Source organism: Bacillus rossius, chromosome 1 (assembly GCF_032445375.1).
Source record: "Bacillus rossius redtenbacheri isolate Brsri chromosome 1, Brsri_v3, whole genome shotgun sequence".
NCBI lineage: Eukaryota > Metazoa > Arthropoda > Insecta > Phasmatodea > Bacillidae > Bacillus > Bacillus rossius.
Window position 1 is genome coordinate 13,346,938 of NC_086330.1, and position 102,360 is coordinate 13,449,297.

Genomic DNA, 102,360 nt, shown 5'->3' on the forward strand with positions numbered 1-102,360 from the left:
CACTGTACCTGGCAGATTATGTCACCGGCCGCGAACTGGACACACTGGTGAATGGCGACCAAGGGAGTCCGGAACCGGCAGGCCCGCCCTGACGCTCGCAACTACGAGGAGAGAAGGCATCATGTGCCTGCTGGAGGGCGTGCGGATGGCCTAGACCCGGGCTTTTACCTGGGGGGGGGGGGGGTTCTGACGTCGTACCTCCTCTTTATTTAAACAAAAACCCGGGACACAGCCCTGTACGCGGTACAATATTCCAGCCATGGCCCTGGTAGTGCCACCACTCGTCACCAGATGGCAGTTGTAAATATAAAGAGACAATGTATTATAGTTATGTTATATATGTTATTATTGTAAATATTTATGAATATTATTAAGTGTGTATTGTAAATATGTTTTGTAGACTTGTAAATAATATTGTAAATGCAAAAGATCCAAAGGGATAGGAACATGTAAAATTTTAACACAAATGATTGTAGAAGAAACGTTTATAAATTGTGCAGGCTAACTAGCCTAGACAGCACATCAAACAAATACTAGCAGGAGTACCACAAGGTAGCATTCTAGGCCCTGTCCTATTTAACATATATACGTAAGCGATATGCCACGCCCAACACACCGACTTGTCAAACTAGGCTGCTATGCAGACGACATGGTGCTGTATAGCAGGTCTCACAACCTCGAGCTAGCCACAGACAGACTACAAGTCGCACTCACAGAGTTCCAACACTGGTGCACGACCTGGCGAATCAAAGTAAATACAACAAAGTCCGAAGCAATTGTGTTTACCCGCAAACGCATTATTTTGTTTGACGAAAACATCCCTCACAAAGACGTAGTTAAATATCTAGGCGTACATATGGACAGGAAACTGCTTTGGCGCAATCACATAGACGCCAAACGAACGCAAGCGCAGGCTAGAATCAGTGCCCTATACCCAGTCATGAGTAGGCGACGCGGCAGGACAGTCAAAAATGGCTTGCTGCTTTACAAAGCTCTTATCCGCCCCATCATAACATATGCAGCCCCTGTCTGGGCAACCGCAGCTCGCACACACTTGTTGAAACTACAGCGAATTCAAAACAAATGTATTCGAATTACTACAGACGCCCCAGTGTACTGTCCTGTAGAAGCTTTGCATCACGAAACGGAATCGAAAACTTTGCAAGACTTTTACATTCGTACAACACAAACATTTTCCGATAAATGCGTAAACAGCTTAAATCCGCCTATTTCATCACTTGGAAATTATGATCCAGACATAACACAAAAATACAAACGCCTGAAATCAATCCTCGCGCATCGCCCCCCGTAGCGATGCGCGATTGGCTGAGCAGCCGGCCAATCACAGCTGCCTGCGACGGCCGAGGCCAGACCCCAGCTACGTGGTTGCGGACTGGTGGGAAAATTTCGCACATACACTCGTGCTGCTGGCAGTTCGTCATAGATAGATTTAGTAACTAGCTGTAATCACACTAAAAATTTCGCATTAAACATGCGTAACTCCTCCCCTACCCCTGAAAAACACACACAATTTAGATTATAGGTGCCAAAATAAAATATATATATATATAAATAAATAAAAAAAAATAAAAATAGTTTTAGGCATTTAGCTTTAAGTACATAACATTCTGCATTAAACACGCGAATTCACACACCACAACACCACCAGCGATAAGGACACACAGTGCCAATTCAAAATAGTGCGAAGCACACAGGTGAATGGTTGACCCCCTGGGCTTCTCTACCAGTTGTGTTAGTGCTGACCCTCATGTCTGATGGCATCGCTCGCCTGGCAGGCCTCACCTCCAGTGCCGGTTGTGTTCTGAAAGGCATGAGATTTTGAATTGCAGCTTTAATAAATTAACTAAAATTTCCTTATTCGTAATATTAAGTGGGCTGGCTGGCAGCCTGGTGGGAAACGACTAAAGTCGCCCCCGAAACAACCAGTGCCACCCAAAACAATACGGACAGCAATGTCCAAGCCCCCAACCCCCCCCCCCCCCCCCCCCCCGCATGGTAGACTCTTTTCTACTCTGTCCAACTCTTCTTCCAGATCCATCCTTCTGTTTTCCCGTAAGCCTCCTGCTTGATATTAATGCATGAAATTTTGCATCCCACATGTCTGAGCCCAGGGTTTTCCCTGTGTCTATGCAGGTTTTACCTGGGCCCAACTTATCTAGTTTTAGTCTAGTATAGTCAGTGAGGGGAGTTAGTCATGGCGCCAATCGCTGCCATGACTGGCCAATCCCCTCCTAGCACATGATGCATGCTACCCCTCCTGCATGGCTAATACCCTGCATGATTAGAGCATATGGGCTTCGGCCTGAGACACACTTAGTCTCCCTCCCTAACCAGGAAACCCCCCCCCCCAACACACTTAGATTTAATTTAGGATAGGAAAAAAAATCGCCTAGACAGCTCTCCTCTCTCCCAGCCATCCTGGGAGAATAGGAACTGATTGTGAGCTCTCCTCTCCCAGCCAATCTGGGAGAATAAATTCCAACACAGAAAACAGCGGAATTATTGGAATACCTCTCTTTCCTTCTCCTCAGCTAGCGACTCTTAGTGAGACTGCGGGCTACCTACTCTCTCTTATCCTACCTTACCCATCCACTAGCGACTCTTTGAGACACCATGGGCAATCCTCTGCTAGCGACTATTCGTGAGACCGCGGGCATCCCTCTCTCCCACTACCAACCTTTCCGCTAGCGACTCTTCGTGAGACCGCGGGCATTACTCTCTCCTGCTTCCAGACTTTCCGCTAGCGACTCCTTGTGAGACCGCGGGCACCTTCCTTGTCAGCACGTCCTCGGTCAGCTGCACTGGGCCGAACGGTCCACTCCCGCCTCAGACTGTGAGGCTGCTCTACCCAAGAGCTAGCGCCGGGCAAACATCACAACTGAACGACCGAACGACCGAACGACGTCCACCCCGTCTCCACATCTTCATCAGAGAGGAGGCCGTGACAAGGGTATGTTACCCTGAAAGTGAAACACAACAATTTGAAATGGAGTGAGCCGTGCTCACCAAGACAGCATCTGTAAGAGTGTCGTGCGAACCATTAATAAAAGCATGCTCTTGGAAACCTCTGTGTCTAATCTTCAGTAGAGTAGCATCCTAGGGTCTGTAAGACCCTGAGGTGGGTGGGTCTTTACTTTTGCATGTGGTACAATGTTAAGGTTGTTAAAAAAAATGGAATAACAAAATTAAGTTACAATGAATATCACATGCATAATAATTTTACGTTAAAGAGTATCTGTGTGTCTATAAATTTAAAAATTTCTGAATATTAATTTTATTAAATAAAGAAAATTATTTTATGTTTGAGATGGCTTAGACCGAAAATTGACATGACATGATATGACATGATTAAAAACATATATGAGGTTAACTTTCGAAGTATATATTATAATGGGGAATATTAGAAGTCATTTTCCAATAAAACCCTTCAACTATATTGTCACAAATATTTATAGGACCTCAAGCTAATATTACGCTATTTCACGTTAGTTAAAAAGCCGTCTCTATCATAATTTTAGTCTAAGTACCTTACGCACGAAAGATCGATTTGTACGATGGCGCAGAGCCGAGCTCGGTAAAGTTCTATATTGTATATACCAACACCAACACCGGAAACAAGATGGCGCAGGGTGATGGGCAGAGAAAAATACTACCGCAACCAAAAACATCATAGCAAAATGATCAAAAAAAAAAAAAAAAACAATGGCAAATCATTTAATAAGCACGTAGTATAATTACTAAAACCCGCAACCATTTTTTTATTAAAATAATTAAGAGATAATGGTCAAACTAAATAAAAAATCTTGAAAATGAAATCATATAAATATATTAATTCATGGGAATAAAATTACCTAAGGATTGTCCGAACATAACACATGATTCCAATGTTAGCTAAAGGTATCCTTTACAATTTGTACCATCCACAATTTTAAGCTGGGCCGTGAGATCTTCTGTATATACTTTTACCAACAAAAAATTGCGCCGAATGACTGAAGTAGCCTGCGCGAAATGTGCTCGAATTAAATATTTTTTTCCTTCATTCTCTATCTAAAAAAAAAATGTTTCAAATAAGCATACGAAAGTGAAGGTTCTACTCAGCAATAAACAAGAAAATATTAAAGTTTGAAAAATAAGTACTTAAAAAAAACCATAGCTAAACATCGACCATTCCCTTCCAAATTTTTATGATAAATTTTAATTCATAGGTATCAAACTAAGGATTGTCCGAACATGACACATTATTCCAATTTATGCTAAAGGTATCCTTTACAATTTGTACTATCCACAATTTTAAGCTGGGCCGTGAGATCTTCTGTATATACTTTTACCAACAAAAAAGTGCGCCGAATGACTGAAGTAGCCAGCGCGAAATGTGCTCGAATTAAATACTTTTTTCCTTCATTCTCAATCTAAAAAAAAAAATATTTCAAATAAGCATACGAAAGTGAAGGTTCTACTCAGCAATAAACAAGAAAATATTAAAGTTTGAAAAATAAGTACTTAAAAAAACCATAGCTAAACATCGACCATTCCCTTCCAAATTTTTATGATAAATTTTAATTCATAGGGATCAAAATAAGGATTGTCCGAACATAACACATGATTCCAATGTTAGCTAAAGTTATCCTTTACAATTTGTACCATCCACAATTTTAAGCTGGGCCGTGAGATCTTCTGTATATACTTTTACCAACAAAAAAGTGCGCCGAATGACTGAAGTAGCCTGCGCGAAATGGGCTTGAATAAAATAATTTTTTTCTTCATTCTCAACTGAGAAAGAAATGTTTTACAATACGTATACAAATTTGAAAGTTCTGCTCAACAATAAACAAGATAATATTTTAGTTTTAAAAATAAGCACTTAAAAAAAAAACACTTATTGAACATGGACCACTGCAGCGAGATTTTTATTATACATTTAAATTCCAGGGTACAAACTAAGGATTGTCCGAACATAACACATGATTCCAATGTTAGCCAAAGGCTTTCTTTACAATTTGTACCAGCCACAATTTGTAGCTAGGCCGTGAGATCTTCTGTATACACTTTTACCAACAAAAAAGTGTGCCGAATGACTGAAGTAGCCTGCGCGAAATGGGCTTGAATAAAATAATTTTTTTCTTCATTCTCAATCGAGAAAGAAATGTTTTACAATAAGTATACAAAATTGAAAGTTCTACTCAGCAATAAACCAGAAAATATTTATGTTTGAAAAATAAGTTCTTAAAAAAACACTAGCTAAACATGGACCACGACAGCCAAATATTTATGATAAATTTTAATTCATATGGATCAAACTAAGGATTGTCCGAACATAACACATGATTCCAATGTTAGCTTAAGGTATCCTTTACAATTTGTACCATCCACAATTTTAAGCTGGGCCGTGAGATCTTCTGTATATACTTTTACCAACAAAAAAGTGCGCCGAATGACTGAAGTAGCCTGCGCGAAATAGGCTTGAATAAAATAATTTTTTTCTTCATTCTCAATCGAGAAAGAAATGTTTTACAATAAGTATACAAAATTGAAAGTTATACTCAGCAATAAACCAGAAAATATTTATGTTTGTAAAATAAGTTCTTAAAAAAACACTAGTTAAACATGGACCACGACAGCCAAATATTTATGATTAATTTTAATTCATAGGGATCAAACTAAGGATTGTCCTTACATAACACATGATTCCAATGTTAGCTAAAGGTATCCTTTACAATATGTACCATCCACAATTTTAAGCTGGGCCGTGAGATCTTCTGTATATACTTTTACCAACAAAAAAGTGCGCCGAATGACTGAAGTAGCCTGCGCGAAATGTGCTCGAATTAAATACTTTTTTCCTTCATTCTCAATCTAAAAAAAAAAAAATGAAAAAAAATTTTCAAATAAGCTTACGAAAGTGAAGGTTCTACTCAGCAATAAACAATAAAATATTTAAGTTTGAAAAATAAGTACTTAAAAAAAACTCTAGCTAAACATCGACCATTCCCTTCCAAATTTGTATGATACATTTTAATTCATAGGGATCAAACTAAGGATTGTCCGAACATGACACATTATTCCAATGTAAGCTAAAGGTATCCTTTACAATTTGTACCATCCACAATTTTAAACTGGGCCGTGAGATCTTCTGTATATACTTTTACCAACAAAAAAAGTGTGCCGAATGACTGAAGTAGCCTGCGCGAAATGTGTTTGAATAAAATAATTTTTTTCTTCATTCTCAACCGAGAAAGAAATGTTTTACAATACGTATACAAATTTGAAAGTTCTGCTCAACAATAAACAAGATAATATTTTAGTTTTAAAAATAAGCACTTAAAAAAAAAACACTTATTGAACATGGACCACTGCAGCGAGATTTTTATTATACATTTAAATTCCAGGGTACAAACTAAGGATTGTCCGAACATAACACATGATTCCAATGTTAGCCAAAGGCTTTCTTTACAATTTGTACCAGCCACAATTTGTAGCTAGGCCGTGAGATCTTCTGTATACACTTTTACCAACAAAAAAGTGTGCCGAATGACTGAAGTAGCCTGCGCGAAATGGGCTTGAATAAAATAATTTTTTTCTTCATTCTCAATCGAGAAAGAAATGTTTTACAATAAGTATACAAAATTGAAAGTTCTACTCAGCAATAAACCAGAAAATATTTATGTTTGAAAAATAAGTTCTTAAAAAAACACTAGCTAAACATGGACCACGACAGCCAAATATTTATGATAAATTTTAATTCATATGGATCAAACTAAGGATTGTCCGAACATAACACATGATTCCAATGTTAGCTTAAGGTATCCTTTACAATTTGTACCATCCACAATTTTAAGCTGGGCCGTGAGATCTTCTGTATATACTTTTACCAACAAAAAAGTGCGCCGAATGACTGAAGTAGCCTGCGCGAAATAGGCTTGAATAAAATAATTTTTTTCTTCATTCTCAATCGAGAAAGAAATGTTTTACAATAAGTATACAAAATTGAAAGTTATACTCAGCAATAAACCAGAAAATATTTATGTTTGTAAAATAAGTTCTTAAAAAAACACTAGTTAAACATGGACCACAACAGCCAAATATTTATGATTAATTTTAATTCATAGGGATCAAACTAAGGATTGTCCTTACATAACACATGATTCCAATGTTAGCTAAAGGTATCCTTTACAATATGTACCATCCACAATTTTAAGCTGGGCCGTGAGATCTTCTGTATATACTTTTACCAACAAAAAAGTGCGCCGAATGACTGAAGTAGCCTGCGCGAAATGTGCTCGAATTAAATACTTTTTTCCTTCATTCTCAATCTAAAAAAAAAAAAAAATGAAAAAAAATTTTCAAATAAGCTTACGAAAGTGAAGGTTCTACTCAGCAATAAACAATAAAATATTTAAGTTTGAAAAATAAGTACTTAAAAAAAACTCTAGCTAAACATCGACCATTCCCTTCCAAATTTGTATGATACATTTTAATTCATAGGGATCAAACTAAGGATTGTCCGAACATGACACATTATTCCAATGTAAGCTAAAGGTATCCTTTACAATTTGTACCATCCACAATTTTAAACTGGGCCGTGAGATCTTCTGTATATACTTTTACCAACAAAAAAAGTGTGCCGAATGACTGAAGTAGCCTGCGCGAAATGTGTTTGAATAAAATAATTTTTTTCTTCATTCTCAACCGAGAAAGAAATGTTTTACAATACGTATACAAATTTGAAAGTTCTGCTCAACAATAAACAAGATAATATTTTAGTTTTAAAAATAAGCACTTAAAAAAAAAACACTTATTGAACATGGACGACTGCAGCGAGATTTTTATTATACATTTTAATTCATAGGGATCAAACTAAGGATTGTCCGAACATAACACATGATTCCAATGTTAGCCAAAGGCTTTCTTTACAATTTGTACCAGCCACAATTTGTAGCTAGGCCGTGAGATCTTCTGTATATACTTTTACCAACAAAAAAGTGTTCCGAATGACTGAAGTATTCTGCGCGAAATGGGCTTGAATAAAATAATTTTTTTCTTCATTCTCAATCGAGAAAGAAATGTTTTATAATAAGTATACAAAATTGAAAGTTCTACTCAGCAATTAACCATGAAAATATTTATGTTTGAAAAATAAGTTCTTAAAAAAACACTAGCTAAACATGGACCACGACAGCCAAATATTTATGATAAATTTTAATTCATAGGGATCAAACTAAGGATTGTCCGAACATAACACATGATTCCAATGTTAGCTTAAGGTATCCTTTAAAATTTGTACCATCCACAATTTTAAGCTGGGCCGTGAGATCTTCTGTATATACTTTTACCAACAAAAAAGTGCGCCGAATGATTGAAGTAGCCTGCGCGAAATGGGCTTGAATAAAATAATTTTTTTCTTCATTCTCAATCGAGAAAGAAATGTTTTACAATAAGTATACAAAATTGAAAGTTCTACTCAGAAATAAACCAAAAAATATTTATGTTTGAAAAATAAGTTCTTAAAAAAACACTAGTTAAACATGGACCACGACAGCCAAATATTTATGTTTAATTTTAATTCATAGGGATCAAACTAAGGATTGTCCGAACATAACACATGATTCCAATGTTAGCTAAAGGTATCCTTTACAATATGTACCATTCACAATTTTAAGCTGGGCCGTGAGATCTTCTGAATAAATACCGACAGCTGTTTTTTAGTATATTTCGTCACATTATAAGCAACGACAGTTGTAAGACACAAAGTGTAATATTGAAAATCAATATAGTGTTGGACTTATATGTAACTATTTTTAGGAAACAACCGAAGTCATTAATGCAAGTTAACGATTCTAAATAAATAATTGCTTTCATAATAAGTCTCTTTTCAAGCGAGCGGTTTTGAGAGAAAACTATTGTGCACAACCACTGAAAATAAACTGTAAAATAAACAGTGAATTTAACCAATTATTTTGCTATTAAATATTTTTTTTATAACTTACGTCTTCTTTCAGACTTGTAAGATGTGAACTACGGTCACATCATTACCATGGACAGTTACTTGCCGTCGGAGTGATTCACTCAGTTTCTAGTGCGAGGCTAAGTTACATTGCACGAGCGTCGGTGGGTCTGGCTACGCTATGGAAACAAAGGTTTCAACCTGTGAAAAATTTGTCCAAAGCTGAATTTTTGCACAGTGGTAGAGTTGACTATGCTTAATAACATACCGAAAGTTTGGTATCATGTGACACCTAACGGCCGTGCTATAGCGACCGAGAAGACTGAGCGAGTGTTGGAGATTGGAACCAGGTCTGCCAACTACCCACCTGCCTAGTGAGTCCCTACTCGCCTGAGGACCAAGGCGAGTACCACAACTTAAAGCGCTGTTTGCTGATCAGCAGTGGGTACCCTACACCCGGAGTCCAGGGAGAGGTTTGGAATTGGTACCGGGTCACCAGCGAGTAGCAGAGCCGCGAGCGAGTCGCAGTCCAGGCCGCTGGTCGTGGCTGATCCTGGGGTTGCGCCCAGGACCCGGAGGAGGAGAGAGGACCAGGCACAAGCTCAGGCATTCCTGGACGAGATGAACAATCGCCTGGAGATGCGGCCATATCGCTGAGCCGCGGACCGAGAGGCAGTAGTACCCATTGCCCGCCCGAGTACCTATATTGGCGTCGACTGACTGGTCTCTTCGTGAACTAGCGAACTTAAAAAGGACTGAGGCTGCCTGTATTATTAGGACTGTTAGTGTTCAGAGGGCAGCCTGTCGTAATAATATATTAGTTATAAATGTAATTTTCATGTGGTTTATGTATTTTAATACTAGCTACACATTAGGTTTAATAAATAGCTCACCGAGGATGATTGTTCTTTAAGACCTGTTGTGTTTATCTTATGGCCAAGGTATGAGAGAGATTTGTCGTGGACTGGGAGCAGTGTATGGTTTTTTCCTACTCGTGCCTGAACTGAGTTTATTTTGTTACCAGAGTAGTGGCCAACGAGTCGCCAGCAAACATGAGAGAAAGGGAATGCAGGCCATGTTGGAAATTATGTTTAAATTGTTTGTATTGTTATGGTTGAAATAATAACTAGCTCGAGTCCATTCTGTTGTGAGTGGCCGAAGCGCTGGCACTTGCTGCACTGCGTGTGGCACCGGACGCCTGTAGTCGTCCACTCTTATGAACCGCCTGCGAGCTCTCGTAGGGCGCGGATGCGCTCAGGATCGCAGGCCTGAGGCGCCCTCGCTCTTCTGCCTGGTCCCGCGGTTTTCCAGAAACCGCAAGTTATGGACAGACATTCGTAGGGCTGTGAATTCCTCCTGGAGGAAGTCGGTCGGGGTTTTAGCCCAGGAAACAAAGGTTTCAACCTGTGAAAAATTTGTCCAAAGCTGAATTTTTGCACAGTGGTAGAGTCGACTATGCTTAATAACATACCGAAAGTTTACCGCTGTAGACCTTGTGCGTATCACTGAAAATTACCATTTAAGTCCTAGATGACAGCGACTTGCAGCAGTTCATTAAAATGCTTCCCATTTACGCACTTTTTACCGTAGACTCTCGATAGCTATATGAAAATAATCTTAAAGCACTAATTCTCACATTTATAATGAATAAAGTTCTAAGTGTTAATATTAAAGGTAAGAAAAAAAATTTTAATTAATGAAATATGTTTTTTTACATCAGTCAAGGCAATAAAAAGACAATTCACTTAAAAATAAAGGGTCTTACGCAAATATTTCTTGAAAAAAAGTTATTGTATAGTTCTTAAGATTTACAGGGACATATCTCTCAAAAGTCTAGCTTAATTTATAGGATCACTAGAGACTCCTGAGCTTATCAATGTCGTCTACGCACTGCGACAGAGCCACAGCCGCAAGCGCTGTGGCCACTCTCACTCCCACGAAATCGAAGATTTTTAATTTTTGTAAAATTTGCTCCTAACTTAAATTTAAAACAGTGGTAACATTAAAGTTTTCTAGTAACATTTGAAATGTTTACCTCCGCAAACCTTGCGCGGAACACCGAAAAACGAGAAGTTAAGTCTTAAATAATACTTTATTAACCACTCAACAATATGGTACTATAACGTAACCAAAACTTACTCAAAACATTATTCTCAATGATTAAATTGAAAAATCTTTCACTACGTTTGACTAAATATGCTATTTATTCAATAATATTAGAGGAGAGGTGTTATATATAAAAAAAGGAATAAATGGAAATACGTATTACAAAAACACGAAGAGCACGATGTGAAAACATTAAATAAAAGTAGTTGCAAAGTTCTTAAACTTTAAATTAGTTTATTTGTTGAGAGCCTGGTACAATGTGTATGACAGCTAAAGCGATCCGAGCCGCGTAGTGTATACTACTGCGAGGTTGTCGAAGTAGGCTCGGGTCGGGACGAATTTCGCTGTAAAGAAACAAAGGTTTTTAATACATGGAAAATTATCCCAAAGAAGAAATTTTGTACAGTTGTAGAATGAACGTTTCTTAGTAATATGTCAAAAGTTTACCGATGCAAACCTTGTGCGTCACGCCAAAAAAAGCAGTTAAGCCCAAAATGACAATTTTTTGCAACGATCCACAATAATGGATATTGCAAATGCAGTTTATGGAGTAGACTGACAGTATGGAACCCAAAATAATCTAGAAACATTGCCCTATCTGAGGATAGTGATAAAAAGTACAAAGTTTAAACATCTTTCTATAAAATAGACAATTTAAATCAAAAAAGTTAACGAATTCACTTTCATTCAATTTTAAGGAAATATAAATACATTTTACATAAACTTAAAGAGCCCAACATGGAAATCGCTTAAAGTAAAAGTTGTTGCATATTTATTCATCTTTAAATTGGTATATTTTTTAAGTGTCTCAAACAATTCGTCTAACCGCTGAAGCGATCCGAGCCGTGTAGTGTGTACTACTGTGAGGTTGCCAAAGTCGGCTTGGGGTCGGGACGAATTTCGCTTTTAAGAAACATGGAAAATTATCCCAAAGCAGAAACTTTGTACTGTTGTAGAATAAACGTTTCTTAGGAACATGTCAAAAGTTTACCGATGTAACCCTTGTGATCACACCAATAACGAGCAGTTAAGTCCTAAATGATAATTTCCCAAACGATCCACAAAATTGTGTTTAGTAAATAATTTAATAACTCCATAAATACTTTTTTTAAGTAGGCTCTCAGTATACAGCAAACTTGGTTTGCCCTCAAACGCCATACTGCTACGGTAATAGGAATATGAAATCACTACAGACAAGATTTTGTTTCGTTTACTATGGTGTAACCGAGAAATGACCGAACGTCCCGGAAAGTTGTGATATTTGACGATATTGCGCGAGTAGCACACCCGTACGTGACTACAGAGAATGGATAGTTTCCCTAACCGTTAGGATTTCTAGTACGAACACCCTCTCACAGGTAGGGTCATAAAATACGGTCAAAATCTTGCAAAAACATCCACCACTGCTCTTTGCCACTAGCAATCCAACGACGTCAGCTAGGCGCAGCACTCAAATACATTAACTTATTAAAAAAAATTAATATGTAATGCTACCTATACGTTTTACAATACAACTCGTGTTTTATCTATTTTCTGGAAAAAAAAACCCTATTATTATAGGAATTATGTTGTAAAAGTGAAAAAAAAACTCAGAGTACATTTACGATGTATCGTTTTATTCCATTTTTATGTAGTAAACTGATTTTAAAGAAGTAAATATATAATTTTTCATTTTGTCGAATACAGGCTACATTAAAAGTTTTGCATTGTTCTGATCTAAAATAAAACGATGTATCAGAAATAAAAAAAAATTGTTTCAAAAAAAATATTTTTAATAATAAAATTTTTGAAACAGAATAAATCCATGCAGATGTAAAACCAGAGGTCCTCTAGAGTTTTTCATTTACAAGTTCCAAGCAGAAATCGTTTATTGTTAATTTTATTGTATCAAAAAACATTCATATAAGAAAAAAATGCATATCTCATTACATGTAACACAAATACACTTTCTCATATGACTTAGCTATATTTTAAGTAATCCCTAAATAATACCAAGTTGAATGAGTGTCGCAGTACGCAGTGTGTCGCAATGCCGCGCCGGAACGGCGGTGACCGTGAGAGATCAGTCCAGCCGCAGTACACTGCAACGCTCGGGCCGCTTTAATGAGCCAACTAATTACGTTAGACTTTATAAATATATTGTCTTAAAGCTAAAGGTATAACCAAAAACATTTATTTGGACATTTTTCGCAATGGACTCTTCAAATTGGTATAAATAGTATTTTTATCTGGGTGGTAAAGATAAAAAAAAATATGTCATGAATTAATCGCTTAATATCATATCTTTAATATTAACAATTTATGCTTTTAGAACATTAATGGCTGTATTAGAGTCTCAAGATTATTTTGGTAATTTTATGGACAGTCTAAATTAAAAACTGTACAAATGGGTAGCATTTTAATGGACTGATGTAAGTCGCTGTCATCTAGGACTTAAATGCAAATTTTCGGTGATACGCACAAGGTCTACAGCGGTAAACTTTCGGTATGTTATTAAGCATAGTCAAATCTACAACTGTGCAAAAATTCAGCTTTGGACAAATTTTTAACAGGTTTGTGCCTTTTTAAGTCTTGGTTTCCTGGACTATTTGTGCAGCACGAATCTTTCTGGGGGCCCGAGTGTTGGGCGCCTTGACCGCGCGGTGATACTCGGCGATGGAGCCGTGACGGCCGCGGTTTTGGCGCGTGTGCTCCTTTGAGCGCATGAAATACCCGCGGGTACTGGTGCCCCTCGTCACTAGGGAGGGAGGGGGGCTGTCGGTCGTAGAGATCTCCCGACCGTGGTAACCGGCTGTTCGCTCGTGGTCCAGGAAACCAAGACTTAAAAAGGCACAAACCTGTGAAAAATTTGTCCAAAGCTGAATTTTTGCACAGTTGTAGATTTGACTATGCTTAATAACATACCGAAAGTTTACCGCTGTAGACCTTGTGCGTATCACCGAAAATTTGCATTTAAGTCCTAGATGACAGCGACTTACATCAGTCCATTAAAATGCTACCCATTTGTACAGTTTTTAATTTAGACTGTCCATAAAACTACCAAAATAATCTTGAGACTCTAATACAGCCATTAATGTTGTAAAAAGCATAAATTGTTAATATTAAAGATGTGATATTAAGCGATTAATTCATGGCATATTATTTTTTATATTTGCCACTCAGATAAAAATACTATTTACACCAATTTGAAGAATCCATTGCGAAAAATGTCCAAATAAATGTTTTTGGTTATACCTTTAGCTTTAAGACAGTATATTTATAAAGAGTCTAACGTAATTAGTTGGCTCATTAAAGCGTCCCGAGCGTTGCAGTGTACTGCGGCCGTACTGATCTCTCACGGCCACCGCCGCGCCGTTCCAGCGCGGCATTGCGACACACTGCGTACTGCGACACTCATTCAACTGGGTCTTATTTAGGGATTACTTAAAACATTGCTAATTCATATGAGAGGGTGTATGTTACATGCAATGAGATATGCATTTTTTTCTTATATGAATGTTTTTTGATACAATAAAATTAACAATAAACGATTTCTGCTTGGAACTTGTAAATGAAAAACTCTAGAGGACCTCTGGTTTTATATCTGCATGGATTTATTATGTTTCAAAAATTTTATTATTAAAAATTATTTTTTTAGCAACAAATTTTTTTTTTTATTTCTGATACATCGTTTTATTTTAGATCAGAACAATGCAAAATTTTAATGTAGCCTGTATTCGACAAAATGAAAAATTATATATTTACTTCTTTAAAATCAGTTTACTACATAAAAATTGAATAAAACGATACATCGTAAATGTACTCTGAGTTTCTTTTTTCACTTTTACAACATAATTCCTATAATAATAGGATTTTTTTTTTCAGAAAATAAATAAAACACGAGTTGTGTTGTAAAACGTATAGGTAGCATTACATATTCAGCTTTTTTTTAATAAGTTAATGTATTTGAGTAGGCCTACTGCGCCTAGCTGACGTCGTTGGATTGCTAGTGGCAAAGAGCGGTGGTGGATGTTTTTGCAAGAGTTTGACCGTATTTTATGACCCTACCTGTGAGAGGGTGTTCGTACCAGAAATCCTAACGGTTAAGGAAACTATCCATTCTCTGTAGTCACGTACGGGTGTGCTACTCGCGCAATATCGTCAAATATCACAACTTTCCGGGACGTTCGGTCATTTCTCGGTTAGCTCTGGCTTCACCATAGTAAACGGAACAAAATCTTGCCTGTAGTTATTTCATATTCCTATTACCGTAGTAATATGGCGGTTGAGGACAAACCAAGTTTGCTGTATACTGCGAGCCTACTTAAAAAAAAGTATTTATAGAGTTATTAAATTATTTACGAAACACAATTTTGTGGATCGTTTGGGAAATTATCATTTAGGACTTAACTGCTCGTTATTGGTGTGATCACAAGGGATCATCGGTAAACTTTTGACATGTTACTAAGAAACTTTTATTCTACAACTGTACAAAGTTTCTGCTTTGGGATAATTTTCCATGTTTCTTAACAGCGAAATTCGTCCCGACCCCAAGCCGACTTCGGCAACCTCACAGTAGTACACACTACACGGCTCGGATAGCTTCAGGGGTCAAACAAATTGTATGAGACCCTTAACAAATATACCCATTTAAAGAAGAATAAATATGCAACAACGTTTACTCCAAACGATTTCCATTTTGGGCTCTCTATATTTTTGTAAGATGTATTAACTTTTCCGTAAAATTGAATGAAAATGAATTTCTCAACTTTAATGATTTAAATTGTCTATTTTATATAAAGATGTTAAAACTGTGTACTTTTTATTACTATCCTCAGATAGGGCAATGTTTCTAGATTATTTTGGGTTCCATACTGTCAGTCTAGTCCATAAACTGCATTTGCAATATCCATTATTGTGGATCGATGCAAAAAATTGACACTTTGGGCTTAACTGCTCGTTTTTGGTGTGACGCACAAGGTTTGCATCGGTAAACTTTTGATATGTTACTAAGAAACTTTCATTCTACAACTGTACAAAGTTTCTTCTTTGGGATAATTTTCCATGTATTAAAAACCTTTGTTTCTTTACAGCGAAATTCGTCCCGACCCGAGCCTACTTCGACAACATCGCAGTAGTATACACTACGCGGCTCGGATCGCTTCAGCGGTCAGACTAATTGTATGAGACACTTAAAAAATATACCAATTTAAAGATGAATAAATATGCAACAACGTTTACTCTAAGCGATTTCCATTTTGGGCTCTTTAAGATTATGTAAAATGTATTTATATTTCCTAAAAATTGAATGAAAGTGAATTCATTGACTTTAATGATTTAAATTGTCTATTTTATAGAAAGATATTTTAAACTTTGTACTTTATATCACTATCCTCAGATAGGGCAATGTTTCTAGATTATTTTGGGTTCCATACTGTTAGTCTACTCCATAAACTGCATTTGCAATATCCATTATTGTGGATCGATGCAAAAAATTGACATTTTGGGCTTAACTGCTCGTTTTTGGTGTGACGCACAAGGTTTGCATCGGTAAACTTTTGATATGTTACTAAGAAACGTTCATTCTACAACTGTACAAAGTTTCTTCTCTGGGATAATTTTCCATGTATTAAAAACCTTTGTTTCTTTACAGCGAAATTCGTTCCGACCCGAGCCTACTTCGACAACATCGCAGTAGTATACACTACGCGGCTCGGATTGCTTCAGCGGTCAGACTAATTGTATGAGACACTTAAAAAATATACCAATTTAAAGATGAATAAATATGCAACAACGTTTACTCTAAGCGATTTCCATTTTGGGCTCTTTAAGATTATGTAAAATGTATTTATATTTCCTAAAAATTGAATGAAAGTGAATTCATTGACTTTAATGATTTAAATTGTCTATTTTATAGAAAGATGTTTAAACTTTGTACTTTTTATCACTATCCTCAGATAGGGCAATGTTTCTAGATTATTTTGGGTTCAATACTGTTAGTCTACTCAATAAACTGAATTTGCAATATCCATTATTGTGGATCGTTGCAAAAAATTGACATTTTGGGCTTAACTGCTCGTTTTTGGTGTGACGCACAAGGTTTGCATCGGTAAACTTTTGATATGTTACTAAGAAACGTTCATTCTACAACTGTACAAAGTTTCTTCTTTGGGATAATTTTCCATATAATAAAAACCTTTGTTTCTTTACAGCGAAATTCGTCCCGACCCGAGCCTACTTCGACAACATCGCAGTAGTATACACTACGCGGCTCGGATCGCTTCAGCGGTCAGACTAATTGTATGAGACACTTAAAAAATATACCAATTTAAAGATGAATAAATATGCAACAACGTTTACTCTAAGCGATTTCCATTTTGGGCACTTTAAGATTATGTAAAATGTATTTATATTTCCTAAAAATTGAATGAAAGTGAATTCATTGACTTTAATGATTTAAATTGTCTATTTTATAGAAATATGTTTAAACTTTGTACTTGTTATCACTATCCTCAGATAGGGCAATGTTTCTAGATTATTTTGGGTTCCATACTGTTAGTCTACTCCATAAACTGAATTTGCAATATCCATTATTGTGGATCGTTGCAAAAAATTGACATTTTGGGCTTAACTGCTCGTTTTTGGTGTGACGCACAAGGTTTGCATCGGTAAACTTTTGATATGTTACAAAGAAACGTTCATTCTACAACTGTACAAAGTTTCTTCTTTGGGATAATTTTCCATGTAATAAAAACCTTTGTTTCTTTACAGCGAAATTCGTCCCGACCCTAGCCTACTTCGACAACATCGCAGTAGTATACACTACGCGGCTCGGATCGCTTCAGCTGTCAGACTAATTGTATGAGACACTTAAAAAATATACTAATTTAAATAAGAATAAATATTCAACAACATTCATTGAAAGCGATTTCCATTTTGGGCTCTTTAAGTTTATGTAAAATGTATTTATATTTCCTAAAAATTGAATGAAAGTGAATTCATTGACTTTAATGATTTTAATTGTCTATTTTATAGAAAGATGTTTAAACTTTGTACTTGTTATCACTATCCTCAGATAGGGCAATGTTTCTAGATTATTTTGGGTTCCATATTGTTAGTCTTGTCCATAAACTGCTTTTGCAATATCCATTATTGTGGATCGTTGCAAAAAATTGACATTTTGGACTTCACTGCTCGTTTTTGGTGTGACGCACAAGGTTTGCATCGGTAAACTTTTGATATGTTACAAAGAAACGTTCATTCTACAACTGTACAAAGTTTCTTCTTTGGGATAATTTTCCATGTATTAAAAACCTTTGTTTCTTTACAGCGAAATTCGTCCCGACCCGAGCCTACTTCGACAACATCGCAGTAGTATACACTACGCGGCTCGGATCGCTTCAGCGGTCAGACTAATTGTATGAGACACTTAAAAAATAAACCAATTTAAATAAGAATAAATATTCAACAACGTTCATTGAAAGCGATTTCCATTTTGGGCTCTTTAAGTTTATGTAAAATGTATTTATATTTCCTAAAAATTGAATGAAAGTGAATTCATTGATTTTAATGATTTAAATTGTCTATTTTATAGAAAGATGTTTAAACTTTGTACTTGTTATCACTATCCTCAGATAGGGCAATGTTTCTAGATTATTTTGGGTTCCATATTGTTAGTCTTGTCCATAAACTGCATTTGCAATATCCATTATTGTGGATCGTTGCAAAAAATTGACATTTTGGGCTTAACTGCTCGTTTTTGGTGTGACGCACAAGGTTTGCATCGGTAAACTTTTGATATGTTACTAAGAAACGTTCATTCTACAACTGTACAAAGTTTCTTCTTTGGGATAATTTTCCATGTAATAAAAACCTTTGTTTCTTTACAGCGAAATTCGTCCCGACCCGAGCCTACTTCGACAACCTCGCAGTAGTATACACTACGCGGCTCGGATCGCTTTAGCGGTCAGACACTTTGTACCAAGCTCTCAACAAATAAACTAATTTAAAGTTTAAGAACTTTGCAACTACTTTTATTTAATGTTTTCACATCGGGCTCTACGTGTTTTTGTAATGCGTATTTTCATTTGTGCCCTTTTTTCAGAACACCACTCTTCTAATATTTTTGAATAAATATCATATTTAGTAAACCGTAGTGAAAGATTTTTAAATTTAATCATTGAGAATAATGTTTTGAGTAAGTTTTGGTTTGCTATTCTGAAAGTATACTATAGTAATTACGTTATAGTGCCATATTTTGAGTGGTCAATAAATTATTATTTAGGACTTAACTTCTCGTTTTCGGTGTTCCGCGCAAGGTTTGCGGAGGTAAACATTTCAAATGTTGCTAGAAAACTTGAATGTTACCACTGTTTTAAATTTAAGTTAGGAGCAAATTTTACAAAGATTAAAAATCTTCGATTTCGTGGGAGTGAGAGTGGCCACAGCGCTTGCAGCTGTGGCTCTGTCGCAGTGCGTAGACGACATTGATAAGCTCAGGAGTCTCTAGTGATCCTATAAATTAAGCTAGACTTTTGAGAGATATGTCCCTGTAAAGCTTAAGAACCATACAACAACTTTTGTTAAAGAAATATTTGCGTAAGACCCTTTATGTTTAAGTGAATTGTCTTTTTATTGCCTTGACTGATGTAAAAAAACTTATTTCATTAATTTAACATTTTTTTTCCTACCTTTAATATTAACTTTTAGAACTTTATTCATTATAAATGTGAGTAGTAGTCCTTTAAGATTATTTTCATATAGCTATCGAGAGTCTACGGTAAAAAGTGCGAAAATGGGAAGCATTTTAATGAACTGCTGCAAGTCGCTGTCATCTAGGACTTAACTGCAAATTTTTAGTTATACGCACAAGGTCTACAGCGGTAAACTTTCGGTATGTTATTAAGCATAGTCGACTCTACCACTGTGCAAAAATTCAGCTTTGGACAAATTTTTCACAGGTTGAAACCTTTGTTTCCTGGGCTACAGCCCTGAAGGGGCCTCGCAGTCCGTCATTGCAGTCGCTCACTCATTGTTCGTGCGACGGTCGCCTATTCACTCAGGGCCACCCACTGACCTTCCCCCCGTGGCTAGTTAACTGGGTTCAGACAAGGCTTCAGGAAAGCTATATCCCAGGAAACAAACGTTTGTGAAAACTTTGTGAAAACTTTGCCCAAAGATGAATTTTTGCACAGTGGTAGAGTCAACTATGCTAAATATATACCGAATGTTTACCGCTGTAGTCATTTAGCGTATCACCGAAAACGTGCAGTTACGTCCTAGATGACAACGACTCACAACAGTCCATTAAAATGTTTCTTATTTACGCAGTTTTTAACATAGCCTCTCCATAAATGCATCAAAATAATCTAGAAACACTATTTCACACATTTATGTTAAAACATGTGCCAAATATTAGTATAAAAGGTATGATAGAAATCGATGAAGTAATAAAAAAAAAGTGTTTTTTTCTTTATCTCAGTCAATGACATAAAAATATGAATCACATTAAAATAAAGGGTCCGATGTAATAATTACGTTAAAAAAAATTTGTGCATATTTCGTAAGCTAAAATGTGATATATATTTGAAGAGGCCTGAGTAATTGATTAAATCGCTAGAGCGATCCGAGTGTAGCATTGTTGTGTACGTATTGCGACAGTGCTACAGCTGCAAAGGCTGGGGTGACTTTCGCTCCCATGAAATCGAGGTTTTGTAACCTATGAAATATTCACCCCAAACTGAGATTTGGCACAGTTGTAATATCATCTTTTTCTAGTTACATGTTAAATTAACCTCCGCAAACCTTGTGCTTTACACCAAAAACGTAAAGTAAAACTTTGAATAATAGCTTCTTGAGTGCTCCACAATATTGCATTCCGTAAACGTTATTACTGTAGTGAACCAAACAAAATTTATCTAAATATATTATTCAACGTGATATAATTGAAAAATGTTTCATATTATGAAATATAATTATCAAATGAATGAAAATACAGATAACATAAACCTGAATGGACCGACTTAAAAGACGTTAGAAAAGATTGTTGCATGATTCTTAAGCATTAAAATGGTATATTGCTCTGACTCAATTGATCTGACCAGTGAAAGGTTCCGAGCGACGTAGTGTGTATTGTACTGCGGGAACCTAAAGTTGCTCGGGTTGGGGCAAATTTCGGTCTTAGGAAACTAAGGTTTTTAATGTAAGAAAAAATATATAAACGCTGCCTTTTTCAACAGTGGTAGAATCAACATTTTTTAGTAACATATCAAAAGTTTTCTGCTGCAAACCTTGTGCATCACACAGAAAACGTGCGGTTATGTCGTGCTTAGATGTTGCGAAGGCCCTGCGTCGCATTTAAAGTGATGCGGTCTGTAATGACAAAAAAAAAAAAAATGCTGGATATAATGTCACCATTTGTTGTATCTGTTATGGAGCACATTTTTAATGCAACACTTACTACAGGTCAATATCCGACTATATGGAAGTACTCGTTTATTAAACCAATTCCAAAAATTAAATCTCCAGAATAATCCAAAGACTTCCACCCTATAAGCATCCTACCTGCTGTTTCCAAAGCTCTTGAACACCTGGTGCATCAGCAAACATGTACATACCTATGAAAAGGAAATCTTTTAGATACTTTCCAGTCAGGTTTCAGACCTGGTCACAGTACCACTACTGTTTTAATTAATGCTATGGATAATATACGTCGTGTTATTGATAAGCGGGTACTAACGATTTTAACGCTGCTTGACCTCAGTAAAGCTTTTGATTCGGCAGACCATGCCCTATTACTAAGTAAAATTTCAGTTCTCTACAACTTCTCTCATAGAGTTTGGCTTGGTTCGAATCCCATCTTAACGTTCTTTGCCGATGTGTCGTCCTTGATAGTGAATTGTCCTGCTGGCTCCTTGTAAAAGCGGGAGTTCTTCAGGGTTCGATTCTTGGTCCACTTTTATTTGCAATTTTTATTAATGACTTACCTAAATGCCTCATTACTTGCCAATATCACATGTACACAGATGATGTTTAGATGTTCAGATTTATCTTCATACTAAAGCAACTGATATTAATCAGTCGATTAGTTTTGTATATTATGATATTGCTTCTATTTTGAAATGGGTAAGTGCCAATAAACTCATGTTGAATATTGACAAAACACAGGCCATAATAATCGACTCTGCTCTCATGATATCCAAAGTAACTTCTTTTAAACGTAATAACTTGACGCTTGGAGGAATACATATTCAGTTCTCTTAGGTTGTGAGAAACCTGGGAGTTATGATAAATTCAACTTTAACCTGGAAGGATCAGGTAATGCAAATTAGCAAGAAAATAGAGATCTTCGTGCATTGCTTATGATGCTTATACATTTTTCTCCCCCCACCCCTCCCAGCATTAAAACCATTCTTATTCAATTCTTAATTATGCCGCACTTTGATTACTGCGATGTTTTGTTTCCTGATTTGACTGATAAATTAGCAAAACGACTTCAGAATCTCCAGAACTCCTGTGTAAGATTAATTTTTGACGTGAAAACGTCTAATAAATCGATGAACGCCGATTGCACGCACGAAAAAGTGTCCCGTAACGCACATTGTCCCACTACGATGTGTCCCGTTACGCTCATTGTACGCTTGTGCCGCATCTCTCTTCCACTCGATTGGAACAACCATCGATTTGACTTTTCAATCATGTTTTCGTCGTTTGAATTATTAATATTATGTAATTTAACGATCGTCCACCGATTTTCAGCACAATCGGTACGGTTATTTAAAAGTAATATTGAATTTTCAAATACGTTTTTGTACGAATAATGGTGTTTTACAGTTACACATAATAATTCAAATTACTCCCGGGATCTTTTGCACAAGGTTTAAAAAATATTGTAACACATTATAAATAAGTTTGGTGTATTTGGGATGCGTATTTTTTATAAAATCGTATTATAAAAAAGAAATTAAATTATTCCCCTACGGTGCTGTCATCTACGGTGACGGACGCGAACCGAACGAATCGCGCTATCTATCCTCTTTTGTACGAACAATGGTGTTTTACAGTTACACATAATAATTCAAACTAAACCCGGGATATTTTGCACAATGATTTAAAAAAATATTGTGATACATCATAAATACGTTTGGTGTATTTGGGATGCGTATTTGTTATAAACTCGTATTATAAAAACGAAATAATATTTTTCACCTACGGTGCTGTCATCTACGGTGACGGACGCGAACCGAACTAATCGTGCTATCTACCCGCTTCCGTGGTAACCAGGCACTCGTTAATACATATTTTCCTTTGTTTATCGCGAGAAGCGTTATTATTAATGAATTATAAATAACATTTCGTGCCCGGGGCCACAATTGCATATCATTTTGAGCACTGGAAGACATAAAAACGTAAAATATTCTCGACGAATTTTAATCTCGGCCCCAGCGCTCCACGAGCGTCTGGGTTGGAGATTTAAGCCGAAATTCTTTCTTAAACTTACTAATACTTATTTTATTAACTGCTTGGGCATTTTTATTAAATTCTACGTTTAATTTCACGACAAACAAACTTCGTCGTTAAATGTGTAATTGCGAAAAAGCGTAAAACATTCTAGACGATCTTGAAGTTAAATAGCAAACATGTATAAAAGTTATAGTTAAAATAATCTCTTCGGTAAAGTAATAAGCATATTTGAATTAATGAGTGCAAATAAAAGTAAATTTATCAATTAAATTGTAGTTTTCATTTCAATCCTTCTTTGTGTCCATACCAAATAGTGATAATTCAATAAAAATGATTCAATTTTATTAATAAAAGTATGCAATCATTTCATCAATGTTTTGTTATGACGTTGTCACGTTAAACTATCGTCCGTAAACCGACTTTACTAACAACCAATTTTTTTAACCTAAAATCACGAGACCATATAACTCAGTACTATAAGCAGTTGAAATAGTTTAGACTCACACAGGGGCGTGATATGCACATGCTGATTCTTGCTTACAATACACTGCGGCTGGGATACCCTCAATATCTGTCGGCCAATTTAAATTATCTCCACAGCTACCATAACCGTGAGACACGATCCCGTACATTCAACCAAATGTTTATCAGGATCTTAAATTTTTGTCTTTCAATTCTCTAAAGTTTGTTTTCATTATAAACATCAAAATCTTGACCTTGTTGTTGGGCTATGTGTCTGATATCTTGACACAAATCGTCTTTAAAAGTGTCCCATAAGTTGAGAGGTTCCGGGGGGAAACAAAATAATATCACCACAAACAATTCTCTCAGCTTTAACGGACATTGAGAAATCGAAGCTTCTCTCAAAGTTATTTCCCATTGGTTATCATTTTCCAGCAAACATCAATCTTGGCAAGCGGCTTTGTAAGTTTCTTTAACAATTCCATCAACTGTTTTTAAGTCCTGAAACGATGTTGGGCCACGTACATGATGAAGTAGTATCCTGAGATAAAAACATTCTGACTGGGAAGGATGAATTCTGTACACTCTTCCCAATGCCGCATCTTTTTTTATGCCGGGTTGTCCAACTACGTCTTGGCCACGTTTCCTTCTAGAAAATTTATTGTTATCCCATGTATAGTAATGAGGGACTTCATGATAGAGTAGTGTTTTAGCAAATCCGTCACTACTGCACAGTGAGTGTCGTTTTTGGTGGATTTTACACTATATTTTGCATGTTTTCAATGCGGCAGTCCTCTTTTTTGCCACTCTACAGTAAGCATATAACATTTGACCGGCCCAAAAATCGCGTCTTTTGTGATCATTTTTATGAGGTTTTTTTTTTTTTTTTTTTTTTCATTTTTAAGTGAAACACTCGAGCGATGATGTCATACCGTTCGAAAGATCGCTGACCGGGAAAAAGTTCATAGCATCTTGCGTCTTTTCGTGGAGATACCTCGGAGACCCAGTAAATGATGACGGTAAGATGACATGCTGACCTATATTGGCAGCATTTACGCTTGCGTCTTGGTTCAAAGCATTCCCTCAAATGAATATAGTCATCTGCTCTAAGCTTTTGTTGGTTTCGGCAAATAAAATTTAACCTTTCTGAAATCATCTTCGCCATCATATCCACACAATACTGATTAAACAAATATTTGTAATAATGCAGTGTGCTAAAACAGTTGGTCCTAATCATTAAACGATAGGCATAATATTGAATACATGACACCGTCTTATTTCGTAAGGCATTCTGCTGAGGAATAGTCACATAATATATGTCGTCTCCTGATTCAAATATTAGTGGATATTGTAACGGATCGTAGGTGCGGTGCAATTCCGACACTCGTTTTATTTGTCCGTCTCTACCATGCAGTACAATATCCCTGGGTCCTTTGTCTTCGTCGACCAATAGAACGGCCACATCATTTATGGAAGGAGCGTTATATCTGCCCTGGTATTCTGCCAGAGGTGTGCGATCAGAGTGAATGATTAATTTTAAACTTTCAGGGTTGTTAAATTCGATACCATGTTTATAACTTCGTATGTACATGTTGTGGCTATTTAATACGGTCTGCAATTCGTTAATCAAATCTATTTTTAGCATAGGGGCCATGTTTTATCGCAATGATAGTTGGTCAGCTTCTGAAATAAAATATATTTGCAGAAATTGAGGGCTTTGTCCTGCTGGTGGTAAGAGGCTACCTATAAGATGATAGACTTTCCCTTCTACCTTAAAGGTGGGCATAAAATTTCCCCCTCTAATTTCTTTCGCCCCAAACGAAGTCATCTGAAAAAGGCTATTGTATCTACGTGCATTATTTAAAAAATGCGCGGAATATGTGTGATTATTAGTCAAAAGCTTTTTATTGGTTCTGGTGGCTCTTTAATATTAGAAAGAATAACTTTCCCAGACGCGCAGCACATACCGCTCGCTTCATCATTCCATTTTTTAGCAAAACATTTAGGACAAACCTTATTCATTGCTCCGATTTGGATGCTGTTCTGAGAGCATAATCAATATGTGGATCGTAACTGAATGCTGATATATTAGTATGAGCTAAAATTATATTACGCATTCTAGTTGTTAACGATTGTTGTCTTTCTCACTGTGCAATAAGTCGCTGCGAGCGTTCGGCACTCGATTGTCGTTCGTATAGTTGGAACGATCTGGCATTTTGTGCTGTAAGACGAAGCGAACGTTGGGTGCTAGATTCCCTCGCGCGTGCTTGTGACATTCTGTCACTATTTTGAACAAGGCGTTGCGAACGTTTGGCGCTAGATTCTGTGGCCCGCGATTGCGAAGCATACGCTCTCTGATTTGCGAGACGATCTGAATTTTCAGAAGATGATTCTCCAATACGTCGTATTTTTGCTAATCTCGTTTGGGAGCAACTTTTAGATAGTTGAGACTTTTTTTTCCTAGGCATTACGTTGAATTTTTTTAATCAGATAAAATAAGAATATAACTTTTGATAAATACTTACTATTGAAAAAGTGAGAGAATACTATAAAAAAAACAATAAAGCGTGAATAAACTTTTTATAATTAGTTCTGAGAAAAACTTTTTAACTTGGGAAAAAATTTGCAATTAAAATAGTCAAAAAATGTTCAATGTCAGTTACGTCCGCTGCGTAGCGAGCCGACCGCGCGACTGAGCCGCGCGGCTAACTATTTCATAGATGTGCCCGCCCTTCTCCCGCACCCCTGCGATGCCTGGCTAGCCGCGCCTTTTCTGTATCAGTGACTTTTTAAATTCGTAATATATTTTGAATGGAATACACGATTTGAATAATTCAAAAAGTAATCTACAGGTATTGAAACAATTTTGAAGACAAAATAATTTATTTGGATAAGGATTAATAAATAGGTATGAATAACATGCACAACGCGACAGCATTTATTTTTTTCTATTTCTATGATTTATTAATTTCGCAATATCTATTGATTGGAATAGCCGATTTTAACAATTCAAAAAGTAATTTACAGGAATTGAAACAGTCTTGAAAACAATATGATTTATTTGGATAAGGAATTTAACAGAAGTATGAATAACATGGTCTAATTTTGGTCGGTATTTCTATCAACTTTTAAAATGTAAAAAGTGGTTATTGTGACATAACTATAATAGTTGGACATATAGTATCGCAAAGTTTTTTGTAGTTATTGATATGTTCTTTAATATTGTATAGGACATACTTTTGTTCTATCATCAATAGTTTCCGCAGCGCATGCGACATAAGATGTTTTATGGCATTTTTTACACATTGGATTACGTTACTAAAGTTTTAGTAAAGATTCCTTCCTTATCTTTTCTAGCAATAAATATAGCCTATGTTACTCAGGGTGATTGTAGCTTTCTAATAGTGAAAAATTTTTAGAAATCGGCACAGTAGTTTTTTGAGTTTATTCATTACAAACCTACACACAAAAAAAATACAAATCTTTCCTGTTTATAATATTAGTGTAGATATGTAATGATGATGTAGAGAAATGTAAATGTTTAATGTGGTTAAGTGTAAGAAAAGGCGTATGCCCTTAACTTTGCCACCAACAAAGTCGATAAATAAAATAAATAAATAGCAGCTCCTTGCAGTGCTCCACAAACATGAATCCTACAAACTTGTTTTTGTTGTATCATTTAAGGTAACAAATAAAAAAATTTCACAACACCTATTATATATGTGGTAGTATAGAAGTAAAAAAATATATATATACTATGCAAAATAAGCAAGATGAAACAACACAAATTTCGAAATAATGTTTTTACCGAATTTCTGGAATAAAATAAAAATTATATAAACTACAGAAACTTAAAAGACCATACGTAAAAGTCTTTTAAATTTAGTTTCTGCATATTGATTAATCTTTTTAATTGTATATATTTAGGAGTCTACAGTAATCGATTTGATAGCTAGAGCATTCGGAGTGTCGCAATGTGTACTGCTCTGGGATCCATGGCAAGTCGTTTGGGTAGGAGCATTTTAATCACAGGTAACAAAGATATAAATAATCAGGTCAAATTCGCTAGTAAAAAGCTTTAATTAACTAATGTAAGTACATATGCAAAAGTTTATTTTATTTTAAAATATTACCTCATAATAAAAATATTTACTTATAAGAAATACAAACCTTAATTGGCGCTCTGAAAACTATTAGTGTTTGTTTCTAATAGAACAAGTAGCCTGGATAAATTATAAATAGAATACTTTTTAAAGTGATAGAATAAGTCAAGAAATATAATATACTTATTTGTTGATTAGTATTGGTATTAATAATAATTTAGGTAGCTATTTTTTCTAAATCAGTTTTTTTTGTCTTCACAGTGGTTATTTTTTTCTTAAAAATTTACATGCTAAAAACATGATCTCATATGATATCCTGCCTCATCTGCACTGTGACGTCATATGTCCGGTCCCTAGAGTTATGACTTTAAAGCTCATTAGTAATTCCACTTTCCCATTCCAAATTACAAGTAAAATCTCAAATCGTTATTGATGAGAAGGAAAGCCTACCCAATTTGTTTTAGGTAGTTATAAACATAATTTTTATAGTTGGTATTTTTGGGTTTTCCTGTTGACAAGTTCCAAAAAATAATTTTATTGCAATTTTATGGAGCCATTTCACAGGGGAAAAGCAATAAAATTATTTTCTTATTTGCGTTAATTTAACTCAAATGTGTTAAATCAAATAAACGTAACATATCTGCAGCAATCCCTAAACAAAATCTTCGGAACTTTGAAACTTGGCCATCAAGGTCGCGTGCAACGCACGTCGCGCCGGCTTGCTGCGACCGGAGCACCGCCGCAGGACGGTACACACGCCGACACTTAGGCTATTCTAGCGATTAAACTAATTGTGCTAGACTCTTTATAGTTAAATTGCCTTAAAAGCTTAATGAATAAGCAAGAACTTTTATACAGATGATTTTGACGTTGTTCCCTTGTTCTGTATGTAAATCATAATTTTATTTAAATGACTGGTTTAAACAATCATTAACGTTCTCTATTTTGTTTTATCTTTAGTATTCAACATAGAAGTATTTGTTCACGTGGGTGTTTCGAATAGCGTTTCTAGATTATTGTGATGCCTATATGGAGAGTACGTTAAAAACTGTGTAAATGGAAAGCATGTTGACGGACTGCTGTAAGTCTCTCCCCCCTCTGAAGGTGCACGTGACAGAAATGGTAGAGTTCGCCGGATAGGTTCTATTTCTGGAGAGAGAGAGAGGTAGATTTTTATGTTTATTATTAAGTTAGTTTCAGCTTCTGATAGCAGGTTACTAAGAGTTTACTTGAGGAGAGGATTACGGAATTTTAGTCTATAGTGGAGGAAGTCTTTGAGATTTTTTTTTTGACGTAACAGATGTTTATTTGAGGATACTTGTAAGGATAAAGTTTATAGTGATAAGTTGTTTTAAGTCGTTGAATTTATTGTAGATTTATATCGGGGATTATTACGTGAGGAGAATACGTTATAAGTTAAATGCTTATTAGAGATAATGCAAGTGGTTTAATTTAATTGAAGTTCATTTTAAGATTGTAGGTTAAGAGAATTATAATTTAAAATAAAGTTTTTTGTCGTAAATAGGAATTATTTTCAAGAGAAGTTTGTTTTGTTTTCGTGCGCGTAGGAGACGAGACGTACGAATTAAATCAGTCGAGGGAAGGATAAAGTTAGAAAGGAATTAAAGAGAAAACGAGAGTTTATGTAAAAGAGAGTTATAGAATTTATAGTGATGTTTTGTTTTAATTAGAAAAATGTTGAGAGTTGTTTCAGAACGACACGTCAGTGGACGTGGCAGAGTGAACACGTGACGGGGAGGTGCTGAGACCTAGCGGAGAACGGAGGAACCGCAAGCGAGGGTTGGCGCACCTGATGGAATTCGGTGACGTCACGAGCACGTACAGAGACGTGGACGGCCGTGACCTTGTTTTGATCAGCTGTACGGTAACTTAGCGATAAGAAAATAGACTATTGGTTAAATAAATTTAAATTTAAGTGTGTTTTAGGAGAAGAGGAACTTTCAGTATGTAAGTAATTTAATTTAAGAAGTGTATGATGTATAGGCTAGAAGTGTTTCGTTGTAAGTTGTTTATGTTTTTGTTAGTTAAATTCTACCTCGGTTTTAAAAATATTTTTTTGGGATTTGTAAACAGTAATAAGGAGGTACACTATAAAATCAATAAGCATTGATAAAAGTGGAAGGATAGTTTTTGTGTGTAGAGGGAATTTACTCCAAGGGAACAGAGAAAATTAATGTTTTCTTTAAGGCGAGGGACCCTAAGGTGAGGCGTTGTGTCCCTGGGAAGAAAGGGAATTGTAGCGCAGACCATAGGAGATGGGCTGACTACGGAATTAAGGGTCAGGAGAATCCTGAGAGTTGTGAGTAGTTTGGGGCAGGAGTTCCCCATGGTAGTACCGAAGTGGCTATCCTGTATGGGATAGGGTACCATTTCAATGAAGTTTGTTGGTGGGGTTAGAGCCCCCTGTGTAGTGGGCCTATAGCAGATAGGCACTACAGTGAAATTTTTGGTTATTTTGTGAGGTAAATTCCCTGGAGGTTAAGTAAGATTGGATTCAGTTAGGAAGGAGGGAAATGAGAAACATTGCTGTAGAGAGTTAGTGTACTTGCCTAATGTGAAATTGAATTTTAATAAATTAATTAATGAGAAAGTTTTTTCTGGTCAAATAATAATGGAAGGGAATTAATTAATTTTTTTGAGTAAGGTGTTGTAAGTAATGAAATAAAATAAGGTGAAGTAATTTGAATAATTGGGGAGGAGTTTCTTTAAGAGTTTAGATAATTGTTTTTGAATTTATTGAGATATTCAGCCAGTGAAGTTTGAGTGTGAGAGATACAGTGAGATTTTAAGGAAATCGGTTGTTTATTAATTAGGACAAATGAGATTTTTTGATTAAGAGTCAGTAAGCATAGTTAAAATTTACGACATGATATTTGTTGACAGTTTACAGTTATTAAGGAGAAAACAGAGTAATCTATTTATTTTTATTTTAATGGTTTGAAGATAAGATTATGAATTTTTTTTTGGAAGTTTCTTTGGCATGTTGGAATAATTTTTTTTGATTTTTAGAATTTACAGAGAAAATTTAATTGATTTACATTAGTTTGGAAGTATGGAGGTTTAGTGTTCGATTAGCCCTAACTTGATGGTCGGATCCCAAAAGAATGCCGTAAAACCGATAGCCAATTGAGAGGAATGCGGTAGGCGCTTGTGTAGAGAGGGGTTGTGGGAAAACTCCTTGGGACTGATGGCAGATCAGGGGCCCTAAATAGTGTGTGATGCTGTAAAACCAGTGCAGGGAAAGCCTGGTATGCTTAAATTTTTGGGCACAGGTTATGTAAACCTGGGGTTCCATGGGATTTAGTCATGTTAGCTGCTGTGAGACATTAAGATTTCCAGGCTCCATAGTAAATTCAATGTAAATTTTTGTTTTCTTAAAATAATAAATTTGTTTTTAATTTTTTTGAGATATTTGATTTGTAACAGTGAATACAGACCCCGAGGAATAAGAGTTGTCATGCTGTGAGAGGAGAAGGTGGTAGGCCTAAAAGGGTACAGGCACCACAGAGGTTATGTGCATTGCATAATTTAAATATAAGGAAACTTGAGAATTTGAAATTTTGTTGTTGGGTTGTACACCCATAAGAAGAGTATAGGCAGAATTTTTATTGTTATGAGATGTCTAATTTAATTGAAAAGAAGAAAGTTTAAAGATGCAAGGTAACATTATTATTGTAATAATTGAAAGAGATTAAGAGGTAGAGAGAAATAGGCAGTTTTTGTTTGTAAGTACTAAAGTTTACATATAGAAATTTAGTAACTAAGAATGAATAATAAGTTAAGTCTAGTGTAAAAGTTTTTTTTAAGTTTGTTAAGTTAAGAGTCACAAGTAAATTTTTTTTAGAGAGAATGTCTTTGATAGGAAGTATTAGAAACTTATGGGAATTTTAGGGTAACATAAATAATGTAGGTAATGAATAATAAATAGATGGTAGGTCTTAAGTTAGGATTAACATTTGAAGCAGAATTTAATTAAGAAGAAGGAAAATAAATAGGCCTAATGAAAAGAACAAAAAAGGATTTTATGGTAAAGCATTTTTTTTAAGTAATAAACAATGAATAATAATGTTGTTTCAGGGTAATGTGTACTAATAATACAATTTTTTTTAGGACCAAAGAACAGGAATTATGTAATTTAAATTAACATGTATTTTTGAAACTGTTACAGATTCCTTAAGATGAGCTGAGCAGCAGTCCAGTTTACAAGATGACAAGAGTTCGAGAGACAAGATACAAGATCACTGAAACAAGAGCCAAGACTGAAGATTCAAGAGAAGAGAAAGCTGGCAGCCATGGACTTACAAGTGGAGATTAATAAGGTCATGTAAAGTTTTATTTTTTTTTATGGAAGACAGTAACTGGAGTTTTTTTTTGTTATAAACATTATTTACAGAACTTTTTAGGTTATAGTAATGTAATGGAACTAGTGAGTTGTGGTAGCTGTCAAAAAGAACTAATACCTTAAGTTTAATTTTTAAAGTTAATTTTCTTAATTTACAGAGGGATTAGTAGTTTTTTTTTAAAACCTTATTTAGGTTGGAATTTAAATACAATAGCTTATTATAAATGTGTACGAACAGTTCAAGTTCACAGTACTGATAGGTAGGTCAGATGATCTTATTGATTTTGATGATTTGTTGTTTTGAGTTGATTTTTAGGTGTTGTGAATTAGACAATGAAATAGTTTTGAAAACTTAAATTATTTCAAGCTAAGAAATAGTAAAGTTAATTGTAACTCAAAGGACACCAGAATTTAATTTTTTTTTGAATTAGTAATGTTTGAAAATTTTATACTTTACAAGAAAGGTTATAAACAAACAGATCGGATGGAACAAGGATGCAGTAAATCACAATTTCATTTAGAATTATTGATTAGCTTTTGAGGTTATGAAGTAAAAGTAATTATAATTTAAAAGTTTGAATAAAAAAATGTTTTTTTTTATTTGTTTGAAATAGAAAGTTTAAAAGTTAATTAGTCATGATCTAGGTGGGTGATGGGGTGGGAATTGGCCACTCTTTTTCCCTATAACCTCCCTAACATGGCCTTCTATTACATCTAACAGAAAAAAAAAAGAAGAAAAAGAAGACTTATTATTAGTTAGAATGTTTTTTTATGAAGATACCTGATGAACTTTTTTTTTATTGTTGGGAAGAATAGTAGCAAGATTAATCAGATGTTTTACTCAGAAGAAGAAGAAGAAGAAGATAAAGCAGTTTTATGACTCGACAAGCCAGAGATTGGTGTTTCCCCTCTGCGCTCCTATTGACTACGTTGTTTACTCTCATGGGATAGCTGGTTCGGCACCATGGAGAGAGATTGGTGGGCATTGTGGTTGCCCCCAGAAGAAAAGAAGAGTAGAAGAGGTTATGGGTGGGTCATGTGAACTGACCTTCAACCCAGTTACTTCGTGGGGACTATTTGCTGTATAGAGAAGATCAAGACTCAAGAGTTAGGGAAAATCATTGGAGGTCATGTTTCCCTTCCTTAAGTTTTTCCTATCAAATTATTTGCCTGATTAGATTATGCTAAGGGTGGGATACTTTATGTTAGCAGTTGAATTAATTAATTTTATTTTTTTGTGTGTTTGCATCCTTGCCCATCGATTGCAGTTTAGTAGTTAGTTTTGTATTTGTCAGGCGTGATGGTAATGCCTGTTGATGATGTTTCAGAATTGTAATCTGTTCGTGATGAGGATGGCACAACTCCGAAGCAGATGTGGGGAGAAGTTGTGAGCTGCCCTGGAAGCCAGTCCAGTAGCTGTTGGAGTTGAGTGGTGTTTGCTGATGGCCAGCCCAGGGAGCTACTCTTCTCGACAACACTGACTTCGAGGAGTTGCACCAACCTTCACGAGATAAGAGTTTAATTAATTGAAACACTGTAAGGACACTTAATTTTTTTTGAAGAACGAAAGAAGTATGGTAATAAACGGAAACCGAAAAAAAAAATAATAATAATTATCAAGAATTTGCACATTGTTTAACGAATACTGAGAAACTAAGAACAGTAATTTAATTTGTAAAGAGAGCTTCACTAACAGAACAATTTTTTTTAGAATTGAGAACTCGAGCCTCTGAAGGTTCCTGTGAGAACAAACCAGATAAAAGTTTTACATTTAATTTTATGAATACTTGTTGTTTTAAAATAAATCTTATGCAGAATCTAGATGTATGTTCAGACAGCAAGGAACTAAGAAAATTATTATTTTTGTGAAATGAGGAATTTATAGTTATGGTTTAATGGAAAAAGACAATTTGTAATTTTGAGGTAGCTCGATGGGGCTCGAGCTCTGTGAGGGGAGGGTTATGTCGCGGGTTGAAATTTTGCAGGGTTGTTGAAATCAAATTTAGGGACTTTACTGACGGGACTCTGGGCTGGCTGCTCTGTTCACTCGTCAGCGCAAGTGGCGTGACCATGTAATTGGGGCACGGGGCCGGCGCGGCGCGCTGCGGGCTTGCAGAATTTTGTTTGTTTGTTTGGCCGCGCGCTGGCGCAGCCACGGGCCGCAGTTACTGGGGCGCGCTGTCGTAACAAGCCGCGCGGTGTGGCCTGCACATTGGGGTAGAGGGGGGGTAGTCTTCCCAGATGTTCTAGTTAGTTGTTTAGTAAATTTGACTTCAATAACGAGCTTTTGTTATGGTAGGCGCGGCAGGGCGCGCGAATTTAAGCGCAAGTGAGTGGTGACTTCAGGCTCACTCAGGCGGAGGCTATGCGTCTCACCTGTGGTCACGAGTTGTTAGTTCGTTCGTGATGTAGGAATTCAGGCTCACTCAGGCGGAGGCTATGCGTCTCACCTGTGGTCACGAGTTGTTAGTTCGTTCGTGATGTAGGAATTCAAGCTTTCGGGCGGAAGCTATGGTCGACGCCAGAGGCCACGAGTCGTTTAATTTAAGTTAGGTCATAATGTAGTCGTCAAGCTTTCGGGCGGAGGCTATGGCCCTCGTCAGGGGTCACGCGTCATAGTTTTTAAAATGTAATGTTCGTTCGGGATTTCAAGGGCAGGAGAGGCCCCTACGTTATTTTTTTAAAGTAATCGATCAAGAAAGGCTTTTCGGAAAATGTGAGTATGGACTTATCTTTGTTTTAATTTTAAGTATTAATTATGATTTGAGGTATTCGGAAGGACTAGGGAAGTGTTTAGTGAAGTTCTCTCATTCTCTCTCTTGTAAGGTCGTTCAATCGTTAAGGAAGTAAAGAGATTATTGTTTTAAATTGTAATCCCGCTATTTAAATGTTCTTTAAAATGATGTTGAGTATTTGACTTTAAGAATAAAATAATTTTAATTAAGTATTATGTTATTTTGCAAAATCTCCTTAGTTCAGCTCTCACCAGACATCCTGTACGGGATGACGAACCTATGATCCTAGGTACAGTAAAGTATTTTATGAAGTTAAGACTAGTTGATGCCAAGCGAGTTGTTTCTATGTAAAGAGCTACGATTCTCTCCCCCCTCCGAAAGTGGATCGTGACAGAAATGGCGGTGGCACCGGCTAGGTGCACGTGACAATATTTAGGAGTCTACAGTAATCGATTTGATAGCTAGAGCATTCGGAGTGTCGCAATGTGTACTGCTCTGGGATCCATGGCAAGTCGTTTGGGTAGGAGCATTTTAATCACAGGTAACAAAGATATAAATAATCAGGTCAAATTCGCTAGTAAAAAGCTTTAATTAACTAATGTAAGTACATATGCAAAAGTTTATTTTATTTTAAAATATTACCTCATAATAAAAATATTTACTTATAAGAAATACAAACCTTAATTGGCGCTCTGAAAACTATTAGTGTTTGTTTCTAATAGAACAAGTAGCCTGGATAAATTATAAATAGAATACTTTTTAAAGTGATAGAATAAGTCAAGAAATATAATATACTTATTTGTTGATTAGTATTGGTATTAATAATAATTTAGGTAGCTATTTTTTCTAAATCAGTTTTTTTTGTCTTCACAGTGGTTATTTTTTTCTTAAAAATTTACATGCTAAAAACATGATCTCATATGATATCCTGCCTCATCTGCACTGTGACGTCATATGTCCGGTCCCTAGAGTTATGACTTTAAAGCTCATTAGTAATTCCACTTTCCCATTCCAAATTACAAGTAAAATCTCAAATCGTTATTGATGAGAAGGAAAGCCTACCCAATTTGTTTTAGGTAGTTATAAACATAATTTTTATAGTTGGTATTTTTGGGTTTTCCTGTTGACAAGTTCCAAAAAATAATTTTATTGCAATTTTATGGAGCCATTTCACAGGGGAAAAGCAATAAAATTATTTTCTTATTTGCGTTAATTTAACTCAAATGTGTTAAATCAAATAAACGTAACATATCTGCAGCAATCCCTAAACAAAATCTTCGGAACTTTGAAACTTGGCCATCAAGGTCGCGTGCAACGCACGTCGCGCCGGCTTGCTGCGACCGGAGCACCGCCGCAGGACGGTACACACGCCGACACTTAGGCTATTCTAGCGATTAAACTAATTGTGCTAGACTCTTTATAGTTAAATTGCCTTAAAAGCTTAATGAATAAGCAAGAACTTTTATACAGATGATTTTGACGTTGTTCCCTTGTTCTGTATGTAAATCATAATTTTATTTAAATGACTGGTTTAAACAATCATTAACGTTCTCTATTTTGTTTTATCTTTAGTATTCAACATAGAAGTATTTGTTCACGTGGGTGTTTCGAATAGCGTTTCTAGATTATTGTGATGCCTATATGGAGAGTACGTTAAAAACTGTGTAAATGGAAAGCATGTTGACGGACTGCTGTAAGTCACTGTCATCTAGGAATTAACTGCACGTTTTTGGTGATACACACTAGGTATCCAGCGGTCAACTTTCGGTATGTTATTAAGCACAAGCTGAAGAACCCGGCGTTACCCGGGCTAAAGCACCCTTGGGAGTTGAATTTATGAAAACTTCATTCTCACATGATTGTGTAATATAAGGATCATCATTTCCGAGTTTCAAGTCTGTGGGATATATACTTGATAAACATAAAATTTAAATCTATTAACACCACCGTAATATGTTATAGAAATTTGTGAAACTTTCAACACTCACACATTTTCTCGTGGTAGGCGTGATGCAACGGTTTCGTCAGATAATAGTTATTTTAAGGAATCCACAGGCTCTTCCAACGTGGGAATGGCTACCTTGCCCCCGAGCGACACACTGCGATGCTACCAAATACCTACGGGTAAATTTTTTTATCCCACGAACCTTTTTATAGCTCAAACATTTTTTATTTCTCTCTGGACCCAATTATGAAGTCCACACAGACGAAGTCGCGGACAGAAGCTGGTATCTTAATAATTTTAAAATTATTATTATTTTTTAGTTTGTTTTGTTGTTAAAGCGTGTTTTTTTTTTGTTTTTGAAATTATAATTTAGTTCTGTAACTAAATATATAAAATAAAAAACTTGCAACGTGCGCTTCGGCATTCAGAGGCCCACCGGCTCCTCCCCTTCCCTCGTTCCCCTTAAAGCCCCCTCCCGCACTCCCTTGTGACGTCCGCGTGACGTAGGCGCCTCCTTCCAAGCCTACTGAATGCGACACTAGCGCCATCTGGATTTTTATATATAGGGGTGTAATTATTTTGCTCGTTCTGTTCTGTTCCGGGAGCGATCGCCGTGAGGGGTGCTTCGGCGTCGCGCCATGTTACGCATGGCTACGAGGTGTTCTCTGGTCGGTGTCTTACATTTTTTTTTTTGATAATTATGTAATTTGCCTTCTGCGTCATGTTTGGTTTGCCTCCTTTTTGGCCTCATAAAGTAATGTTTGCTGGACACCGAATTTGTTTCGTAATTCCTGGTTTGCATTGCCAGTGTGTTTCACCTTGTGCATTTCTTTGAATTTGTTTCTTTCTTTCGACCCATTTTCCGTCGGGGCGTTTGTCGTTTTTCTCCGCCGCACCTCTCACGTCCGGACAGACAGCATTCTACCTGCTATTACCATGATTTAAATAACGTTAGCACATAACATTTGTATACTGGCTATTTGTATTGCTCATCAGTACCTGTTTACGTAATTCTTTCTTTCGTAATTCTTGTTATATGTTGCCCCTCTATTTCATATGGGGCTTGATTTAAAGAATAATAAAATTGTGTATTTTTGTATATCTGATATTTACGCTTATTTCTTTAGGGGTTACACAACACGTCTGGCACTCTGCCTGTCCCTTTACAAGGGCCATAGTTTTTTTTTTATGTTTCTTATTGTTAACGTCATTGAGGTAAAGTGAGGTGGATTTCCCCTTCCCCTTCACGATACTTCAAACTGGAAAGGATACCTAACAAAAATATTTAAACAAAACAAACTTTTCCTTAAAGGTTAAAAAAAGAATGAAAAGAATTATGAAGAAATATGAAAAGTGAAAAAGTAGAATAAGAAGTAAAATAACTAATATTAAAAATAATAAAAGACAAACTATCGCTTATCATCAGGATAAAACAAAAAAAAAACTAATTTTACCGGTTAAACATACACTATCCGTAGAATAAGGTACCTATATATTGTCCTTTATCGATATGAAAAAAAAAATTATAGATGTTGATAGGATGCTGTTTTTTAGAGTATTTTTTCAATTTTTTAAATCTAATTAAAATATTACAATCTAACGCTTCTAATTTTTAGTTATACTAAAAAATTTGAACATAAATTATATTTTAAATAACTGAAACACGCTTTAACAGCAAACCAAACTGAAAACTCGTAACTGATATTGTAAATAAGTGAGGTACTTTTTACTTTAATTTACACTAACTCTATTTTTACAAGTAGTTACCAATGAAATATGCACAACAATTGATATCAAGCACAATTTATATCGCTAAGCGGACGAGTCTCGTCAATAAGTAGCCTATAGGAAGTTGCCAGATCTATGGGGGCCATAGAGAAATGACACAAACCCACCGATAAATCAACCAGACGGCTAGTTTTGTTTTCTGTTATAGTGTTTATATATATTTTATATACGCATTTATAATATTAGCTAGAGCAAATTATAAAACGGTAAATTAAAAAAATAACAGGGCCATATACTGTTGTGTTGGTGTACTAAGATGTGATGGTCTTGCAACTGAATGTAAACAATCGAAAACGTCTCTGAGCATTATTAAAAATCAACTTATATTTTAAAAAAATTAAGAGAACCGATTTTGATGTAATGAAGTTTATGTGATGCCCCAGATTACCCTCAAGTTAACTTTGAAAACCACATTGATGATAAAATACAAAATGGGTAATGACAATTGTAAAGTACAAAATGGGTAGTTACAATTGAACCACACCTGTCGACGACAAACGGTCAATAAATAGCTTTAAGTATTCTAACTCTCTACCTAGTTCCTTATAAAGCGATAATTCAAAACAGTCATCTACTGGTGTATTGGTGTACTACGATGCAGAGGTATAATTTTTCTTACTCTCTACTCAGTTCCTTGCAATAGCAAAACGTAATGGCTTCACGGCTATTGCTCGGCGGACATAGAGGAATGACACTAACAGTTTGTATATCTATGACACACATGACATAAAATTAAGATATATTTTTTTCACCCACTTCAAAATTATTTTTTGAGACAAAAGATAGCCTGTGTCCTTCCCAGGATATAATCTATCTCCTTACCAAATTTCATTACGATTCGTTAAGCCGTTTAGCCTGGAAAAGGTAACAAAAAAACAAACAGGCAGAGTTACTTTTGCATTTATATTATTAGTAAGGATAGTTGACTCTACCACTCTGCGAAAATTCAGCTTTGGAAAAATTTTCGACAGGTTCGTGTCTCGTCTGGTCTTCGTTTCCTGGACTACTAGCTCACCGGGTGTTGCCGAGCTCGTCTGACGTCACTAATGTACCGTTATTTGCGCGTGGCACACCTCATGGAAGGAACGAACATAAATAGACAGTCTAAAAGACTACCGCTGTGTCCAAGTGGAAAGGCCATTCAAAAACAAGTCTTCCACCCTGCGCGCCGGGTAAGCTGTCCCCTATAGTACCACAACAGTCCTTCCTGGGTAGGTTTTTTTTTTTTTTTTTTTCCCATCCTCAGACTGCCCTTCAAGAGAGCTAGAGAGCCAACACCTGCACGGGAAACAAAGGTTTCAACTTGTGAAAAATTTGTCAATGCTGAATTTTTGCACAGTTATAGAGTCAACTGTGCTAAATAACCAATTTACTTCTGCAGATCTTGTACGTATCACTGAAAATATGCAGTTAGGCCCTACATGACAGCGACTTACAGCAGTCCATCAAAATGCTTTCCATAAATGCATTTTTTTAACGTACGTAGATTCTCCATAAATGCATCGCAGTAATCTAGAAACGGTATTACACACATTATTATTATTCAAAAATGCCCATAAAAATTGGAGACGAAGGTCTGATAATGTAGCCGGTAGGTGGATAGTGTAACTCTTCAACTTTTTTTTTATTTCTTGGAACATGATATTAATATTTGGCATTCCGCGTGTTTAAATGCATTAAAAAATCAATGCATTTGTTATTCCAATTTTTTTGAGTAACACCAAGCTACATACGAGTTAATTACATATTAGGTTAGAAGAAAATTAGTAAAATCATTCTTAAATGCGCAGAGAATAAATAGATTTTTTAAAAGGTTTGTAAATAATATTTTAACCTCCGACACAAATATAGGAGTGTTAGAAGTTTGAAGCATGTCTGCCGAGTTGGCATAAGGCATAATGTGAGGACTTGCGCGTGATTTCTCACCAGGCTTCCGAGGACCAGATGTGGATCCGAGGACCTGACCCAGGTCCTCGGATTGAAAAAACCTTATTTTCTCGTATATCCTGTCCTTTAATGCCTTCTTGCAAATTTTCAACGAAATCTGGCCGAGTCCTTGGTTACACCGTAGAGCGACAAATTCATAGTTCAGCGTTTTACCGATAGGAAGTACTGTAGTCGAAATTATTAATACACCGAGTGTCCGTTTATACGCTAGTAGACACAATTCGAGGACCTGGTTACACACTTCTCTGAACACACAGTTTGCCTACAGCCGCTGTAACCGAGGACGTAAATATTTCTGCATACCTTCAGCTTCTAAAACACTCTAGTATTAATCCTGCAAACCTACGACCTTGAATTTTTTAACTGTAAGCGAGGACTTGTTTGTTTAATGTGTTACCATGATATTAATACATCCATATGAACTGCGGAAATGGAATGTCCGATTATTTTTGTCTTCTTATGGGAATATAATTACGAGTATTAAAGCCCACAGAACATATTTTCTGTGCGTTGAATAAGCCCTTCTTTGTGATTTTTTTTTCTTCAAATTGTTTCTAATTACTTATATTTTGGTGTGAAAATTTCCAATTTTTCGACTGTTCCTGAGATTAAATTCGTAAAATCGATGTTACGTAAAATGCGGGGTTCGCTAATCTGGGTTCTAGTGCAATTAGAACTGCGCAAACCTGCGAAACCTTTGCCGCACGCCACACGCTGTTACAAGTGTATTTTTTGACCAATAATATGCTTGTATTTGTGTTCCAGATAGTGTGAGAGAAAGCTTATGTGAACTGGACAATTTGCATGATGCATCAGTCAGAAAATGTGTTGAAACAAACAACTCTGACCCAGTATTTTTCAAAAAAAGTAAACGTTACTTTTTTTTGTATAGTGTTTTTTTATTATTGCGCTTATTTAATTAAATTCAGTTTACATAGATTAGGTTACTATTCTTTTTATATATACATTTATATATTTCCGGCTGTGTGTATGTGAATAAACTCCTCCTAAATGGCTGGACAGATTTCGATGAAATTTTTTGCGTGTGTTTAAGTGGGTCTCTGGATGGTTTGGATTCACAATTGGACCCGGTAGGTAACGCTGTGATCGAGTTCCAGAAAGAAAACTCTTTATTTTCGGAATTTTTATACTTATTTCTTTATTTTTTGCATATGAGAACCAAAATTTCACATCTCCACCACCACCCAATATTTCTTAACTACAAAATATGATAATATAAAGAATAATTGATCGTAAAAACTTCTGTAAAGTATTATACATAGTTTTCTTTCTGTCACTTGCGTCGTAGCTTGGCGTTGTTTAGACATTTCAATTTCTGTTCTCTTTGTTTCCATGTTCCATGTATCACAATTGCGTGCATATTGAGTGTATTATTCATGGACGAAACACATTAAAATTACATTTTAAATCATACATGAAGTGTACTTTAAAGCGGAACCTTACACATTTGCACAATGTATGTTTTTAAGTGAATATCTTACATGATATTCCAAGAATTTAAATTTTATACAATTGTGCATTTAATGACAATCAATCAAACATGCAACCTTTTATTTTCAGTGCTTATTTGTGTCGATGATTCTATAAAATTTACGGAGTGTTAAACAGCGCATCGAAAATAAACATTTGAGTTAGCTCAACAAATTATAACATCCAAAAAATTCAAATATAAGAACCTTATATTTATATGTTGTGTGTTTATTAAGCAACTGATCTGAGCCACTTCACCGCCTTGCGTTCGAATATGTGCCGGAAATAGGCTATTCGTCACATGCCCTAATTGTCATCGACAATATAGAAAAATAATGCCAACACTGTAATGCATTTAAATACAAAGGTGAATCGGCCAGTCGTTGCTGCGCACCACCATTCATCACCAGAACCATCGATAACTTTATTGGCTGGAGCCACATCTCAATGAAAATTGTTTTCGCGTAAAAATCGTTAATTCAATTCTTGCTTCCAAATGACATCATTTAGAGCAACATAAATCGTCCAGAATGAGGATGGTCGTAATTATGAATCGACATTTAATATTGAGGACTAAGTGTATCAAAAAATTGGTTATTTGTTCTCAATGCCTGATGGCCATCCAAATGTTTCGCAAATCTACTTCAGGGCGATGAGGAGGAACAAATAAACACACGCTGCCAATACAACCACATCGAGCAGATGGACGAGCGAGAAATAGTGGCGAATTTGGAAATGTTGCGTGTTCAAGGGTTGGCAACCATCAGGTTTGTTCGTTCCTCAGAGATATACTAAAAATATTGTTCATCAAATCGCATTAAGATACAAAAAACCTTATTCCTGTTAATATTATGACTAAACACAAATTTAAATTTTTTTGGTCATTAACAAAAAAAAAATAAATGCCATAAAAATTATTTGAGTTTTTCTATCTTGCTATTATTTAAGACAGATTTAAGTTTGTATTCAACTAGGGGCGTAGCCAGGGGGGGGGGGGGGTTAAGGGGTTGTAACCCCCCCCCCCCCCCCTTAGCCACAATTATTTTTTTTTTATCTGAAAGCAGGTTAGCTAAAAGCCTGGGTGTCTTACCGCTATCACCGGCCACTGCACAGGAGGGGAAGAGTAAGCGAGCCCTACCGATTCTCCTTCCCTTCCCCTGCCCCTGTCTAGAGGAGAAGCTATAAGGTTGTGACGCCGTGACGGGTCCCAAGCTTTCAAATATCTTACACCTACTGTATTTAACCAGCGCGGTAATTACAAGCAGGTGTTGACTGGGCTTCCAAAAGTGTAAGGATCGCTGTGTGTGTATAGAATTGAGACAACGACATGGTGTCATGTAACTCTTCAAGCTAAAGCTAATTGTTTCCAGGAATAGATCAGTTCTGCCGAAACCCAATCCTTTTGACGTGACAACGTCTAATAAATCGATGAACGCCGGCTGCACGCACGAAAGTGTCCCGTTACACTGTGTACCGTTACGCTCATTGTACGCTTGCGCCGCATCTATTTCTCTTCCACTCGATTGGAACAACCATCGATTTGACTTTTTCGAGGCACATTTAACTTGAAACACACTCATTCGTTTCCTACTTTTCCTATCATCGTCCTATCATTAACAGAATAACACAGATTGGAAGAAGTTAAATAGAAAATATGTATAAAAATAGTTAAAATAATCTCTTCGTTAAAGTAATAAACATATTTGAATTAATGAGTGCAAATAAAAGTACATTTATCAATTAAATTGTAGATTTCACTTCACTCCTTCTTTGTATCCATACAAAATAGTGATAATTCAATAAAAATTATTCAATTTTATTCATAAAAGTATGCAATCATTTCATCAATGTTTTGTTATGACGTTGTCACGTTAATTTATCGTCCGTAAACCGACATTACAGACAACCAATTTTTTTATTCACTTTTTTTTTGTATTGTCGAGCTTCGAGCATGATTTATGATTTTGAGTAGACGTAAACAAGACACTTAAATTGATAAAAAATATCTTTAATTAATTTCTTACTTCATCACTAAAAATTTTTTTTATTAAAAAATTAATAATATTTTTACCATTTCAATATTTTAAGTTAAGTACCGAAAACTGCTAAAATAGCACTATTTTACACCTTAAAATCCAAATTTTTTTCCGGGGGTGGGTGGACCCCCGGACTCCCTCGTTTTAATAGGGGGGGGGGGGACCATGCTTCTCACCCCCCCCCCCCCCCCCAAACACAAATCCTGGCTACGCCACTGTACTCAACACATTTATGTTTATAGTATACACATCATTGATAGGTCAAGTTGCGATATCTGTACGCGTGGTGGTGTCAGGTATTACATTTGTGTTTAATTTTTTTCCACTAAAATACTACAAAACGATTTGTTTGTGTGTGTGTGTGTGTGTGTGTGTGCGCGCGCGCGTGTGTATATTTTATACATACATGCATACATACATACATACATACATACATACATACATACATACATACACACAGTACTATTGCTTTGAGGCGCAGGTTGGTTACGGGAACAGAAGGATGGTTCTGGAAGAAGAGTTGGACAGAGTAGAAAAGCTCTACTAAGCAAAGGTGAGGAGCTTGGACTCTTCGGTCCGCATTTATTTTGGATGGCACTGATTTTTAGGGGGCGGTTTGCGCCGTTTCCCGCCATGCTGCCAGCCAGCACACATACTTAAACTAGAAATATCAGTAAGAATTGTAAATGTGTAGGAGATTATTCTTGGGCGCTTCGCCAATTAGGGCCTCGGGACCCCAAAAAGGGAAAAAAATCAGACCATAATTAGAGCCCCGCTGGGCCAAAGCACGACAGTATTTTTAGATGGCTGCGTCGGTGTTGGGCATTGTATGAGTCACTTTAAACTACGATTATAATTAATTAAACTTAATAGTATGAACTGCAAGGACTGTGTTTTTGCACTCCGCGTGCACGCGCGCGACTAGGCGGCCGGTGGGCAAGGAACGATTTCGGTCGCTTGTGTTTTTGTCACTCTACCATTCGGGTAATAAAACATGCGGGGAAGGTCGCAGCAGTGTTGTTGGAAGGTTTGTCAGCAGGGGGCGGGGAAGGGACAAGCAAACCCGCTACTTCCTGGCAGCGACGGGCGGGTTAGATTTATTGCTCTAGGAGCAAAGAGGCTCTTGCCGTAAAATCACTGTAAATTAAGAACGGCCAGTTAAAAATATTGAGCACCATAAACTTACTTCCCAAATCTTTCTCCCATTTACGAAAGAACAGTTTTTCTGCTGCTTTTGTCCTTGTAGCAGCCTGACGTGACGCCATGTCAAAAGCAGGCCAGTTTGTAAAGAAATGTTTAAACGATAAGGTTTATTTTACCAATAGGCCATATCTGAAAAATTGCCGATGATTACGATAACCGATAACGGGCCATCATTAGTTAGTATTTGGTGGAAATTCTATCAGAGAGGTCCTTACCAAAGTAAAGTCTTTGATGGCGATGTATTTTATTTTGTTTGTCGACTTTGTTGGTGGCGAATTTTCGGCGATGCGTCTTTTCTTACACATTAAACAACACTTAACCACATAGATGGCTACCAATAATAGCTCGTATCCATTAGGGTTCGAATCTTGTCAAACTGTTATTTTCTTTATTAATTAATGATTTATATTAATTCCAATACTACAATCAAGCTGATGTACATGTATATTTTAATACTTAATCAATTCATATTGATTACTCAATTAGTAATGTTAAAGTCTTGCTTCCATTTCTAAACGAACACATGAAAAAAAAAAACTTATGCTGTAAACAGAGAAACCCCAGGCTATATGAATTGGTTCCGCTTATATGATAAACAAAGGCTATCGCTTGAATGAGTTAAAATTAATTTCTCTGCAGCGTTGAGAAAAACATTAAGTTCTGATAAAAACAGTCCTCACCTGGAAGGAGCAGATATTGCAAATTAGCATAATTACAGTTCTCCCTTTATGGAAATGCAGCCCGGATCACCTTATTGTGTGTCGACAATATAAATTACCTACACAGTTATCATAGTAATTTCACACGGGCCACGAGTAACTCTATGCTAGCAATCCCCGTGCATTCTTCCAAATGTTTATCAACATATTGCAGCGACGAGAATCAGGCTCTGGTCCAGACTTCAATGCATTCGGAAAACTTAGCTATTCGCCTTAAATATATATTGTATGTATTTGTCCCCGGAAATCATATCACAAGTGCCGTCCGAACATGAAATGAAATATGCAAAAAATGTATTATTATTTTGTGGGCTGCTTACAACGTGAATCTGTGTATGAATGTGCGTGTGATAACTAACTCTTATTAGCTTATTTAGGCAACGAGTGATTTCATACCCTTTGTTACATTTCAGTAGGTGTATGCACAATTATGATTTATTTTTTGATACATGTAAATTTGCTTCTTTATTTAGATTTGTAGATTCATTGTCATCCATTCCATTTAAGACCGTATCCAAATTCAAGTGGGCAGTAGTGTAATTGTGTCCTCGCGTACAAAATTTGCCCATATGGAGTACTTGAATAATACGGAAGGGATTAATTTTAAGCCTCTACACTACTAGCCAGCTACAAAAGAAATAAATTTCTATATTTTCAAAACTTAATTTTTTATGTCAGCACATTATGTGTGAAGATAGTAAAGTTGTACACTCAATTGCAAACACATGAATGTATAAGAAACTTCTAAGTTTCTACAATCATTTCATAAATTACATTTTAGGCCATGCATAAAATAGTTTTCACTCAATAATATATATGACAAATTAATCATTAAGAACTTTATGCTTGTTGAAAAGAAAGATGCTAGTGATTAAACGTATATTATATTGCCTTAAATCTACAGTCAGATATCGTCGTCTGGGAGCGAATTACTGCGACACATGGAATATCAATATAAATTGAGACCGTGTCAGTCATTCGGCGTACATTATTGTTGGTAAAAGTATATACAGAAGATCTCACGGCCTAGCTTAAAATTAAGGATGGTACAAATTGTAAAGATAGCCTTGGGATAGCGATAGAATAAAGAGGTATGTGTGGAAAATACTTAGTTTGTTCCATATAAATTAAAATTTAAAATAAAAATTTCGCTGCAGAGGTCCATGTTAAGATAATGTTTATTTTTTGTAATTATATTTGAAAACCAAATATTTTCTGGTTTAATACTCAATAGAACCTTCACATTTGTATGCTTATTGAAAAACAATTTTTTTTTCTCGATTGAGAATGAAGAAAAAATTATTCAATTGAAGCACTTTTCGCGTCAGCTAATGCAGTCATTCGGCGCACTTTTTTGTTGGTAAAAGTATATACAGAAGATCTCACGGCCCAGCTCAAAATTGTGGATGGTAAAAATTGTAAAGAAAGCCTTACGCTAACGCTGGAATAATAAGTAATGTGTGGACAATCCTTAGTTTGATCCCTATGAAATAAAATATATAATAAAAATCTGACTGCTCTGGTTATGTTTACTTAGTTTTTTTTAAGTAATTATTTTTCAAACTTAAATATTCTCTGGTTTATTGCTGAGTAAAACATTCACTTTTGTATGCTTAATGTAAATAAATTTTTTTCTTGACTGACAAAGAAGAAAAAAAATTTCTAAATTCAAGCATATTTTGCGCAGGCTACTTCAGTCATTCGGCGCACATTTTTGTTGGTAAAAGTATATACAGAAGATCTCACGGCCCAGCTTAAAATTGTGGATGGTACATATGGTAAAGAAAGCCTTGCGCTAACGCTGGAATAATAAGTAATGTGTGGACAATCCTTAGTTTGAACCCTATAAAATAAAATTTATAATACAAATCTGACTGCAGTGGTTAATGTTTAGTTAGTATTTTTTTAAGTACTTATTTTTCAAACTTAAATATTTTCTTTTTTATTGCTGAGTAGAACCTTCACTTTTGTATGCTTAATGTAAATAAATTTTTTCTTGACTGACAATGAAGAAAAAAAAAATTAAATTCAAGCATATTTTGCGAAGGCTACTTCAGTCATTCGGCGCACATTTTTGTTGGTAAAAGTATATACAGAAGATCTCACGGCCAAGCTAAAAATTGTGGATGGTACATATTGTAAAGAAAGCCTTGGGTTAACGCTGTAATAATAAGTTATGTGTGGACTATCCTTAGTTTTATCCCTATGAATTAAAATTTATAATAAAAATCTGGCTGCAGTGGGCCATGATTTGTTAGTTTTTATTTATGTACTTATTTTTCAAACCGAAATATTTTCTGGTTTAATGCTGAGTAGAACATTCACTTTTGTATTCTTAATGTAAATAAATTTTTTTCTTGACTGACAATGAAGAAAAAAAATTATCAAATTCAAGCATATTTTGCACAGGATACTTCAGTCATTCGGCACACTTTTTGGTTGGTAAAAGTATATACAGAAGATCTACGGCCCAGCTTAAAATTATGGATGGTACAAATTGTAAAGAAAGCCTTGGGATAACATTGGAATCATATGTTATGTTCGGACAATCCTTAGTTTGATCCCTATGAATTAAAATTTATCATAAAAATTTGGAATGCAGAGGTCCATGTTTAGCTAGTGTTTTTTGAAGAACTTATTTTTCAAACTTAAATATTTTCTGGTTAATTGCTGAGTAGAACTTTCAATTTTGTATACTTATTGTAAAACATTTCTTTCTCGATTGAGAATGAAGAAAAAAATTATTTTTTTTAGCCCATTTCGCGCAGGCCACAACAGTAATTCGGTGCACTTTTTTGTTGGTAAAATTATATAGGCCTACAGAAGATCTCACGGCCCAGCTTAAAATTGTGGATGGTACAAATTGTAAATGATACCTTTAGCTAACATTAGAATCATGTGTTATGTTCGGACTATTCTTAGTTTGATCCCTATGAATTAAAATTTATAATAAAAATCTGGCTTCAGTGGTTAATGTTTAGTTAGTGTTTTTTTAAAGTACTTATTTTTCAAACTTAAATATTTTCTAGTTTATTGCTGAGTAGAACATTAATTTTTGTATGCTTAATGTAAATAAATTTTTTTTTTCTATTGAGCATGACGGAAAAAATTATAATATTCAAGCACATTTCGCGCAGGCTATTTTAGTCATTCGGCGCCCTTTTTTTGTTGGTAAAAGTATATACAGATTATCTCACGGCCCAGCTTAAAATTGTGTATGGTACATATTGTAAAGAAAGCCTTGGGCTAACGCTGGAATAATAAGTAATGTGTGGACAATCCTTAGTTTGATCCCTATGAATTAAAATTTATAATAAAAATCTGGCTGCAGTGTTAATGTTTAGGTAGTGTTTTTTTTTTAAGTACTTATTTTTCAAACTTATATATTTTCTGGTTTATTGCTGAGTAGAACATTCACATTTGTATGCTTATCGTAAAAAAAAAATTTTCTTGACTGACAGTGAAGGAAAAAAATTATTAAATTCAAGCATATTTTGCGCAGGCTACTTCAGTCATTCGGTGCACTTTTTTGTTGGTAAAAGTATATAGAGAAGATCTCACGGCCCAGCTTAAAATTGTGGATGGTACAAATTGTAAAGAAAGCCTTGGGCTAACCCTGGAACAATAAGTTATGTGTGGACAATCCTTAGTTTGATCCCTATGAATTAAAATTTATAATGAAAATCGTGCTGCAGTTGTCCATGTTTAGTTAGTATTTTTGTTTTAAGTAGGTAGGTACTTTTTTTTAAAACTTAAATTTTTCTTGTTTATTGCTGAGAAGAACTTCACTTTTGTATGCTTATTGTAAAACATTTTTTTGATTGAGAATGAAGAAAAAATTATTCATATCAAGCACATTTTGCGTCAGCTACTTCAGTCATTCGGCGCACTTTTTTGGTGGTAAAAGTATATACATAAGATCTTACGGCCTAGCTAAAAATTATGGATTTTTACCTATTGTAAATAAAACAATTAGTTAACGCTCGAATTATTTTTAATTTCGGAAAATCCTCTTTTTTATCCCTATGAATTAATAAATACTTATTGTTTTTGTGAGGTTAATATTTAGTGTATTTAAAGTACGTTTATTTAAAACAAAATTATTTTCCGGTTAAACAATTTTTTGAACTTTTTTTTTTTACATATTTAAGTTATTTTTATTCATTTCTGATTTTTTTAATTAAAAAAAGTGTCTATTATCTTGGGTTTATGTTTTTAATTAGAGGTTTTTAGTGTAAAACCATCATGGAATCCTACAGTATGTATTTTGTTGGTGTTGGTCATATACATATGGAACTTGACCAAGGTGCAGAGCCGCATATGATCAACGTCAAAATAATGAGCGAGGAGGTTAAGTTGAATGTGAACTTTAATTTTTACAGCTGTCAGTTGGATATAACTTTGTATTTATCATAATTTATTTGTTATTATTCTCATTAAGCGTGTAGTGAATAATGGAGAAAGAAAGGTATGAACTTATTCTATTCTACAGTATATATTTTATTATATAATGAAATATCGGCTTAAGAACGGTTAAAAATGCTTGCTAGGTACCTCTAGCTTCTATTTTGTATGTGGTTGGCCTGCATTGATAGTATGAATTTATTAAAGAGCGTGTCGTCAACAGCAAATAACAAATTCATACTGCCATTTCAAAATGAAACAACTTTTTTTTTCTCGTGGGTACATTTACTATTTTGCCATAAAATTAATACACTAATAAATATAATTACGAACAAGCCAGCTATTCTTTTTTTCCCCTTGTATGGTAATTTATGTATGGGAATTCTTAAAGGTCTACACATTGTCTGTTACACGTCTGAAAAATCCAGTTTCGTCCAACTTAGGAATTGTTCTATTTGGAAGCATAACATGTTATGATATTACTGTAATTAAGTTAGACGGGTGCTAATAGATTGCGGTGAACGGAAGGGGTAGGGGGCTAGAAGCATAGACCATCTGCATTGGTCAGTGGTCTGGGTTGGAGAACGTTACAAGGTACGAGGTGAGTAGAAAGGCTGGTAAGGCTGATAAGGCTGGTAAGGCTGGTAAGGCTGGTAAGGCTGGTAAGGCTGGTAAGGCTGGTAGAGGGGGCTGTGGAAAAGGTAGCACAGAGGGAGTACAGAGGTAGTAGAGACTGTAAGCGGAGAGTGGAGGAGTACTTGGTTTTTGTGAGGACAGTATGGGAGTGGAAAGTGCTTTAGGGGAAGGTATTTGAATCAAGATGGGTGAGGAAACAAAGCAGTCGGCTCAAAGGTGTAGGAGAGTGAAGAAGGGGAAGTTTTCCTTGACACCTGTTGGAGCCCATTTGTATTTTTTAGATAAATCAAAAATATAATCCCAAAATTGTAAAATTTCAGTTTTGTAACTGAGGATAAGGGAATCTTATGTTACTATATAATTTATTTGTAATTTTCTTTTATTTTAAGTTTCTCCGCAAACTGTTTCAACTGAATTGTAAGAAACTCGGTAGTGGTGAACAGATATTGTGAAATAAATAGTACCAATATTTAAAAAAAAAGTAAAAAGTTTTTAAGGGTTTTGATTAAGTTTATTTAATGTGTGATAATTTTTTTCATGTATTTTCTTTTATTTAATTTATTTGACAGTATAATGTACCTTTTTTTAAGGGGCTAATTTTGAAAATTTGTTTATTTACTTAATTTAATTGATTTAAAAAATTAAATACTATGTAAGATTTTCAATAATTTTATTATTTTTAATTTACCTGATTTTGGAAGAATATCTGCCGTATTTAGATGTCTTAGCCTTATTATTTTTTTTAGACTAAATGGCGTATGAACTTTGCTGTTGAGATTGTCAGTTCTGTTATTCGTTTCTCTTCAGGTTCTCGCTTTTACTCCTGGAACCAGGCGAAATATATTTTGAAGATTTCAGTGCCTACCTGTGCACTGCAGACTCAGCAGAATGTGATCTCGAGAAAAACAAAATAATGGGAAGGCTTAAAATGTGTTCAAAATCAGTTGTATTTGATCCAAAAGATATTATGAAGCCAATTGTTAAAATATCTCTTAAGGATTGTTCTGAGATATCAGATGCTTCTACGTAAGTATCATCCATTTATTTATGATTGGTGTGATCTTTCATATTGATTTATCTTTATTACTGATGTGCAGAGCTGGGCAAAATACTTTGAAAATGTATTTGAAATACAAATTACAAAATACCTGTGTACATTTATTAAAAATACAGTTACAAAATACTCAAAATAAAATGTAGTTTAGATACAAAATACAAAATAGTATTTTAAAATACAGATGAAATTACAAAATACATGCAACATTTTTGTGAACAATGAAGTACGAATTCCCTTTAAGACAAACCAGTCTCTCAAACATTGTGTCACTCAAGCTGTGGTGTTTATGGTTGTGTATCATACCAACTGCAAATGAAAACAACCTTTCAACAGGACCACTAGAGGTTAAACTTGTATCATATCGTAAGAAAAGCTTTCGCACCACTGGATTACCATCTAGCATACTCGTGTGGGTAGCCTTAACTTGTAAGTATTGTAATAACTCAAGTTCAATTTTGTTTGTGCAACACTTGATTCATTATTTGTATTGACATCGAATGCAAACCAATCATCTTCTGCTGGTGTGTAACATTTTCTGATTCACAATCGCTTGCCATGTTTATTTCCATTTTTAATCATATTCCATAGATATGTATGAACATACGTGATAAGACAGCAATTTGTAAAATCTGTGATACCGTTTCTGTTCAACTAATATGTACCTTTACAATGATATCACTCACTAGTGCCAGATTGCAAATAAATAGCCAATCCTAATTTCCAAAATTAAAATATCCAGCAAATAAATGAGATATTTTATAAATGCAAGTACGCAATGTATTTAGTATTTTATAAAATACAAAATACAGTAAATACACTTCAAAAGTATTTTCGATACAAAATATAAAATACTGAGACATAACTTTCTACTGATACAAAATATCCAAAAGTATCGAAAATACGTATTTCAAATACTTGTATTTTCGATACTGCCCAGCTCTGCTGATGTGTTTTCACATTATACTCTGTTGCAATGGTTCTCAAATTGTGTGCTCTAGAATATTCGTGGTTGCACCCTAGAATATTCCAGAGAAATATGTGTCCAGACATTAAAAATAAATTTAGTTACACTTAATTATGGTTATACTGATCTTTTTGTAAACACATCAATATTTTTTTTTTTACGACTACAGGTTTTGCTCGTACAGTGATTTAGTTTAGTTTGATACCATAATCACTTTTTACGGTTTTTGTAAATAAAATGAGTTGACCATCAGTATATATCTATGAGGGTTTAAATACTCAGAAATTTGTAATGATGATTTTGTAGGATTTTAAATGTTTCCCGTCTTCACAAAGTTTGAGAACCACTGCTGTAATGTAATTTAGATTTTGTTTTGTTTTACAGGTTTACATTGTGATTTTGGTTGCTCTAGATCTTAAGCTCCTCAATAAATCTGATGTAGGTAATGTGTCCATGGGATCAGCAGGTTTATGAAGCCCTGTGGCATGTGTAAATCTAAGTACTGTGAAAGGTTTCACTAATGTTATGTATGACATTATATATTCAGCACAGTAAATAGGCAGCAGGTGTTCTGGCAATGGCTAAAGTTCTCTGAATCTCTACAGGAGCAATGTGACTAGCAAAATGTTATTGAAAATTCAGGACGTTACGATGGGCACCCGGCTCGACAACAGTCCAATTCAAAATTCAGTCTCTATTTTTGGTCTCCAACACAACACGTAGATGCCGTCTACACATTAAAGAATGGTGGAGTTTGCTCCGGGCTAAAACTCTGTCGGTAGGCTATTTCTACCCCCAGGACCTCTGGGGGGACCGTGGACAGTTACTCTTAGCTTGCACAGTCTCTGCTATAAAAGGTCTCGTAGCGGGAATCACAGTGTAAGATGAGATGAGTTTGCAGAAGGCGAAGTTCCGGCGCGCGCATCATTATTTCCCGGACCGCGGACGCGTTGACGAATTTGATAAATACAATTCCAGTTCAGCTGGCAGTATTAATAATACGGAAAGTTCAACGTATTTGTTACGATTCCGCAGCCCAGAATCGCGGGTGGCGAAAACCTACCACGTGAAGCGACACAAGCTCCAACTCTGCACAGCGGACCGACTCCCCGAGAAAACGCCGGGCGGCTCTTTATATCTCCGCCGAGCGTCACCATAGGCCTCTCCTATTGGCCCGTTTTTAAGTTCAGGCTGTTACCGATTGCCGCTAATACTCAACTCAATTTCTTAACGGGAGTTCCGTAGTTCATAACGTCCAAAATGCGTAGAAACGTAAATTGAATATAAGTTCCACTGTAATTTAAATACTTTAAATAAATATGAACATTGATAATCTGACGGCGGGCGGCGGGAAAGAGGGCGGTCTGGCGCTGGCGCGCATGTACCGTCACACTATCACTTCAAAAGTAGGCTCTCAGCACCGTTCATATATTTACCAACACCGCGGACCATTGTTGACTAGGCCCCCTCAAACACTGTTTATATGTCCTTAAATACGCCCTACTGACCATATATATGTGTGGGTGTGTGTGTGTGTGTGTGTGTGTGTGGGTGTGTGTGGGGGTGTGTGGGTGTGTGTGGGGGTGTGTGTGGGTGTGGGTGTGTGTGTGGGTGTGTGTGGGTGTGTGTGTGTGTGTGGGGGTGTGTGTGTGTGTGTGTGGGTGTGTGTGTGGGTGTGTGTGGGGGTGTGGGGGTGTGTGTGTGGGTGTGTGTGGGGGTGTGGGTGTGTGTGGGGGTGTGTGTGGGGGTGTGTGTGGGGGTGTGTGTGGGGGTGTGGGTGTGTGTGTGTGGGTGGGTGTGTGTGGGTGTGTGTGTGGGTGTGTGTGTGTGTGTGTGGGTGTGTGTGTGTGTGTGTGTGTGTGCGGGCCGTGTATCGGTACAAGAGACATCTGCTTCCGATTTGCATGTCCTCGCAAACATTGAAGTTTGCTACTGTGATCTGGAAAAACTTGGGACAATTCTCTTTATATTCATTTCCAAGTAACTGCAAATGTTAAATCCTGCTTTACTTTTAAGATTGCTTGTAATGAATGCAGTATAAAGACTAAATGTGGTTCAATCCCTTGAATTCATTGGTGTTTAATTATTTATATTTTACACTACATACTTATACTACCTATAAGCCCTAGTTATAAAATTTGGTAAATGATGTGTTTTTTATAGTGAAATTATTTAAAAGTTGAATTTGTTATATGGAATTTTTTTTTTCTCAGGCTTTCGAAACTTACCAATGCACTGAGCATAGAATGTAATCAGCATGTTGAAATGCTTGAAGGAAATGTCTTAGCACCATACAGATTCAAAGGAGTAAGTATATTTTACTTGTTAAAATATTACTATTACTTTAGCTTAATAATTTTGTGTTATTTTCTCTGTCCAGCTAGAGTTGTATGTAATAAAAATTATTTTTAATATTTATCATCTGCATATATATCATAAGATAAAGAGAAAAACATTTTGCCTTACCCCCAGTCTTCCATCGCCTGCTGGACAAGCTAATGCGATCTCCTGCGATGATAATTAGGTTTTTGTTACATCAGTCTCTACATCTTAGTTTTCAAATTTACAAGCTTTTGAAGATAAAAATTGTAATAAAATGTTATATGTACATCAGAACTGCTGAATATGTGTATGTGTGTATCTTTAATACTGTTTATGTACTATATAATTTTTTTCTATCATAAAAATGCAAATATTTTGTTATGTACACAGACTGTAGTGAAGGTGCGGGGGTGTAAAATTATAAAATAATAATACTAGTAATTATTAGTAGGCTGTAGGCCTTTTTTTTTTTGTCCATTTCATACTATACCATTCACTTTTCTTCGCACTTTTCGTTGCTTGGTTCATCAAATAGCTCGGATGGTCTTATTGCTACCATTGGAATAAAGCACATTTTATATACCATCACCCACGGTTTGGGTGTCAAAACCTGTGGTGAACCCAGTTAATGTGGGAATTATTCTGCTAGCTCTACATCTAACCGAATGCTCCTTGCATGGGTGGACAACTCCAGCGTGCTACTAGGTTTGAATGCTAAGAATCTTAACTAGTTACAGATGCACAGAGTGCTGATTCCTGACTTCCTTGAGTGGCGACCTGGGAATTACTGCAGTTTTTTTGCAAAACACGTAATTATATTGACACACATCACTTTGCTGACAAATTGTGTTTGGTTCTTAAGTTTAAATTACTTATCACGCTAGTTAAGTTATTTCTAGTGGCAGTCATAGTAAGAGGTTGATTGGAGACGGCCAATCAAATTCAACAGTGGATCAGGCTTAGCTGACTTTAAATTCTTGAATGGTGTTTCTGATACCGGCAGATGCATGCACTGCTTATTTACGCAAAATGTTTCCCTGGAATCGGCCAATTCCATTAATGTGTAAACTCCACGGCGTGGCAAAGCGAAGCTAAAGCAGCCGAGAATGCATGGGGAGCAATTAATAAAAAGGTTTGGGGTGTTTGGAAATATAATTACCAGAATGAAGACTTAGTTAGCACAAAGTTGATCTCCATGGGACAGAGTTTCCGTCCCAAATCGCAGCCTGAAGAAGATTGCCGAATGAGATGGCACACCTGCCTTTTGCAAAACAGTGTTATTTTACATTTTGATTTAAGGCCCCTTTACAATCGTCAGAGGTACCACGTCAGTAGGTGACATTTACCTTTTTTGTTTTAACCAAACCATAATCTCTTTGACTTATTTGTGGTCAAAAAATCTCATGTGTTATGCAAAGCTTTTATACTGCTCTTTACAAAATATTGCTGTATTAATTTTGGTTGAATGAAGCTTTCACTTGTAAAGTGTATGAATTGCAATATTGATTATATGGTCAGTATGCATTAAAGAGACTATCACAATGAGTGGATTGTCGTGAATTTGTTGTTATAACCACAACATTTTGTGAACACTTGTCATATCTTTGGAGATCCTGATCATTAAAATACTGAAAATTCTACTTTGCAGGTGAAACAGCGGTTTTTGTTCTTGTTGAACTATGCTCAGGTTAAAGACTGCTTGCCACAGATATGCCAGCTACATCGAGCTTCGTCGTTGCCAGCAGCTGAGCAGAATAGCATGGTACGTAGAGACATCTGCTTTTTGCTTATGCAGACAGTGTGTCTTAAGTGTAGTGATTGTGAGACATCAAGCTCATGTGGCAAGGATTTTGAGTCCAGTCCCAACACCTAGGCATCACAAGTTGGTATAATCTAGGAGGTCCCATTGTTTAATCCAGTCTGCATGGATACATGCCTAGGGAGTAGATTATGTGGTGGGTTGCGATAAAACCTAAATAACGCAGCAAAGCATGTCACTTCGACGTATAACACTGAAAGCACACATTGTGCACCCACGTCTAGTTTAACTGCCTCGCGGCCGGCGACAAACCAGCTGACTCGAAGGCCTGCACTACACTCCCTGCTGCCCGGGACACCATCGCACAGCCCGCAGATATGTATGTCTCTCTCACACAGAAGCACTGACCAACTCAGTGATACCAACTGTCACAAAAACTGCCCAGTACTTAAACAATCGTTCACCACTCCCCATGTAGCAGCCCAACTTTATAAGTTTATCAAAAGCAAAATGGAAACTAATAAAACTTAACTTTTTTAAAAACTAAACTAAAAACTAAAATAAGGCTTGGATAAAAATTTTAAAACCTTTAAAAACCATTAAAAATATTAAAAAAGGAATAAACAGCAACCAAGCAAATTCCAAAATATAAGTAATAAACAACAAATTGTGTAAAAGAAAATGGCATTTAACAACTAACAAAACATATGGCCAGGGGCCTGGCCACAAGGGTAATCATCAGTGTGTAGTGATGTACTGATGTTTAAAGATAAATACCGACAAATTTTTTTAAAGTCTCAAATTCTGTTTAAAAGTTCTAAGGTGTGTTTTGACATGGCTACGGCCTAACTGTCTTTATGCTAAGCAGGGGTTCGCGTCGATACATGTACTGAGATTAATTTGTGGGCGCCACCGTGCAAGGGGCACGGACCCGGGAGAGACTTTTTCAGGGCCGTGACGTCGCCCATGTGAGGCGTGATTTTAACCCCCCTAAAGCCAATCCTAGTACTCGCCACTGGTCCGCTCTCAGCGTCGGGTACGCTCTCCACCTACGCAGTGGGCTCTTACGGCGTCCCACACGCCGTCACACTCAGGATGTTGAAATAAACAAATACAAATAAAATCGTTTGCCCTGGTTTATTAGTTGCTACTTCGCCTACACCTTTGATTATATCACACAACGCCTGCGGCTGATTTCGGTTCACGTGGTGCGACCTGACCACGTGGTCACACTCTACAATTAGGTAATTAGCATAAAAAGGACCATAGTGGTCACTCATACAATTATTTAAACAGTCCCCCCGACCGAGAGGAGCACCGGGGAATTACGCACGAAAGATTTAAGATGATTAAGATTTAACAGAACTACTTAGCAGTGCAGGCAAGCGGTGAGGTCCCCGGGGTGCTCATGCGTCTGCTCTCGGTCGGTGCTGGCGAAGGACTGGGCTGAGCTCAGGGCTCCGCTAGCCTAACATGGCGTCTTCGCGCCGAACCAATTACCGTTATACCTATTTACGATTACGTGCCACAAGAAGCTACAGGTAAAACATGAAACACTCTTAATAATTATATTACACCTAATGCATGATAAAAACTATTAACTAAAATTACAACAATTTATTATTAATGATAACCAGTCCGGCTTCGGCGATCTTCAGTTCGTCTCGTGCATGTTCGGTACGTCTTTTCGTTGTTTATGCCTTAACTAAATATTAATTACTTAAAGTACATAAAACACTCCCGGCCGATCTGCCAACACACGCCACTTGGGGAAAAATAAGCAAAAAGAGAATTACAATGTTTATCTCTAGATAAAGGGGTGTGGTGCGCTGCTGCTACAGCGCCCTCTTGACGTCCGTGGCACTCTATCCAAACACAACCTCAAGACGGAGCGGCTGCCAGTACGGGAAGTGGGATGGGGGTGAGGGGAAAAGTGGCGGAGGCTGACCGTGCTTCTGGGGCGCAGGCCCGGTTGACGTCAGTTTAGTTTTAAAAATTATAACTTTATTTTTATATATGTGGGTCTTAAGCTGAGCTACATTATATCATTATATGACATTCTATCATTTCTTTGCAAGAAGAAAACATTTAAAGTAAATGGCTGATTAGTTACAAAAGATACAAAACTGCTGTACTGTCTGTGCTAAACATCTTGGCTGGTTAACATTCTAGGTGTAGGGCATGTATCACCTCATTAAACTTCCGAGGCCACTTTCAGTCAAACCTGAGTGTATACAGCAGAGTCATTACAAATGTCTGCTCTGGTCACCCAAATCTTCCCTATAACCAATGAGTTGTCAGCTATGCATTGAGGATAGTCATCTATACTTTTGGCTTGGTCGATAGATAGTCAAAGATGATCAATTACTTGATAGGTTTACTGTAACACCACACTTGTAGACACCAAAATTACTGAAAGTCTACAAGCGCCTTGCGATGGCATTCAACTCTTTGATAAATATTAGTTTATAAAAACTTATGCAATATGTTATATTCGGGAAGATTGACAATAGAAATTGATTTCCTGGGCGCTTTTCTAACATTTGGAACTATTATTATTGGTACACAAAATTATCTGATGTCGAACTATAACTAGCATTGAAATAATATCAAACTTGACAAATGAAACATGTAGTATAGCTGTAGTTACGTCCACAGATATGCAATGCAGCTTGACACCATGCTTAAAACAATTTGCAAAATACATTGATTTATCTACACAAAACACTAGGCAAAGAGACACATGATATCTTTTGTATGTAGCATTTAAAATTTTTTAGTGTACCTACTTACAAAGTTACTGAAGTTAGATAAATTAAATATACGTATATCATTGTATCTCTTCAATCCTTCCAAAACCAACCTATAAACATAAGTTGTAAATGATATCCCAGGCTAGTTAAAATCAGTGAGCATATAGAAAGATAACTCCTATCTGTCAGGAACCTCTGAACTACAGCAAGCAAGATAGAGTGCATAAAATTGTAAAAAAAAAAGTGTGAATTAAATTTGATAGGAAAGCTTTCATTGACTTGTGGCTGAAACTGTAGAGAAGAAAAAGTAATTTTGTGTGTTGCACCTAATAAAACATATAACATTTTATCCTTCAAATTTGGGACATGGTACGTACCGTGAGTTTACACTGTAAATACCTTTACATTACACCTCTTTATCGAAATCCTTGGAAAAATGCAACCCAAGTCTGTAATTATATTAAAGGATGTTGAAGTCCAACTATTGCTTGCGAAGTCAAATATGATGTCAGCTGCATCTTCAGTCATGCCGGAAAACAGTTCTCTCTTTTAACCGTCATAGTCTATAGTTGAAATACAACCATCACTGATGCCTCTTGAATAGTAGTGCGTATTGGATAAAGTTTATATTGTGAATATTGTCACAAAATCATGGTCACTGACAAAATATCTTCAAATTCTCATTAACTCCGACGTCTGGTTTCATTGCTGGGAATGTCTATTTTAGTAGCTGAACAATCCAGGATGCAACACGATGATCCAACTAAAACTTCACCAACTGTTTGTTTGCAGAATAAAAATTATTAAGTATTCTTCGTTTAGAAACTAGTTAAAATTTGCATTTGGCTGTCAAATTCTATTAAATATTTCCATATAAATGGTACCTACTAGCCAAAACTCAATATTACATTTACATGAGCCTGATATTACACAGCTCTCCTCCACATCTCAAAACATTCTGTGAAAAGTTTCTAAAGAAAAAAAGTTACTGCTGCCCGTACATTGCAGTTGTTTGCCAAAAATAATTTATTAATATTTCGTAAAAGTATAAAAAAAATTTCTAAAGCTTTTGATTTCTGAAGTAAAAATGAATTTTGATAGTATTCAGCTAAGCAGTTCATAGTGTAATATACTTCTTTGATAAGAAGACAGACTTGAATTAAATTGTTTCTTACTACTCTATGGAATTTCCTTATATAGGATAGTAACATTTTGAATAGTAATAAATTATGTACATACATTGTCTGCAGATATTTGGAAAAAAAATTGAATATATGAAGTGGTTAGTAATAGAAGTTATGACCATATCCAATAGACATGAATAAATATTTACAGAAAAAGATATAAGATTTAAAGTTGATCTAATGAAAAAATAAATATGTACTTATAGTTTATTAGCTATCTGTTAAAAGGTATATCTTTTATTTGATATTAAAGAGTGTTGTTAAATATTAATGATTTTAAGGAAAACTTAAGAATAAATATACAAAAAGGTTTATAAAATATTCAGAGCAGTTTTGGTATGTTTACATAGTTGATACATTGTGCGATTTGTGATTTGTGGCATCAGCAGGCGCGTAGGAACCAGGGGGGCGACCCAGGCGACTGCCCGGCCATAACATTTCATGGCCGGGCAAAGTGATGGTTTTGCCCGGCCATTGAATCAGATGAACAAGAAGCATTGTCTTCATTGCAATGCTAAGTGGTTTTGTGGGATTTTCTTGTCTGTGCGTTACTTTATTCTTAAAATAAATTAAGACTTTTCGATAAGTGTACAGGCACAATAAATACGGCAACTGTTCTTGTTTTGTTCTAAATATTCACGTTTCACAGTGCTCATAGCGGAAATATTATTGTGGGATATAAGACCAGTAAATGTTTCCGCTCGTTGCAGTAGCTTACGCTCCGTTTTTGTCCACCCTTGTCTACCTGACCTTCAGACCCTTGCATTCATCCCGCCTCGTTTCTACCTAACGGTAACGACCTGACGTGCAGAGCGCTTTCCACATCAGTCATCATTCACAGCTGTATGTCTTACTTTTAAGTTCAAGAAACTTTGTGAGCCGTACTACAGAACTGTTTAAAATAAACTTATTTATCTGTAGTATCGTGAGTGAGTAGTGCGGAATGGCAGTGATAAAAAAAAATTAGGGTTTAAGGAGAAAATTTATAACAGTATTTTAATTTTTGCGGCGTACAATGACTCAGAAAAGTGTCCCCTTTTTCTTCAACAACCGTTCTGCACAGTTCTGCAGTTCATCACAACCACCGCCTAAAAAGCAGTGCACATTAGGCTGTAATGCCTGTGAAGACAAAGATCCTAAAGAAGAGTGGGATTCCTTTAACTGAGGTATTACTTTTGAGCAGTTTAGACTGAGACGAATTTTTACATGATCCCGAAAACCATATGTAATATACCTATTTAACATTAAAGTTTAGTATGTTGGTACATTATTTTTTTCCGCTCGTCGCTCGTGATTATTCCATCGAGTAATAAAAAAAATTCTTTGAATTGACAAATCATTGAACAAGAATTTATCAAGCAGATTTGCAGTTATTTTTAAGCATCTTCACTCGCCTATTCTGTGGGGTTCGCATTTTAAACTTATTATTAAGGGGAGTATGACAGTAAAAAAATTAAAAAAAATTGACTTTTTTAATTTTAATACAAAAATAAAATTTCGACTTTCCTGAATAAAATGATATGAGTGCTATTGCGAAAATCTTTTTTCCATCTTTAATTTTTAATTTTTTTAAAGTTGAACTGCATTTTTCGAAAAATTAATATTTGTGACTTTTTAATTTTAAATGCTAAAAAAATTATTTTGACCTTACTGAATACAATGAAATACTTTCTAGTGCTCCTTTCAATAAAAAATATAACGAATAGTAAATTTCAAAACTTTGGAGCCTTAATTCAGATTTGGTTGATGTATAGACCTTTCCTGTATTGGCCTTGATTTATGAAGTCTGACAGTAAAAATAAAAAATAAAAAAACGACTTTCCTATCAATTTGAATGTGTTATTTTGTCATATAACTTATAATAAGATATTTATATTTTCAGATTTATTAATGATAAAGTAGTTTTTCTGTCACATTTTGAATAAATATTCAGTGGACACTAGGGACACCATATGCTTGTGTCAATACATTCTGAATATTGACATCATCTAAGACTATTTAATTAAAGGTGTGTAACATTTAGAGTTCTCCTGTCCTGATGTGTTTATGAATTTACTTAAGAGTGGGCAATGAGTGGGATAATGACGTCTTTGTTAAATTGTTTATTCAAGGCTCAGCCTCACTTAAATATTTGATTATAGCTTGTTTTGATTATTGCAGTTGTTTGTTAGTACATATTAAGAAACTATAACTATAGCTATAGATAGTTGGCAAAATATATTATCTCACACCACAAATATTAATCTTCAACCAACGTCATGTAATTATGATGCAATTAGTGAAACGTATTTTTAATTATAAATAAATCTTTGCCTTTTCTACAGCTCTAGGTAACTTGATGATATCTGGGGACTAAATTTGAAGGTGATTGTATTTTATGTACTCTGTGCAGTGGGAAAATTCAACAAATTGCCTTTAAAATCAATTCTACGAGGCGAAAACTGAAAAATGAACACTGTTTTGTGATACCGAGCCTTCTAAATAAATTTATTATAAAAAAAAGTTAAAATTTCTGCTAGTAGTACATTCTATTTTTATGTACGAAAGATGCTTAAATAGCACCATTTTGCTCCTTAGAATACAATTTTTTTTTCTCCCGGGGAGAGTCCCCGGACACCCCCTTTGTTAAATCCACCACTTATAATGATACTCTCCTTTGCCCCCCCATTAAATATTTGCTTCCTACGCGCCTGGGCATCAGATACATTTTTTTCTTCTTTTTTCTTTCCAGATAGCTGCCATTGTTCATTCTAGGCAGTCACGTGTCAGCTTTGACACACTCTGGTTGGAAGACCTGTACGAAACTGTGATAATGGAAACCCAAGCCAATAAGATCACAGCTCTGGTCGTGAACCCAGGACGTATTCTGTTGACTTCCTCTCGCCTGTATTTCCAACCTTACAACAATATAGAGCCTGTGAGTAATATGCATGTCACTATGAAGTTTATTCCAGAGGGATCTCGTATAACTGCAAGCCAATTAAACTTTAAAATTTAATTTAAAAATGGTTACTGTTGCACTTTATTGTTATTTATGATTTTAAAGTCATCCTTGTCAATTACGTGTATTATATCTAGGATTGTTGTAATAATATTTTAATATTTTAAAAATGCTATATACTACTACAATGCAAGTCAAATTCAACTAAAAGAAACCATATTAAAGGTTTTATCTTTAAATTATTTATGGTAGTGATTTGTACTATACTTACGAGGTCTTTTTAAAATGTAAATGTAAAAATTTTTTGTTAAAGTAGCTTTAGTAGTTGTATAGTCTTTAAATGTTAGGTAACCCACATTTTACACAGAAAGCAGACAAAATGTTTCAAAAATACAATCTATATTTTGATTTTGCAAACTACTTGTGATATTATTTATTTGAGAGAGAAATGGGTTACTGCATATATCACCAATAAATTTATTAAGCATGATTGCAGTATAGTTTGTGAAAATACATAAATACTTAAATAAGCACTCGGGCGTAATGGTATGGTAGAGCAAGTTACCGCTACAGGGGTGAGAGACACATGCCTAAGCAACTAACTGGCTTAGGCCCTTGATCAATCGGAAAGGCTTCACGTGCATAGAGACCACAGCAAGACACAAAAGGCATTACTGCTTGGGACTAGCTAGACCAAGGTCATGGCAAAGTGTTGTCTGTTTTTGTTGCTTAGAATTTTGGTGATCAGTTATGCTTATAACTTTGCAGTATCCTGTACTCAAAATATATCTACAAGAAATTAAGAGGATTATAAAAAGAAGATTTCTCCTGAGACAAGTGGTAAGGAAATCATAATTTTGTTTTAAATTTTCTTAATATTGGTAATAGTACATATTACATTGATCACCACAAAAAAATTTTTTTTGTAATGCCATTATATATATATATATATATATATTTTTTTTTTTTTTTATTTTTTTTGCTGCCTGTTTCATTTGTCTCTATTCCAGTCATGGATCTTAAGTGTGAAAATTTTTCAAACTGTGATTTTGAGTTTGTTTGTAGTATTTCTGTTTTCGTTATTTCTCCTCGTATTGTTCTGCTGTTGTACCTGATTCGTGGACATTATTCAAACTTGCAAGGAACATTGGCACTATAATTGTGCAGTGTGCAGTTTTTTTTTTTTTTTTTTTTCAAGTACTTAACAGTTTGATGAAGGAGTTTAAATTTGTTGAGTCAGAATGTGTTTAAAATTAAGATTTTTGTGGATTATAGAAAAATTTTCTTTGTCAGCGCTTGAAAGATATTAATGCTTGCTTTCCAGCAATAAGTATAATGCAAGTGCAATTTAACTACGTTAGTGTATAATTATTGTGCAACTAATATTGTTAGCTGATAATATACTTAAATCCTTCTGTAGAAGCTAGATTGTCTTTTTGTATTTACCTAAGTCAAGAAATTTAGCAAAAATTTTTAAGTTAAAATTGAAATCAACAGCCTGCCGTATGCTCTGAAAAAAAAAAAACCTCAAGAGTCCGAATCAGAGCTTTATTTCAATTGGATGTTAAGACATTTCCAGTTTTTTTTTTTTAATTTATTTATTTAATAAACTACGAAATATTATCTAGTGCTGGCTTCTTGGTGGCTGTGGTGAAGTGGCTGATGGCCAGTGGTTTTCTTGGAGGTCCTGATCACTTGAAAATTATTGTGTAAATCCGTGCAACATAAAACCCAACCCCACCTGTAACTGTGTTCCAAGTGTACTGCATTAGCATGATGACTTCTGTAGAGGGAAGCCTTATATTAATGTGCGTTAAATTACAGGGGTTGGAAGTGTATTGCTCTGGTAGCAGCAACGTGAACCACCTGTTCTTAGCTTTCAAATCACCAGAGGATCGGAATGCATTGTTCGAAGGCCTGGTATCCCAGCCAAAAGTGTGCCTCGACAAAATGGACCAAGAGATGATGACACTTCAGTGGCAGAATGGCGTGATTTCGAATTATGATTACCTTTTGTACCTAAATAGGTGAGTTGAGTGGGATTGTGGTTTCTCGTTGACGTGTGGTGTGTTTGGAGAACTCTAAAAGAATTTTTTAGTGCTTGCTTAAATTAGGAGCAGATTATTCATTTTTTTATTGATCTCTATATCTTGAAGAGTTCATTAGAGAGGAAACCACACAACAAAAAGCAGGAACACTATGGAAGAAATTATTCATAATTAATGTTAAAGAACCATCTCATTTTCCTGAATAGTACAGGGAAACCATGCTAAACCAAGACCATTAGCATAGTTTGACCAGAATCCAGCCAGGCCCTCCTGAGAATGAATACATTAACCACTCCATGACCTCACTCATGTTATGAAAGTTTTTTTTTTAAGTCTTGACATCAGTATTTGTATTCTCCAGTTCCATGATTTAAGAATATTTAACCTCCAATTCTCAGATGTTAATTTATTGTCATATCTACTTGAATATAAGACAATCTAACACCAAGGATCTAAAGATTAAGTGAAATAATATGCACAGTTAAACTATGATTATAAAAAATATAGTGGACTATGCTTGTTTTAAACCTACTTTTTTTCTTACAAAAATGTTTTGTTCAAAAGCCTTGCAGATAGGACATTCAATGACTTGACTCAGTACCCAGTATTTCCGTGGGTCGTCTCGGACTTCTCGGCATACAAGTTGGATCTTGACAACCCTAAAATGTTTCGGGACCTCAAGAAACCAATTGGTGCTTTGAATGAAGTTCGTTTAAAGCGTCTTAAAGTAAGTAGTATTATTTGTACTTCATTTTGAACTATGTATTTTAGAGACCAAACTCGAAACTCTGCTAGTTACAGTGTATTTTTTTTATAAGAGTTTAGTTGGAATAAGCTTTAATATAAGGCTTGAATGTACCATATAAAAATTAATTTTAATATTATGCAGAATTGTGTTGCTACACTCTAAAACCTTTCATAATCTAACTAAGAAATCTTTGTAAGAATCACAAAGGACAACATTACTATGCATTTGATTGAAAATATACTACTGAGAACTTCTTTAGGAGCTAGTAAAATGCATAATTTTTTAAAAATTTGTTGAACAAAGTATAAAGTACAGTTTATCTTCTTTTTGCCTGTGCCCACGACTATTCTCTGTGATGTGGGACTCTGTAGCTTATTGAGCACCATCAATCGCAGCAATCTCATCCTTATTACATCACTGAAACTCTTTGCTGTCTTGTCCAATATACCTGTTCCTCCAGCATGCTACACAGCCGTCTGGTGTGGGAGGAGTTCAGGAAAATGAAGATGGCATAAACCAGCAAAAATGTTAAACTCTCCAAACTGTATCACATTCCTGCCTGCTGCATCCTGCAGTGTGTCCTTCATTCTGGATTCCCACCCGGGGGTTATAGGACCAGGTGGCCTTCTTTCATGCTGACTCCTAAAGGACAGCTGGCAGATGGAAGGCTGTGACGATAGGCCTGGTGGGAGCGCAGACAGAGCAGAATGTCTCTGCATGGGCCACCGGCCGCGGATCAGTCTGGGGTCGCTTGGGCAGAGTCAGTGAGGCTCCGGGTTCTTCATAGGCAGGGTTACCGGTGCAGCTATCCAGACGAGAGAGGGCGTCTTCTCCCTGGTGGCAGGACGACTTGGCGGTGCAAACTGTGTTTGGGGTGCCTCTGGTCGTGCCCCTCTGTACTTGTGCCACGGCTCGGTTGTGTGTCGTTACGTGGATAGGGTTTCCCTCCTTAGCCAGCCACGCCAACAGGGCTTCCTGCTGCTTCACTCCCGCCTGTTTCGATGGGGCATAAGGCTGGGCGGGGTAGGAGCAAGGAGAAGGGGTTGTCGACAGGTGTCTGGCAGCTGCTGACATTTGACCGACTAGACCTACCATGGTACATTTTACTGTGTGAGTGTCGTTCCTTCTCCTCAGGTGTGACTTGTTTTCCCGACGGACCAATTCTACTCATTGAAGCCAGTCCTATCCAAGTGTTCGGTTCGTGGTAACTATGGGCAGCCGATCCGCTGTGCGCTGTTTTTCTGACGGACCAATGTCCAGCCACTGAGAATCCACCCCACTGCTGTGTTCGCTAGGAGCGAGGCAGGGTGGAAGGTCGAACCCAGGTTATCCAGCCGTGTCGCTGTCCCTTCCCTCGGGGTTGGCGGGAGAAAGACAGCTGACAGAGAGAGAGAGAGAGAGAGTCCTTAGTGAACAGAGTTAGGTGTGTAGTTGTTGACAGGGGGTTTATTGCACCTCTGGCTGGCTTTAGAAGTACATCCTAAATTGTTGAAAATGCCCTAGCGTCATCTGCTTCTGGACTACTGGAGGCAGCATGAGGCAGCTGCTGGTGGAGGGAGCGCAGGAGGCTTAGTAGAGCTTGTGGCATGACAACTGCTGTTGGCTGCTTGGTTGCAGCCTTTTATACCGTCCTAGCTGGAGGGGTGGGGATGTGTAGGGCTAGCGTAAAGGAGAGATGAAAGGCTTCAGCGGAGGTTGGTGCACTCTGGCTCGACTCAACCCACACCTCTTTCCAAAGTCCTGGAGGGGTGGCGAGTTGCTGGCCTCCAGGCGCCATAAAGGTGCCATGTGTGCATAGGCCGTGGTGAAGCGGAATGCGAAATTGTGTCTTGCAGGAAGAAATCTTCCTTTCAATAATATTCGTCCAACATATTCATGGAAGTTTCAAAAATCTGCAAGTACGAGTCTGGTCACGATTGTACAAAAATTACATAATTTGAGTCCAATTCTTGACCATTGTGCATGCCCACTTCTCTGGTAAAATGTATATGACAAAAATCTTTACCATGACTGTGTTTCAATATATGTATATATAGTGGATAAAATAACTTTTTACAGCCCATATATCAATAGACCGTAGATATTTTTTAATGAAACATTGTGGCTACTGTTGACTTGCTTGTCTGTGAAGACCTAAGTCGGTGCTCATTAGTTGTTTGTGTACTTATTTCAGTTGATACATAGCGATATTTAACTCTTTAAATTCTCCGAGACCCCATTTCACTGGAAGGTATTCCATATCTACTACCCAACACCCTCTGGTCATTCACCCCTCCACCCCAATAGCCACTCTGGGTCCGTCCCTAGAATGCATTGGATCAAATCACAAAGTTACCAATGGAATTTTTTTTTTTTAAGTACCATTTGTTATGCTGCATTTATTGTGTGTTGTTTGTGTGGATTTTCTATTGCATAACAAAAATAAATGTTCCAAATCTAGGAGCGCTATGAAGAAATGTCCCCTCCGAAGTTTCTGTATGGCTCTCACTACTCTGCTCCGGGATTTGTGTTGTTCTATCTGGTCAGGAAGTTCCCACATTACATGTTGTGCCTTCAGAACGGGAGATTTGATCATCCTGACCGCATGTTCAACAGGTGAGACTTATCAACAGAATGATTAATCCTCACAAAGTACTGACTAACTTATATATGTTCAAACAAAATATGTGTGTAATATAACTTTTCTAAAGTTTAATCTTTAAGATCTGTGGAATTTAATGGCTAGAGAGGTAATGTGTGTAAACTTAATTTGAACTTAGTATTTTTTTTTTTCCTTTTTTTATGACAATTTATTTTACAACATGAAAAGAATGAGCATATCCATCATGCATTGATACCCACAAGCCAAACAAATTCTGACAGCTGTGAAATTTTGTAGACCTCATCAATAGTTTTCCCTTGCTTCTAGCATTCCGGATGTGTGGAAGAATGTAATGACCAATATGTCCGACTTCAAGGAGCTGATTCCAGCGTTCTACGATACTGAACAAGCAGGTGACTTCTTGGTGAACGGGCATGGAGTAAACTTTGGCTATCGCCACGACGGGACCAAGATTGGCGACGTCCAACTTCCACGGTGGGCGGATGGTAGGTTGTACTAAGCTGTATAGTGTGATGTATTCTAAAATTTGTACCGCTAAGTTGTTTTAAAATGAAGTGCATGTTTAGGTGAAAATATTTTTCAACCATTTTATGCTAAATCAGTGCTGAAAATTAATTCATTAAGTCATTCACTGAAAATTGTCTCATTGATTCAACACACATCAAAGGAATGGAAATACTGTGCCAATTTTTTTACTAAAAAAGAATCCAACAAGGAAACAGAATTACCAAATAAATCAAAGGCAGGATTATGTTACTTCAAAGTTCCTTAAGCATGGTGATAGCAGCAGTTTAGGTAGACTCGTAATTTTTTCTTGCCTCATTGAGTTGGATACCGAGTCAATTATGTAATGGTAGCAAAGAGTGTACGTCCAAAATTTTTCCTGTATGAAGCGATGATGCATATTTAGTTTTTTTAACAGGTCCTGAAGACTTTGTGAAGAAACACCGTGAAGCTCTGGAATCCGAATGTGTTTCAAAGAATTTGAATCATTGGATAGATTTGATATTTGGTTACAAGCAGACTGGAGATGAAGCTCGAAAAGCAGATAATTGTAAGTACATATTTTCTTTTAGAATCAAATGCTTGCTTGTGTATTTTTACTGTTAGAATTGTGTTCCTCGGTACACAAAACTTTCTAAATGGTTACTTGCGAAATGCTGTGTGTGCAGTGTTCTACTACCTGTGCTACGAGGGGGCAGTGGACCTGGACAGCATCAAGGATCTCAACCAGAGACACGCCCTGGAGGTCCAGATTATGGAGTTTGGCCAGATCCCCAAGCAGGTCTTCACGCTGCCCCACCCTCAGAGGCTGACAGGCGTTCCCCCCTGTCCCTCCGCGAGTGCTGGCCGGGCAGCCGAGAGCGGTGAGTCACCCGCTACCCGCTAGCTGCTCGCTTTCCTTGCTTTTGGAATTTTTGTCATGATGTACGGTAGAAACCTGTTATAATGTTTTCTAAGGGGTGTAACATTGCAGAATTCCCGCCCCCTACTACCTATTTGTCACATTTAAATAAGACTATTTTTATGTTTATTGTTTTAGTGAATATTTTTATTATGCATCATTGTAAGTATTTTGTTGGTGTTTTACTGATTATTAATATTATTAATTTAGGTTATTTTTAGTAGTGTTTTATTATTTTTTTATTTTATGATTTAAAAATTTACATGTGTGTTATTAAAGTTCTTTATATATTTTAAAACATAGTATGTATAGTTGGATGGTAAATTTTGAGAACATACTAGGAGTGAAAAGAAAGGAGGACAGGCGCGACACACTTTCGCCAGCGGGTCGCCTCCCTTTGTTTTTTTCTTGTAAAGGGATGGTAACTGCGTGGTGTGAGTTCAGTATCAGTAGTAGTCTACATTCGGGTAGTAGTAATCTACATTCGGGTAGTAGTCGTCCGGTCGGCCCCAGCTGCAGCCGCACCGGTGGCAGTTCGTAAGAACAAATGTAACTTGTAACAATAATTTCTTTTTTAAATATAAACAAAACTTTTAAAGTGTTTTTAATTGTATTTTATTTTTTTCCGGGTTTCCTTGCAGGGCCAACTCTGGAATGTAATAGGGGGCATTAAGGAAAAAAGAAATTGTAAGAAGGAAAATGTTATAACCAGGAAATGTCAATTCAGCACATTTGTTAGTGTTTGTGGAAAGCCTGTTTCCAATTCCTTCGTAACTTGAAAATGTGTAGTTTTAGTGTTCCCTCCTATGAATGAAATAAACTATCAGTAATAGAAAACACTGTTTTTTTTTTTTTGTCATCACACAATAGTTGACAAACTAACATAGTATAGAAATGCATACGTACATCTCTGAAAACACTCAAATGGCAAGGAACGGAAGGGTTTTTTTTTTCCAAGGCAATAATGCCAACAGACTTTTAACTGCAAATGTTAAGCAAAAAATGTATATGAATTGAAAAGTAAACCTTTTAATGTGTTGAACTTCACAGATGGGGTAGGTGTTGGAATAGTTAGGTTTTTAAAACTTATTTTTGTTGCATTTATTGAATTAATTATAGAAAGCAAATGTTATAAACAGAACTGCACCATTTGTGAAACTTTATACTATGCAGGAAATAAATACATTGTCCTTACTTAAAAATATGATGTTTTAAGAAGGAAAACATTATAAGCGGGAAAATTATAACAGGGTTCTACTGTATATGCACAAAGGAACTAGATAAAACAATTTCATGGCAAAGGAAATTTTTTATCAATTCTACTTTTAATTAAAAACATAAACATATTAACTAGAATATAGCAAATTACCACAAAAGCATGTGTTATAGACAAAGGAGTACTTTATACAATGGAAGAATTCCACTTTTTGAAGTAAAAAATTTGAGTACTTCTTTTCTTTACTTTTGGATTATGTATGTGGTCTTTTTTATTTTCTATTTTTATTAACACTATGTCTGTCTAAAACAGTATAGTATTTGTCCAATTAAATGTTGTCTGTAATCTGTAACTTTGTCAATTGTGTTGCCATTGGCAACAATGTTGTGTATTTGTGTCCTCGGTGTAGCAGTAAATGTTATTTATGGCAATGTTAATAGATGAAATTGACCATACATGTGGTGGCCGTGTGCTCAGCTGGAGACGCACGGAAACCCTGGCCGTGTCCAGCTCGCACCAGGCCCACCGAGAGGCGGTGACGGGCTGCGCCGTCGCCGGCAATCTGCAGTTTGTGGTTTCCGTGGGTCGCGACTCCGTGCTCAAGACGTATCACGTCAAAGAGAGGCGTCAGATGCGCAGTGTTACCTTGTCTAGCATGGCTCTGTCGTCATGTATCGTTCTTCCCGACGACGCCACCCTCGTCGTGGGCTGCTGGGACAACAACATGTTAGAGCTCTTTGTAAATACTAAATACTGCACCTACTAGTTCAGTCAGCACTCTTTAACTTACAATCGTATGACCACTCATTCTAAAGTTTTTAAGATGTTAAGTGCTACTGGAGTTTTGAAAAGCTTCAAATTGGGTTAAATATGATTCCCTTTGTCGTGACTACCAGCAGAGCCATGGTGGCTGACTGGTCAGGTCACTGGTCTCTTAGCAAGGCAGCCCGGGTTCGATTCCCAGCGGTGTCGAACGCAAGTTTCTTACATGTGGGGAACATTGCAGTGAGCTTGTGGATCTCATGTGCCCCGCCCATTCATTCCATTGATGCTTCGTTCTCATTCCATAACCTATCGGGTTCTTGAATGACCGTAATGTCAACAAGTTTTTCACCATAATTCATTCATACTATAATCTTTATTCCCTGTCTTCTTAAAAATGTAATCAACTGTACAAACAATTTAAATGATAAAGCATAAAAGGAAATACTGTGGCAAATAAAAATTTATTTTTAGTGGAAAAATCTTCCCTATATTATAAAAAAAACATAATGAACGGTATGAGTTGTTGCTATGTTAAGATAGTGAGTGCAGTGTGGTGATCTGTGTCACGTTTGTGCGCCAGCGTGTTGTACAACCTGGAGTTTGGGCGCGTCACGGACTCTGTGCGGGCGCACGAGGACGCCGTCTCGTGCCTGGCGTGGGGCGCCGCCAAGAGGCTGCTGGCGTCGGGGTCGTGGGACTGCTCCGTGCGGGTGTGGCAGGGCGTGGCGGAGGGCAGGAGGCTCAGGCCCGCCACCTCGCTGCTGGCCCAGTTGGAGCACGACTCGCACATCACCTGCCTCGCGCTCGACAGGTGCTGGTCCCCCGAGCAGCGTCAATCTCATGACTTGATATGTTCGGACAGTCAGAGAGGTACTGCTACCGCAATGGGGGTTGAAGTGTTCGTCCAATCCTAGGGCGCCACCACATGCATAACGGGCATGTGGACCCGGCTACTCTGTTCTCAGGGCCGTGACGTAGTCCTTGTGTGGCAAGGCCCGTTTCCCCCTGTAGCACTCAAAACCTCAGAGAACGACGACAGGAGAATGAAGCTCCTTCCTCTCGCAGCGCTCGCGACTCACTGACCGTTCGTCCTCGCTCTGCAACTCTCGGGAGCGTAGCACTGTCACATTGGCGGGCGCGGGCCGACACACACTTCGGCGGGTGGTCATAGAGGGTGGTGGTGGAAGGAGGGGCTTGCAGCGTGTAAGGGGGGAGGTGGTGGCACATCGGGCTCAGAAGAGCACAGCCTGGGACGATGTCAGTACATGAAAATTTTGGAAATTCTCTAACATAAAAATAACTTGACTGCAAAATACTGTAAAAAAATTTTGATTAAAAATTATTTAGTAATTCATTTTAGGTAAAATTGTATTAGAGGTGATTCTATTTTCGAAGTTTTATTTTTATTTTTGGTAATGCTGTTTTCTACATTTTACAGTTTTTTTATTTATAAAATTTATAACATTAATATAAGCTTCTGTGGTTTCAAAAAATTATCTCTATTCATCACTTGTAATTGTGAATTCATTAGAAATGCTTTACTTAAATTATTTTGGAAGAGTGCAATTTGTAAATTATTGAACATGTTTTTGTTGGCCAGAGGCTGTGACCGTCTTGTGTCGGGTACTGAGGATGGCGATATGTTCGTGTGGTCGCTGGAAACCAACACACTGTTACAACAACTAGCAGGTAGGTTCATATTGTATATTTTATTTTCTTGACCTGTTTAAAAAAAAACCTGTGGTTGGTTGACATGACATTTAGCGAGGCCCTGAACTTGAGCAGTGGCAGACTGGTGGATTGGGGGAAACTGGAATGTCTCGAGATAACCCACCTGTACATGGAAACCTCTGTCGCATCTCTCTTGATACCTTTTGCGTTTAGACGGATCCATTTAATTCAAGCCCAGTTACCTACTATATCAGCAAGGTGTAATGAAATTGTACTGTATTTTGTCAATAGACAATTTAATAAGTGTAATTTTTGTTGATAACACCAGTTATACTCTTTTATTATTAATTACAGCATTACTCTATGCTTGTGCATAAAATCTCTGTGGAAACTTGTATGTTAAATACTCTTCGTAATTCAATGATAGTTTTAAATCAAGAGCAGGGAAAAAGAAATGAAAGTGATTATTAAGAATTAAGAACATTGAGTTTTGGAACATGTATTGAATTTAGAAGGCTGAAAAGGACTGTCATTTTTAATGTGATAATATAGTTTATTAATAAAAGTCCTACACCGAATTCAAAGGAATATCTACGGATCAAGATTGAAGAATGTGAATTTAACAAATGTAAAAAAAAAAATCAATAGACGATTAGCTAGATGAAGATTCGCTGCTTTTAAAATAACTCTAATGTATACTACTACAGGACTGAATCATCATTCTTCAAGTTCATCAGCTTCTGTTCACTGCTATGAAAGACTACAGAAATTAATATTTTGAAGATTTTGTATTGATTGGATATTTCTACAATTGTATGTATGGTGATGATGATGTGTTGTTGCTTCAGGTATATTTGTGTTTAGTTAGTAATAGATAATATTGAGAAATAGGTTAGTTGTATCCAAAATTCTTCATATTATATTGATTTCTGTTAAAGTTTGTATAATTCCTAATTTAAATTTAACTTAACTTCGTATATTGCACAACCTTTCCTGATAAACTTAGCTTTTTCCCTCATTGTATCAACCATTAATTTTGGATACAATTAATTAATTAGTTGTAAATTGCTTAACATTTAATTATTTTTCTTGAAATATTTTACTTTTAATATTGTATTATTCATTTGGAAGATTTTGGTAGATACAACTAAATTAATTTGGTGCTCATTTCAGTTAAGTGATTATATTGCCTGAACAGTAATGTTAGAGCAGTAATATTTTACCTTACCGGGCATTTTGGTTATTGAGACACGTACAGAAAGATATCTCATAGTTATTAAAGTGTAGTTTAAATTTCAATTCAATGATATATATATATATATTAGTGATGGGCCGAGACTCGAAAATTCGAGTCGAGTCGAGCGAGTAGCATCAGCTCAGCTCGGCTCGGCTCGGCATTCGAGTTTATTTTACTCGACGGGGCGAAACTCGAAAGGAAATTCGGGTAAAACTTGATGATATAATATAATAAAATTGAATTACAATAAATTCTTAATATCTCCTTACGTGACTTCGGCCGACACTAAAAATTACGTACGTAAGACCGAAACACGTACTTGCAAACAATGACGACAATCGGCCATATTATTTCACAGAACAGTAATATTTTAGTTTTACATATTGCCAACTTAACAGGTGTGACCACATAGCAAAGAAGATGAACACATTTTTAATAAACAAAACACGAATTAAATTTTATAATCATAATATCGGCAGAAATATTACTTTTTTTTTTAGTAAATCCGTGCTACAATCGGCGCAACGTTACAATAATAAATTAACGGTAGCGTTATATTTGTGCGCATGTTTGCGACTGATACGCCACCAATCACGAAATGGCATTTAAAAAAACTTTGCTCCACTAATTTTAGGAAGTATAGGTTGGCGAACATGAATTTTTTTTCCTTGTTTGTTTACACTATTACGTTCGGCGAGATTGCGTTTTGTATAATTGTTTGCTATCCAAGTTAAGTGGCAAGTTAAAATTAATTATGAAGTATAAAGTATTTTATAAAGTGTAACTATTCAATACAAATACAAAAGCATGTATTGGTTAGAAGTGCCAGCTTGCGATTGGCCGGCAACGTAACGGCGTTAGTGTTGTAGCAATAATCTTTAAATGTATTATATTTGTTATGGGAACGTTTATTGTAATGTTGCACCAATTGTAGCACGGCCTTACACTTCCCATAAGTGAAAGTTTTCAAAAATGTTCTAATGATTGTGTGAAACTTACTCTAACCTTCGCGCCAACAAGCCTAAATTATATTCAATGTTTTTTATTGACTCGTGAATGCTACAGGCCGCAGCTAACTCGTTCGGTTCAAAATAAGGTAAATATGTAGTTGAGCGGTATTTGCGAAAAAAAAATGTTAAAAATCTGAAAATACATTTATTATATGCTCTTTAAATTCCTCTTTTCATTAAAGCCGGCGGATATAAGAAATTCCAAATACTTTAGGAGATATCGAATTGTTTAATTTTCACAGTTGGGTGATATTTGTTAAATAAAATTTAAAAATTCCGAAAATACTTTTATTCTATGCTCTATACCTCAATTATAGAATTGTATTTATTATATCAGTTAAGAATTTAACCTAAATGAATTATTTGTATTAATATTTGTATTTTAAATATATTTGATTAAGTGGGCCATGATATAACAAGACAACCATCTAAGGACTCTTAGCAATAAAGTGCAAATATTCACGCTCGACTTAAGTGTCAAAGATTCAAATAAAAATTCAGACTCGAATCGACTCGACTTGAATTTATGATCTACAAACTCGAATCGACTCGAACTAATTATTGTAAAATTCGACTCGACTCGACTCGACTCGACTTAAAAATTTGCAGGTTCGTACATCTCTAATTTTTTATATATTTATTTATATATATATATATATATATATATATATACATATATATATATATATATATATATATATATATATATATATATATATATATATATATATATATATATATATATATATATATATATATATATATATATATATATATATATATAAGTATTAAAAATAATTTCAAAGGTCTCTGATGGATGAATTTGTTTTTGTTATTATGTTCAAAAAATTGCATTTACCATATCTGTACTGGCTTTATATTATGACCAGTTCCACTTTACAAGATTTGACGTAGCTTGGATAAGGTGTTGAAACTTCTTACAACACATGACATGAGCATAAACATTTGGAATACTTTTATGTCAGTTGTATTTTTAAAATATTGCACACCTGCTTTGATTTAAATACTTATTTGAAAAACATCTTTATTAGCTAGTTTAAAAATTCACCTCATTTGGTTTACACAACAAAAATAAATTTCTGAACTTATATTGTACAACTGGATGTTATTTAATCATTAATCCATTTTGTTCACGCTCAGTGGTAGATGTTAATTCTAAGGTAATGTCATGAATATTTTTTTCTGTATCATTATCAGGTAGAATTATGGAAGCAAATAAAGATATTGAATACATTTAGAAGGCCATGCTTGGCTGGTAGTTCAAAACACACAATATATATATATATTTTTATGTGAATAATTTAAATTAAAGCAGTCATGTTTTTCTAAGGTTTATTTTGGTACTTTTGAGAAAGCATACTTATATTTACATGCCATAGGGAAGTGTAACAGTGGAAGGACAGACTAAAGGAAACGCCAGTTCACAAAGCTGCGGACTGGTGTTAACGGCAGTTTCATTAATGTCCAGGTATCGCTGTCGGTGTTGGCAGGTCACAGCGGTTCCGTGCACGGGGTGGACTTCAGCCCGAACAGTAATAAGTTGGTCTCCTGTGGCGCGGACAGCAACTTCAGAGTACTGGATCTCACTACAGGCATGCTGGTTTACAAGAAGACCTTGGATGAAGAACTAAGGTTTGTCATTGTTTTGTCCAACATTTGGGGGGGGGAAGGGGGGAATTTCTGGATTTTTGCTATTTGATCTGAATTGATTGGGTCAAAAAAAGGCTCATTTGAGTTACCAGATTTTGTACCACACGAAATCATTTCTGGTAATACAGTCGCGAGCAGCAAATTGAAGTGGAATTTGCACCAGTGAGTTTAGTTACTGTTATTTCAATTCTTTTTTATGCTTGTGAAAAAATTTTGCACAGTAATCTCTAATGTAACATAGATTGTTGTGCAGTTTTTACATTGATTTAAGTGTTATTTACGTAGCTGAAGCCATTAGATTCAAAGACAGTTAAAGCTGTACCGTGTGAGACTTAAAAAAATTAATTTGTACCGAAAATTGTTTGCTTAAATGTTTTGCTAAGTTGATTACAAATTTACAGCTTTAAAAAAATATATATTACTTATTTTGTTTAGTTAGTCACTTTCACACTAAAACCTGATCTGCAGTTAGACTTCACATTTACGGGGGAGACGACTCGGTTCACTTCGGGAGTGTTGTGTGTTGTTGTGCCCCTGCATACAGGTTATAGGATCGATATGCTGATCCTAAAGTGAAGTATTGTGTGCAGGTGTCTGTGCTGGGATGGCTTCACCTTGCTGCTTGGAGGAAGCTCGGGCAGCCTCTACGTGTGGGACCTTCTGCTTGTGGAAATGAAGAAGCAGATACAAGCTCACAAAGGTGGGCAACACGCGGTATAGTGCGGGCCAGACATCTTGTGAGCTGGGCCCCATAGTTCATTGCTCAGAACGAACCAGCAGAGTCGAATAGTGGGCGGGGCTCTACTTCAACCACAAATGCTGATTGATACTGCACGGCCTCGTTGCACATAAACTGTTCTGGAAACATTGGTCATAGTAATGGTGCTGGTGCTTGTATGTGCAAAGTGCTTGATAAGTGCTATTTTACAACCACATCACTATTATGACCCCTTTTTGAGGAACTGTCAAAAATTTGTGTTAAAAAGCAAAAAAAAAATTTGCAAGGAAATTGGCCAAAAATTTGTTTGATTCTGCACGTTGCACTGCGTTTCACTTGGTGAGCGCTGTACTGCATGTGTTGCAGTAGACACCCCCTCTCCCTGGCTGATCTGTGTCACCCTCCTACCACAGATAATGGTTTCTTGATGCCGGCATGTCTTCCCACCCAGCACCCAACCTTTGTGATAACGCTTGATCTTGGACACGATACCTTCTGTGGTTGCTTCTGTTATTACCACTTGAATATTTGCATGATTTTGGTTTGCACTTGGTTGCTTGTGGACAAATTACGACACTATTTTTTTTACTTCAGGTTGGTTACTTTTTTGGTTGGATTTTATGCACAATTGTTGGCAACCCACACATTTTTTTTACTCTGATATGGTTGTGCTTTAGACTTGATTTTGAAACATTATGACGACTTGTGCTTTTTTTATAACATACTGACTTTCTGATTTGTGTAAAATGAGTATAAAGAGAGCCAGTTTAGCCCTCATTACAAATTAAAAAATATATCCAAGAATTGGATGAAAATATAACTCCAATGATGGGAATTGCTCGGCAGCGTGATATCTCAAAGTCGATTCTCCTTTTGTTTTGGAAAATGAGGGAATAAATTTTTAATGCAGTGCAGAAAAAAAGGCTACATGAAATTAAAGAATGTAAGGGACACACTACATGCGGTCAAGAGGAAGCTACGCATGAGTGGCCCAACCAGCTCGGAGCGCAAAACTTGCCAGTAAGCAGACTGATGCTGCAAAGAAAGGCCAACGAACTTGCTTTGGAGTTGGGCATTGACAATTTCAAATTCTTTAAAATGGGTGGCTGGATCGTTTCAAAGCGTGCCTTGAAATGGCCAGCCACAAAAATGTTGGTGAAAGTGCATCGGTGAGTGAGTGGTCGCTCTTGCTCCAAAACATCCTCAGCTGCTACCAGCCTGGAGATGTGTACAGTGCTGATGAGGTGGGGTTGTTTTATAACTTAATGGCGGATCGCACCCTTGCGGTGAACAGAGATGTGGGCAAGGGTGCAAATAGGATGCAAGGAACGCCTCACCGCACTCCTGCGCTGCAATATATGTATATTTCAGTGACAAGATGAAACCCATCGTGATCGAGAAATACAAGAAACCCCATGCCCTTGCACTTTCAACATAATAGGCCTGGATGACTCAGCTGTGGTCACGAGGTGGCTTTGCGGCTTTGACCTAAAAGGTCTTCCTGTACAACAGCTTTCCCGCGCATAGTGCTCTCGACAACCTCAGGAACATTGAGCTGGTGTTTCTGGCAAAGAACATCACAAGCGTGCGTCAGCCCCTAGACCAGGAGTTGAAGCTGATGTTCCGAGAGATGCACATGCGGAGCACAATTTTAAAGATGCCGCTTAGCGAGAACGTGAAGAAGTGGGATGTGTTTAGGGCAATTGAAGTGATCATCGCAAGTCGGCCTGCCCCCCCTCTATATGCCGCCGAGCCTGAAGACCTGCACGACCCCCCGACAACAACTCTGCTTACCCTCCTGACTGCCACTCTGGCACCGGGCAGCTAGGGGTACCTTGAATGGCACTGTCATGTCCAGGAGCAGCACGAGTTGAGTGACAAAGAGGAGCCAGAAGATGCCCATATGACCAGACATTATTAAAGTGGGCAAAGTCTATGCCTCAATTTTAATGCAATATGGAGCAAGTTAAAGAGATGTTGGGATTTTTTTTTTATTTGAGAGATATCGTAGAGAAAGCTGTCATCAAAAAAAAGTACATCATCAAGGAATTTTTTTTTTAAATTAGTGCGGGATTAATTTTCACATATGTAAAATATAATGTGTCAGGTTTTTTATATTTTGTGTGTGTGTGTGTGTGTGTGTGTTTGCTGTTTGGTTTTTATGTTCTTCTCATACTTGACTGGCCCCATGACATGATGATATAATGTTCCACGCTTTTTACATGCTTTATATTAGCTTCACCTGTATGTTTGTCTGTCCGTCTGTAACTCTTTCGACTATGAGTGAGTGGCTCATCACTGTAAAATGTCCCACCAATTTCATTACGTTCGTTAGCCGAGCGGTCTAAGGCGCGCGACTTCTGTGACGTCAGCTTTCGGGTTCAGCGATTGTGGATTCTACTCCCGGCCACGCCGAAATAAAAAATGTTTTTTTTTCCGGTAAATTCTAAGATTATATCCATACATCTAACTGTAAATGATTCGGAGAGACTTTACCATTTCTTTGTGACGTTGCAACTCCGAATAGTTATCTCAGATGGTAATAGGTAGTGTCGGTAACTCATTTCCCTATGATAATTATACATAAATATAGTTTAAAAAACTAAAAAAACATGCTTTTAAAGAATATCAAACTAAAAAGATAAAAATAAATATAGTTTAAAAAACTAAAAAAAATTGCTTTTAAAGAATATCAAACTAAAAAGTTAAAAATAAATATAGTTTAAAAAACTAAAGAAACATGCTTTTAAAGATTATCAAACTAAAAAGTAAAAAATAATTTTAAAATTTAATTTATGACAATAGTATATAAGCAATACTAGTATAAATGAGAAAAAAGCACGGGGCGCTTAAATACAAAAAATATGGCACAAAGCGCCTCAAGCTTTTTTCTCATTTATACTAGTTTTGCTTATATACTATTGTCATAAATTAAATTTTAAAATTATTTTTTACTTTTTAGTTTGATAATCTTTAAAAGCATGTTTCTTTAGTTTTTTAAACTATATTTATGTATGAATGTAATTGATGCCAATGAGCACGTAAGTACGTCATAACAGGCACACCAACCTTTCTTGCATTGCCCTCTTCACCCTTGGTAACTGTCCATGTCTCGTCCACTCGCGTAAACGATAATAAAGCAATGTCACAGTGTGAAATTAAATTCAAAATGTAGCTGAAGAGTTTGTTACTGGTTTTGTGTTTTTTCTTCGCAGGTGCTGTACTTGCAGTTTCTGCGTCGAGAGATGGTTCCATTGTGGTAACAGGGGGTGAAGATCGTTGCGTTATGGTGTGGCAACCCACATATTTCACATGAACCGTCATTCCTGTTGTTATTTCATCTGTGATATTGTCATGTTATTGTTTAGGATATGATGACTTGAATTTGTAAGTTTACATCATTGCACAGAGATTTCGTTTATACATCCACAATTACTGCAAATAATTGTACATAGATTGTTAGAATCAGTTTTTGCTGTTCTTATAATAGCATGTTTTTTACATATTGTTGCTATAAGTTTTAAAAAAAACTTTAAAAGAGGTTTTTAACCATTTTTAAAAGCTTTATTTAATTGTTTGTGTATATTGAAATTTATATTAACTTGTGTTATAATATAGCTATTCAGCTTTCTATAGTGAATGATTATTTGTAACATTAATTAATGTGAAGTATTTTACATTCCATACCAAAGCAGTATGAGTTATTGTTATGTTATTAAAAATTTCTAAGAAAATCAAGTATTCTGTCATTTTTACTGTTGCATTGAAAATAAAAGTGTTTTATAACTTTTCATATGCATTAGAGGAAACTCAAAGATATGAACCTATTAATGGTTTAATAAATCATAAATAAAAATGGCAGGATTAATTCATATCTCTAAAAGCATTTTTAGTAATGCAACTTAAGAAACATCTATATGACAGGCATTTATGTTAAGTGTTCATCAATCTGAATATTTTGTGAAATTAAAATGCTTTACAAATTACTAACTTGCTTTTTTTTTTTGTTTACAAACTCTATATTATAATCATATACACATGTTTCAACATTTCAATGAACTTGCTACATCTTGGACTGGATGTGCCATTCTCTTTTGACACGAGAATAAAGCTATTGTTTTTTGATACGGATGACTTGGTTGGACAGATAGGTTTCGGTAGGATGTCAGTACAGTAAGTCCTCTATTTACGTCGTACCGATTTACGTCGTTTCGGATTAACTTTGCTAATGTTTGAGTACCCATGTTTCAATTTAAGTTGTCGCCGATTCACAATAACGTCGTTTACAATGACCGTAAATCTTTATTTTAACCAAAACACCGTATATAATTCGTTTATAATTCTTTGTTTCCTTCGGTAGTTAATTTATGCTATGTAGCGTAAGCTACACGTTCACCGCCTTATCTTATCATACATCATGAGGGACGCTTCCTGCTCTCCGCTGCTCTCCGCGCGGTGATGCAATACTACCAGCCCGCCCGCTCGGCCACCCACGTATCTCGCACGTAGAAGTGTTATCTACTTCCCGCAACGACACAGCATTTTCTCCTACCCCTTTTCGTCCAACTCCTTGGCACTTCAGTAGAGGTGTAAAAGTAACTAAAAAAAGTGTACCCGTATGTATTCGTTACTATAACAATTAGTACTCGTTACTTTCGTATCGTTACTCGTTACTTCTGATACCGCATAACATGCTATGTTATTTAACAGCAACGAATCGAGTCGTATTTCGTACGCGTACAGTATGACGTCGCGTAAATAATAATAATAAATCGAATATAAACAATTAAAAGTATTTGATAATTAACAGCTTTTGTTAACCAAGAAACAATAAAATCTCATTAGAGCAGCTTTATTATAATATCTCTTTTAAGATAAGAACAAAAAACGTGAAAATACGCGATAATAAAAAACAAAAACATACATATTTATAATTTGTAAAAAATACTTTCTTACGTTGTTTCTGTTCCAATCTCAAACTTTGTCTACACACACAATACCTTTAATAAACAGTAAAAAACTTGGACGACGAATTTCCAAATTATACTTTTCTTAATAAACAAACATCGTTCTTTGTAACGAATAAGCGCGCGCATGCGTAAAACATACGAAAAATGCGAGTAACGAAATGCATTCGTGTGTAACGTTTCGTTACTCGTTACTAGATGCCGCACCCGTTACTCAGTAACGAATACATACGGTTTGCTACAGCTCTACACTTACACTTCAGTCGCTATGATATCATTGAGTTGGCCGGAGTTTTAAACGTGCCGTTGTTAACTTTATCGTGATTAAATGCGTTTGTAGTAGGCCTTACAGTATCAGCTCACTGCAATTTATGATTTTTTCTTCATAAGATGTCTTCCAAACGACTATATATCTGTTTTTATATTTCAATCAATAAAGGCAATAAAGCAGCTGGTTAAATAACCATTCTATAAAGCTGAGAAGTACTAGTTGGACTTGTTTCCCACGCTGTGGGTTGTAATTTGCTGATAAAATTGCCCGTTGTCACGTCTGTATGCCAGCGCTTCCGGCCGACCTTGGGCCGTGGCCGGCCGGTGGCATGAAACATGGCTCATTTTGCGTCGTTTCTATTTACGTCGCGGTTTTCAGGAACGTAAACCCGACGTAAACCGAGGACTTACTGTACATTGCGTAGACAGTATTTGTATCAGAGATAGTGCTCTTTCATGTGTTCCTTTGTCTCCCCTCCAATTCTTCCCCATCTCATGTCCACTTCCTTACCTGCACAGTGTGTCCAACCATATCGCTTGCCGCTGAAAGCTTCCCTTGTGTCTAGATCGTAATCTGACAATGGTCGGCTGTTACTTGTTGAAGGAAAATTTCACAGATTGCCTGGCACATGGTATACTGTGCATTGGCACAGACAAATACTTAAACAATATTGCAATATTGGTAATACTTATTGACGTCAGCCGGAGCTTCGCCCCATGAGCCTGATCATCCTCCGTTCCCTTTCCCCCCATCTTTCCTACCCGGCATTTGTATTGTGACGTACGTAGCTGTGTGAGGTTTAAACTGCGTGCCACAAACTACAGCAAGAGGGCGCTTAGCTGCAGTGCGCCGCACACCTAATTGGAATTAATATTATTGTAACCTTTTCTTTTCGCCCCAAAATAGTGTCACGACGATTCTGTATGTGAGTGCCTTTTGTTTCATTAATATATGCATGGACCAGGACGCTCCCTAGCGGGCGACGACGACGGAACTAACATAAACATATACATACATAACTTGATTTAAACTATTTTTTTACCACATTTATGTAATAATTACAGACGGTCTGGTAGTGGATGTGTATCTGGTATTTTTATGAAGAGTTCATGTGATTTTCTATAATGACCCGGGGCACGCAATAGCTAAGATGTTAACGGTAATTGTGATCGGCGCGAAGGGCGCCATGTTGCCTGCCGCAAGCCCTTGTCTCACCCCAGTCTCCTTCTGCAGCCGGCCGATAGCGGACGTCTGTGCAGACACCCCGATGACATCACCGTTATCTCACTGATAAGTAGTTCTGTTCAGTTAATTTATTCAAATCGTTTTCTTTCTATCCTCAGGGCCTCTCTCGGTCGGTGAGACTGTTTAATTAGTAATTCTTATACTCTCCGGAGTTTTCAGCCACACGTGTTATAAGTAACGACTTGCAACCACGTGCGTGGTTCGCCTCCTCAACTAAATTGATTCGTGCCTCGGGCGTTTTCTAACAGTATCAAGGAAGGATTGTATAATGGCATGTAACGTGAGTAAATAAAACCAACTTGAATCACGTGTCTTTGTGTTCGGGGGGCCATGTGGGTCCTTAACCCAGTCAGCGGCGTGTGGGATGCCCTAAGAGCCCACTGCGGTTAATTAGAAGCGTGCCCGACGCTGAGAGCGGGCTTGGTTAGGAACAGGTGCTGGATTAAATATCAGGAGGGCTAATATCTCGCCGCACACGGGCCACGTAACGCCCTAAGTTAGAGTATCAAGCCGGGTCCACGTGCCCACTCACGTGGTGGCGCCCACTATTTCCACCAGTAATTCAAACCTTAACACCGGTACGCCCTCATTATATATCCAAAATATGTTTGAAAGCCATGCCATGCCACTGCACAGATAAAGAAAAGTTACTCTAGGTATTAAGACAACTCAGTGTTGCTCATACAACTAACATACTATATACACACACTCACTCTTTGCCAAATATTGTCGTATTGAGGTCTCACAGGCCTTCAGATGCACTAAGGCGTCAGAACAGGTTGGTTTTGGTAGCACTCTTGCTTCACTTTCCTCATTCTCTTCATCTTTGTCGTTTTCTGCTTCAACATAGTCGTCAAACTTTTCCATGCATTATCTCATGCACCCTCATCATCCTCATCAGTTGGTGCTACAGTGTCACCTCCAAAGCCTGCCTGCCTTAAAGCAGTTGCCAGTGATGGTTGGGTCCAACGAATCCCAAGAAGCTGCAAGGAAATGCAGTGCATCTAAAATAGACACTTTGTATGGTGGAGATTTGGATGTTGATAATCAGTATATTATGGTGTTGAACCAGGCCCGCTCGTGTCCTGGTCTAAAAGTTTCAGTTTGCATAAATCAATGTCAAAAATCCATAAAAGAAATAAAAATAATTCTATTACGTGGTCCACCTCTCAGAGCGGGCCCCTTAGCAGTGAAAAATTTATAGATAAATTTACCAAGGGATGAATGCGACGAGGTGTAGAGATTGCTTTCGGCTCCGGGAGGCGATGACAATAAACTGATGCTGAGACAAAGTGTCAAGGCCACAAAGGGAAGCTCCCCCCCCAACCCAAAATTGACCGTTAGGGCATATTTGAATTCATTAGAAGGGTTTTTAATAATAGGATACAGTTAAACATGCTTTAACAAATTTAATAAGACATAAATTTAGCTTGATATTAATGCAAATCACATGAATAAATAGTGACCTAGAACTAAAGTTAGTATATATAACCTATCTTGGCTTTCAAGTGGTACATTGTACCTTTATTTTGCTCTGCACTACAGCAGACATCACTAGGGTTGCTTCCAACAAGAAAATTAGGAAAGTAGTCTACTGTACTTAAATGGAATAGTTGTAGAGCATGTACGTACAGAGCAAATCTAGGCTTCAACACATTATGCTCAGATTTACAAATGCCACATACTGGTGTTTGGTATGTGTGTAAAAATTGTTTTAGAATACATGTGAATAAAGTTGAAATACTGAATTTTAAAGCTATTTTAATGCTCAGGTTGATTTGGGTGGTTACTTTTGTCTCTGTATGAAAAAGTGTATGGGCACACTATTTTGTTTTGTTGGTGTACATACTTGCTGCATTTTTGCTTCTGCAACCAAGGCAAAGTTATACATCGCTGTGTAGGGAAAATACTTTTTTTTTATTTACTGGTGGTGGTGGTGAATTTCAAACCTAAAAATTAGGAATTAAAGTACGTACCTATGCTCCAAGTTTGTAAAACTTGTTTTATTAAGTTACGTGTTTCTAGAAAAGTTTTCTGGTGATAAGATTGTAAATAAAATTAAATGAGTTTTAATGCATATCTTGAATTGTGATGCTATATTAATTTTTACATGGAGAAAATAACCATTTCACCACCATTTGGTTATTTCCTCTCACATCCTATAGGTACGCTAATTCATGAAACAAACTATACCTCCATAGTCATGGGCTTCACTCTATGAGATTAGGCACATAAATGAAAGTATTTTTTCTACCTATTATTGACGTACCAATATTTTGGTCACTTGTTTACAACACATATTATCAAATCTTATCTTCATTACTACAAATATGAATGTGCTATACACACTATAAACAGCTGATGCAAATAAATGTATGTGTAGGGAGTACAGCGGTACCCATGCGTACCACCGGAAAAGTCGGTGGATTAAAAGCCAACTTAATATAAACTGTGTCGTCCACGATTATTTCGCACCATTCCATCCTCCACACAGCCGAGCAGCCTCACAGCCAAGTAGGGAGTTTCAGGGTAGATTCCCAGCCGCGTACCTGGCGGGGCACGCTGGGGCAGAGTACCCACGACCCATCACCAACGGCCTAGTGTCCCACTAGCCTGGCGCCCCCCCCCCCCCTCCCCTTCCCAACCGGACAACAGCAGCACCGCGACGCCCGTAGCGCCCGTCAAGTACCCCCCCGGACCTTCTACAGAGGCCAGGTGATGGCAACATTAATAATATGTATTTAATACACTAGTCGAATTTTAATCATAATTACCTAATATAACTAACCTTTCATTCAGTTAGTATTATTTGCCTTATTCCTCATAATCTGTTATGTTATAAATTTACTTTAGAACATTGTAATTTGGCATACAGAATATTTAGTAAAAGGTAATTTTTAACGCATACTGATGTGAACTCCTTTAGAAGAATGAGAATGATCACAAACTAGGTTTCAGAATAATCGTGTAGTGAGATGATTACATGTTTTTGTTGAAATCTCTAAAAAAACAATAATAAAATTAATTACTTTTTTTTTCAAGGAAAATGACCTATTATTTGTTATTTTAAACTGCTGATAAATTTTATTAAGTTAAAAATAGACAAAATTGCATTAGCGATGAGTTAAAATGACAAATATTTGCTAATAAGTTGACGCCGATCGCCGGTGCTCCCTCTGGTTCGCACAGGCCGTTAAGCTGGGTTCACAATTGAAAAATTAACAGTAACAGTAACAGTAGGTCGTGTGCATAGGATATGAACGCCATGTTTCCTAACCTAACGATTCACAATAGCAGAAAGTTGGTCGTGTGCATAGGAGCGAGGTCGTGCGCATAGGAGTGAAATGAATATATTTTATTTCGGTCGCGTACGCATGGCACAACAGCCAATGAGAGAAGAGCAGGGTGTTTTTTTGGCGGGACTAGAAATATGTTTATATTTATTAACCATATTGTGGTAAGAAAATGTTGAGATAATAATAGTTTTATCGTTATTTTGAAAGTTAATATGTTTATTTACTAACACTGCTAACAGATGTCGCATAGTTCACGAAATTTCATTGGCTGAAATTAACAGTAAGAATTCAATTGTGAACCGATTTAGCAGTTCGCACAGGTCGTGTGCACAGGTCGTGTGCATGGCTTGCTATGCACTCGCTTAATTTTTTTAATTGTGCACCCAGCCTTATGTCACAACAACACCTCTTAAGTGCATCGAACACACCAGAGCGTGATTTCCGCCGAGTGTGTAAAAGTGCGCCGCGACGAACACCAAAGCGACGACAGCACCCGACCGGGTGTGGCAATGCGCCGAATTAAAAACGTAATTATTATGTTCAAATCAAAAACAACCAATTTAATAACAATTTAAAACATAATTAATTTAAGGGAAATCATGTCTAATTATTGTATTATCATATATTGTGTAACATGTCTTTTAAACACAAAACTGGCCGGATCTGTTGTCCCGCACTCCACGCGTTTAGGCGCGAGGCCGCAGGGCGGTCTCGAACTCAATTACCGTCGGGAGCTCGCAGGGGTCGCACGCTCCGCGAACGTCGAGCCATCAACTTTCGCGCTACATCCACATATCAGCAATAGTGTAAGTTTTAAAATCCTTCTTCCAGCTCGGCGCCGACCCCACCCAGTCGCACGATATTTCGTGCGACTCGTAACTAATTAATTTTATCCCAACAGGGAATTTTACATATTTTACGTAATTCCATGTCCAGTTTAAGGACAGCGTAATTGAGGTACGCAGCTTTTCAGCTTCAAAGCCAATTAATTGTTATCGGCGAAGACTCTTGGTAACGTATGTCGAGTTCTTACTCGTTAGTGTACGTCTCTTAACTTTCATCGTCTGTAAATGTGTAACTTGTAACGTGCAATCTAACTGAGTAATTTCTGATTAATAAGTGACTGTAATGTGTATGACTCCAGTGTACCGGGTTACGTACTTTTCGGGACCTTAATATTTCGCCACAGGTTAGATTGCAAATAACTTTGGAACGTCCGTTTGTATGTGCTATTTTCCATGTTAACGTAACCGCCTGTAGAAGTTCTTGCAGCACAGGAGATCTGTGACTATTCGCCACGCCATTCGCATGTATAATCGACCACTGTAGAAGTCCGTGTACACCACTTGGCATCCTATCCTGGTCGCGCGTACCGTTTACGTAGAGAAATATGCGTGTCGCTGCAGTCAGACAACGGAAGCGGCCAGTATCTGGACAAACAAGTGTTTCGGTTCTGAATAAATGCAGTGTCGTGTAAAATCGTTTACCAGTTATTTATAAGGCGTCCTGGGTGGCCTGAACAGCCCGGGTAGGTTTCGAACAGAGACACGCTCCTGCCTGCAGCCACGAGGCCGAACCCCCGTTAAAACCCCTGAGATCACTTTCAACATTAATAATCAATTTTAAAACTTAGACAAGCAGCGGGATTGGCGTCAAAGTAGGTAGTTATTGGAGCATAGAACTATTACTCAGAAAAATTCAGAAAATAAACTTATGTAGGTATTCCTATGCTTATCATATGTACTAAGCACTTTGAAATCATTACATGCTGGAATCCAAGTGACTACTTTATGTAGATTGACGTCGTCCGGGCCTGCGGCCCCTTTGAGCCCGATATGCCACCACCCAAACACCGCCACCCTCTGTTCTGCAGTGCTGTAGTTCCAGCAGTGCCTGTAGGTGAGACGTGCCTGGAGGATGCCCAGTGTTGTTGTGGAGAGGTCTCTGCAGTGCTGTAGTTCCAGCAGTGCCTGTAGGTGAGACGTGCCTGAAGGATGCCCAGTGTTGTTGTGGAGAGGTCTCTGCAGTGCTGTAGTTCCAAGTGACTACTTTATGTAGATTGACGTCGTCCGGGCCTGCGGCCCCTTTGAGCCCGATATGCCACCACCCAAACACCGCCACCCTCTGTTCAAACCTCCCGCTGAGTGCGTGCGTGTGTTGGTCGCCCGGCAAGAGGGCGCTGTAGAGCCAGAGCGCCGCACCCCTATATGTAATTAATAATATTGTAACCTTTTCTTTTTGCCCTAAAATAGTGTCACGACGAGTCAGTAAGTGAGTGTCTTTTGTTTTATTAATATATTATATTTTTGTAATAAAGTACGTGCAAGCACGGACAAGGACGCTCCCTAGCGGGCGATGACGGAACCAACATATAACTTTATTCAAACTAATTTACCACATAAGTTATTATTGCAGACGGTCTGGTCGTGGTAGTGTATCTGGTAATTTTATAAAGGGTTCATATTATTTTCTATAATAACCCAGGGCACGCAATACTAAGATGTTAACAGTAATTGTGTTGGGCGCGAAGGGCACCATGTTTCCTGCCGCAAGCCCTTGTCTTGCCGTCACCCGACCTCTGTGAAAGGCCCGGGGGGTACCTGACGGGCGCTACGGGCGTCGCGATGCTCTTGTTGTCCAGAGGGGCGCCAGGCTAGCGGGCTGCTAGGCCGTTGGTGTGGGGTCGTGGATACTCTGCCCCCGCGTGCCCCGCCAGGTACACGGCTTGAATGTAACCTGAATGGTTCTACGTTTGACTGTGAAGGCCGCTCGGCCGTGTGGAGGACGGGGAGTTACGGAAAATGATATACGAGTTGGCGAGAATACATTTAATTTGGGAGTTTCACCGGGGGTCCATGTGGGTACACGGTACACTCTACAAGTCCGCTCCGCGGTTCAGTCCCGCTACAAAAATTCTCACCAACACTAAACACAACACTACGTGACAATGGTTACCGCGGCAGTCTCGCGGGACGTGGGTCGATGCTCGCTGGAGACGGCCAGTGCCGAAAGTTAACGGGTGCAGGGGGGAGGGGGCGGAAGATCGATAAGCGGGCTCCTAAGTTCGGCGAACACTTACATGAGTGATACGATCCGCAGCGCGGTATCACGATGAAGATGGTCGGGATAGGCCCGGTTCCGTAAAATACGCGCCGAGTCGACGTGGGCAGTGATGAATTAATAAGAGGTTTTAAATTTAAAGATTTAGTATAGAATAAAATAATCAAAGAAAGAAAACTTGGATGCTGCCCACGGACACACGTCTGTTCCCGGCGCGGAGTGGTTGGAGACTGCCGAACATGGCCGCCTCGCAAGGAAGAGAAACTTTCTCTTCTTTGTGAGTCGGCGTCAAAAAACTTATATTAATTGAATTTACTCTATTACCAGTTAAAACATGTTCCAGGTGCCCAATTAAAAGGGAGCACCTGGTAATTGGGTGCTTAAGGCTTAACAATGGTTTTATTGTATTTAATTATTTAAATTGTGACATCAAGTTGGCGACTGTAAATTTACTAACATATTGTCCCACTGTGAATTGTTTTAGAGGGATTTCTCCTATTCTGACTTTATCATAGTCACGGGCATTTTAATTAAGGCCAGTGGCCGCGGTGACTGTTAATAAGGTTTGTTGTCTGCTCCGTGCGTGGTGTACACGCCCGGAGTGGCTACGACCCACTTATTACATGTCGGGTAATTAGTAATTTCGTACTAATGGCTTTTCCCTTAATTGAATTATGGGTTCGAGCCTCCGGGGTTCTGTACCTTTAAATATCATTATGTCTATTGGGGTCACGCCCGAGGCGCTCGCCTGACTCAATCCGGCTGGGCGAGGGGCGCGCTCCGAAAACGGGAAACGGTACTGGCGGTGCGGAGCACGGGCTTAAAGGCCATGGTCGGTACGACGTCAGTCTCACCCCAGTCTCCTTCTACAGCCGGCCGAGAGCGGACATCTCTGCAGACACCCCGAGGACATCACCGTTGTCTCACCGATAAGTTATTCTGTTAATTTAAATAATTCAAATCGTTTTTTTTTTTCATCCTCGGGGCCTCTCTCGGTCGATGGGGCTGTTTATTTAGTGATTTCTATACTCTCCGGAGTTTTTAACCACCTGTGTGCTACGTAAAAGCTTGAGGCAACCACGTGTGTGGTCCGCCTCCTCAACTAAACCGATTCATGCCTCGGGCGTTTTTTAACAGTATCAAGGAAGGATTGTATGAGGGCTTGTAACGTAGAAGTAATAAAACAAACCTAATTGAGTCATGTGTCTTTGTGTTCGGGGGGTGGAGGGGCACGTGGGTCCTTAACCCAGTCAGTGGCATTTGGGACGCCCTAAGAACCCACTGCGGTTAAGTAGAAGCGTACCCGATGCTGAGAGCGGGCTAGGGTAGGGACAGCTGTGGAATTAGATATCAGGAGTGCTAATATCTCACCGCACACGGGCCACATAAGGCCCTTAGTAAGAGCATCAAGCCGGGTCCACGTGCCCACTCACATGGTGGCGCCCACTATTTCCACCAATAATTCAGATCGTAACACCGGTACACCCTCAAGATGAATTAAATAAAAGCAATCACAAGCAGTAAATACAGAGAATAACTAAATATTTCATTAACAATGTTTATGCAGTGTTTGCGATTAATAATTTATATTTCAAAATTGAAAGTGGTACGATGATCATGTTTAGGAATCAATAAAATTCATACCATTAGTATTTTCTAATTGTTGATCAATGGACTAGTACTTTGCCATAGTATCTGGCCACAAGTATTTCAAGTGTTACCAAAAGTAATGCTAATTGCTGCAAATTATATGTGGATGTAGCATAATAAAGTTATGCAAGGCGCGAGCCTTATGACGAGGAGATACATAATTGTTTTATTTTCATTCTCCATTATAACCACAGGATAGAATTAAAAAAGGATAGGAACCGTATTCGACCTCAACTCTAAGCAAGGACTCCTTGCACAGAATACAGAGGGAAGTAGACTCCTTGGTGCACTTCCGCACACAAGGAGTCACGAATGCAACTACTATAAAAAAACCTGGCACCCAGTCTGTTTTTACAGTCTGAAAAAATAAACGCACGATTAACACTGCTAATTAAGTCCGTCTTGCTAAATAACCATATTTAAAATACCTGTAAACTACCATAGCACAGAGTGACTGTTGGTCTGGCAGTTTTGTCACAGGGTGCACTCCAACTGCCATCAGCTGGGGTTTCGGGTGCGATTCCGCTAGCTCTGTCGTCTAACCGTGAGTGGGTCGATCGGCCCCAGCTTGTCCCCTAGACTCGGTGGCTTGGAAAGTAGAGACGGCCGGGTTAATCCCTGCACCGTAGAAAAAAAACCGACCCGGAGTCGCGTGGGGAGTTGCGTTGAAAAAGGTATTTGGTGATTACTATAGTTACCAGTCGTGAGGAATTAGAGAGACAAAACTTGAAGGCTCCCCATGGTACGCGCACGTCCGCTCCGGGCCGCGAGCTGATCAAAACTGCCTCAGGGGTTGGCTAGTGTTGGGGGCGGGGGGGGGGGGGGGAACACTCCCTCCATGCGCCAAGGTTACGCTGCTCGTCTCATTTGGGTGGAGACTTGGCGAGGGGTGCGTTCTGCCAGCAGGAGCCAGGACTGCGGGCTGAGGCCGGGCTAATGGCCTTCGGTCGGTACAATGTCACAACAAGCTTAAAATACTGCTCCTAGAAGATATCATGTCAATCTTAAAATGGCAGTCAATCGTTGTTTTAGTGGATTATTGTAATGTATGAGCAAACGAACCACTTTTAAACTTTTTATTAAATTATTTAATTAACCTAATCCCATATAGTTAGGGTCATGCTGTCTAATGTATTATGATTCTGGAGTCATGATAGTAAATGATCAGTGGTCTTAATGCCGAAAACCTTAAGAAAACGAAAACGCCATCTTTATTCCGACAATATTAAGCCATAAAAATCATACTATCGTGAGATGTATCTGTTCTTTAATGAAGTAAATATTCAATACTGTACTAGATAGGTGACAGAATTCAGTGTGAGTTGGGCTACGCGTAGTGGTAGCCACTTTTCTGTGGTGTGATCGTTATATATATATATATATATATATATATATATATATACACACACACACACAAATACACAGATAGTGTGTGGTATTGTTTGGTAGGAACAAATATGGTTGTCATTTAGATATTAAAGTTTAAATAATAAATAATTATCTATGGATGTTTATGGCTCTGCAAAATAAATATATTCTTTAATTAATTTTCAAAATTCATATATGGGCGCCACCCTTATGCACTACTTAAATTCCTTAATAGTTTAAGGCTCATGTAGTATGATACACAAGGGAAATATTAATTATTCTCACACTATAAAAACCTTCACAAGGCATGAGAACAGACAACAAACCAATCGGAATCATGAAGGACACATACACATACACTGTAAAATGACAACATGGAAACATATGATTAATATAAACATTCTTTAATCAAATAAAGGTATGTTTTGGTTTCTAGTCGATCCAGTGGTATGTCATTCATATTTGATAAAATTACAGGAGTTAGGTTGCACACATGGTAACATGAAACAAAAGTTCATATGGTTCAAAAGAATAATGTCTGTTGAAAATCTCGATTTATAATAAATTATTTGCGTGAGAAAATAACATTTATTTAAAATGTTCGTTATTAAAGTTGATTTTTATATTCCGCGGCTGAACTCATTAAATATTTGCGGTAGAGCATCTCGAGACATCTGTCTCAGTTCACCTCTGGGTGTTTGAACAAAGTCAAGTGTGGAAAACAGGATGCGTGATTGTTTTAATAAAATGTTTATCTCAATATGATCTTAGACTAGCTCAACAATGAAACGTAATATTTAAAAGTCCGTCGGCAAAATTACGTAGTATGTAGGTAGTGAACAGTTAAATTAGCATGGCATCATGAGTCGCTGGTTACTCACGGTAAAACACACCTCAATACACGTCAGTTATGACGTGCCCTAATTAAATAACATATACTTTAGGCTTAAACGACGTTTCAAAACATCCTGGTTGTAGGATGATCTACCCAGCTATTTATCTTCGTTGATTTTTAAGGGGATTTAAACCCGGCCTATGCAGCCATCATCGCCGTTAATTCCCGACTCGTTCCCGTTAATTCTGTAGTGACGCTTATCTTAAGTAACACCGTCGCTGATTGGCTGAAACACTAAGATTGTTGACTTAATTACACTTTCAAAATCACTCACAGACAATTAACAAAACAAATTAATACATCAAAATGCCTTAAATTTAAAATAGGATTTTCCAACAATGGAAATCCTCTTTTGTAATTACTAAATAAAAAGTTCAATTTGCCGTTTTAAGTCCAATGTTCCCTAGAGGGGTCTCGTTAATTGAGCTTCGGCGTCACTTAGATTACACCATAGAGAATGGTAGTTGCAGATACGTCCAAAGACATGACCATAGAACAAAAACATAAAATATGTCAATAAATAATAATAATAATTTTAAAATGTTATTTAAATAAAACAAAACACTTTCTGTGCGTAGGACAGTCATGTTTCAGCACAGAATTGCCGCCCTTGATAAGCATAGTGTGTTGCAGTTTTCAAATTTTAAACAAGACACGGTGTGCTTTTCAGTTGAACACTCGCTGCTCGAGTTAAATAAAAAACGTTAGTTGCCAGGCAACGACTCGCGCGACACCACAAAACGACGAAAGAAAGAGGGGGAATAAAAAAACTTTGGCGCGAGAAAGGACACCTGTCCCGCACCCCTCTCCTGATTCGTGGACTAGCACCTCAGTACGCGGCACTCCGTCACAGAGTTCAGACCTGCGCTGGTCTTCGGTGTATTTTCCCGGGAAAACTTGCAATCTTGTTGAAGTTCTCAGCATCGTCAGTCCTGGAACTAAGTTGGATGCAGTGGCACTCGGAGGATAATACTTACAGTAAGTATTCGTCGCAATCACAAGGGAAATGTGCGAGAAAAATGTACATGTGGCATAACAATGGGACTTTATCCAGGTCATCACTGTAGCAGTGGATCGGCCTCCATCCGTGGTGCTGGCAGCATCCTGTGGAAGGCGAACCTGGGACCATACATCACCGGGTGGTGATTCAGCTGCTCTTGGACAGCCCTGCCGACCAAATCAGCGCGAGACATCGGCTGACGTCACAGGCGCGCGGCGGCGACGGAACAGCAGACGGGGTCACCGCCACCTGCTCCTGCTGGGGTAGTGTCTCGGCGCGACGACACCTGCCGCCCTGGACCTGGCCCAGTGCGTGACGCGGCGGAGCACCGCGGCGCCAACACATCGTTTGCAGCACACGTCATTGTTAGGTACACTTCCGAAGGAATTCGCGTCTCTGTTCGCTCCTATTGTTGAGTGTAATCACTGCACTCACTTAACTTAAACCTCTCGTTCGTAAATCAAAGTTTATTAATATAACACGTGTGATCGTGCACTTGCAAGCACGAGTGTCTGCAGGCCTATCAACTTCTACTCTTGCTGCAGACATACCACTGGATAAACAAATATACTTAAATTATTAATGCTTATATGTAATAATAATAAATAAAATCATTTAGATAGCTCTCGGTTCGTAACCTATTAACAAGAATAATATATTAGTTTAATCAACAATAAGCTCATTAAACATGAATATCATATTTCTTGAAAGTCTTAAATTCAAGTTACCATAACTTTGCATTAATTAATTAGAAAATTAACACATTTCTCATATGGTCAGGATGTGATTTTAACAATGTTCATTTGCATGCAGCCTAAGCCTAGTGCTGCCTGTATACTACACAATATCATTTCACACATCAACTTCATGTATATCTTACATTTACATTTCATCAACAATTCATAAAATTTTACAATTCACAATTTCATATCATAACATTTACATTACATTTATATACAGTGTTATAGGCTGTTATTATGATAGCCTGATTTTAATAACATTTTAAATGCGTTTTTTTAACTTCTTTAAACAAAATTTGTTTTTAGCTAAACAAAGTAATTTTTAGCTAGGTAACAAGGCTGTGTGAAAGAAATCACACTATATGTTCCTTTTCTTGCTTAAATTTTTATTCGCGTCTTTTCTTACAGGAACAGACGAATTCTCTTGTCTTTCTTTTTTCTCTTTTCTTATCTCAGTCGTCTCGACGAGTGAGTAACTTGAACTCTTTTATCTGACTGGTGGTCTCCGATTCCACTCGGGCGACTATCGAAGCAAATCAGCTGTTCAGTGCTTTTTCATTTCACTTTCATTTTCATGGTGTTTTATCGACCCGCAGCGGGCTTCGCTGGGTCGTAAATTCACGTTCATTTTTCACAAATATATTCCTTACAGGAATTGAGCCTTGTGATGTGTCTGAGGCTCCTAGCCTCGGCGTAGATAGCAACATGCTACATTGTCAATCGTAAACAAAACATGTGTTCTTCAGGATAGCTTGCAACAGCTCCTGCTAAGTAGTAAATTTTTCATTTTCTCTTTTATCAGAGCTGAATTCATATTTTGAAAATAATTTATATTTTCTTGAATTTTCGATTTTTGCTTGGAGGATTGTTTATCTGGAAGTTGGTTTATCTTGAGGCCTGTGGACACTCACTGCAAGAGCGTGTTATCTCGCGACATAGGATTCTACACAGTGTTTTTCAGGTCAGCCTATACCAAGATTTTTTTTTTCTCTTCAAAGAAATAAAATACATAAACAAAATTCGAAAAATCGAGTGATTCATATAATGAAAATTTATAAATTTTCTGTATAGGGTCCTTTTCACAATAAAACTTCATATAGATGTTTTCTGCAAATTTCTTGTTATCATTTCATAGCAGATCAGCATACCCCTTTCTTTTTTTCTTTTAACCACAAATATAGGAATAAAACCTAATTAAATTCAACACTACTAACAGATTGGATTTGTATGCGAAATGGATGCATACTTTTCTAATCAGTATCCCCAAGTGATACCAACCTAAAACATCAGGAAAAGGATTACTACTTCAAATTTCATTAGTTTTCTCATATCAAACTAAAAATAATATATCTATTTTCATCTTAAATTGTGGTGATCTCTGCAAGAAAAAGTGTTACAGTGCAACGAAATATCAACTGGAATAACCTATAACAAGGTAACCTAGAATAATTTTGCTTGTAGTTGCAAAGTGTCTTGTGCTTGTAGAACTGCTTTGCATGCCAGTGTTTACACATGTGTACACAGCTAGGTGAAATAACATCTCACATGTATTTTGTCGAACACAGTTACACTCATGTCTCCTTGCTAGATAATTACATAGCTCTTCACAGTAAATAGGGCGAGTCTAGTGCTTCCCAATATGTGTTAGTGTTAGTGGGTGTCAGTGGCGTAGCCAGGATTTGTGTATGGGGGGTGTTAAGAAGCCTGCAACCCCCCCCCCCCCCCCCCCCCGTATTAAACCGGGTGGGTCCGGGGGTCCCCCCCCCGGGAAAATTTGGATTTTAAGGTGTAAAATAGTGGTATTTAGCTGTTTTCGGTACTTAAATTTAAATATTGTAATGGTAAATTTTTATTAATTGTTAATATGAAATTTGTTTGAGTGATGAATAAGAAATTTAATTAAAATTTGCTGCTAAGGGGGGGGTTTGAACCCCTAAAACCCCCCCCTGGCTACGCCCCTGAGTGGGTCAGTACCCAAATCGAAGAATACATTAGCCGTAAAATACTCAAAATAATTTATACCCATAATAGCTTCACTGGCTACTCAAAATCCCAGTGCGGGTGGCATGTCACTTCACCTCGTCACAGGACACTGGCGGGAATTACACTTCCGCTCTTACGCAAGGGTATACTCAACGGCTATATTACGCCTCTCCTGGCGTACCATAAACATAACAACATAACACATCATAAACACGGGGATTACATGGCTCTTGTGATAGCCATCACATGCAGACTGCTCTCAGCTGTTACTCCAGCTTACTCGCTCACATGACAATGAGGTAAACATTAATTAGTGCATCGACCAACATTTAATTTGCTCTGGTAGGGTTCTTATATCCCCTCAGCTGTGCAATGTTGTAACGGCCTATTGACTGGCCTGTTGATGGCTCGGCTAAAGCATAGCAATTCTCATGAGTGGATCCAGTAATAACATATGGACCATCAAATAATAAAAACAATTTCTTGGTTACATTTTCCCAAGCTCTGCTCACTGGATTAGTTTTCTTGAGCACTAGGTCACCAATTTTGAAGGTTGCTAATTTTGATGCGGGGTGCCTCCTCTTGCGGACTGCAGCTTCTGCTGTAAGCTTCTTTCTTATAAATTCCTCCACCTCTTCACCAGTGGGTAACACTTCCTCCTCTTGCTCTTGACTCAGTCGGGGCAGGTAGATAGGGTTGATCGCCTCAGACCTATCCAATTAGTACAATGTGCCTGCTGATACTTGCGCATCCTGCGAGTCTGGCACATTTCTGTTATTATTGTACCATGTACTGGTACCAGCTGCTTCCTGTACTGCGGACTTAAACTCTGCTGCAACAGGGTTTTCCAGCAGATATCGTGGACGTGCTCCATGCTGATTAGTCACTTCAGGTTGTTGGCTCTGGCGAAACGTCCTGTTGGGCGACGCCGGTTGCTCAGACGGGTGGCTGTAGTGGGGCTTGCCTCCACCGTTGTCTGTCGTCTTGGGGCTTCGGTAGTATGGCAGGCGGGAATCTTCACGCTGGTCGTGGTATTGTCTCTCCTTCATCCTACGGTGCTGGTTGTAGTGATACTCCCTCTCGTCATCGGATGAGGCACGACGACCGTAGTTGCGGGACTCCCTGGGTGGCCGTTGCTCCGGCGAGTATGACCGCCTTCTCTCTTCATACCAGGCACTCTTCCTGGCTCGTTATGCCCCCTCTTCACCGCTGTGGTATTCCTTGTTGCTGGGCCACCAGGTACGCTTCCTGTTGTAGTGTGCCCCTTTGTATCGGTTGTGGTAGGGCCCACCGTTACCACGAGGTGCTTCCCCCCTTGCTTGCCAGCTTATGTAGTTTACTGCGGCCTGGCGTTCTGGTTTCCGTTTACCCTCACGTCCTTGCCAGTAAGGGTTGACCTGGTGCTGCTTCTGGTGAGGTGGTGCTCGGTCTGCCTCCTCTGTCCTGGGTGCCACTCGATCCAGTTTTTCGAGCTTATCGTAGTTTAGCAGCAGGTCACGAAACTCAGTGACATCACGATAGTGTAGGCCAGACAACTGCTTCTGGTATTTCAGCGGCAGTTGTGTTAACATGGCAGCCACAAACTCCTCATCGGTCATAGGGAGATCCAAATACCTTGTTTTGTCATACATGTTAGACAAATGTGCCTCCAGAGATGTGCCCTTCCTTGGGTCGTATTTCTCTGTATGGAGTTGTGCCCTCAGATTACTCTGGATCCTGATGTTCCAGAATTGCAGTTTGAACAGCTCCTTAAATTGGGTGAAACTGTGGGTATTGGTGCTGGTCAGCTCCCACCAAAAGAATGCCTGACCCTTCAATGCGTTGTTCAAACATTTCAGAACCTCTCCATCGGTGAGGTTAAACATAGTCACATATTCCTCGAACTTTCTGAGGAATCTCATAGGACTCTCATTTGCCCTGCCTGCGAAAGTAGGCATGGCCTCTGCCCACAGCTTTGCTGGATGGTGCATCAGAGCTACCGGGTCCAGATGGCGCTCTGTTGATGTGGTAGTTGCCCTAGGTTCAACTGCTGCTCTAGCCTCTACAGTCTGCCTGGGTAGTGATTCGGTAGGGTAGGTGCTGTAACTGCACCCAGGTGTGGTGTCCAGTGGTCTACAGGTACTAGTAGGAGGTACTTCAGTTGCTTCTCGCTGTGTCCTATCAGTTGCGTCAGGTGTAGGGTTCTGACTTACAGTCAGATTCTGCAAACAATCTCGTAGGCTAGAGGTCGCCACCTCTATGTCCTCCAGCCTGACCTCGAGTCGTCGAGTCTGTCCATGCAGCTCGTCCCTCATGCTGACTTGACTGCGCTGGCAAAATTCCCTCAGACCATGTTGTTCTAGGGTCACATTTTCACGAATGGCTAGTAGTTGCGTTTCCAACTCTCCTACCCGCTCAACTGTCTGAGACACCTTCTCCACTACCTGGTTGATCTCTCTTTGTTGTTGCAATAGCTTCTCCTCTATGCTACGTT

General features: G+C 37.3%; 1 protein-coding gene and 1 long non-coding RNA gene across 4 annotated transcripts; both read left to right on the forward strand.

The window, feature by feature from the left end:
• The first annotated feature begins 35,889 nt into the window (after window positions 1–35,889).
• On the forward strand, window positions 35,890–83,398 carry LOC134532432 (protein FAN-like). 3 transcript variants are annotated; one of them, XM_063368848.1, is made up of 18 exons: window positions 35,890–41,719; window positions 52,149–52,367; window positions 55,576–55,669; window positions 57,333–57,446; window positions 64,112–64,297; window positions 65,090–65,161; window positions 66,146–66,348; window positions 66,934–67,096; window positions 69,558–69,712; window positions 70,026–70,204; window positions 70,642–70,773; window positions 70,892–71,086; window positions 72,781–73,066; window positions 73,686–73,916; window positions 74,706–74,794; window positions 78,535–78,676; window positions 79,285–79,394; window positions 82,628–83,398. In XM_063368848.1, exons 2-18 carry the CDS (start codon window positions 52,255–52,257, stop codon window positions 82,726–82,728), a joined length of 2,565 nt encoding a protein of 854 aa, XP_063224918.1. In that variant the 5' UTR covers window positions 35,890–41,719; window positions 52,149–52,254; the 3' UTR covers window positions 82,729–83,398. The 3 variants fall into 3 exon arrangements, 2 of the variants coding, with proteins under 2 accessions (XP_063224918.1, XP_063224917.1); XM_063368847.1 differs by lacking the exon at window positions 35,890–41,719 and adding an exon at window positions 50,403–50,769; XR_010075141.1 differs by lacking the exons at window positions 35,890–41,719; window positions 79,285–79,394; window positions 82,628–83,398 and adding an exon at window positions 50,403–50,769 and having other exon boundaries at window positions 72,781–73,079; window positions 78,535–78,558.
• Window positions 83,399–96,823: 13,425 nt separating this feature from the next.
• Window positions 96,824–98,932, forward strand: LOC134542850 (uncharacterized). The gene is made up of 2 exons (XR_010076862.1): window positions 96,824–97,142; window positions 97,219–98,932. It is a non-coding gene; the product is annotated as an uncharacterized LOC134542850 (long non-coding RNA).
• Window positions 98,933–102,360: the final 3,428 nt, after the last annotated feature.

Coding starts and splice junctions, on each gene's coding strand:
- LOC134532432 (XM_063368847.1), top strand. Junction 66,349..66,933: donor TACCTTTTGTACCTAAATAG/GTGAGTTGAGTG, acceptor TTTGTTCAAAAG/CCTTGCAGATAGGACATTCA. Junction 69,713..70,025: donor CCTGACCGCATGTTCAACAG/GTGAGACTTATC, acceptor CCTTGCTTCTAG/CATTCCGGATGTGTGGAAGA.